This window comes from Pristiophorus japonicus, chromosome 13 (assembly GCF_044704955.1).
Source record: "Pristiophorus japonicus isolate sPriJap1 chromosome 13, sPriJap1.hap1, whole genome shotgun sequence".
NCBI classification, from domain to species: domain Eukaryota; kingdom Metazoa; phylum Chordata; class Chondrichthyes; family Pristiophoridae; genus Pristiophorus; species Pristiophorus japonicus.
This window is the reverse complement of record NC_091989.1, coordinates 117851229-117995407: the sequence shown is the minus strand read 5'-3', so window position 1 is coordinate 117995407 and position 144179 is coordinate 117851229. Positions and strand designations below refer to the sequence as shown.

At 43.6% G+C, this 144179-nt stretch overlaps 2 protein-coding genes across 2 annotated transcripts in view; both read left to right on the top strand.

Moving 5' to 3' along the window:
• The window catches only part of LOC139278789 (leucine-rich repeat-containing protein 36-like), a 66642-nt gene extending 50420 nt beyond the window's left edge, over positions 1-16222 (top strand). The window contains exons 10-14 of the mRNA XM_070897927.1: positions 3277-3454; positions 8083-8270; positions 10024-10132; positions 12722-12836; positions 15930-16222. Of these exons, the coding sequence (XP_070754028.1) occupies positions 3277-3454; positions 8083-8270; positions 10024-10132; positions 12722-12836; positions 15930-16116 (777 nt within the window). The 3' untranslated portion in view covers positions 16117-16222. The remainder of the gene's footprint in view (positions 1-3276; positions 3455-8082; positions 8271-10023; positions 10133-12721; positions 12837-15929) is intronic.
• A 24148-nt stretch (positions 16223-40370) lies between these two features.
• Positions 40371-109572, top strand: LOC139278176 (BTB/POZ domain-containing protein KCTD19-like). The gene is made up of 11 exons (XM_070896829.1): positions 40371-40431; positions 45582-45895; positions 54106-54253; positions 78763-78954; positions 89334-89465; positions 91311-91524; positions 97387-97544; positions 97955-98067; positions 100508-100650; positions 105221-105304; positions 109500-109572. The coding sequence occupies exons 2-11, from the start codon at positions 45605-45607 to the stop codon at positions 109570-109572; spliced, it is 1548 nt and encodes a 515-aa protein (XP_070752930.1). The 5' UTR covers positions 40371-40431; positions 45582-45604.
• Positions 109573-144179: the final 34607 nt, after the last annotated feature.

Here is a 144179-nt window from a genome sequence, read left to right as displayed (position 1 = left end):
TGTCTTGCCACCATCAAAATTTGTGTACGTACATCCCCTTTGTTCCTGTACCCCCTTTAAAATTGTACCATTTAGTTTATATTGCCTCTCATTTTCACCAGTCTGTCTTCCTGAAGTCTGTTACTATCCTCCTCATTGTTTACTGCATTTATGAGTTTCTGAAACTTTGAAATTGTGCTCTGTATACCCAAGTCCAGGTCATTAATGCATATCAAAAAGAACAGTGGTCCTAATACTGACTCCTGGGGAACACCATTGGATACTTCCCCCAGTCTGAAAAACAACTGTTCACCGCTAATCTCTGCCCCTTTGCCAATTTTGTATTGACACAGCCATTGCCCCTTTAATCACATAGACTTCAATTTTGCTTATAAGTCTATTATGTGGTACTTTATCAAACGCCTTTTTATAGTCCATATACATATCAACTGCACTGCCCTCATCAACCCTCTCCGTTACTTCATCAACAAACTCAATCAAGTTATTCAAACATGATTTTATTTTAACACATCTGTACTGACTTTCATTTTATTAGCCCATAATTTTCCAAATACCAATTAATTCTTTTCCGGATATTGTCGTCAAAAGTTTCCTCACCACCGATGTTAGGCTCGCTGGCTTGTAATTGCCCAGTTTATCCCGGTCCCCTTTTTTTGTTCAGTGGTGTAGCATTTGCAATCCTCCAGTCCTCTGGTACCACCCCCATATCTAAGGAGGATTGGAAGATTGTGGCCAGAACCTCTGCAATTTCCACCCTTCCCTTAGTGACCTGGGATGCATCCCATCTGGACCAGGTGACTTTTCTACTTTGAGTACTGCCAACTTTTAAGTACCTAGTCTTCATTTTTATCCTACCCAATATCGCTACTACTTCCTCCTTTACTGGTACATTGGCAGCATCCTCTTGTGAAGACAGATGCAGTGTACCCATTTAGCTCCTCAGCCATGTCCTCTGCCTCCTTTTTGGTCCCTAATTGGCCCCAACCTTTCTTTGACTACCCTTTTACTATTTATATGCTTATAAAAGTCTTTTGGGTTTGATTTAATGTTAGCCGCTGATCTATTCTCATGCTCAAATTATCTGGTCATTTATCACATTACTGTTTGTGGGACTTTACTGTGCGCAATTTGGCTGTTGCATTTCCTACATTACAACAGTGACTACACTTCAAAAAAAAGTACTTCATTGGCTGGAAGGTGCTTTGGGATGTCCTGAGGTTGTGAAAAGCCCTATATAAATGCAAGTTTTTATTGTACTCGCCTTTTGCCCCTCTTACTCCCTTTTTTAGCTCTCCTCTACTTTCTGTATTCAGCTTGGTTACATTTGTCATAAGCCTGCTTTTTCATTTCAATCTCTATACCTTTAGTCATCATGGGAACTCTAGCTTTGGATGCCCTTCTATTCTGTACAACAGTTCTGATGAATTACTGTTTTGCCTACCAATTTTTGATTCCAATCCACCTGGGCCAGATTCCTTTTTAATTCACTGAAATTAGCCTTCCTCTAATTAAGTATTTTTTACGCTTGATTGTTCTTTGTCTTTTCCATTACTATTCTAAACCTGATATGATCACTGTTCACCAAATGCTCCCCCATTAAAACGTATTCCACTTGGTCCACTTCATTCCCCAGAACTAGATCCAGCACTGCTTCCTTCCTCGTTGGGCTGGAAACACACTGATCGGGAAAATTCTCGTACACATTTCAGGAATGTGTCTCCCTCTTTGCCCTGTTACAATCCCAGTCTATATTAGGATAATTAAAGTCCCCCATTATCACTACTCTATAGTTCTTGGATCTTTCTGTACTTTGCCTGAAAATCTGCTCCCTATCTCCTTCCCACTATTTGGTGGCTTACAGTATGTACCCAGTAGCGTAATAGCTCCTCTATTGTTAATTCTAACCAAATAGATTCTGTCTTTGACCCCCTCAACTACATCATCTCCAGTGCTATATAATAGTTTCTTTGATCAAAACTACTTTTTTTTTTCTTCCCTATCTTTCCTGAATGTCTTGCATCTAGGAATATTTAGTTCCCAATCCTCTCCTCCTTTGAGCCAGCTCTTTGTTATTGCCACTATACCATAGTCCTATGTGGTGACTTATGTTTGCAGCTCATCAACCTTATTTACCACAGTATGTGCATTTATGCACATGCACTCCAAACTCATCTTAGACTGCTTCACATTTGCCCTGCCTCCCCCCACCACCCCCTTCCTGGTCTGATCCTTCCTATTTCTTAACTATTCTTCACTCTAGTGCTATTCATCTCTCCCAGTCCTCTGAGGTTCTCCTCTCAAATATTTAATCCTGGTGCCCATTCCTCTGCCAATTAGTTTAAACCCTTCCCCACAGCACTAATTCAACTTTTCGCAAGAACATTAGTCCCAGCTCTGTTAAGATGCAACCCGTCAATCTAACAGGTCCCTCATACTCCAGAACAGATCCCAATGCCCTAAAAATCTGAAGCCCTAACTCATGCACCATTTCTCCAGCCACGCGTTAACCTGTTTTATCCTGCTAATGGTGTGATAAGTGTTAATTACTCTTTGATGCTGAAAATTAACTATTAGAAGTGTGGAGTCTCATTCCTTCAGCATTTAATTGTTGGAGATTTTTTTTCATCAATAAATTATTTTTATTCTGCATCTTTATTTTTTATTCATCTTTTTCTCTGTGAATCCAATCTTTCCCTCTCCATTTCTCTTTCTGTACCTGATTTGACACTGAATTCATTCAAACTACCACATCCTGGTTCACACTGTGTTGTTCATTTAACAATTCTTCAATCTGATTGGTTAAAAAGATACAAAGTTACTTGACCGGTTCACACAGATCCCAGATGGCCTGTAGAGGGCACCGTGCCATTTCCATTTCCCACTTGCAACAACTTCCAGTGCAAGATCTCATGGAAATGAAATGGGTATGGGCAAATGTAACATGGGCACCTTGGTTCACCGGCTACAGTAAATTCTGGCCCGTAGTGTTTTGAAATTGATCTATTCCAATAAATATGGCAACCTGATTTTATCTTTCAAATTTGAGCAGACTTTTTTATGATGGCCCATGCAATTGTGCTGAAGTTGGATTTGAACTGGTAACCTTCTCGTTAGGAGGCAGAACTGTTCATATAAGAAAAAAATAGATGCCCAAATCATACCATATCCAAAGTTATAATTGCGATTTTAAATGCACTCTCCGTCAGAAGATAGTAAATGCAAATGTTAACACAAATTGTAAAATGTGTATTTCTGTATTGCTCCATTCACCAACAGACAAGTCTGGATAAATTGCTTGAAGTCGAAGAATGCGGTGATTATCGTCCACGAACTCCAACTGGGCTCAATTCTGGTGTCTCTGCAAGTGTTTCCTCCCTCTTACAGAACCTACTTGATCTGGTGGACCGATACTGGAATGGTTCAAGATCCCTTCACGCAAACCAGAGGTTTCTTAGTAAGTTGTCTACTATGATTCCTTTTTAATATAGAGCTTTTTAATTCAAGCTAGATGTTAGCATATTTCAGTTGGCAAAATTGTTTGAACTACATGAGCTTTTTAATCTTCTTTTCCTGCAAATATATTTTAGGGAAAATTGTCCTGAAAGTATGGTAAGGTTTCCACCTCTAGGTAATTATCACCAGAGAATTGACTTTGCAGAATGTTTTAAATGTTGTATAGTTTTAAATATTAGCACATAAACTTAGGACAACATTTTGGGATTTTTTTTGGCTTTTGGCCACAAAGAATTTGGCATAATTTATATTAAAATAATAGAGTCAAATTTAGCTCTACAAAGGTGATGAGCAGTACTGAGAGATACAGATTAGAATTCAGATGAAGCATCTATTCAGATTTCTTGAGACAATGGGATTTTGATTAGACATTCAAAGACCATTACTGGGATGATCCTATTCATTTTAGCACAGCAGGAGATAATTTGTCGCCCACCCAGGAGCAGAGAAGTTAGTGAGGCATATTTTGTTATTTTCTTCATTTGAAGGAGTGATACTGAAATTAAGTTGAAATATTGTGAAATTTATTGTAGATTTTACTGTTCGCTTAACAATTCTAAAGTAAACCAGTTAATTGTTTTACATTATGGCTCATCTCGCTAAAGCGTTAATCAATCTCTGCCTTTTGGAAGATTAGAAAAATACATTATGACATGCCTAGATAGTGGGCAGTAAAGATAAATTGATCGTAAGGTACATGGGGATCTGTGATGCAGAACCTGAGACAATATATACAACAGACTTTGAAATTTGTGGCACTTTGTTTTAGGATATTTTTATTATTATGCTATGTCGGTCTCAGATTTTGTAGAAATACATAAGCATCATCAACATTCCTAAAATATCAGTTAAGAATATTTCCATCAAAATGCATAGCTAATTTAAAATCAATCTTGTAACACCTAACAGAATTCTTGTCTTGTATTATGATTTTAAAAGAATCTTAATCTCCGATGATGAGATCATTTTCTGGGACACTGTCTCATTAAGAATTTTGTGCCACAAACACTTATATAACTCCTGGAACTAAAAAGACCCAATCTGTGAGCAGTATTGTCCATACAGGCTGTGAACTGACAATATTATCTTAATGTGGTGCTTCCATAATCAAGAAGGGAGATGCTTTCATCTGCCTTTTACCTCGAGATCATGCAGATCTGACCCAAGTCTTAAATGAATCTCGGAGACATGCGTGCTCAGCACCTCACAAATGGAAGAACTGGCAGCAACGCCCTCAGCAGAGATAAAGTTAAATCACAGAAATTAACCCTCCATTTGGAGTTGGCTAATCTCATTTTTGACAGGGGAAGCTATCATACTTGACATCCCTGAGCAAGGTTTCTATTGTAGGTTTCAGAACAGCAAAGCAGTGGAGCTAGGTTGATCTCTTGGCAAGAAAGCCTCTTGTATATTTTATCACTCGACAGTTTGCTTTCAAATCATGAAATGCAGTATTCTGGAGAAGGCAATATTTTCATCCTTTACTGGCTAAAGAACATAAGAAATAGGAGCAGGAGTAGGCCATTTGGCTCCTCGAGCCTGCTCCGCTATTTAATATCATGGCTGATCTGATCATGGACTCAGCTCCACTTCCCTGCCCACTCCCCATAACCCTTTATTCCCTTATCGCTCAAAAATCTGTCTATCTCTGCCTTAAATATATTCAATGACCCAGCCTCCACAGCTCTCTGGGGCAGACAATTCCATAGATTTACACCCCTCGGAGAGAAGAAATTTCTTCTCATCTCAGTTTTAAATGGGCGGCCCCTTATTCTGAAACTATATCCCTTAGTTTTAGTTTCTCCTATGAGTGGAAATATCCTCTCTGCATACACCTTCTCGAGTCCACTCATTATCTTAAATGTTTCGATAAGATCACCTCTCATTCTTCTGAACTCCAATGAGTATAGGTCCAACTTACTCAAACTATCTTCATAATTCAACCTCCTCATTTCCGGAATCAACCTAGTGAACATTCTCTGAACAGCCTCCAATGCAAGTATATATCCATTCTTAAATTCGGAGACCAAAACTGTACGCAGTACTCCAGGTGTGGCCTCACCAATACCCTGTACAGTTGTAGCAGGACTGCTCTGCTTTTATACTCTCTCCCCCTTGCAATAAAGGCCAATATTCCATTTGCCTTCCTGATTACTTGCTGTACCTGCATACTCACTTTTTGTGTTTCATGCACAAGGACCCCCAGGTCCCTCTGTACTGCAGCACTTTGCAATTTTTCTCTATTTAAATTATAATTTGCTTTTCTATTTTTTTCTGCCAAAGTGGATAACCTCACATTTTTCCACACTTATACTTCATCTGCCAAATTTTTGCCCACTCACTTAGCTTATCTCTATCCCTTTGCAGATTTTGTGTGTCCACCTCACAACTTGCTTTCCCACCTATCTTTGTATCATCAGCAAACTTGGCTACATTACACTCGGTCTCTTCATCCAAGTCATTAATATAGATTGTAAATAGTTGAGGACCCAGCCCCGATCCCTGCGGCACCCCACTAGTCACTGTTTGCCAACCGGAAAATGACCCATTTATCCTGACTCTGTTTTCTGTTAGTTAGCCAATCCTCTATCTATGCAAATATATTATCCCCAACTCCATGAACTTTTATCTTATTCAGTAACCTTTTATATGGCACCTTATCGAATGCCTTCTGGAAATCCAAATACATCACATCCACTGGTTTTCTCCCTTATCTACCCTGCTCGTTACATCCTCAAAGAACTCCAACAAATTTGTCAAACATGATTTCCCTTTCATAAAACCATGCTGACTCTTGCTGAACCTTGATTGAATGATGCTTTTCCAAATGTCCCGCTACTGCTTCCTTAATAATGGACTTCAGCATTTTCCCAATGACACGTTATGCTAACTGGTCTATAGTTTCCTGCTTTTTGTCTGCCTCCTTTTTTAAATAGGGATGTTACATTTGCGATTTTCCAATCAGCTGGGACCACCCCAAAATCCAGGGAATTTTGGTAGATTACAACCAATGCATCCATTATCTCTGCAGCCACCTCTCTCAAGACCCTCAGCTGTAAGCCATCAGATACAGGGGACTTGTCCGCCTTTAGTCCCATTATTTTACCGAGTACTACTTCATTAGTGATAGTGATTGTATTAAGTTCCTCCCTCCCTATAGCCTCTTGATTATCCACTATTGGGATGTTTTTAGTGTCTTCTACCGTGAAGAGCGATACAAAATATTTGTTCAACGTCTCTGCCATTTCCCTGTTCTCCATTATTAATTCCCCAGTCTCATCTTCTAGGGGACCAACATTTACTTTAGCCACTCTTTTTTCCTTTTTATGTACCTGTAGAAACTCTTTCTATTGGTTTTTATATTTTGTGCTAGTTTACTTTCATCATCTATCTTCCCTCTCTATCATTTTTTAGTCATTCTTTTCTGACTTTTACAAGTTTCCCAATCCTCTGGCCTCCCACTGGTCTTGGCCACATTGTATGCCCTTGTTTTCAATTTGATACCATCCCATTTCTCCTTAGTTAGCCACGGATGGTTATTCCTTCTCTTAGTCTTTCTTTCTCATTGGGATATATTTTTGTTGTGAGTTATGAAATATCTCCTTAAATGTCTGCCACTGCTCATCAACCGTTCCATACTTTAATCTATTTTACCAGTCCACTTTAGCCAATTCTGCCCTCATACCTTTGTAGTCTCCTTTATTTAAGCTTAGGACATTGGTTTGAGAACCAACTTTCTCACCCTCCAACTGAATTTGAAATTCAACCATGTTATGGTCACTCATTCCTAGATGATCCTTTACTATGAGATAATTTATTAATTCTGTCTCATTACACAGTACCAGATCTAAGATAACCTGCTCCCTGATTGGTTCCGCAACGTACTGTTCAAGGAAACTATCCCAGATACGCTTTATGATCTCTTCCTCAAGGCAACCCTGGCCAATTTGCTTTGTCCAATCAATATGAAAGTTAAAACTGCCCATGATTACAAGTCTCCATTATTAAAGAAGATGGGATGAATAGCCTTCCCCATTTATAGCTATCTTGTGGTCTTTTATATTCCATATGTGGAGGTTGAATTAATGAAGATTGGTATACAATAGGTACGATCTTCCTCATTTTTTGAAAGTAGTTTAGACTCCTCACAGAACCTACTCCTGGCCTCTTTTTCCATCTCGGTGTGGTTATGGAGCTTAAACATCTTTTAATGAAATATGGTATTCTACAATAGGTAATCTTAACATTTTATTAAATGTTGCAGAACTGTTTTCAGTTTAAATTCATTGGCATAAGTTTTATTTGTATTGCTGCAGTTTTGCAACATATCGCAGCTTTCCACTACTTTAGAGTTCTACTACTCTAAAGCTTACAGGTCACCTTATAAACATTTACTGATTATATTGAATGAAAGCTGAAGTGCCTTGTTATTGTTTCCTAAAGTCATGAAGTTATGTTAGACTTTAATGTTTGATTTTTTTTATTGCATTCATTGCATTATACTTGCTAAATTATGTATTGTTTCAAATAGTCTACAATTCTTTATTACCATCCTTTTCTTTACTATAGCTCCAGCTCATGAACTGCTGTCCAATCTGGTCAACTCAATGTCCATTCCAAAAATTCAAAGCCTAGAAAAAAAGGTTAAAGCATTGACTGAAGAAAACAAATCTTTGCTAACCAGAACAGGCTTTGGCCTGGACACTGCAGAGTTGCATCGAGTAAAGCATCAATTAACTCAGAAACAAGATGACCTGGTAAATAGCATTTTAAACTTGCTTATTACAGCTCCCGTTGTCTGAAAGCAGTTTGACTCTCCATTTGAAAATTTGATTTGAAACTGCATAAAGTTCCCATCTGGCCATATGAAAACTATTCTTTCAAACAAATGTCCAACTGATCAAAAAGTGGTTATGTTGGGGGACTGGACAATCAATTATTTTTTCCCCACTGGTTGCCATTACGAATTAACAATGACCTCCATTTAACCTCTTTCTGCTAGCACCAAAAACAATTAAAGGACTCATGACTGAGTGAGCTTAATGGCCAAAAATTGAAATTCTTCAATAGGCCGTGACCATAAATATCTCACATGCCAGCAATTTCTGATTAGATAATGAGTAATCTACATGAGTACTTGCTTTTCAAATCTCATGTTGGCTCATAATTTTTTTAATGTTATGTTCCAATGATGTAAATAGAACCATATAATGTTTCAGTATTGATGAATAAATTAAAGTGTTGTAAACTTATGTACACTTCTGTAATGCTTTCCAAGGATTAGTTAAGAATGCAGAATGTAACTAAATAAAATACAATGCAAATGGCCATCAGTCTCATCTGTTGGAGTGTTACTCTGTGCAGCTTTACTATAACTATTTTTAAGAAATAAAATCTAATGGCAATTTTGTATTCTTTGCAAATTAAATCTCTAAAAGAGTTAGCATAGCAGTAGATTAATCTATGTAGAAATGAATACAAGCTGTCTGTAATCTCCCTATCTCTGTAACCTCCTCTAGCTCTACAACTAATGTTTACACTAATTTTAGTGTTTGGGCTGCATGGCTCATTCGAATTTTCACGCATGCGCGGTTTTTTTTCCATTTTAAAGCGGCCTGCGCAGGACCTCAAGACCGCGCAGCTTAACAGAAACATTGCCCGCAATCCTCCGAAATTTCTGCGCTCCTCTAATTCTGACCTCTTGCGCATCCCCTATTCTATTTGCTCCACCATTGTCGGCTGTGTTTTCAGCTGCCTGGGCCCCGCACTCTGGAATTCCCTTCCTAAACCTGTCCGCTTCTCCTCCTTTAAAACGCTCCTTAAAATCTACCTCTTTGACCAAGCTTTTTGTCCCCTGTTCTGATATCTCTAATAGCTTATTGTCAAGTTTTGTTTGATAACGCTTCGTGCAGCGCCTTGGGATGTTTTACTACGTTAAAGGCAAGTTGTTGTAATCCATTTTTAACAATATTTACTTGAAACTATTTTTTTCTCATAGCTTCAACTTCATAAGAAGCATACATACCTTTGATCTTGTATCTGAAGTCTCCTTTAGAACATTAGATACTATGCTGGCCCAAATTATATGCAAAAAGTACTGTCAAGCACTATGATCTATTTAAAATATTTTCAAACTATGAATCTTAGAGGAATGAAAATTTAGTAATGTTCTGATCTATCAGCAGGTAAAGTTTTTTTTTTTCCTCTTCCTCAGCCCTCCCCCACCAAACTAGAAAAACTGGCAGACTCTTACAGACTCATTATCCCCATGTTGTAATTATGAAATGACATTCTTTGTCATGTCAATAGTGACTTTCCAAAATTTGCGCTGTGACAAATCTGCACAATAATAATTTGTTCCCTTCGATATGTTGGCGGATGGCAGACAACGGTATAGGAAGTAAACAACACTAGGAGGAAAACATTTTACCAAGTACTGTAGCAGTATGTTGTGCTGGAGTAACAAGTGATGACTGAAATAACTAACATTTTGCTTCAATGCCTTTGAAGGAATCTTTAAAAGGAAGGCTAGCAAAAGTGTTGGATGAAAACAATAAGCTGCGCTCTCAGCTAACGAGTTTGGAACTTGCTAATTGTGCTGGAAATCAACTACCGAACAGTAGGCCATTTTCTTTCACATTTAAAGCTTTTTGCAATTATAATGGGATATAATTTAGTTTGCAGATTATCTTGTATAATCCCAATTTTTAGTTCAGTGAATTAAAACAGCTAATTAGTAACCTTACAGAAGAGACTCATTTGAAGCATGTAGATTATTAACCCCTCCTAATTTACAATTGGATTGCCAGTACATGTATCCAAAAGTAGAATTGGTTTGAACTGTTTCGTGTAGCCTCCTGGTTGTGTAACTACTCTGGCTCAGGCAGGTAAGAGCAAGTGACATTTGAGGCTGAAATGTAAAACTAATCCGTTCTAGGTGGAAGTCCAACATTCTGAGTGACAGAAAAAATATTCTTGGTGTCCCCTTACCTCGCCCAACCCCCTTCAGTGTCTTTTTTAATGTATTTTCTTTCTATTTTATTTTTTTCTCCTCCAATCTTCCTTAACCAAACTTTTCTGAAGACAGTGACTCTTGCCACTGTATGGTACAACAGGTGATGGACCCATACTGCAGCGTGGTATTATGCCTGAGTGGCTATTCTTAACTGATGAGCATGAAGAATGAGGGCTAACAGGTCATTCAATTATGGGAGCCTCATGACCTGGCCTTATGCAACATTCATGTTTGCGCTTCCAACAGGGTTTTCCGAATGCAATCAGGAGGAAGCACTATGATTTTCCTTTTTTTTAAAATTGTACCACCCTAGCTCAGGAATATCCCACCGTTTCTTCAGGGAAAAAATCCCTTTGTGTATTTGTAGTATCATAGGCCCTGAAATTGGTGGCCTTACCGCCCACTGCCGCCGAGGTTTGCTGCCGGTCTCCCCTCTATGCCAGTTTCCACTCGGACAGCAGCCAGCGGGAAAGGGAGTACCGCCGGGAACCGCCCGCTGGCAGCCAAGTAGCGCAAGTATCCTCCCATCCACCGAGTTGCCAGTTTGGTGTGGGTGGGAGGCGGCGGCAGCAGGGGGAAGGACCGCTACATGGAGGCAGGTCTAACCCCGACGGTAAGTACGAAGACCTGCAAAAAAAAGCTAAGTGAACATCTTTTAATTATTTTTTTTTTTTACAGCATTTTACATAGATTACATAGAAAATAAGTAGGCCATTCGGACCTTTGAGCCTGCACCACCATTCAATAAGATCATGGCTGATCATTCCCTCAGTACCCCTTTCCTGCTTTCTCTCCATACCCCTTGATCCCTTTAGCCGTAAGGGCCACATCTAACTCCCTCTTGAATATATCCAACGAACTGGCATCAACAACTCTCTGCGGTAGGGAATTCCACAGGTTAACAGCTCTGAGTGAAGAAGTTTCTCCTCATCTCAGTCCTAAATGGCTTACCCCTTATCCTTAAACTGTGTTACCTTATGGGCTCTTCTGAAGGTCTTCCAGTGTGTTTCTTTGGTGATGATTTTCAGGTCTTCCACCCTCCCTGGGCCTGACTCCATCCTTGGCGGCACTTGGGCGGCAATCACATTTTCCGCCGACATTGAGAGCTCCCGTCCGCTGCCGCCCAGATTGACGACGTAAGGGGTTATTTGGCTGCCGGGTGGTACTGCCACCTCTTTTATGGGAATCTTCCTGGCAAAGTACCGCTCAGTCTCTCGGCGGTCCTTTGGGCGGGCCTTGGCCGTCACCAATTTCAGGCCCATAGAATCTTACAGCACATAAGAGGCTATTTGGCTCGTCCGGCCTGTGCCAGCTCTTTGAAAAAGCTGTCCAATTTAGTCCCATATCCAAGTTTTTTTTCCCTATAACCCTGCAAAATAGTCCTCTTCATGTACATGTCTAATTGCCTTTGAAAATTTCTATGGAATCTGATTATACCACTCTTTCAGGTAATGCATTCCAGCTCATAACAATCCTCTGTGTGAAACGATGTATCCTCATTTTCCCTCTAGTTCGTTTGTTCATTATTTTAAATCTGTGACCTCTGGTTACCAACTCACTTGCCAGAGGAAACCGTTACTATCTACTTGCTCTATCAAAACCCCTCAGAATTTTGAATACCTATATTAGCTCTCCCCTTATTCTTCTCTGCTCTAAAGAGAACAATCCCAGCTTTTGAAATCTCTCCACATAACTGAAGTCCCTCATCCCTGGTATAATCCTGGTAAACCTCCTCTGTACCCTCTCCAAGGCCTTGACATCCTTCCTAAAGTGTGGTGCCCGGAATTGTTCACAATGCTCCAACTAAGGTCTAACCAGTGATTTGTAACGGTTTAGCATGACTTCTTTGTTGTTGTATTCAATGTCCCTATTTACAAAGCAAGGTATCCCATACACTTTCTTAACCACCTTGTCTACTTAGCAGAAGGGAAATTTGTAAAAGATTGAGAATTTGAAAACAAAGTCGTTATGTAAAAGTGCAGCTGCAAGAGTATAATAGCATCTGCACATTTTTTTTTTTTATAAACTTGTTCCACCCATATTACTCACTGTTGTTTTAATTTTCACCCACCGAGTAATAAAAATTACTTGTTTTGCAGAACTGTGACCTAAATATAAACTGAGTTGGAAAAATATGTTCTGTGAAAAGTTTTTATTTGAAGTTTTTGCTGTCGTTTTGCTGTGTTTTCTTAGAGGACTTGCAGAAAGACAATGAGAGACTAAATTTGGAGGTGGAATACCTGAATCAGCAAATTAAACAATACAACAAATTACAAGAAACTGTCACCATGTTACAAGAGAGTCACAGGTAAGTTTTTTGGTTCACTATATCAACTAAATCATAAATGCGGAAAATAGAATAGAAATTGTTTTTTTAAAGTGATGCCTTTCTACAGAATCTGTGGTGTTAAAATTGGTAACAAAGCTCCCATAACACCTGTTGCAAGTTAGCAATACAGTGTGATACTGCATAAGTTCAAAAGCTATTCAGACTTGACCATGGGAAGATAATTCAATGTACATTTTAATTATTGTAGCTTTTTCTTATATCTGCTACTTAAATAAATGTCTGGCTTCACCTTAAAGCTACTCAAATTACAATATTTGATCATTTCTGGTAACTTTTTTTCTTCTTTTATCTGCAGTACTGTGAAAAATTACTTAAAACATTTTTTACAATTTAGTAAAAACCCATTCCACTATCAAAAGCTTCATAATTGAATTGTGATAAAGAGAATGGCCCAGAAATTGCGCTCGGAGGCTTCCTGCAGACGGATGCCTCCAACCTAAAAATTTCTGCAAATTTACCTGGTGGTCGAGGAGGCTCGGAGACTTGCGGTCCTGGGCCTCTACACAAAGGCCTGCGTAGAGCCCCACGTATTCCAGAGACTTGAGCACTTCGCACGCGTCCCCGGGATAACGTTGGCCGGCCCAACCAATCAAAGTACGGGTATTCCCATTCATATTTGTGGTGCATTCTGTATGTACGGAATCACCATAAGTATGAATAGGAATACCCCCCAAAACACACAAACATTTAAAATACATTTTAAAAATCATCACATGTTTAAAATTAATCAAAATGGAATTTAATTATTTAAAACAATGTAATTTTTTGAAAAATAAATTTACATATTTTAAAGGGTCTAAAAATATGCTGACCTTATTTAACAAGATTTAAATGTTTAACTTATTCAAAAAAATTTAATTTTCTGTCCTTTAAAAGACTTATGCTGATAAAAGCAGGCCTTACTCCTGCTTCGGTCAGTCATAAGAATTTCAAGGGCGTTCGCTAAGCAGAAGTTGGGCAAATAGCCCAACTCTTTGCCCACGGAGGCCCTTTACTTCCAGGTGCATGCGATCTGTCAGGAGGATTCTTGACAGATCACAAGTTCCGGGTTTAGGCACATGCGCTTCACATGCCTAAACCCGGAACTTGCGGGGCACGCCGCACCTCGTACCACCCGTAGGGGCTGTGAATTCAGGACCAATAATAATACATCATGATGGTTGCACAAATGAAAGATGTCTGGTAAAAGATCTCTTTGTATCATCACTGCAGGTTATGTTTTTTCTGGTTATTCACTTTTATTACAGTTCATTTGCATGTAAAGTATCTGTTCTTGTAACAGAAGGCCACGTACACTGATTTTTGCTTTCAGTATTCTCATTGTTTGAAAGTCTGCAGCGTGCAAGGCCCCACCGGCATCTGAAGAATCAAAAACAGGAGCGCGGAACCATGGCGCGGTTTTAAATAGGCGCGTTTCCAGCCTGCAAGACTATCAGCAGGCAGGGGCCATTAGAGAGAGCAGCATGGGGCAGCATACCACTGCAGGGAGCAGCGCACATACTGCTGCAGGAGGGCGATGGCTGCAAAGCCAGGTCGCTGATTGGAGCGTGGACAGGTACAGCAGGAACAGCGAGGTTGGGGCGAAGGAGCGGCGAGAGATTGGAGAGGGGCGTGAATTCGGGGCCAGAAGAGGTGAGGGCCCAGGGGTAGCACGGGCCAGCCCACTCTGCGATATGTGTGCACACTAGGCCCGTGCAGCAGAGCTGGTCTCTAGTTGTCTTGGTTAATCCTTGTCACTAGACCAAGACCTAGCTGTCAAGCCCATGTGGTGGCTGGTGTGCAATGGCCACCACACGTTTTTTTTTTTAAATCCACGCACAGGCATCTTCCACCCTTCAACATGCAGTTCCGGATCTGGAGTATTGAAACACCTGTGAACTCATCCCTTTTTGGCGTGGAAGCAAGTCATCCTCGCTTCGAGGGACTGCCTATGATGATGATGATGTTTGGGAGTAACTGTTGGGAGGGGAGGTGGCTTTATGATATCAACACCGTACCATAAGAGTGGTAAGATGCAGGTTGTTACCTGCAGTTTCCCCACGCACAGAATTGCTGATCTCAGGCCTTTTATAGGCGCTGATGAGCAAGAACCAGGTATTTCCCCACAAGAAGAAAAAAATGAAAGAGGATTCACTGCAGACTGCACTTGTGCACCTCCTACACCTAGCAATTTGTCACTGATTGGCACGAGGCAGTGGTCTGGAGCAGGTTCCCTGTCAGCTGGAGATTGAAGAGGGCACAATTGGAAATGATTATTAAAGAAAAATCATTTTAAAAACAAGAACTGTAATCACACAAAAATTATTTTTAACCCTATGATCCAAAAAAGTATTAATCGCTAATTATGCCTATAAAAAAAATCAAGTAAAGTAGGAAGTTAATATTATAAAGTTACTGCTGCTTTTAAAATCTCATTAGAGGTTCTGGTTTTTTTGTTCACCACCTCCTTTCTCCTCTTCTGAAGGTCTTGACTCCTTGGTGGGCTACAGTTCCACCAGAGTGTGGTTCGATTCCACCGGAGCTGGGTATCCTCTGGCATTTTGTTTGTGGAAATTATTTGTGTGTCAGCCTTGACAACAAATATCAACAGGCTAAACTCAATTCTCTCTTCACCCAGTATTCACACACTCGTACTTCCGGCAAGGATTGCTGGATATTGAACAGGAGCAGCTCTGACTTATTTTTTCCCCCCTCCTTAACCCAAGGGCTCTGAAGCCAATTGTGTTACCTACCTCTGCTCCTGCTTAACTCAGCATAGAAGAGGGATTGAATGTTTGTCCTTCCTCTTCTATGACTCCACTATTTACTCACCAGATAAACTCACTGAGCTGTCAGGGGAACCGAGAAGTGAAATATTTTAATGCTATGATGTGGTATCACCAGGCCAAAAAGAATGATGATACCTTACTTTGCTTTTATTGATTTGTTTTTAACTTTCAGTTGTAATTTAAATAAATGTTATTTTGCAAGGAGGAGGGTTGTAAACTTTAACAGTGAAATGCAAGATTATTTCTGCTTTGGTAACCTGCTAGTTTTTGGTCTTGTTCCTAGATCTCTGGTATCTACCAATAATTACCTACAACAGCAGTTGAACATAAATGGTGCTGGTCAAAAGACAGACATGTCATCATATCTTGGTTCTCATCGGACAAAAGCATGGAGCAAACTTCCACCTTCAGGAATCTCAGAATTGCCCTTGTCCAAGCGTAGCCATTATAGTAATACAGATATACTGTAATGAAAATGCTGTATATTACAGTAACTACAATCAAAATACCTAATTCTAATTAAATTAGTGTCTGTTGGAAATTGTACATGAGCTAATCTTGTTGTTTTTAGTCTATAGCGTGCCCCATTTAGTTAAAATTTGGAATTGAAATATAAATATGCTGTGTTAATGCTAGACTACTTGGAAATAAGCAATCTATACAGTAGTGCTATACATACAAGGTTAACTTTGTAAAGCATTTGTTATGGTGAAGTGATCATAACTGATGCATTCAGTTTATGAACTGCACATGTTGAAAACTTAATAGCTGGGTAGCATTTTTCGTATCCACAATAACTATCATGAGTAACTTTCTTCTGCACCAATCCCAATATTTATACTCCAGCTGAATTTATTATTTGTGATACTTGTAACTGATTTCATGTCTAGCAGTTGCATAATGGTTTTAACTTTGCAACAAACTAGAAATGAGAAATATTTAATTCGCTATGCCAAGTGTAGAAGTTTATTTGTACTTGTTTGATGGAATGTCATGAAAATAAGTTGTTGTAATGATCTTTACACTGCTAAGACCTCAATACTGTATTTTGGGTTCAAATTTGTTGGTGGCAATTTGCAGTCAAACTTCAACAGTGTAATAGTTGTGCAATACTTTAACCTGGTTTGCAAAAAAAAAACATTTATAATGCACCATTACTTATGACAAACCTGTGAACCAGTTGCCGATTGTTTCAATTGCTTCATAATATATTTTCGAGCAGGTGGTGATTTACACCTAATTGTATTCCACACATTTATTTTGTTCAACGGTGTATAGATTTAAAAACTAACATTATCACTAGAACTTTACAAGTGACAGCAGCACATTTGTTGTGAAAACCACAGTAATTATTGAGTGAAATAAAAATAGAAAATGCTGGAAACACTTAGCAGGTCAGGCAGCATCTGTGGAGAAAGGAAGATAGGGTCATCGACCTGAAACATTAACCGTACCTTCATCTCCACAGATGCTGCCTGACCTGCTAAGTGTTTTTATTTCAGATTTCCAGCATCTGCAGTATTTTGCTTTTTATCATTTTTGAGTGCCTGTCTATTTAGCAGGGTAAGTGTTAATCATGTTCAGATTGCTTTACATTCAATGGTATACATCCCTTATATTTTGAGCCAATCTATACACTTGGGTTGACATCCAAGATGATAATGGAATATGGAACGTTATGCATTGTGATGAATTTGCATTTAATTTATAAATCCCTTTGGTGAAATAGTTCCGGTTGCAAAACACTTTTTCACAAAAAATTTATTTTTATTTATATATATATATATATTTATTTATTTATTTATTTAACATTATATTTCTTTCCATTCCAATTTCATAGCATATTAGTCATATTTAATATGAATACTGCAGAGAAAGCTCAAATATATTTTTGAGCCTAATCTCAGTTTTCGCATTGCATTGAAACGGAACCTCTTGTTGTTTTAGTTGTCCTTGTACCAGTGGCTGTTCTGCTTAATGTGCGGTTGTTACAGTCTTGTGCTAGTTTTCAGAGTACAGTGAGATCGGAGCACTGGATACCTGTTTCCTTGACTTTAGTACTGAGTAAGCTGCTTAAAGTAATTTTATAATAAATTGCCCTCTCAGCAGTTAGTCCAGTTACACTTTTTAATCTCATCATCCTGAAATTGAGAGGCATGCTTGTACAGATTCTGATGGGAGGTGATTAGTGGATCAATGAAAACTAAAATAATAAACAGGTGAGTTTTTACAGAATTAACTTGCAGTTATTGGCGTTATCCTCAAGATATGATTTCGTTTTTCCTTTTTGTTTTCTTTGGAGTAGCCTTTGTTTTGATTTGCAGTACAACGCAGATCACAAGCATGTATTTGTCTTGTTTTTGGTCATTTTTTGCATTCATTAATGTGAATGATATTTGCACTGAGAAATGGGCATGTTAGTATCAAGAACTCCAAGGTCAGGTGGATCATACTTGGATGTAGAGTAATGGTCCCTCTACTCTGTCCCCAGAATGTCCCTTAACAACTTTAATAGAGCATCTCCTATTGCAGTAGTGTGGCATTTCCCATACCACCCATCCTGTTGCCTGATTTTCCATACCACCCATCCTGTTACCTGAATGAGTGAGGTGCTAGTTTTGCCAAATTAAAACTTTTTTGCTATGGTCTAAAGTGCCCTAAAAACGGAATTGAGACTGCCTTACACTCTTGGCTAGCAGAGATCGGCAACCCATCAGTTCAATTTTATACTTGAACATTGTTCCCAAACAGTTTCAAACATATGTTACTCATGCTGTTTAGTCATATCAAAATGTTTAAATATGAAATATTTACTGTGCAATTTTACAATAGATGTAAATACATTTTTTTTATTTTTATTAGCTTGTAAATTTCCTGTGCATTGTAATTTTGATATAAATTATCAATATTGTTTTACTGATAATCAAATGCCTTCGTAGATTTGAAGATATTTTACAATAAAATATTTTCTATACATTTACTTCAATGTTGTGCCCCTCTTGTACTCCCAAGTTCTTTTGCGATTACTGAGAATTGTCATATCCTATTTAGATGGTCTCCATAATGTAGTGTCTCTGCACCTTGTTACAAACTCACACGAGGCATGGATGTATCAGACACGGTCACTCTGTGACCTTCACTTTATTTCCAGGACTGAAGAGTGCTAATCCTGGGTGGGACCTCCCCTTTTATACCTGGAAGCCCAGGTGAGGAGCTAACTCCCTATGGTCAGGGTGTGCATTACAAGGGTACAGGTACAGTATGCATGAGTTACAGTTACATACTTATAGTCATTGCAAGATGGTGAAATACATGACATCACATCCCCCCTTAGGTCTTTTAGTTTCAGAGGTTAAGTCTATCGGGTAGAGAGCGCCGCAGTTGTGGCTCTGGTGGCTGAGCCTCAGCACGCGTCTCTGTCACTTGAGGTGATTCCGGCCGATCCGGGCTGGCCGCAGCGACTGTGCATGCTGAGGGCTGTCTTTGTTGCTCGTGCGCTGGCAGTGGTGTGGGTGCTATCTCATCATGCTCTTCCTCCGGTTCCTGCGTGTCTGCACTGAACCTTGTCTTTACTTGGTCCAAGTGTTTGTGGCATATCTGCCCATTGTTTAGTCTGACTACCATGATCCTGTTTCCTTCTTTGCCAATTACAGTGCCCTCAAGCCATTTGGGTCCCAAAGCATGGTTAAGAACAAATACCGGGTCATCTATTTCTATACACCTCCCCCTTGAGCCTCGATCATGGAGCTCGGTTTGGGACTGGCGCTTGCCCTCAACAATATCTGCCAGGGCTGGGTGAATGAGGGACAGCCGCGTCTTGAGCGTGCGTTTCATGAATTCTGCTGGCGGGACTCCCGTGAGCGAGTGCGGCCGGGACCTGTAGGCCAGCAGGAGGCGCGATAGGCGGTACTGAAGGGAGGGTCCAAAGGATGCATAGCATGCCCTGCTTTATGAGTTGGAGCGCCCGTTCCGCCTGGCCATTGGAGGCCGGCTTGAACGGCGCTGTCCGGACATGCTTGATCCCATTGCCCGACATAAACTCCTGGAATTCATGGCTGGTAAAACACGGGCCATTATCACTGACCAGGATGTCCAGCAACCGTGGGTCGCGAAAACCGTACACAGACTCTCCACGGTGATGGATGTCGTACACGAGTTCAATATGATGCACTCGATCCACTTCTAGTATGCATCGACAACGATCAGGAACATTTTTCCCATGAACGGGCCCGCATAGTCCACGTGAATACGTGACCATGGCCTGGTGGGCCAGGGCCACGGGCTGAGTGGGACCTCCTGGGGACATTGCCCAGATGGGCACACGTCGAGCACCTGCGAACCCAGTGTTCCAGGTCTGAGTCGATCCCCGGCCACCACATGTGACCGGGCAATGGCCTTCATTAACACGATGCCAGGGTGCTCGCTGTGGAGTTCCCTGATGAACGTTTCCCTTCCTTTCTGGGGCATGACTCCCCGGCTGCCCCATAACAGGCAGTCAGCTTGGACGGAAAGTTCATCCATCCATCTCTGAAACGGCCTGACTTTCTCGGGCACGCCCTGTGTGCAGGCGCCCAGTCCCCAGTCAGGACACATTTCTTTATAGTGGATAGGAGGGGGTCCCTGTTGGTCCAGAGTTTGATCTGGCGGGCTGTGATGGGGGGAGCCCGCAGTGTCAAAAGCCTCAACGGCCATGACCATCTCGGCGCTCTGCTCCAACGCCCCCTCGGTGGTGGCCAGTGGGAGCCAGCTGAGCGCGTCAGCGCAATTTTCGGTGCCTGGCCGGTGCCATATGGTGTAGTCATACGCAGCCAGCGTGAGGGCCCATCGCTGTATGTGAGCTGATACATTAGCGTTGACAGCCTTGCTGTCGGACAACAAGGATGTTAATGGCTTGTGGTCCGTCTCTAGCTAAAACCCTCTACCAAAAAGGTACTGGTGCATCTTTTTCATACCGTACACACACGCGAGTGCCTCCTTCTCGACCATGCCGTATCCACGCTCTGCCTGGGAGAGCGACCTGGAGGCATAAGCCACCGGTTGGAGTCGGCTGTCATCGTTGCCCTGCTGCAAAACACACCCAATCCCGTAGGATGACACATCGCACGTTAAAACCAGTTTTTTACAGGGGTCATACAAAGTCAACAGTTGGAACACAGCAGGTTCCTTGTTTTATTGAAAGCCCGTTCTTGACAATCCCCCCAAGACCATTCACAACCTTTACGGAGTAGCATGTGTAATGGCTCCAACAATGTGCTTAAGTTCGGCAGGAAGTTCCAAAAATAGTTCAAGAGTCCCAGGAATGATCGCAACTCCGGCGTGTTGCCGGGCATGGGCGCCCGGCGAATTGCCTCAATTTTTGATTCAGTGGGCCGGGTCCCGCCTGCGGCAACCCTCCTGCCCAGGAACTCAACCTCTGGGGCCAAAAACACACACATGGTCTTTTTCAGCTGCAGGCCTACCCGTTCCAATCGGCGTAGCACCTCCTCCAGGTTGGGGAGGTGTTCCTCAGTGTCTCGACCCATTATAAGGATGTCGTCTTGGAACACGATCATTCCAGGGATGGACTTGAGCAAGCATTCCATGTTTCACTGAAAGATAGCCGCTGCCGAACGAATGCCAAACGGGCACCTATTGTAAACAAATAATCCTTTGTGTGTCGTGATGGTGGTCAGAAACTTGGATTCTTCAGCCAGTTCCTGAGTCACGTAGGCCGAAGTGAGGTCCAGCTTCATGAACAGCTTACCACCTGCCAGCATGGCAAAAAGGTCCTCCGCTCTTGGGAGCGGGTATCGGTCTTGCAGCGACACTCGGTTGATGGTGGCTTTGTAGTCACCACAAATCCTAACTGAGCCATCTGCTTTGAGGACAGGAACAATGGGACTTGCCCAGTCGCTGAATTCAACGGGCAAAATTATGCCCTCTCTGAGCAGCCTGTCCAGTTCACTTTCAATTTTTTCACACATCACGTACGGCACCGCTCTGGCTTTGTGGTGCACTGGTCTGGCGTCCGGAGTGATGTGTATCACTACTTTGGTGCCCTTGACACCGGGTTGAAAGAGTGACTCGAATTTTTGCAATACCTGCGAGCATGAACTTCACTCCACAGATAAAATGGCGTGCACATCCCCCCATTTCCAGCTAGCCAACTCCTCCCCAAGAGCGCGGGGCCATTTCCCAGAACAATCCAGAGTGGCAGCCAGTTCTGTGATCCATTATGCGTTACCACCAAGTTTGCACTGCTCAGCACTGGGATGATCTCTTTGGTGTACGTACATAGCTGCGTCTCAACGTGTTCCAATTTGGGCCTGCTAGCTCTGTGTGGCCATAATCTCTCAAATTGTTGGCCCCTCATGAGGGACTGGCTAGCTCTGGTATCCAGCTCCATGTGCATCGGGATGCCATTCAGTAAGACTTTCATCATCATGGGTGGCGTTTTGGTGTATGAGCTGTGGACGTCGGCCACATGAACTCTCTGAACTTCAGCATCCATGGTTGTTCTCCAGGCCTCATCCTGCATTTCAGACTCCTCGTCTGGTTCGTCTGTCTCGCAGACTCGCCTCGCTACTGCCTTTTTGCACATCCTGGCCAGGTGTCCCTTGACATTACAAATCCTACAGGTGTAAAGTTGGAACCTGCAGATTTTTGCAGTGTGTCTGCCCCCACATGAGCTGAGATTGCTGTTAACAAAAGGGCTATTCCCAGGCATTCCTCTCTGATGGCTCGTTTGGCAGTTTCTAAGCACTCTGATGGAGTGTGCTAATTGTCCCATCACAGGATGCATTGTTCCTCATGATGGCGTGAATTACCGAGCCCCTTTCCATTGTCCCTGTTGCAGGCCCACCCTGGAGATAGTTGCTGCCTGGATGGTGTTGAATTGCCCTTGCCTGTCTGCCTGGACAGTGTTGAATTGCCCTTGCCTGCCTGTGGGGCTCTGTGTCCTTTTTACAACATTAACTCCCTGGTTCATCGCAACATTGAAACCAGGGCTGTGTGCGTAAATTAGCTTGGTCTCCTCTTCCTCTGCCATGAAGGTCTGAGCTATCAACGCTGCCCCTTCTAAAGTCAAGCTCTTTGAGCTTCCTGAAAATGCCAGCATGATTAATGCCCTCGATGAAAAAGTCCCTTAACATCTCCCCGCTGCAGGCATCGGAGAACTTAGAGACTGGCCAAATGCCACAGTTCCGCCACGAAGTCCGAGATGTTTTGACCCTCCCGACGCCAGTGAGAGTAGAACCAGTGCCGGGCCATGTGTACGCTACTTGCCGGCTTGAGATGCTCACTGATCAGCTGGCTGAGCTCTTCAAAGGACTTGTCCGCTTTTGGGGTGCGAGCAGGTCTTTCATCAGCGCATACGTCTGTGGACCACAGCTGGTCAGTAGATGCACCCTCCGCTTGTCAGCCACTGCCTCTTCCAGCCAATCCTTTGTGACAAAGCTCTGCTGGAGTCTTTCCACAAAATCGTCCCAGTCCTCACCCACACAGTAGCGTTCCTCTATGCCACCAGTGGCCATCCTCGTGATTTGGTGATTCCCGATTCTCGTTGCCAGATGTTGTGTCTCTGCACCTTGTTACAAACTCTCACGCGGCACGGATATATCAGACACGGTCACTCTATGACCTTCACTTTATTTCCAGGACTAAAGAGTGCTGATCCTGGGTGGGACCTCCCCTTTTATACCTGGAAGCCCAGGTGAGGAGCTCACTCCCTATGGTCAGGATGTGCATTACAAGGGTACAGGTACAGTATGCATGAGTTACAGTTATATACTTATAGTCATTGCAAGATGGTGAAATACATGACACATAACACAACATTGATATTGCAGCTTTAATTGGCTTTTAAAAAAAATTACTGTACATAAATTAGTGCAATTTGGATCTTTAATAAACCTACTACTGTTGACCTTTCAAGAACCTAGTAACAGCCAATGTTCCCCAGTGAGCAGAGGGTTAATATCATTTTCCTGCTTGACGTCCAAAAAATCCAAATTTAGACTATTTGGAGAGATCTCAAACTTAACCATTCCTAAGATGTTATCAATTAATTGGTTTTAAATTAGGAATGTTGCTGTCTTTGCTAGAGAAGGATGAATGAACAGGGTATAAATTTCAAAAGGAGGCTCCTGGAACTCTGGTTATCAAAATTCAGGAACAAATTGGGATTTCTTTCATATGATGTAAATAGAACTGAAAGCTAAACTTCGGCCAAGCTCTCCCCTCACATGTAGGACAAGGCTTCTCTTCAAACCCAGGCCAGGTATTCCCACTCTCAACCCCCACCACCCCATTTCTCAAAATCCATGGCAGGCTTTTGCCTCACAATCAGTGGGATAGACCTATGCCTTATATTGTGCTGTTCGTGGTTACCCCACCTGCATGGCTGTCCATTTAATTGGAAACAAGATAACTAGTTAAGCTTTAAGGAAACGATCGCTGCTTAATCTTTGAAGGCTGCCTGCAGTAAAAGTAGAAGCTGGGTCAGTGACCATCCTCTCAGCCAAGATTATGAGCCTAAATCCTTGAGTGGAGCTTGATCCCAAAACGTGATGGCATAGAGGTGAGAATTTTACCAAATGAGCCAAGGTAATGGTGTATTAGGGATATTCACCTCCTGTAGCACAGTTGGAGTTTACGCCTTAATGGGTCAGGAAGTCTCCCTGCAGCTATTGGGAACACAATCCGAGTAACGGAACATTTCTCAAAGGAATCTATATTATTAGAGTGAAGTTAACAAAAAGTGCATGCAGACATAAGAATTTTTATATATGTGTAGATTGTATATTTTAAATATTATGTAGATAGTTTTTATTTTGAATGCAATAAAATAAACTTTTTGGGCAGGTTCAAAACTGCAAGATAAGTTCAAAATTACTGTTTTTGGAATAGCGCATGAATGCTCAACATGCTCATTTGACAATTAACTAAGGGTATTAAGACATTTATTTTAATTTTACCCATAGTTATATTTAAACTTGTAAAACACTATTTTCATACTTAAAATATCTATTTCCAGAAGAAATTATTTTTGGTTTGGATTACAGTAGGTTCCAAAATACCAGAAAGTGCGCCAAATAATGAGTCACAAATCAAGATCTTCTGGGGTGATGACATTCCTCCAGATCCTTACAGAAAATAAATCTCTCTCCTTCGGTGCTTGCATAATAAGTAATTTCTAAATTCACCACTGTTGTAAACTGTGCTTGAATATGCCTTCTCCCTTTTGAAGTGATTGAATGTGGGTTATACCTGCAACTTAATTTCTGAACCGTCTGTGTCCCATTGCACTTTCGGTCTAACTTGTGTGTATGTGTCATGAGGACCATATTAGGAGTTGGCTGTTTTAAGGCTGTGCCAGTTTTTACGATCTTACTGGTCCGTTTCTTAGGTTGGCATGTATGAATCAGAAAATGAAGGGTTGAAGCCCCATTTCAGGACTTGATTACTTGACGCTCTAGCACAATACTCAAAGTTGCCAACCACTCGTGTTCTGAGCAAGAGTCAGCATTTTGGCCTCTGTTCACACTACTTGAGTGGTGCATCTACTGTTTTGCATTTCATGTTATTGAAAACAGTCCACCAATTGCCCATTATCTTCTGTGCATGCATGATGTTTCATTGCATGTGCAAAAGAGATGGCGGCAATGTGTTTGCGTTCATTGTTCTCTCTGGCTGTTGGTAGGTATGCAGTCCTAATTATTGGAGTATCACACAGCTTGGCTTTTTTACTTAGTACATCTGTGCATATATAAGCATTCCAAGTGGTTTTGTGGATGCAATCAAGACTTTTTATCATCAAACTGTATAAGGTTGTAAAACTTGCAACCAAAGTATTTTTGTAATTCAGCAGTAATGAACAAGAAGGGTAGTTATTGAAGATTTATCATGGATTTTATTACACATCTACTTAAAATGTACTTTTTGTTCTCTGGATGTGAGGCCTCTGAGATGGTGTTGGTGGGTCTTCTTGAACCACTGCAGTCTTTATGATGATGGTGTACCCATAATGGTGTTAGGTCGGGAATTCCGAGTGAGCGAAAGAAGCAGCCGGAGATAAAGGTAGGCCCGACTTTTAAGACTCTTGGTGGTTCTTGGAAATTCAGTACCGCCCCGTTGATGGCTGTAATGCGGGAGTTCCTGCACCAAACGAGGAAGTCCTGTTTCGCAACCTATATTCGGGTTACCACTCTGGAGAGCAAGTGGAGCGCTAAATATTCTGCTCCACTTGCTCATTGGGCTGGGGGCAGGGCTAAGTTCGCAGTGCTACGTGGTGGGCTGCGACCGGTCGGTCGGCCATTTTTTTTACATTCCCCATCTCCCCTTTAATTATCACCCCATGAGTGACCTAAAGCGCCCCGTGAATTGCCCGTGGTAGCTTCAGGGGACGCTGCTGAATTTTCACTCCGGGTCGATAACGAGTTGCTGCGCACGGTGGTGATGATGTCATCGGCATGGGTGCTACCGGTTACCGCCGCTGCTAAACTCCCACGGAATTTCCCGGGAGTCGGCAGCAGCCTCGCCCCCCCGCGAAAAGTTGTTTACACCCCGTTAGTGAATTTCTCCCCCTTAGTCTTAAGTTTATTTCTGTAAGTTAATTAATAGTCAAATAAATAGAGGCATGGCAGGGCACCTCAGTCCCATGGAATGCACATCCTATGCCATGTGGGAACTCGAGGATGCTTCCCGTGTGCTGGACAATCAAGTGTGCAGGAAGTGTCGTCTGCTGCAGGAGCTCGAGCTCCGGATTTCGAAGCTTGAGCAGCAGCGCATCATTGCCACATATCCGTGAGCCTGAGAACTACGTGGTTAGCACATTTCAGGAGGTGGTCACCCTGCAACATAAGAGTGTGCAGGCAGAGGAGGAATGGGTGACCACCAGACAGAAGAGGAAGATCAGGCAGGTTGTGCAGGAATCCTCTGAGTGCCTCTCACTCTCTAACCAGTGTTTAGTATTAAATACTGGTAAGGATGATGGTTCCTCTGGGGAGTACAGCCAGAGCCAAGTACATGGCACCACAGGTGGCACAGCTGTACAGAAGGGGAGGAGGAAGATTGTGAAAGAAATAGTGGTAGGGGACTCCATAGTTAAAACAGAAATGTGTTTCTGCAGCCGCAGATGTAATTCCAGAATGGTAAGTTGCCTCCCTGGTGCCAGGGTCAAGGATGTCACTGAGCGACTGCAGAACATTCAGAGAGGGTGGGGTGACCGGCCAGAGGTCGTGGTCCATATCTGTATCAACGACATAGGTAGAAAGGGATTAAGTCCTGGAGGCAGATTTTAAGGAGTTGGGAAAGAGATCAAAAAAACAGGACCTCAAAGGTAGTACTCTCCGGATTACTCTCGGTGCCAGGAGCTAGAGTGCATAGAAACAGGATAGAGCAGATAAATGCATGGCTGGAGAGATGGTTCAAGAGGGAGGGCTTTAGATTCCTGGGAGATGGGACCTGTACAGGCTGGACGGGTTGCCCCTCAACAGAGTTAGGACCAATATCGGGGGGGGGGGAGAGGGGGGAGGGGAACTAATTTTGGCGCGGGATGGACACCAGGATGTACCATTAGAAGGGAGAAACAAAGTGCACAAAGGATTGGGAGAGACAGCACTCGAGCAAGAAATTGTATAGTATTAGGTGGGTCAGTCTAAGAGAGAATACAAGGTGGTCTAAGATAGGTTTACAGTGCATGTGTGTAAATGCACAAAGAGTGTTAAATACATATCATATTCACTTGTGGCTATTTCTGAGCTGGAAGCACAAATAGCCACAAGTGAATATGATGTTGTGGCGATAACTGAGACCTGGCTCAAAAAAGGGCAGGATTGAGTATTAAATATTCCTGGATATAAGGTGTTCAAGAAAGATAGGGAAGGAAAGAAAGGATGTGGGATGGCAGTATTGGTTATGGAGAATGTTACCGTGCTGGAGAGAGAGGATGGCCAGCTGGGGTCAAAGGCAGAATCTATTTGGTTAGAGTTAAGAAATAAAAGAGGTGCCATTACACTACCAAGTGTATTCTATAGGCCACCAACTAGTGGGAAGGATATAGAGGAGCAAATTTGCATGGAAATTACAGCGAGGTGCAAGAACTATAAGAGTAGGGGACTTCAGCTATCCTAATATAGACTGGGATAGTAATAGTGTAAAGGCCAGAGAGGAGGAAGGATATCTGGTGTGTTCAGGAGAACTTTCTGATCAGTATGTTTCTGACCCAGCGAGGAAAGAGGCATAGAAACATAGAATTTAAATGCAGGAGCAGGCCATTCGGCCCTTTGAGCCTGCACCGCCATTCAGTAAGATCATGGCTGATCATTCAACCTCAGTACCCCTTTCCTGCTTTCTCTCCATACCCCTTGATCCCTTTGACCGTAAGGGCCACATCTAACTCCCTTTTGAATATATCTAACGAACTGGCCTCAACAACTTTCTGCGGTAGAGAATTCCACAGGTTGATAACTCTGAGTGAAGAAGTTTCTCCTCATCTCCGGTCCTAAATGGCTTACCCCTTACTCTTAGACTGTGAACCCTGGTTCTGGAACTCCCCAGCAACGGGAACATTCTTCCTGCCTCCAATCCCGTCAGAATTTTATATGTTTCTATGAGATCCTCTCTCATTCTTCTAAACTCCAGTGGATACAAGCCCAGTTGATCCCGTCTCTCCTCACATGTCAGTCCTGCCATCCCGGGAATCAGTCTGGTGAACCTTCGCTGTGCTCCCTCAATAGCAAGAAGGTTCTTCCACTGCTCGATCTGGTTATGGGGAATGAGTTGGGGCAAGTAGAGCAAATGTCAGTAGGGAAACAGTTGGGGAACAGTGATCATAGTATCATAAGATTTAGATTAGCTATGGAAAAGGACAGGGAGCATTCTAGAGTAAAAATACTTAATTGGAAGAAGGCCAATTTCAGTGGGTTGAGAAGGGATCTGGCCCGGATACATTGAAATCAAAGATTGGCAAGCAAAACTGTAATCGAATAATGGGCTGCCTTTAAAGAGGAGATGGTTCGGGTATAGTCAACGTACTTTCCCACGAAAGGGAAAGGTAGGGCAACCAAAAGCCAGAACTCCCTAGTGATGAAAGAGATAGTGTTAGATGAAGCAGGCTGAATATAGAAATTTCAGAGGGGAAGTAAAAAAGAAAATAAGAGAGGCAAAGAGAGATTATGAGAGTAGATTAGCAGCAGTAAACTGGTAGTAAGAGGAGGGGTGGGGCCGATTAGTGACCAAAAAGGAGACCTACACATGGAAGCAGAGGGCATGGCTGAGGTATGAAATGAGTACATTGCATCTGTCTTTACCAAGGAAGAAAATGCTAACTTCATAGTGAAAGGGGAGATACTGGATGCAATAACATTTTTAAAAGGAGGTACTAGAGGCTGTGCTGAGATAAATTACCAGGACCGGATGGGATGCTGAGGGAAGTTAAGGTGAAAATCGCAGATGTACTGGCCATAATTTTCTAATATTCCTTGGATACAGAAGTAGTGCCAGAGGACTGGAGAATTGCAAATGTTACACCCTTATTCAAAAAAGAGTGTAAGAATAAACCCAGCAGCTACAGGCCAGCCAATCCATCGTCGGTAATGGGGAAGCTTTTTGAATGGATAATCGGGAACAAAATTAAAATTAACAATCACTTGGACAAGTATGAATTGATCAAGAAAAGCCAGCACGTGTTTGTTAAAGGTAAATCGTGTTTAACTAACTTGATCAAGTTTTTTAATGAGGTAACAGAGGGGGTTGAGAGGGCAATGCGGTTGACGTGTATACGGACTTGCAAAAGTGCCACATAATAGTCTTGCCAGCAAAGTTGAAGCTCATGGAATAAAAGGGCAGTGGCAGCATGGATATGAAATTGGCTAAGTGACAGAAACGAGAGAGTAGTGGTGAATGGTTGTTTTTCGGACTGGAGGAAGGAATACAGTGATGTTCCCCAGGGGTCGGTTCTAGGACCACTGCTTTTATTGATATATATAAATGACTTGGACTTAGGTGTACAGGGCACAATTTCAAAATTTACAGATGAAACAAAACTTGGATGTATAGTGAATAGTGAGGAGGATAGTGATAGACTTCAAGAAGACATAGACAAGCTGGTGAAATGGGCAAACACGTGGCAGATGAAATTTAACGCAGAAAAGTGTGGTGATATATTTTGGTAAGAAGAATGAAGAGAGGCAATATAAACTAAATGGTACAATTCTAAAGGGGGTGCATGTGTGAATGTTTAAAAATGTATAGAGACATTGAAGTTGAGAACGTGTGAATTGTATAGGGACAGTATAAGCTAACAAAGAATTCATGGAGGAATAGCCATGACATCTCAGACTCGAGACTGCGAAATGTTACAACACTAACACATATTGAAACAAAACCCACAGCTTGCAGAAAAACCTCAAGGTCTTATTAAATCATGTTATTAACCTGAAACATTAACAGAAGGTCTTTGTTTAAAATCAGGCCATACTTAGGTCGGCTTATGAGTGGACAAAGGGAAAGAGGGATCAAAAGGGATAGGCTGAACTAGGATGTCACTCTAGCCCTATCTTGTTATCTTTTGCCGAAAATGTATAACCGTCGTCCCTTTACAATGTAATGTCACCTTGTCCGTAGGAAGTGTGTACGCTCTATCAAGAGAGTATTCCTTCTGTCTGATAAGGTCCCTGATCGGGATTTGCTTTTTAAATAAAAGCTTGCTTTGTTTAAAGCACAAACGGTATTCGTTTCAGTAATTTTGCTGAACCAGATTGAGGTAAAAGAATCCAGGAATCAACACATGAACAGAGATACCTGGGGGTATATGTGCACAAATCGTTGAAGGTGGCAGGGCAGGTTGATCAAACGGTTAAAAAAAAAAACATATGGGTTCCTGGGCTTTATAAATAGAGGCATAGAGTACAAAAAGCAAGGAAGTTATAATGAACCTTTGTAAAACACTGGTTCGGCCTCAACTAGAATATTATGCGCAGTTCTGAGCACCGAAATTTAGGAAGGAAGTGAAGCCCTTAGAGAGGGTGCAGAAAAGATTTACAAGAATGGTTCCAGGGATGAGGGACTTCAGTTAATATGGAAAGACTAGAGAAGCTTGGGTTGTTCTCCTTGGAGCAGAGAAGGTTGAGAGGAGTTTTGATAGAGGTGTTCAAAATCATGAGGGGTCTGGACAGAATAGATAGAGAGAAACGGTTTCCATTGGCGGAATGGTCGACAACCAGAGGACACAGATTTAAGGTGATTGGCAAAAGAACCAAAAGCGACATGAGGGAAAACTTCTTTACGCAGCGAGTGGTTAGGATCTGAAATGCGCTGCCTGAAAGGGTGGTGGAGGCAGACTCAATTGTGGCTTTGAAAAGGGAATTGGATAAGTACCTGAAGGGAAAAAAAATTGCAGGTCTGTGGGGAAAGCACGGGAAAGTGGGACTAGCTAAAGTACTCTTGCAGAAAGCTGGCATGGGCTCAATGGGCCAAATGGCCGCCTCCTGTGCTGTAACCATTCTATGATTCTATATTGATGCAGTAGCAAAGAAAGAACAGTAATTTAAATCCAGGTTGGGCTGGTGTATGACATGGTAGGAAATTTTGAGATAATGGTGTTTCTATCATCTTTCTGCTTTTCCCTTTCTCAGTGATAGAAGTTTCAAGGGATAAGAATGGTGCTGGTAATCTCACGCCATGGGCTGAATTTTAATGGGGGGGGGGGGGGGGCGCTCCGAGGCAGTCGGAAAACCTGGCAATTTAATGGCAGGGCCTGATTTGAATGAGAAGCCTCTGTTTCCCACCTACAGCCAGCCAGATTGAAAGGCTTGCTGGCTTCGGACAGGTAGGCCTGCATCATTAAGCCGCATAGAGGAGGGAGGGAGGGAGGGATCGTGTGGGGACCGGGTGCGGCCGGAGGACCGGGGGATGGTGTCGATGAAAGATCGCGGGCCGGGAGGAACATAGGTGGGGGGGGAGTGGGGTCTCCAATCATGGGGGGGTGGGTTAGGCAGGGACCCTGGATTCCGGAGGCAAGTGTAAAGGCACCTACCTCCTGGATCCAGCAGTTCTCGCCTTGCTTTAGCTGGCAGGTTTCACGAGGCGTTCAAAATCTGATCAGCTAAAGTTAAATACAAAATGGAGGTTAAAGCAGATGTTTCCAGCCTCGTCATAATATTTAAATAGACAACCCGTCTCCTGGCGGCGAATTGGTTGCATGTCCCTGTCCTGCCTCCATTAAACTGGAGGTGGGCAGGTTGGAGGTGGGTTCAGGTCAGAATTCAAAGACCCCCCCCCCCTCCCCCCATGCTCCCAACTCACCTGTTTGTTTTAGTTTAAAATCCCCACCCTCCCCTCCCACAAATGTCTTTGAAGATAGTCAATTTCATTTATACTCATTACCTTTCCACAGATCTTTGGGTCAGCAGCAAATAATACTGCTGCAGAAACCCTGTTGAATATCATCACAAATATTGTAAATGGCAGGGATCCCAGAACAGATCCTTTTGGAACTCACCTGGTAATTAATCCCAGGCAGAACATTTATTTTTAGCACCATTTTCTGTCTTTTATTGCCAAGCCTGTTCTCAATCCACTTTGACAATTTAATCAAAATAGTTTTATAGTACAGAAGAAGACATTCAGCCCATCAAGTCTCTACTGGTTATTAATTTGTCCACTATTGCATGAGCCTTAAGCAGCAGTGACCGAGATCTGGGAGCAGATCACTTGCTTGATCTCTCGGATCTGGAAAGATATGATGGTGTGGATGCAAAAAGGTGAGGAAGGGCAAAATGTTAATTTGTTAAATTACAAGAGATTACTGGCAAAAATATTTTACAAGAATATACATAAATATGTACTGTGACTACTAAATGTTATAAGATGCATTGATTTGCACCTTATTTTAATAGACTTTGGATAATATGAAAGAAAGTAAGCATCTAGTCACTAAAAGGGCAAGCAGGAATTATTGGAGAACAAGATGCAACAGAAAAGTTTCACAGTTCCAAATTTGAAGTACAGCATTCACAGGTAGCTAAAGCTTCATAAAGATATTGGACCATAATTTGCTGAAGGAGTGAATCTAATGGTGTCTGTTGTAGTTAGAGTTACAAGATTGAGAGGTGATCTTATCGAATCGTATAAGATTATGAGGGGGCTTGACAAGGTGGATGCAGAGAGAATGTTTCCACTGATAGGGGAGACTAGAACTAGGGGGCAAAATCCTAGAATAAGGGGCCACCCATTTAAAACTGAGATGAGAAATTTATTTTCTCAGAGGGTTGTAAACCTCTGAAATTTGCTGCCTCAGAGAGCTGTGGAAGCTGGGACATTGAATAAATTTAACCGATAAGGGAATAAGGGGTTATAGGGAGCGGGCAGTGCAGTGGACCTGAGTCCATGATCGGATCAGCCAAGATTGGATTAAATGGCGGAGCAGGCTCGAGGCCTACTCCTGCTCCTATTTCTTATGTTCTTATGTTCTTATTGTTATATATGTGGACTTGTATTTACTCTGTACAGTCACCAGAGGGCTCATTCCCTGGAGTCCCAAGGGACCCCATAATCCCTTGGGAGCACAGGTATTTAAGGAGGCTTCACAGGTTGAAGAGGCACTCTGGAGACCTGCAATAAAAGACTAAGTGTTCAGTCTGACTCTTTCTCCAACACAACAACTGGCAACGATATACAGTTGGCGAACCCAAAGATGAAGAGAACAGTGGACATCCTGGAGAAATTTTCAGAGGGAGATGATTGGGAAACTTTTGTGGAGCGACTCGACCAATACTTCGTGGCCAACGAGTTAGATGGGAAAGAGAGTGCTGCCAAACGTAGAGAAAACCCTCCTTACCATCAGTGGGGCACCAACGTATGGCCTCAAGAATCTGCTCACTTCAGCGAAACCCACAGAGAAATCATACGACGATTTGTGCACACTGGTCCAAGAGCATTTGAACCCGAGGGAAAGCGTTCTGATGGTGAGGTACCGCTTCTATACCTACAAAAGGTCTGAAGACCAAGAAGTGGCGAATTATGTTGCCGAGCTGAGACGCCTTGCAGGATATTGCGAATTTGGAGCACATGCTCAGAGACTTTTTCATACTTGGCATTGGCCACGAAACCATACTTCGCAAGCTTTTGAATGTAGAGACCCCAACTTTGAGTAAGGCCATAGTGATAGCCCAGGCGTTCATTGCCACCAGTGACAATACTAAGCAAATCTCTCAGCACAAAAGTGCTGCTACAAGCACTGTGAACAAAGGGCAGGTCACACATACCTGCAATTACACATCCGCAAATGTCTGAGTCCACCATCAAGGGTGATGAATGCCATGCCATTAACACAATGTTGGCGCTGCGGGGGTGATCATCGTTTCCATTCATGCCGATTCAAAGGATACGTTTGCAAGGGCTGTGGAACAATGGGACACCTCCAATGAGTGTGCAGGCGAGCTGCTAAGCCTGTTAAACCTGCAAACCACCACATTGCAGAGGAGGACAGATCCACGGAGGATCATTACGAACAAGAGCCTCAGATCGAGGAGGCAGAGGTACATGGGGTGCACACATTCTCCACGAATTGTCCCCTGATAATGCTGAATGTTGAACTAAATGGACTCCCGGTGTCAATGGAGCTGGACACGGACGCGAGCCAGTCCACCATGGGCAAAAATACTTACGAAAGGTTGTGGTGCAACAAGGCCTCAAGGCCAGTCTTAACTCCAGTTTGCACGAGACTAAGAATTTACACTAAAGAACTGATTCCTATAATCGGCAGTGCTACCGTAAAGATCTCCTACGATGGAGCGGTGCACAAGCTACCACTCTGGGTGGTATCGGGCGATGGTCACATGCTGCTCGGCAGAAGCTGGCTGGGAAAGATACGCTGGAACTGGGATGACGTCCGAGCGCTATCGCCCGCTGATGACACTTCATGTGCTCAGGTCTGAAACAAATTTCCTTCGCTGTTCGAACCAGGTATCAGGAAATTCCAAGGAGCAAAAGTGCAGATCCACCTAATTCCGGGGGCGCGACCCATTCATCACAAGGCGAGAGCAGTACCGTACATGATGAGAGAAAGGGTAGAGATCGAGCTAGATCGGCTGCAACGAGAGGGCATCATTTCACCGATCGAGTTCAGCGAGTGGGCCAGTCCTATTGTCCCAGTCCTCAAGGGAGCTGACAACATCAGAATCTGTGGCGATTACAAAGTAAGTAACAATCGTTTCTCCCTGCAGGACCAATACCCACTACCAAAAGCCGACGACCTCTTTGCAATGCTGGCAGCAGGAAAGATGTTCACGAAGCTGGATCTGACTTCAGCCTACATGACGCAGGAACTGGAGGAATCATCGAAGGCCCTCACCTGCATCAACACGCACAAAGATCTTTTTGTTTATAACAGATGCCCGTTTGGAATCCGATCAGCGGCAGCGATATTCCAGAGAAACATGGAAAGTTTACTGAAGTCAGTCCCACACACCGTGGTCTTCCAGGACGACATCTTGGTCACAGGTCGGAACACAGTCGAGCACCTGCAGAACCTGGAGGAGGTTCTTAGTCGACTCAACCACGTGGGGCTCAGGTTAAAACGCTCAAAGTGCGTTTTCCTGGCACCTGAAGTGGAGTTCCTGGGAAGGAGGATTGCGGCGGATGGCATCAAGCTCACCAACGCAAAGACGGAAGCAATCGAGAACGCACCGAGGCCACAGAACGTGACGGAGCTGCAGCATTTCTGGGACTCTTGAACTACTTTGGTAACTTCTTACCGGGTCTCAGCACACTGCTCGAACCACTACATGTCTTAGTATGAAAAGGGGGCGAATGGGTTTGGGGCAAAAGCCAAGAAAATGCCTTTGTAAAAGCGAGAACATTGTTATGCTCAAACAAATTGCTTGTGTTGTATGATCAATGTAAGCATGTGATGCGTCATCATATGGCGTCGGATGTGTATTGCAACAAGCTAATGATTTCGGGAAACTGCAACCGGTTGCTTATGCATCCAAGAGTCTGTCTAAGGCTGAGAGAGCCTACATCATGATTGAAAAAGAAGCGTTAACGTGTGTCTATGGGGTAAAGAAAATGCATCAATACCTGTTTGGGCTAAAATTCAAATTGGAAACTGATCTTAAGCCACTTATATCCCTGTTTTCCTAGAGTAAAGGGATAAATACCAACGCATCGGCCCGCATCCAGAGATGGGTGCTCACATTGTCAGCATACAACCAAGCCATCCGCCACAGGCCAGGCACAGAAAACTGCACCAATGCTCTCAGTAGGCTGCCATTGCCCACCACAGGGGTGGAAATGGCGCAGCCCGCAGATCTAGCCATGGTTATGGAAACATTTGAGAGTGAGCAATCACCCGTCACTGCCCAGTAGATCAAAACCTGGACAAGCCAGGACTCTCTCTTGTCAAAAGCTCTGTGCTTCACGGGAGCTGGTCCAGTCTCCCAGTGGAAATGCAGGAAGAGATAAAGCCGTTCCAGCGGTGCAAAGATGAAATGTCTATACAGGCAGACTGCCTTCTGTGGGGCAATCGAGTAGTGGTCCCCAAGAAGGGCAGAGACACCTTCATCAATAACCTTCACAGTACCCACCCAGGCATCGTAATGATGAAAGCGATAGCCAGATCCCACGTGTGGTGGCCCGGTATCGATGCGGACTTAGAGTCCTGCATGCACAAATGTAATACATGCTCGCAGTTAAGCAATGTACCCAGGGAGGCACCGCTAAGTTTATGGTTTTGACCCCCCAAACTGTGGTCTAGGGTACTCGTCGACTATGCAGGCCCGTTCTTGGGTAAAATGTTCCTTGTCGTTGTAGATGCGTACTCCAAGTGGATTGAATGTGAGATAATGTTGGCTAGCACGTCCGCTGCCACCACTGAAAGCCTGCGGGCCATGTTTGCCACACACGGTTTACCCGATGTCCTGGTGAGCGACAATGGGCCATGTTTTACCAGTGCTGAGTTCAAAGAATTCATGACCCGTAACGGGATCAAACATGTCACATCTGCCCCGTTTAAAGCAGCGTCCAATGGTCAGGCAGAGAGAGCAGTGCAAACCATCAAGCACGGCTTGAAGAGGGTAAGTGAAGACTCACTGCAGACTTGCCTATCCCGAGTCCTGCTTAGCTACCACACGAGACCACACTCACTCACTGGGATCTCAGCTGCTGAACTGCTCATGAAAAGAGCACTTAAGACAAGGCTCTCGTTAGTTCACCCTGATCTACATGAACAGGTAGAGAACAGGCGGCTTCAACAAAGTGTCATGAGAGATTGAAGTCAATGATCCTGTATTTGTATTAAATTATGGACAAGGTCCTAAGTGGCTTCCTGGCACTGTCATGGCCAAAGAGGGGAGCAGGGTGTTTCGGGTCAAACTTTCAAATGGACTAATTCACCGGAAACACTTGGACCAAATCAAACTCAGATTCACGGACTACCCTGAGCAACCCACCTTGGACCAAACCTTTTTTTGATTCCTCAATGCACACACCGGTGGCAACCGACACCATGGTTGACCACGAAGCAGAACCTATCATCCACAGCAGCCCAGCAGGGCCCAACATATTAGGCAGCCCAGCAAGGCCAGCTGCACAGCAGCCCAGTGAGGCCCCAACAAATGATTCAACAACACCAGCTTTCACACCGAGACGATCAACCAGGGCAAGAAGTGCCCCAGATTGACTTACATTGTAAATAGTTACATCATTGACTTTGGGAGGGAATGTTGTTATATATGTGGACTTGTATTTACTTTGTACAGCCACCAGAGGGCTCATTCCCCAGAGACCCAAGGGATCCCATAATCCCTTGGGAGCACAGGTATTTAAGGAGGCTTCACAGGTTGGAGAGGCACTCTGGACACCTGCAATAAAAGACTACGGTTACACTTTACTTTGAGCTCACAGTGTTCGGTCTGACTCTTTCTCCACACACCTTATGTTACCCTTGCACGTTTAGGACTTTTAAGTTTTTTGCAAGTTGCTGAAATGACTAGCTGATAACGCTGCAGTGAGGGCAACCGGGCATCTGGGACCTGAGTGAACAGGGAAAAAGCAACTATATATCTCCTTAACCAATCCGATTGAAGGATTGTGCAATTAACAACGCAAGGACTGAGAAGAGAGTGTAAATTAGAGTGGTTGAATTCAATGTCAAATCAGGTACAGGACGATAAATAAAGAAAGGGAAAGAAAGATTGGATTAAAAGAGAGAAAAAAGAGACAGAAAGGAAAGGTTAAAGAAAAATTTAAATTAAAAAGCATTAATACCTGAAGGATTGAGACTCCGCACTTGTAATATTAATTTTCAGAGCCAAAGACGTAGAATTATAGTAATTAACACTTAGCACAGCATTAAAATGGGTGAGGATTAAGGTAGGTTAGTTCCTTTTAGGGAAGTGGGGGCGAAGTCATTCCTTCTGTGAGGACCAAAGAATCTGATCAGCTGGGCGTGGGGCTGTGATGGTGTGAATGCTCCCTATGACGGATGCCAAAATACTGCAATGTGGGTGAGAGTTGTGATGGTGCAGCTTAACCCTCTGCCAGGGTTACAGGATTATTTTTAGTGAGGCTGAAGAGACGATTCAGCATAAGGTGGGTGAGCATTTCACTGTGTGTTACTGTCACAGCAGCAAAGTTGCACAGATATCTTAAATATCAATGTAGAACTTCCATTTGTAGGCTGGAAAATGTTACAAAGGAGGGATTTTGCTTTTCAGGTTATTCTTCGGAGTGCTGGAGGTCAGATGGCTCAGCTATGCAAACTTAATTTGGAATCCAGAAAGCTGCCAATTCTTCCCAGTGAACCTGAAAGACTTTTCAGATGCACTCCACTGGTCAGCGTCTGGGGATGGAGAGCACTTCATTAATATTGGCCCAGAAATTCCTGCCTCCCGGGTCCGTACGGAATGTCTATGGATCTAGGAAAGCATCAGAAAAGCCGGTTTTCAGCCACAATGCGCATGCGCTGAAAACTGGCTTTTCCGATCTGTCAAGTTTCTGGCTTGACAGATCCTCCATATCTCGGGAGCGAGGACATTTGCACAGGCAAGATTGCGATATTTACGCATATCTTGCCCAGCAAATGTCCTCAAAACTCTTGCGGCTGATAAAAGCAGGCACATAGCCTACTTTTACAGGCGTAAGTGTTTAAAAACATACAAAAATATAAATAAATTAAAGTAAAAGAACACATAATTTTTAAAAACTCTGCCCAATATGTTACATTTATTTTTAACCATAATTAAAACTGTTTTAAATCGGCAAATTTTTTTCTTTAAAAAACATTTCTATAAGTGTATTTATGTGAGTTGTTTTTTTAAATGTTTTATGTAGTGTTTGGGGGTGTTGCTCATTCATAGTAATAGGAGTTTCAGATTTACGAAACTCCTATTATTATGAATGAGAAAATACTTACCCGTGATTGGGTGTCCAGACTCACGTGACTCCTGCGGACGTCCCAACGTGAACGCGCTCCGTTGCGCAAGAAGAGGAGGCCTCGAGTCCGGGATCTCGACCGGGCATTTGACCAAAAGGTAAGTGTGCATCTTTTCTCTTACTTTTAGTCGAATGCCCGTGGAAAGAAGAAACAGGAATTTCTGAGCCATTATTTCACTTCTTGAGCTTACCTTTACCAATTAGAGGCAGAATTAAAATTTAGAAACCTACCATTGCAATCATTCTTACTTTGCATGACACCTGGCTGGGTGAATCTGTGGCAAGGTGTGACACCCTGTCTGGAGGAGTCCGTGTTCCATGTTTTTATTGAGTGCACGAGGTTGCAGCCCCTGTTCCATTATTTGAAGGGGCTGCTCCTGAAATTCTGGCTGCACTTCAGTCCCACTCTCCTGATCTTTGGGCACCCTGTGCGGAGGGGAGCGGGTAGGTCCGAGGGCCTCCTCGTAGGACTGCTCCTGGGCACGGCCAAGGGTGCCATCAGCCGGTCCAGGCAGCGGGCGGTCGAGGGGGTCGTTCAACCTGACTGCCTGCCTCTCTTCCGCTCTTACATCCGGTCCAGGGTGTCCTTGGAGATGGAGCACGCGGTGTCCACCGGTACGCTCGCGGCCTTCCGCGAGAGGTGGGCACCGGAGGGACTGGAGTGCATCATCACGCCCGGCAACCAAATTTTAATTTGATTTTACGTTTTAAAGTTTAATTTGTTTTAATTGCCGGTGCTTTTAGTGTCCTCTTCCCTTTTATAGGGGGCACTGGGGAAAAAAAGGTGTGACGCCCTTGTCATTGAAAATTCCTAGTACTTAACTAGCACTACAGGCAGTATAACTGGGTTGCTCATAGGGGCAAGGTTGCCATGAACATTTTTAATGAAACCTGCTCTCCAAATGTTATATATTTGAATGTGTACGTATATATATCATACAGCACAGAAGGAGGTAATTCGTCTCATCTTGCCAGTGCCATCTGCTCTTTCCCCATAGCCCTGCAATGTTTTCCTTTTCAAGTATATATCCACTTCCCCTTTGAAAGGTACTATTGAAACTGCTTCCACCATCCTTTCAGGCAATGCATTCCAGATATATATAATTATTAAAAAGGGAACCAAGGATGCGGAGCGGGGGCTCCAAGGATGTGCGCGCGGGGGCGGAGCGGGGGCTCCAAGGATGTGCGCGCGGGGGCGGAGCGGCGGTTCACAGGCGCCGCGAGCCGCCGGGGACGGTTTTGTTCAAAATGTTTCGAAGGGTCTCGGGACGGAGAACAAACGGACACACACCGATAACGGCACTTTTCAAGCAAAACGTGAACCAACACGGGTTACAGTAACATTGACGGAGAATTCATTCGAGATTGAGGTAAACTCACTGGCAAATTCTGCGGCACAAATGGATGAGTAAAACATGTCATAAAAATGATTAATATGGATTTCTGATGGTTTTTCCAAAATATTTGTGTTTTATTTTGTACGCCATGGTGAAAAGAACGAGTTGATGCATTATTGCGCCAACAAATCTCTGGCACATCCCTCGGAAATCGAGCCAAATCCAGCACCCCCCTCCCCCTGATGGGACAGCTATTTTGTTCCTCGGGCAAAAAGATCGAAGCAAAGTGAGCAGTGCGGAGAGTGGAATAGAACAAGCGCTCTGCAACTACCCCACTCCACCTCACAAAGTTGCGCTGCGATGGCTACTGCTTATGGATCTGATTGGAAGGGAAAGTTGCATCCAATGGTTTTCACTGCTGGTGGAAAGTTTGACAGAGGAATATATCAGAAATTATTTCTTAGACATTGCAAATTGTTCACTAGGACACTAGGAGTGGACTGGTGATCAAGTTCGGTTCCAGTTTTCAGTCTCAACCGTTTCTTTTGAGGGCAAGTTAAGTTTTGTTGATTTTTTTTCTCTAAGGTGCAAATTACTTATATTGCACAACAAACAAAAAAGGCACGTTTAGTGATAACAGTAGTTATCAATAGCGATATATGTAGTCATTGCAGAGGTAATTGCGCAGATGTCAGCTCAGATCTCCATACATTTCCTCATCCTCAATGATGGTGGAGCCCAGCACGCGAATGCAAAAGACAAGGCTGAAACATTTGCAACCATGTTCAGCCAGAAGTGCCGAGTGGATGATCCATCTTGACCTCCTTCTTGGATCTCCACCATCACAGAAGCCAGTCTAAAGCCAATTTGATTCACTCCACATGATAATAAAAAAACGGCTTATCACACTGGATACAGCAAAGGCTATGGGCCCTGACAACTTCCTGGCTGTCGTGCTGAAAACTTGCGCTCCAGAACTAGCTGCACCTCTAGTCAAACTGTTGCAGTATAGCTACAACACGAGCATCTACCCGACATTGTGGAAAACTACCCAGGTATATCCTGTCCACAAAAAGCACAAGTCCAATCTAGCCAATTACCAAAGTGATGAAAGGTGTTATTGACAGTGCTATCAAGTAGTACTTACCAATAACCTGCTCACCAATGTTCAGTTTGGGTTCCGCCAGGATTACTTGGCTCATTACAGCCTTAGTCCAACCATGGACAAAAGAGCTGAATTCCAGAGGTGAGGTGAGAGTGACTGCCCTTTACATCAAGGTGGCATCAAGTGTGGCATCAAGGAGTCCTAGCAAAATTGAAGTGAATGGAAATCAGATGGAAAACTCTATTGGCAGAAGTCATACCTAGCACAAAGAAAGATAGTTGTGGTTGTTGGAGGACAATCATCTCAGCCCCAGGGCATCGCTGCAGGAGTTCCTCAGGGCAGTCTCCTGGGCCCAACCATCTTTAGCTGCTTCATCAATGACTTTCCCTTCACCTTGAGGTCAGAAGTGGGGATGTTTGCTGCTGATTGCACATGTTCAGTTCCATTCGCAACTCCTCAGATAATGAAGCAGTCTATGCCAGCATGCAGCAAGACCTGGATGACATTCAGACTTGGGCTGATAAGTGGCAAGTATCATTCACGCCACACAGGTGCCAGGCAATGACTATCTCCAACAAGCAAGAGTCTAACCACCTCCCCTTGACATTCAACAGCTTTACCATCACCGAAACCCCTCAATCAACATCCTTGGGGAGATCACCATTGACCAGAAACTTAATTGGACCAGCCACATAAATACTGTGGCTACAAGAGCAGGTCAGAGTCTGGGTATTCTGTGGTGAGTGTCTCACCCCCTGCCTCTCCAAAGCCTTTCCACCATCTACAAGGTATAAGTCAGGAATGTGATGGAATGCTCTCCACTTACCTGGAAGAGTGCAGCTCCAACTACACTCAAGAAGCTCAACACCATCCAGGACAAAGTAGCCTGCTTGATTTGTACCCCAGCCACCATTTTTAATATTTACTCCCTCCACCACTGGCGGACTGTGACTGCAATGTGTACCATCTACAAGATTTACTGCAGCAACTTGCCAAGGCTTCTTAGACAGAACCTCCCAAACCCATGACCTCTACCACCTAGAAGGACAAGGGCAGCAGGCGCATGGGAATACCATAACCTGCAAGTTCCTCTCCAAGTTACACACCATCCTGACTTGGAAAAATATCACCATTCCTTCATCGTCGCTGGGTCAAAATCCTGGAACTCCCTAACAGCACTTTGGGAGTACCTTCACCACACGGACTGTAGCAGTTCAAGAAGGTGGCTCATCACCACCTACTCAAGGGCGATTAGGGATGGGCAATAAGTGCTGGCCTTGCCAGCGATGCCCAAATCCCAGGAACAAATATTTTTTAAAACTCGCAAAATGCATAATGCATAATATCTCCAAAACTCTAAATGCTAACTCTAATCCTAAACTTCAATCCTAATCCTACCCTGCGGTATCAGTTGTCATTGCAACGTCATGAAGGATGCAGTGTCGATAGTTACTTCAAACAAAAAATACGTTTTTCCCATCTTTACTTTAAAAAATACTTTCTTTTGTAAGTTGCCAGCTCCGAGTGCTTGTCTCGAACATCATTAAACTGACTATTGGAGAATCATCTCTAGCTATGTTAGTGTACTTTGTACATAGATTGATTAATAGAAAGATAGGACAAATTATTTATTAAAGTTGTAGACTTCTTAATTTTCTCAACGAAGTAGTCTCCACAGAAAACTTCTTCTGCATCTAATTTGATGTAGATGGAAATGTTATTTAAAAAATTAAATACAAATGGTGACCTGGATGGTGCAGTGGGTTAGATATTGGCCTTTCACCTCTAGGATTTAAGTTCAAATCCAGTCCAGATTGATGGGATGAAAATCTTGGTTGGAGCCCTATGTAAAATGAATTTGAGCAGTCTCAATCCAGCACAAAACTGTCCCTAATTTAGCATTGATTGGTAATCTCACTCAAAGACATGGCTGGCATGATAAGTGAAAAAAAAATGGCATACTGGTACTCTTTTCTTTGGGGGGGGGGGGGGGGGGTGTCAGGTGCTCACCTAAGATTGTGGCGGCGGATTAAAAGGAATTTTATTTTGCATCTTGCTGGAAGTGCTTAATGCTAATAATGGGCTTCTGAAATGGAAGAGTTATTTTCCCCAACACACACATCCCTCATCTTGATGAACAGTAAAATAAAAATGAACAAATGTTGTATATTCACACTCCTCCCTTGGAGAATAGTGTGAACCAGTGGAAGGATTCACCGGCTAATAGGCTGTGACATGAATGCTCATTTCATGGCTATAACCATCTTTATACCATCTCGTGGGGTGGTTAAGGAGGGTTTAAATGGATTTCCACAGCCCTTATGATGATGGAGGGTGGGGGAATCAACCATACCTACCAGACAGGTGTGTCCTGCTGGATGTCAACACAGAATTCAGAGCTGCCCACCAGGATTGTCTGAATTGGGGTTTGAAACCCTGCACCTTCTGACTCTGAGGCAGGAATGGTGCCACTAAACCAAAGGCTTACTCTCCCAACATATGTTGTACTGCTTATTAAATGCACATATATTGTTCCCTAAATGGTAGGATACTGAGAAATGTAGAGGAACATAGAAACATAGAAAAATAGGTGCAGGAGTAGGCCATTCGGCCCTTCGAGCCTGCACCACCATTCAATAAGATCATGGCTGATCATTCCTTCAGTACTCCTTTCCTGCTTTCTCTCCATACCCCTTGATCTAACTCCCTCTTGAATATATCCAGTGAACTGGCATCAACAACTCTCTGCGGCAGGGAATTCCACAGGTTAACAACTCTCTGAGTGAAGAAGTTTCTCCTCATCTCAGTCCTAAATGGCTTACCCCTTATCCTAAGACTATGTTCCCTGGCTCTGGACTTCCTCAACATCGGGAACATTCTTCCCGCATCTAACCTGTCCAGTCCCGTCAGAATCTTATACATTTCTATGAGATCCCCTCTCATCCGTCTAAACTCCAGTGAATAAAGGCCCAGTTGATCCAGTCTCTCCTCATATGACAGCCCAGCCATCCCTGGAATCCGTCTGTTGAACCTTCGCTGCACTCCCTCAATAGCAAAAACGTCCTTCCTCAGACTAGGAGACCAAAACTGAACACAATATTCCAGGTGAGGCCTCACTAAGGCCCTGTACAACTGCAGTAAGACCTCCCTGCTTCTATATTCAAATCCCCTAGCTATGAAGGCCAACATGCCATTTGTCTTCTTCACCGTCTGCTGTACCTGCGGGCCAACTTTCAGTGACTGATGAACCATGACACCCAGGTCTCGTTGCACCTCCCCTTTTCCTAGTCTGCCGCCATTCAGATAATATTCTGCCTTCGTGTTTTTGCCCTTAAAATGGATAACCTCACATTTATCCACATTATACTGCATTTGCCATGGAACAGAGAGACCTTGGAATGCATGTCCACAGATCCCTGAAGGTAACAGGACAGCTAGATAGATAAGGTAGTTAAGAAAGCATTCTTTCCTTTATTAGCAGAGGCATAGAATATAAGAGCAAACAGGTTTTGCTATAATGGTACAAAACACTAATTAGGCCACAGTTAAGAGTACTGCGTACAGTTCTGGTCACCACATTACAGGAAAGATGTGATTGCACTAGAGAGGGTACAGAGGAGATTTACGAGGATGTTGTCAGGACTGGAGAATTTTACCTATGAGGAAAGAGCAGTGGGTGCAGAAACCCTCATCACATTTAACAAGTACTTGGAGTGCCATAACCTGCAAGGCTCTGGACCAAGAGTTGGAAAGTGGGATTAGGCTGGATAGCTCTTTTTTGATCGACGCAGACACAAGGAACTGAATGGCCTCCTTATGTGTCCCAAATTTCTATGATTCTAAATGGGGGAGAGTCACTAGGTGTGCAAGGAAGTCTTAAAGAATTTCTGTCCCTGCAGGGATGTGGGAACTACCTTGTTTGTAATTGGACATTGTACTTCATTGTTCTGTTTGTCTAATAAAGAATATATTTTATGCAGTCTTCTGAATAAAATGAATTATACATTGTGCATACTTAGAAGCCAACTATAATCCATCTCAGAAGAATAACTGAACATTTTTTTTAATTTTTAAGCAGTTCCACAAAAGGGAAGAAATATAATGGCATCAGAAGACAACCAGGAAGAGGATGCTTTTTGTTTCAATGTAGGAGGCTGGTTCTTTTCAATTCCAAAGTCTAAACTTTTACAATTCCGTGACTCAGTGTTATGGCAAGAAGCTTCCAGCCTTGTTCTTTCTGAAGATGCCAGACTTTTCATTGACCGAGATGGATATACATTCCGTCATGTTCACTATTATTTGCATACATCAAAGCTGTCTTTTTCCTGCCTTTCAGAAATTAATTTGTTGTATGAGCAAGCAACAGCAATGTGTCTGACATCTTTGCAACAGGTATTGGCCATGGATAATATGTAAAGTAGGGCATGATTACAAGGCTGTAATAATTCAGCGGACCATTGTAACAGTAAGTGCTTCCTTGTGGAGAGTGATTTCTCAATACTTCGTCCTGTGCTTTGTTGCATGAGATGATCAAAATAAAACACTCTCAACATAGAGACAAATACCTAAATGTACCATACACTGTCCAGTTAACATCCGACATGGTCATCAACATGGAGAGCATCTAAAATGCAGTGTTCATTTTATTAGAATTTAAATCTGCAAATGTGACCCAAAAATTAAACTTTGAACGAGCAGACTTGGAGAGAATTCAAAATTAATTTAAAACAGTTAATTGGAATAACCAGCAGCAAAAAGCCCTCGAAGCACCAAGAACATAGTTGGCACCGAGTTTTTGTCCAACAAATAATACATAACATGGAAGGGATGGAGGAGGCCCTGGAGCTGTTAGCCAGGAACACTGGTGGCAGAAGGCTCCCATTGGTCCTGGAGCGCGGCACTGCACCCCAAGGTACCGCACCCCCATTGCCAACAACACATGAGAGCCAGGAGCAACATCATGCTTCTGCCTCAGAGCACGTTCCCACCTCGGGACCGTTCTCTCCCGTATCCGTCCAAGCAGCGGTTCAGCCGTCATCCCCCCACCCCCCCCCCGCAATGAAGCAGCGCCTGAGGAGCTCCTCAGCCAGGCGGCTTGGAGTCAGGAGGGGAAGGGGTAGAGGTGGGGATGAGAAGCGGGTGGGGGAGGATTGTTTTTTACAGAAATACTTATGATTTCAGACAAATATTCGGTTTAAATGTTTTTTATTTAACAAAACCTTGTTGCACATTGGCTCAGATAGCTGCACTGTTACATACTGGTGATTCCTTAACATCAAAGAGTATAATTACACTTAACTTCAATCAACTTAAACTTTAACTGTCACCAAGGTGATGCCCACCATTAATATATGACCTCCACACCCAGCAGCATGTCAGCCTTGTAAATACCACCAATGTTCTTTCAGGCAAAGCGCTCATTTATGAGCTCCTGACACAAGAGTCTTGCAGCTATGATGCCACCACGTGCCCTTTCATGTGGTCTACAGGGGGGCGGAGGCATGGCTTCAGTGTCAGCCTCATTGTCTGGCCCGATATCAGCGTCCACCACCTTGTCCTCCTCTTCCTTTCTCTGCTGAGGTGGAATGTCAGACCCTTCTACCAATTCTTGTCCCCTTCTGATAGCCAAATTGTGCAGCATGGAGCATACCACCATGAATTGAGCTACCTGCTCAGGGTGGTATTGGAGCTCACCTCCTGAGTGGTCCAGGCATCTAAAACGCTGCTTTAGCACTCCAATGGTTTTCGCCACGATATTGCGAGTGGCTCTATGGCTCTCATTGTATGGCATATCTTTTGTCACCAAGCATCCAGCATTGACCTTATGGCTGATTGTTAAACAAGTCTGATACAGTGCTCTCACGCAGGATGTGAGCATCATGGATGTTGCCCGGAAATTTAGCATTCACTGCCATAATAATTTGCTGGTGGTCGACAACGAGTTGCACATTCAGGGAGTGGAATCCCTTGCGGTTCCTGAAAATCTCTGCATCCTGAAAAGGCACCCGCATCGCGATGTGTGTACAGTCAATTGCTCCCTGCACCTTGGGGAAGTTAGCAATTTGGTAGAATCCTAGAGCCCTCTCAGTCTGAGCCTCCCTGGTCATAGGGAAGCTGATGAAGTCCATCCTGCGTGCGTACAGGGCTTCAGTGACCTGCCTAATGCAGCAATGTGTGGCATGCTGAGACATACCGCAAATGTCGCCAGCTGAGCCCTGAAAAGAACCCAACGCGTAGAACGACAGTGCCCCAGTGACTTTGACCTCGACGGACAGTGCAATACTGATGGTGCTGGCAGGCTGCAGACCTCCCCTTATGAGCTGGCATACCTCAGTGATAACCTCTTTGTGGAAGCGCAGTCTCTGAAGGCAGGTGGTGTCGGGCAAGTTGAGGTAAGACCTCTTCTCCCTGTACTTGCGTCGGGTGTAACGTCTGGTCCTCCTCATCAGTCTGGCACATCTTGCATTGGGCACATAATGCTGTGGAGTGTACCTTCTGCCATCTCGAGTCTGCAGCATGTAATTGGTCATCAAGAGAGGGTGAGAAAGGACAGGCCCCATTCCAATAGCTATCTGTTTTCCACCGATTGGTCCCGACGAATTAAATTCCAATCATTCACAGTATGATAAAGATGTTTGATCAGATGTTCACATCACCTCCAAAGACCTCCAGAGTACATCCGAACTCCCCTGAGGTTGAAGCAGAGCAGCCTTTTAAATGATGCAACATGTGATTTAAAACATGGCGTCCATACCGCTGTGAGTAGTTCCGGTTAGTTCCACTTTTTCCCGGCAGTTTTTTGGGCGAGCGATATTGTGGGCGGGATGTGTGCGAGGTGGTGAAAGTGACGCTGGGCGATCTCCTGGGCGTTAGTTTCTGCAAATGTGATCTTTACAACAAAATAAAGTGGGCGGTCGGTATTATTGAATCTCGGCATTAATTACGTACGGAAGGTAACGCTGGGCGATATTATGGGCATTGGTTTCGCCCATTCTGATGATTCCACCCAAAAAAAGTGGGCGGGCGGTATTATTTTTCCCCAGCGTTACGCACATGGAGAAAGTAACGCTCAGCGAAAAATGGCCGTCAGTTTCCATTTTGTGGCTATCTGGGCGTTATACGTCATTTCAGCGGTAAAATGGATGTTAAGTGGGCATTATGCATGCAAAAAAAGTGTAACATCTAGCCCATAGTCTTTTGTGTTCATTGCCACTTTCAGGTTCCTGTGGCAAATGGTGCACAGCATGATTTTTATAGAAGTGTTTGTGACAAGTCTGGAGATTTAAAATAAAAAGTATGGTTGACATATAAAGTAGATTATAAAGGTTCACAGGTCTGCTTTTCCATACTTTTATTCTCTCTTTCCTATCTGTTCATAACTTAAATACATTGTGAATGAAAAGTATCATACACTGTTTTTACAAGCTCTGACATATACAGGGTATATCACTCTGATAGAACCAGCAGATATGAAACTTCCTCTCGTCAAAAGATCTGGATATACTATTTTACCTCAAGGTAGGATATACCATACATATGGAATTAATGTAACATTAACCTGTTACTACAGCAGGATAAAATCTGCATCAGCCACTTTTCAAATGATTTTTGATGTTTTGCAACAAAAAGTATTTTTCACATTTTTATTGTCAAAGTTGCTTTCTCAACCATATGCATTATAAATGTGTTTTTTCATAGTTGAAAGCAAAAAATTGAGGCATATGCTATGAAAATTAAGTGTTTACTCAGGTACCTAGATGTAGCTTTACTGTTGGCTAGATTAAAGAACTTACTTTATTTGAAAATATTGCTTGTGAACACATAGGAATATTATCTAATTATTTACTAATCAACATAGAAGAACCAGATCAATTGTTGACTTTTGGTGTGGTATGTAACAGCGCATTTGTACCACTGAAAATTAAGTTTCAGTTTAACAGTACTAAGGGGATCTCGGGTGGAATTGCCCAAAAAGGAAGGTAAGTTTTTCTCTTTATTTATTTCTGTATGTTTTTATTAGTTTTAAGAGTGGTGAAGTGTGTGTGTGGATCGGAGAAGTTTTAGGTTTTTTTTTCTTCCCGTTTTTTTTCGAGCATGGCGGTAGCCTCCAGTCGAGAAATTCAGTAGGCCTCCTGAGCTGCCGCCTGAGGATGAGTGTGCAGTGCCACATTTTAGCGCTGCTCTCTCATCTTTGGGCGCACAAACTGAATTTAGGACTTTGAGGCTGTGCTTAATTCCGGCGCTAAAATCAGCACTCAGGCGGTGACACTGTCTCAAAAATGGCCATAACGAATTTCGACTCCTAAGTGTTTTTTTAAAGAAAACAAGTTAATTTTGCAGTACAATTTAAAAAAAATAATAATTATAAGAAAAACATATACTGTGTAATTAGTCTGCAGACTGTTATCTTTTTCCACCATGTTCATATGTTGTTTTAATTCAGTTTGTTAATCTCTATGCTGAAAACCTACCCTTCGGCCTCTTTGAAGCTAGATTGTTATGCAGGTAGTATGAATTTTCCTGAATCAATATATTTAAGTTTTAACACTGTAAGGAAATAAAACTTGTATTCAATTCCGTACAGCAAACTATAATGCTGGCCCAATCTATTGGATAATACAAAGTAGTGACTGCATTTATAGAGCAACGTAAGCATGGCACTCTGATTACCATGAGATGGGGAAAAACCACTTAGATGCATACATGTTCTGTTGTTTACTGGACACTTGATTGGCACTAAGATTTATACCAGTGAAGAGAGCCAGTGCAAAAGTCAGCTTTTTACTCAGAAAATAAAGTAACTTTGCTAATGCCACCTTTCCATTGAGAAATAAAATCAGTTAAAGTCAGTCCTTTCACCGATAGCATACAACTAAGACAATGTAAGTTTACTTCTTGAAGGTATCTTTGCTTCAACCAATACCAATCTGCACTGTTAGATATGTAGGATTCTTTTGTCACCATTATGCCAAAACGCACAGTATAACACCAGTGCCAAACATACCGCATAAAGACAGCGTAAGTGCCAGCTTAATGCTACATAACTTCCTTACGCAATGCTTTTTACATAAGAACTTAAGAAATAGGAGCAGGAGTAGGTTATATGGCGATTTGAGCCTGCTCCGCCATTCAGTAAGATCATGGCTAATCTTCTATCTCAACTCTGGTCACTACATTACAAAAAAGATGTGATTGCACTAACTAGAGAGGGTACAGAGGAGATTTACGAGGTTGCCAGGATTGGAGAATTTTCGCTGCGGGGAAAGATTGAATAGGCTGGGGTTGTTTTCTTTGCAACAGAGGAATCTGAGGGGAGGCTTAATGAGGTATAAAATGATGAGGGCCCAAGATAGAGTGGATAGGAAGGACCTATTTCCCCTTAGCAGAGAAGCTAATAACCAGGGGCATAGATTTAAAGTAATTGGTAGAAGGAATAGAGAGGAGTTGAGGAGATCTTTTTCACCCAGAGGGTGGTGGGGGTCTGGAACTCATTGCCTGAAAGGATGGTAGAGCTAGAAACCCTCATTACATTTAAAAAGTACTTGGATATACATTTGAAATGCCGTAGCCTACATGGCTACAGACCAAAAGATGGAAAGTGAGATTAGGCTGGATAGCTCTTTTCCAGCCAGTACAGACACGATGGGTCAAATGGCATCCTTCTGTGCCGTAAATTTCAGTGATTCTATGAACTCCACCTTCCCGCACTATCCCCATATCCTATGATTCTTAGTATCCAAAAATCTATCGCTCGTTGACTTGAATATACTCAACGACTGAGTATCCACAACTCTCTGGGGTAGAGAATTCCAAAGATTTACAACCGTTTGAGTAAAGAAATTTCTCCTCATCTCAGTCCAAAATAGTGGAACCCTTATTCAGAGACTGTGGCCCCTAGTTCTAGCCTCCCCAGCTAGGGGAAACATCCACCCAGCATCTACCCTGTCAAGTCCCTTAAGAATTTTATGGGCTAGATGTTCAGCTTTTCTGTTTTCGAGGCGATAATGGAGGCAGGCAGGAAAGTTAGCGGTCGGGAATAGTTTGTGCTTTAGTATGCAAGTTTGGGCATCTCGGCCCTGCGTCAGGGGCCGCAGTGCTAAGGGAGGTGTTGTACACCTCTCGTGGCCCAAGGATGGGAATCTCCCGAGCTAAAGAGCCTGGGGCCGGGGGGGGGGGGGGGGGGGGGGGGGGGGGAGAGGGGATCCTTAAAAAAACACACAAAAACATTCCTAAAACATTGCCACTGAAACACAAATCGCACAAAAAATTAAAACAAAAAACACTCGCACTTTTGTAGAACTTGACCTTTCTCTCTGCTGCCGGCATGGCTGGACTGCTCTGATTTCCCAGGCAGTCATTGCGGGTGTAATTCCGGGCGGACAGGAGTTCAAACTTGCGTCAGTGTCGCAACCAGGGGCGTTGGACACTCAGCGCTGCCGCAAAACCCGACCTGAGGATCGCGGCAGGGCGCTGGTGACCTCACTGCCGCCTTTCACGCCCTTCCGGGGAAAAACCCAGAGCACAAAAACCGGAAAATCCAGCCCATATATGTTTCAATGAGATTACCTCTCATTCTTGTAAACTCCAGAGAATATAGACCTAGTCTACTCAATCTCTCCTCATAGGACAATTCCCTCATCCCGTATAAATGTATTTTTATTGTGTGAAACATTAGAGCTAAACATTCATACAAATTTTGTGAGTCAATGGTAACTCAAGTTCTATTAATGCAGAGACCCTCTTTTGAATTTAATAACTTCTCCTGTTAAGTGATTTTCAAAAGCAAGGTTGGTTACTTCTGCAGAAAGGTGAGCTGCTGCTGATGTGACATAATGAGAAGTATTAAAATGTGCTCACAAATCCTGATTCAGATTATGAGATTTAAAAAGAATTGAAAATGATTTCTAAAATATTTAACATTTTCAATTTAAGTAGAATAGGCCTGTAAAATATTATTTATACTTATAGTTACAAAGCTGACCTTAATTCACCGCTGTCCAAGAGAAATAGCTTGTTTCCTCTCATCTGTTAATTATTATTTTGAAGACTTGCATCATGTCTCCCTTCATTCTATTCTTTAGCAAATTTAGTTGCATGATCCTTTCTTAATAAGCCAGTCCCATAACCTAGTCACTGTTCTCTGAATCATTCTAATGCATTTATAACCTTTTCCAAAAGTGCATGTTGTACTCCAGAATAAACCTGAACATTGATCTGTACGATGTCAGTATTATTTGTTCTAATGTAGTCTAATGCCATTCAGGTGTATCCTAATACCTAATTTGCCTTCTTAATAGCTGCCATATTATCACTTTCAAATATTTTTTCTTTTCAACCTCTGCCAATGGCAACTCTTTCATGTTATACATGCATTTGCTATTATCTTTTCCAATATGCATTGTGCTACATTTATCCACATTAAAATCCATCTATCGTGTTTCAGCTCATCTACATAATTGGTCAAAGTGCCTCTGAACCAAGTCAATCCCCTTTCTACTCATTTTCTGCCCACAAACCTTGGGCTCATCAGCAAATAATACTACAGAGACCCAGTTGAACAACATTACAAATATTATAAATAGCAGGAATCCCAGAACAGATGCGCTGGTAATTTATTCCAGATAGAGCATTTACTGTTTAGCCCCATCCTCTTCTGTTGCCAAACTAGTTCTCAATCCACCTGGGCATTTTAACTGTAAAACTTTAGTATTTGACAGTACAGAAGAAGGCTTTCGGCCCAACGTGCCAGATCACGCTCATTGCTAATTTGTCAACTTTTGCATGAGTCTTGGCCCTCCTCTCAGTTTTACATGAGATGATGTCCAAAGATTGGCCAAAGGAGGTAGATAGAGAATTATTATAGGCAGTGTCAGTTTCTCTATTCCTGTGAATTGGAATGTTTCATATGGTGAGGAATTCTTGCAAGTCGGGTAAAAATTTAACTAATTCATTGTAATTGCTGTAATATTAGGCTGTGGCGGCTTATTTTTTTCCATTGCATCCAATGAGGATAATTTTCCAAGTATGTGCTGGTGGCAGGGGATCTTGCACGCTGGAATATTGAGGACATACTGCCGGCAATTTTCCATTTATTAATCTCAATGATATATGCTGCAGGGGATTACAGTTCCCTTCCAACAGCATTACTCAGAATTACTCTGAATTTCTCATATCCTCACCATTTGCAACATTTTACAGGTGAAGAAAACCAGAAACACTAGGCTGTACATTGGTATTGAAGCACCATGCAACAGTAGGACATGGCATTGCACTTGTGATTTCTCACCTAACAAGTTTCCAATCTTGTCTGGATTTTTGGGAGGGTGGTGGAGAGAGAGCTAACCGAATTGCTTGAGCTGCTTGCATGGTTTTTAAGCTTGTGATTACTGAGCAGCAGTGACAGATCTGGGAGCAGATCATTTGATTGATTTCTCTGGTTTGGAAAGGTGTTGATGGTGTGGATGAAAAAGGTGAGGAAAGGAACATTTAATTATGAAATTACAAGAGCTAATAGGTAAAACTATTTTATGAGAATATACAAAAATGTGTATTGTGACTAACAACTTTTATAAGATGTATTGATTTACATTTTATTTTAATAGGCTTTGGATAATATGAAAGAAAGTAAGCATCATTTGCGTATACGACCTGAAGATGTGCCAGTCACTAAAAGAGCAAGCAGGAATTATTGGAGAACAAGATGCAACAGTAAACCTTCAGAGTTCCAAATTAAAAGTCCAGCATTCACAGGTAGTTAAAGCTTCCATAAAGATACTTAAAAGAGCTCAATTTTCCCCAATGCCGTTTTTTTGCGTATTTCAGAGTTACGGCCGTTTTTTTGGCCCCCGATTACTCCAAAAAAATAACTTGCAAGTTTCCCCGTTCTAATTTTTGAAATTGGCGCCGTGTAGCCTATCCTTTAGCTTCAGGGGGTGGAGCCTAATGTCTACGCCAAAATAATGATGCCCCTCCCTTCTGCACATGCTCCCAAAAAAAATGATGTTTTTTACGTGACTGCATTCGGCCATTTTTAAAGAGCCAGTTGTGTGTGTGAACTTTGAGTGCTGTGTGAGAATTTTAATTCTCAGTGGAAAAATCGGAGCTGTAATATGCAACGCGGCTCAAGGACCAAGAATTTCTCACATGAGGAAGTGGAGACACCAGTTACTGTAATTGAGGCCAGATGGCACGAGCTGGACACCAGCAGAGGTCACATAAAAATTCCACCCAAAGAAATGAGGAAACGCTGGAACGAATTTGCAAAAGATTACTATGCAATGGTGACCACCCCAAGGTCTGGAGGCCAGTGCAAAAAGTGGCAGGACCTTGGTCAAGTAGTTAGTGTAAGTAATATTTTCATTTATTCACTGGAATTGCAATAGTAAATGTGACCTTCTGTTTGTCCCACCCAGCAGAAAGACACCCTCTCTAATAAGTTATATTTTCATCTTTGCAGAGGAAGGTGCACACAACAAAAGAGAGAGAACTCGAACAGGAGGAGGCCCGGCAAATCTGCAGCCACTGACACACTTGGAAGACAGGGTCGCTGCTTTGATAGGTCCTGCCTGGAGAAAAGCAACCACCACTACACAAGCTGGGCTCACACTCAAGGGAAAGGGTAAGTCCTGCAAATTCCACATTCTGGCTTTGCTAAAAGTCAAGTACTGCACGGGTTATCCATGCTTCGGTTCATGGGGATATCTCTGTCAGCTACGCTTCGGTTAATGCAATATGCTATCATTCATCGTGGTCCTTCAAATGAGCCTGCTGCCTGCGCTGTGTGAGCCTACTCATGCCACCCTGCCCCCCTCCTCTGCTGCTGACCATTTGTTTGTTCTGTTATATTTTGCAGAACTTGAGGCCAACCCCAATGAGGCTGAAGCCGATGCAGAAGAAGATTCAGATGCGGCGAGCATGGAGAACATCTTCCAATCCCATCTTCCAGACCAAGAGCATGGGGGTGAGGGGCAGAGGGAGGATGAAGCTCCCATTGTTGTACTCACTTTGGAGGAGGTGCAGGTGCCGCCCATTGAGGTGCCAGCCCCTTTCCTGAGTGATACGAGTGGTTTTGCACAGTCTGAGGCTGCAGGTTCCAGTGGGGTGCCACAAGGTACACCCAGGGCCCCACCATCCGAGGCTGCGGGCTCCAATGGGATGCAGCGAGCCACACCCAGGGTGAGGAGGGGAAGGAGAGCTCGACACCGCTCTCCTGAGGTGCAGATTCTAACAGATGTGGTTCAGATGATGGCAATGAGTGCGGAGAGCATTGACCTTACGCGATCACTCCTGCACACCATCAGTGGGGTGGGTGATGAGGTATCGGGACTGTTGGGAGAGGTAACAACACTCTCATGACAAATGGGAACACTGTCGGTGCACATGAGGGAGGGAATGTCAGAGTTAGCTGCTGCAATAAGGGAACACGCCCAGACCCCATGGCCATTAACGGACTCAACTGCCACTCCCACTCCAATCCCCAGACCAGCCTCTGAAGAGGCACAAGCCGGGCCTTCCACATTGCCGCCTGCCCAAGCCCCCCATCAAGAAATGCACATTACCCGAGATGCTCAAAAGTATAAGCTTGGTACCAACCCAAGAAACGCTGCGCCACCGCCTGCGGGTGGGGGTGGAGTCACCATGACCAAGCGCAGCGGGCGGTTATAGAATAAGGTGGAGGAGAGATGATGGTACCCTTTCTTTGCTGCTGTTGTTATGTTGCTGTTGTAACTGTTATCAAATTAAAAGTTTTTTGTAAGTGATGTGATTTTACAAGTTTAAAAATTTGTAAGTGATTTTAAAGTTTGTAAGTAATCTTAACTGAAAACTTTAAAGTTTGATGCAAGAATATGTTTAATAAAGTTAAGTACAAACAATTGTTAAAACTTTTGAATAAAATATATTTTAAATTATAACTGAATCATTTCCATTATTTGTTCCATTATTAACACAACTTTTTGAACTAATGAAGAATAATTTCCATTATTTGTTCCATTAACACAACACAACATTACGGAAGAGGTCCAACCAGTAAACATGGTCCATTTGGAATAGTTGCCGCTGAGCCTTCAGGCAGCATAGCGTTCACGGATGAGTTGCTGGCACACGGCCCTCCCTCCTCTACCGTCGTGTTCCAGGTTCAGGTAGTTGCATGGCTTCCTCGTCCTCCTCCTCCTCATCATCTGCATGTTCCTCCTCATCATCAGCCATTCTCACCTCAGGTGGGTCTTCTGCTACCAGCTGCTGCTGCCTCATGATGGCTAAGTTATGCAGCACACAACAGTGAACTGACTAACAATCTCAGGGGAGTATTACAAGTAGCCTCCCGAATGGCCCAAGCATCGGAAACGCTGCTTCAAGATGCCAATGGTTGTCTCCATTACGCTGCGCGTCGCAATGTGTGACATATTGTATTCCTGGTTAGCTTCCGTCCCGGTTACGCGTAGGAGCGTCATGAGCCAGGTGGCGAAGCCGTACCCTTTGTCTCCCAGCAGCCAGCTCTGCCCTTCTGGCTGCTGCTGAAACATGGCAGATATAACGCTCTCGCGTAGGATGAACGCATCATGGGTGCTCCCAGGGTATCTCACATCAACTGCCGTGATGCGATGCGTGTCGTCACAGACAAGCTGCACATTCACGGTGTGGAAGCCTTTTCTGTTCCTGTACATCTCGGAATGCTCCAAAGGTGCTCACAAGGCGATGTGGGTACAATCAATGCAGTCCTGTACCTTTTGGAAGCCAGCAATCCTGGAGAAGCCCACAGCCCTGTCACGCATTTCATGGGCAGTCACGGGAAACTTTATGTAGTCATTCCTCCAGGCATACAGTGTAGCAGAGACCTGCCGAATGCAGATATGTGTTGCATGTTGAGAAATGGTGCATGTTGTGTATCTGTAAAGCATGCACTCCCATGTTCCGCCACCAGGGAGCGCATCCCCTGAAGTCCCAAGGGATCCCAGCATCCCTTGGGAGCACTGTATATAAGATGGCCCCTAAGGCCTGTTCCTCACTCTGGAGTGCCTTATTAAAGACTGAGGTCACTGTTACTTTAACTTCCCTGTGTGCAGTCTCATCTGTGTTAGGAACACAATAACTGGCGACGAGTATACGAATCCAACACAAAGATGCAGCAAACTGTGGGCATCCTGGAGAAGTTCTCGGAGGGTGAGGACTGGGAAGCCTATGTCGAACAGCTAGACCAGTACTTTGTAGCCAACGAGCTGGACGGAGAAGGAAGCGCTGCAAAAAGGAGAGCGGTCCTCCTCACAGTCTGCGGGGCACTGACCTACAGCCTCATGAAGAATCTTCTGGCTCTGGTGAAACCCACAGATAAGTCGTATGAGGAGCTGTGTACACTGATTCGGGAGCATCTTAACCCGTGGGGGAGTGTGATGATGGCGAGGTATCGGTTCTACACGTGCCAGCAATCTGAAGGTCAGGAAGTGGCGAGCTACATCGCCAAGCTAAGGTGACTTGTAGGACAATGTGAGTTTGATGGCTACCTGGAGCAAATGCTCAGAGACTTTTTTGTTCTGGGCATTGGCCACAAGACCATCCTACGAAAACTTTTGACTGTAGTGACACCGACCCTCAGAAAGGCCATTGCGATAGCACAGGCGTTTATGTCCACCAGTGATAACACCAAACAAATCTCTCAGCACACAAGTGCTAGCAATGTTCATAAATTAACTGGAACTGTGTTTGCGAGCAGAAATGTACAGGGCAGAATCTGCAACTACCAGCAGGCCTCAGGTAACCCAGATGACTGAGTCCGCAAACAAGGATGAATGCAAGGCAATGTTGGCGTTGTGGAGGCTTCCATTCAGCCTATTCATGTCGCTTTAAAGGGTATGTTTGCAAGAGCTGTGGAACAATGGGGAACCTCCAGTGAGCTTGCAGATGAGCTGCAAGCTCTGCAAAACCTGCTAACCACCACGTGGCAGAGGAAGATCGGTCCATGGTGGATCAAAGCAATTTCGAGCCTCAGAGAGAGAAGGCAGATGCTGAAGTACATGGGGTGCACACATTTTTAACGAAATGTCCACCTATAATGCTAAATGTAAAATTGAATGGCTTACCCATAGCCATGGAACTGGACACTGGCGCTAGCCAATCCATCATGAGTAAAAAGATGTTTGAGAGACTGTAGTCCAACAAGGCACTCAGACCAGCCCTGAGCCCCATCCACACGAAACTGAGAACATACACCAAAGAGCTTATCACTGTTCTGGGCAGCGCCATGGTCAAGGTCACCTAGGAGGGCACGGTGCATGAACTGCCACTCTGGATTGTCCCGGGCAATGGCCCCACACTGCTTGGAAGGAGCTGGCTGGGCAAAATTCGCTGGAACTAAGATGACATCCGAGCGCTAACACATGTCGATGAGGCCTCATGTACCCAGGTTCTTAACAAATTTCCTTCTCTTTTTGAGCCAGGCATTGGAAACTTTTCCGGGGCGAAGGTGCGGATCCTCTTGGTCCCAGAGGCACGACCCATTCACCACAAGGCGCGAGCGGTACCTCACATGATGAGGGAGAGAGTGGAAATCGAGCTGGACAGGCTGCAATGTGAGGGCATCATCTCCCCAGTGGAATTCAGCGATTGTTCCAGTACTCAAAAGTGATGGCACGGTCATGATTTGTGGTGATTATAAAGTAACTATTAATCGTTTCTCGCCCCAGGACCAATATCCGCTACCTAAGACAGATGACCTATTTGCGACGCTGGCAGGAGGCAAGACGTTCACTAAGCTCGACCTAACTTCGGCCTATATGACGCAGGAGCTGGAGGAGTCTTCGAAGGGCCTCACCTGCATCAACACGCACAAGGGACTGTTCATCTACAACAGATGCCCGTTTGGAATTCGGTCACGGGTCGGGACACCGTCGAGCACCTACAAAACCTGGATCGCGTAGGGCTGCGGCTGAAGTGATTGAAATGTGTCTTAGAAACATAGAAAATAGGTGCAGGAGACCGCCATTCAATGAGTTCATGGCTGAACATGCAACTTCAGTACCCCATTCCTGCTTTCTCGAAATACCCCTTGATCCCCATAGTAGTAAGGACTACATCTAACTCCTTTTTGAATATATTTAGTGAATTGGCCTCAACAACTTTCTGTGGTAGAGAATTCCACAGGTTCACCACTCTCTGGGTGAAGAAGTTTTTCCTCATCTCGGTCCTAAATGGCTTACCCCTTATCCTTAGACTGTGTCCCCTGGTTCTGGACTTCCCCAACATTGGGAACATTCTTCCTGCATCTAACCTGTCTAAACCCATCAGAATTTTAAACGTTTCTATGAGGTCCCCTCTCATTCTTCTGAACTCCAGTGAATACAAGCCCAGTTGATCCAGTCTTTCTTGATATGTCAGTCCTGCCATCCCGGGAATCAGTCTGGTGAACCTTCGCTGCACTCCCTCAATAGCAAGAATATCCTTCCTCAAGTTAGGAGACCAAAACTGTACACAATACTCCAGGTGTGGTCTCACCAAGGTCCTGTACAACTGTAGTAACACCTCCCTGCCCCTGTACTCAAATTCCCTCGCTATGAAGGCCAACATGCCATTTGCTTTCTTAACCTCCTGCTGTACCTGCATGCCAACCTTCAATGACTGATGTACCATGACACCCAGGTCTCGTTGCACCTCTCCTTTTCCTAATCTGTCACCATTCAAATAATAGTCTGTCTCTCTGTTTTTACCACCAAAGTGGATAATCTCACATTCATCCACATTATACTTCATCTGCCATGCATTTGCCCACTCACCTAACCTATCCAAGTCACTCTGCAGCCTCATAGCATCCTCCTCGCAGCTCACACTGCCACCCAACTTAGTGTCATCTGCTTCATGGCAACAGAAATTGAGTTTTTGGGGAGAAAGATCGAGGCGGACGGCATTCAGCCCACAGACAACCAAGACAGAGGCTATCAGGAACGCGCCCAGGCCACAGAACGTCACAGAGCTGCAGTCGTTCCTGGGACTCAACTATTTTAGTAACTTCCTACCAGGGTTAAGCACCCTCTCAAAGCCCCGACATGTGTTATTGCGTAAAGGTGAGAACTGGGTATGGGAAAAAAAACCGTGATTGCTTTTGAGAAAGCTAGAAACATTTTATGCTCCAACAAGCTGCTTGTATTGTATAACCCGTGTAAACGACTTGTGCTAGCATATGATGTGTTGTCGTACGGAGTCGGGTGTATATTACAACAAGCTAACATTGCGGGGAAGTTGCAACCTGTCGCCTATGCCTCCAGGAGCTTGTCTAAGGCCGAGAAGGCCTACAGCATGATTGAGAAAGAGGCATCAGCGTGTGTGTTCGGGGTAAAGAAAATGCATCAGTACCTGTTTGGCCTCAAATTTGAGCTGGGAAACCGATCACAAGCCCCTCATATCCCTGTTCGCTGAAAACAAGGGGATAAATACTAATGCCTCAGCCCGCATACAAAGGTGGGCACTCGTGCTATCAGCGTATAACTGTACCATCGCCACAGGCCAGGCATCGAGAACTGTGCGGATGCTCTCAGTCGGCTACCATTGCCCACCACGGGAGTGGAAATGGTGCAGCCTGCAAATTTGTTGATGGTGGCACAGCCTGCAGACTTGTTGATGGTCATGGAAGCGTTTGAAAATGATAAATCACCTCTTACGGCCCGCCAGATTAGGACTTGGACCACCCGAGTAAACAACTGTGTGCTGCATGGGAGCTGGGCCAGTATCCCCTTTGAAATGCAAGAGCCAATCAAGCCATTCCAGCGGCGAAAAGACGAGCTGTCCATTCAGGCAGACTGCCTGTTGTGGGGTAACCGCGTAGTGCTACCCAAAAAGGGCAGGGAGACATCCATCTAGGTTCTCCACAGCACACACCCGGGTATAGTAATGATGAAAGCGATAGCCAGATCCCATGTGTGGTGGCCCGGTATCGACTCTGATGTAGAGTCCTGTGTACGGCAATGCCGCGTGTGTGCTCAGTTGAGCAACGCGCCCAGAGAGATACCACTAAGTTTGTGGTCCTGGCCCTCCAGACCATGGTTGAGGATCCATGTCGACTATGTGGGCCCATTCTTCGGTAAACTGTTCCTGGTGGTGGTGGATGCTTTTTCAAAATGGATTGAATGTGAAATAATGTCGGGAAGCACCGCCACCGCCACCATTGAAAGCCTGAGGGCCATGTTTGCCACCCACTGCCTGCCTGACATGCAGGTCAGTGACAACGGGCCATGTTTCAGCAGTGCCGAATTTAAAGAATTCATGACCCGCAATAGAATCAAACATGTCACCTCGGCCGCGTTTAAACCAGCCTCCAATGGGCAGGCAGAGCAGGCAGTACATACAATCAAAAAGAGCCTCAAACGAGTCACAGAAGGCTCACTCCAAAGCCTGTCCCGAGTACTGCGCAGCTACCGCATGAGACCCCACTCGCTCACAGGGTGCCCCCAGCTGAGCGAATCATGAAAAGGACACTTAAAACCAGACTCTCGCTGATTCACCCCAACCTGCATGATCAGGTAGCGAGCAGGTGGCAGCAACAAAATGTAAACGATGGTCGCGCCACTGTGTCACGGGAAATTGAGCTGAATGACCCTGTTTATGTGCTAAACTATGGACATGGTCGCAAGTGGATCGCGGGCACGGTGATAGCTAAAGAAGGGAGTAGGGTGTTTGTAGTCAAACTAGACAATGGACAAATTTGCAGAAAGCACCTGGACCAAACGAGGCTGTGGTTCACAGACTGCCCTGAACAACCCACAGCAGACACCACCTTTTTCGAGCCCACAACACACATCCAAAGGATCAACGACACGACCCCGAACCAGGAAATCGAACCCATCACGCCCAACAGCCCAGCAAGGCCAGGCTCACCCAGCAGCCCTGCAGGGCCAACAACACGCCAGCCCAGTGAGGGCACAGCCAACACACCAGAACAGACATTTGTCCACCAGGGTCCACCAGGGAAAGAAAGGCTCCTGACCGCCTCACCTTGTAAATAGTTTTCACTTTGACTTTGGGTGGGGAGTGATGTTGTGTATCGTCTGTAAAGCATGCACACTCATGTTCCGCCACCAGGGAGCGCATCCCCTGAAGTCCCAAGGAATCCCAGCATCCCTTGGGAGCACTGTATATAAGCCGGCCCCTAAGGCCTGTTACTCACTTTGGAGTGTCTTAATAAAGACTGAGGTCACTGTTACTTTAACCTCCCTGTTTGCAGTCTCATCTGTGTTAGGTGCACAATAGTGCACACATCCCAGTTATGGCCAGGAATGATCCAGAAGCATAAAATGAAAGTGCAGCTGTAACCTTTACTTCAACTGGCAAAGCAGTCCTCCTAACGCTCCTAGGGTGCAGATCTGCTTTTACTAACTCACAGATCTCGGTTACAACTTCTTTTCAGAAACACAGCCTTCTCACACAGTCTGCATCACTCGTGCAGGTATAAACGCCTGTCTCGATATACCCGATGTGGGTAAGGCCTCCTGCCAATCATCCTACATGCTCTGAGGTTCCTCATGCGATGATGCCTAATCAATCATGCAGAAGGCTTACATGAGGTATGGCATTGTCAATATTGCCCCCATAACTAAATTGTAGCTTTGCAAGAAGCTCAAAATAGCAGGACAAAGCACTCAAACCTTCTTTCCTCTCTCTCTCTCTCTCTCTCTCTCCCCAAAGTCGATACCCTAGTATGGACCACACCCTGGTCTGCACATGCGCAAGAGGCTTGTTTAGAACGGGAAGCTCAGCATTCAATGAAGAAACACAGTCTAATGCAATTCTTCAATTTTTGATTTATTTCAAAGTACCAACCCACCACCGACCGAACGTCTCCTCACCGGGCTTGAGGGTTGGCCGGCAGAATCGCTCCCTCGCTGGAACATAGGGGTTCGGCGTCCACCACCCCTTCCCCCCCTCTGGGCTTCTTTTGAAGCTGATGTATGTCTAGGGATTCTCATCCCTTCAGTTCAGCTTCCAACTTCTAACTCCCCCCCCCCCCCCTCCCCAAGGGCTTCTTTTGAAGCCAAGCCCCTGTGTCCAGGTGAGGGAGCGATTCTGCCGGCCGACACTCCAACCCTCGAGCCCGGTGAGGAGACGTTTGGTTGTGGCGTGGTACTTTGAAAAAAAATCTAAAATTAAAGAATTGTATTAGACTTCCATTTTCTCTCTTTTGACTTTGAAAAAATTAAGCTTCTTTGTCTTCTTGACTCCCTCCAAAACTTCGCCTAAAAACAATGTCGTCTTTCTACGCCGATTTTTTAATATGTGCTGGTTTTTCCTTAAGGGCCCAGAAGGTGTTTTGGGATTGGTCACATATGCCATCCTAGGAAAAATGTAAGTTGGCCAAACTTGCTTAAATGTGAAAAACTGGCACAGACATCTGGTTACGCCCCATGGCACAAAAAAATACTAACCTAAAAAAATCGTACCTAACTGAGTTACGCTGGCACAGAAACATTGGGGAAACTTGGATATTTTAATTTACGCCAAAAAAAGCGGTGCACAACAAAAAAACGACGCAGATAACTGGAGAAAATTGAGCCCTAAGTTCTAGAGATTTTTATTGTCAACAGTAGTACAGCAGTTGTTTAAACACTAAAGTAGACAGTTTATTTCTGGTGATTGTAAAGAAAGATCTTACATTTATTTAACATCTTATGGCAATTAATTTGTCTTAAAGTGCTTCACGTAAAATTAATTACTTTTTAAGTGCAGTCACTGTTATGTAGGTGGACAAGGTTCGAAATTAATAATCTGTTTTTGGCACTGTTGATTGAGAGAAAAATATTGGCCATGAAAACTCCTGCTCTTCTCATTGCATCTTTCATGTCTACCTGAAGATAGAGATGGGTCCTTAGTTAAACGTCTCATCTGAAGGACAGCATCTCTGACAATGAAGTACTATCTCATACACTGGTGTTATCTTCCATTATTTGGTCAAATCCTAAAATGAAACTTGAACCCGAGGCGAGAGTGCTGCCAAGGTGACATTTATTTTTCCAAAGAAACTTATAACACTCTATTATGGCATGTGAGCAGAACTTTCATCTTTCCCACATTTTATTAGTTATAACTGCATTCCCTGAACAATCACAGGCACACATACTCGTATCTGTCACCCATTACCATGATTCTGAACCTTGTGGGTAACTGATGATGGTATGCACAATATTGATTACTTGGAAATGTGGGCATCATTTGAACAATGCAGGTGAGTTGGAAGATCTGTGTGTTTAGAATGTATATACCTTAGTACTGCTTTGCGTTTGTTTTTCCCCTCATTTTATTATTGGAGTACTTGCACAGTTCTGGTCTCCGCATTACAAAAAGGATATAGAGGCACTGGAACGTGAAAAAAAGATTTACAAGTATGATACCAAAACTGAGGTTGTAACTATCAGGAAAGATTGAACAGGCTGAGGCTCTTTTCTCTAGAAAAGGGGTGACCTAAGCGGTCTTTAAGATTATGAAAGGGTTTGAAAGGGTAGATGGAGAGAAAATGTTTTTGCTTGTAAGGAATCCAAAGCTAGGGGTCATAAATATAAGACAGTCACTTATAAATCCAATTTAGGAAAACCTTCTTTACCTAGATAGTGGTTAGAATACGGAACTTGATACGACATGAAATAGTTGAGGCAAAGATAGATGCATTTAAGGAGAAGCTAGCTAAGTATATGAGGGAGAAAGAAATAGAAGGTGTTATATATGTGGACTTGTATTTACTCTCTACAGCCACCAGAGGACTCATCCCCTGGAGTCCCAAGGGATCCCATAATCCCTTGGGAGTACAGGTATTTAAGAAGGCTTCACAGGTTTGAGAGGCATTCTGGAGATCGGCAATAAAAGACTAAGGTCACACTTTGAGCTCACGGTGTTCAGTCTGACTCTTTCTCCATACACAACAACTGGCGACGAGACCCAGATAGCGAACCCAAAGATGCAGAGAACAGTGATCATCCTGAAGAAATTTTCGGAGGGAGATGATTGGGAAACTTTTATGGAGCGACTCGACCAATACTTTGTGGTCAACGAGCTAGATGGGGAAGAGAGCGCTGCCAAACGAAGGGCGATCCTCCTCACTGTCTGTGGGGCACCAACGTATGGCCTCATGAAGAATCTGCTCACTCCAGCGAAACCCATGGAGAAATCATACGACGCACACTGGTCCGAGAGCATTTGAACCCGAAGGAAAGCGTTCTGATGGCGAGGTACCGGTTCTACACCTACAAAAGTTCTGAAGGCCAGGAAGTGGCGAGTTATGTCGCTGAGCTAAGATGCCTTGCAGGACATTGCGAATTTGAAGGACATTTGGAGCACATGCTCAGAGACTTTTTCGTACTTGGCATTGGCCACAAAACCATATTTCGCAAACTTTTGACTGTAGAAACCCCAACCTTGAGTAAGGCCATAGCGATAGCCCAGGCTTTCATTGCCACCAGTGACAATACGAAGCAAATCTCTCAGCACACAAGTGCTGCTACAAGTACTGTGAACAAAATGATGTTATTTTCGAATCGTAACGTAGAGGGGGCTGCACGTCCACAGATGACTCAGAGTCCACCATCAAGGGTGATGAATGCAAGGCCATTAACACCTTGTTGGCGCTGCGGGGGTGATCATCGTTTCCATTCATGCTGATTCAAAGAGTACATTTGCAAGGGCTGTGGAACAATGGGACACCTCCAACGTGTGTGCAGGCAAGCTGCAAAGCCTGTTAAACCTGCAAACCACCATGTTGCAGAGGAGGACAGATCCACGGAGGATCACGACGAACCAGAGCCTCGGATCGAAGAGGCAGAGGCACATGGGGTGCACATATTCACCACGAATTGTCCCCCGATAATGCTGAATGTTGAACTAAATGAACTCCCATTGTCAATGGAGCTGAACATGGGTGCAAGCCAGTCCATCATGGGCAAAAGTACTTTCGAACGGTTGTGGTGCAACATGACCTCAAGGCCAGTCTTAACTCCAGTTCACACGAAACTAAGAACTTACACAAAATAACTGATTCCCGTAATCGGCAGTGCTACCGTAAAGGTCTCCTACGATGGAGCGGTGCACAAGCTACCACTCTGGGTGGTATCGGGCGATGGTCACACGCTGCTCGGCAGGAGCTGGCTAGGAAAGATACGCCGGAACTGGGATGACGTCCGAGCGCTATCGCCCCCTGGTGACACTTCGTGTGCCCAGGTCTTAAACAAATTTCCTTCGCTGTTCGAACCAGGTATCAGGAAATTCCAAGGAGCAAAAGTGCAGATCCACTTAATTCTGGGGGCGCGACCCATCCATCACAAGGCGAGAGCAGTACCGTACATGATGAGAGAAAGGGTAGCGATCGAGCTAGACCGGCTGCAAAGAGAGGGCATCATTTCACCGATCGAGTTCAGCGAGTGGACCAGTCCTATTGTCCCAGCCTTCAAGGGAGATGGCACCATCAGAATCTGTGGCGATTACACAGTAACTACCAATCGTTTCTCCCTGCAGCACCAATACCCACCACCAAAAGCCGACAACCTCTTTGTAACGCTGGCGGGAGGAAAGACGTTCACGAAGCTGGATCTAACTTCAGCCTACATAATGCAGGAACTGGAGGAATCATCGAAGGGCCTCACAGGTCTTTTTGTTTATAACAGATGCCCGTTTGGAATCTGATCACTGGCGGCGATATTCCAGAGAAAGATGGAAAGTTTACTGAAGTCGGTCCCGCACACCGTAGTCTTCCAGCACAACATCTTGGTCACAGGGCGGAACACAGTCGAGCACTTGCAGAACCTGGAGGAGGTTCTTAGTCGACTCAACCACGTGGGGCTCAGGTTAAAATGCTAGAAGTGCGTTTTCCTGGAGCCTAAAGTGGAGTTCTTGGGAAGGAGGATTGCGGCGGACGGCATCAGGCCCACCAACGCGAAGACGGAGTCAATTGAGAACGCACCGAGGCCACAGAACATGACGGAGCTGCGGTCGTTTCTGGGACTCTTGAACTACTTTGGTAACTTCTTACTGGGTCTCAGCACACTGCTAGAACCACTGCATGTCTTACTACGAAAAGGGGGCGAATGGGTTAGGGGCAAAAGCCAAGAAAATGCCTTTGTAAAAGTGAGAAAATTGTTATGCTCAAACAAATTGCTTGTGTTATATGATCCATGTAAGCGTTTGGTACTAGCATGTGATGTGTTGTCATATAGCGCCGGGTATTGAAACAAGCAAGGGAAACTGCAAACGGTTGCTTATGCATCCAGGAGTCTGTCTAAGGCTGAGAGAGCCTACAGCATGATTGAAAAAGAAGCATTAGCTTGTGTCTATGGGGTAAAGAAAATGCATCAATACCTGTTGGGGCTAAAATTCAAATTGGAAACTGACCATAAGCCACTTATATCCCTGTTTTCTGAGAGTAAAATGATAAATACCAATGCATCGGCCCACTTCCAGATTAGGGCGCTCACGTTGTCCGCTTCCAACTACGCCATCCGCCACAGGCCAGGCACAGAAAACTGCGCCGATGCTCTCAGTAGGCTGCCATTGCCCACCACGGGGGTGGAACTGGCGCCACCCGCAGATCTAGCCATGGTTATGGAAGCATTTGAGAGTGAGCAATCACCTGTCACTGCCCGGCAGATCAAAACCTGGACAAGCCAGGATCCCTTATTATCTCTAGTCAAAAGCTGTGTGCTTCACGGGAGCTGGTCCAGCGTCCCAGTGGAAATGCAGGAAGAGATAAAGCCGTTCCAGCGGCGCAAAGGTGAAATGTCTATACAGGCAGACTACCTTCTGTGGGGCAGTCGAGTAGTGGTCCCCAAGAAGGGCAGAGACACCTTCATCAATGACCTCCACAGTACCCACCCAGGCATCGTAATGATGAAAGCGATAGCCAGATCCCACGTGTGGTGGCCCGGTATCGATGCGGACTTAGAGTCCTGTATTCACAGATGTAATACATGCTCGCAGTTAAACAATGTACCCAGGGAGGCGCCGCTAAGTTTATGGTCTTGGCCCTCCAGACCGTGGTCTAGGGTACACGTCGACTATGCAGGCCTGTTCTTGGGTAAAATGTTCCTTGTTGTTGTAGACGCGTACTCCAAGTGGATTGAATGTGAGATAATGTTGGCCAGCACAGCCGCTGCCACCACTGAAAGCCTGCGGGCCATGTTTGCCACACACGGCTTACCCAATGTCTATCGACAACAGGCCATGTTTTACCAGTGCGGAGTTCAAAAAATTCATGACCCGTAACGGGATCAAACATGTCACATCTGCCCCGTTTAAAGCAGCGTCCAATGGTCAGGCAGAGAGAGCAGTGCAAACCATCAAGCAAGGCTTAAAGAGGGTAACTGAAGGCTCACTGCAGACTCGCCTAACTCAAGTCCTACTTGTCTACCGCACGAGGCCCCACTCACTCACTGGGATCCCACCTGCTGAACTGCTCATGAAAAGAGCACTTAAGGAAAGGCTCTCATTAGTTCACCCTGATCTACATGAACAGGTAGAGAGCAGGCGGCTTCAACAAAGTGCATACCATGATAGAGCAAATGTGTCACGCGAGATTGAAATCAATGATCCTGTATTTGTATTAAATTATGGACAAGGTCCCAAGTGGCTTCCCGGCACTGTTGTGTCCAAAGAAGGGAGCAGGGTGTTTCGTGTCAAACTTTCAAATGGACTCATTCACCGGAAACACTTGGACCAAATCAAACTCAGATTCACGGACTATCCTGAGCAACCCACCTTGGACCCTACCTTTTTTGACCCAACATACACACCAGTGGCAACCGGCACCACAGTTGACCACAAAGCAGAACCCATCATCCACAGCAGCCCTGCAGGGCCCAACACACCAGGCAGCCCAGCAAGGCCAGCTGCACATCAGCCCAGCGAGGGCCCAACAAATGGTTTAACAACACCAGCTTTCACACCGAGACAATCAACCAGGGCAAGAAGGGCCCCAGATCGACTCACATTGTAAATAGTTACACTATTGACTTTTGGTGGGGGGGGGGGGGAAGTGTTGTTATATATGTGTACTTGTATTTACTCTCTACAGCCACTAGAGGGCTCATCCCCTGCAGTCCCAAGGGATCCCATAATCCCTTGGGAGCACAGGTATTTAAGGAGGCTTCACAGGTTGGAGAGGCACTCTGGAGACCTGCAATAAAAGACTGAGGTCACACTTTACTTTGAGCTCACAGTGTTCAGTCTGACTCTTTCTCCATATACAACAGAAGGTTATGCTGAGAGGGTGGATGGAGGCTTGTGTGGAGCATACACTTTAAAATTATGAATAGATCATTTGGGCTGAATGGCCTGCTCCTGTGCTGTAGTTTTTTATGTAATTCTATGTAATTACAGGGGTATTCTCTAGAACATTGACGGGGAAAAAAATCAGGATATAGTATTGACAGAAACTGAGAATTCTGTCTTTATTTTTTTGATATTTAGAATTCAAGTGGAAGCTGTACTCCTTCACTAGAGTTCAAACTGCAGGACCACATTGATCTATGGGAGAATGGCAAATGCCTGTATTCAGAAACTAATTAAGTTAAGGCTACTTTGATGACTAGAATTGCTTATTTGAAATATGAATATATACGTCACCCGGAGGCCAGCGGGAGATCGAGGAGGCGGAACGGCAGCATGGGGAGACCTATAAAAGGCCCAACGTCGTCCAGAGGCCAGCGGGAGATCAAGGAGGCGGAACGGCAGCGTGGGGAGGCCTATAAAAGGCCAACTGGTGCAGCTGCAGCAGGGTGAGAAGGCAAAAAAGAAATAGAAAGAAATCGAAGGGTGACATCACAGCCAAGGGGGTAAGTGATTGGCTGGTGATTGTTAAGTAGTTTTCTTTTTCTTTTTCTTTTCCTTTATCAGCAGGTAACCTTTATCATTGTTGCCAAATTAAGTTAGTCTAAGAGTTAAGTCATGGCAGGAGAGCCCAGACCCTTGTCATGCTCTTCCTGTGCTATGTTGGTACTCAGGGACGTTTCCAGTGTCCCTGACGACTACATGTGCCGGAAGTGTGTCCTGCTGCAGCACCTGACAGACCGCATTGTGTCACTTGAGCTGCGGGTGGATTCACTCTGGAGCATGCGTGATGCTGAGGATATCGTGAATAGCACGTTTCGTGAGTTGGCCACATCGTAGGTAAAGGTTACCCAGGCAGATAGTGAATGGGTGACCAATAGGAAGAGCAGTGGAAGGAAGGTAGTGCAGGGGTCCCCTGCAGTCATCCCCCGCCTTGAGTGCTGTTGGGGGTGGATGACTCATCAGGGGAGTGCAGCAGCAGCCAAGTTCATGGCACCGTGGGTGGCTCTGCTGCTCAGGAGGGCAGGATAAAGAGTGGGAGAGCTATAGTGGTAGGGGATTCTATTGTAAGGGGAATAGATAGACATTTCTGTGGCCACAATCGAGACTCCAGGATGGTATGTTGCCTCCTTGGTGCAAGGGTCAAGGATGTCTCAGAGCGGATGCAGGGCATTTTGGAGAGGGTGGGTGAACAGCCAGTTGTCGTGGTGCATATCGGTACCAACGATATAGGTAAAAAAAAAACGGGATGAGGTCCTACAAGCTGACTTTAGGGAGCTAGGAGTTAAATTAAGTAGGACCTCAAAGGTAGTAATCTCAGGATTGTTACCACTGCCACGTGCTAGTCAGAGTAGGAATCGCAGGATAGCTCAGATGAATACGTGGCTTGAGGAGTTGTGCAGAAGGGAGGGATTCAAATTACTGGGACATTGGAACCGGTTCTGGGGGAAGTGGGACCAGTACAAACCGGACGGTCTGCACCTGGGCAGGACCAGAACCAATCTCCTAGGGGAGGTGTTTATTAGTGCTGTTGTGGAGGGGTTAAACTAATATGGCAGGGGGATGGGAACCTAGGCAGGGAGACAGAGGGAAGTAGAATGGGGGCAGAAGCAAAAGATACAAAGAAGAAAAGTAAAAATAAAACTGGAGGGCAGAGAAACCCAAGGCAAAAATCAAAAAGGGCCACATTACAGCAACATTCTAAAGAGGCAAAGTGCGTTAAAAAGACAAGCCTGAAGGATCTCAATGTGTGTAGTATTCGTAATAAGGTGGATGAATTAACTGCGCAGGCAGCAATTAACGAATATGATATAATTGGCATCACGAAGACATGGCTCCAGGGTGACCAAGGCTGGGAACTCAACATCCAGGGGTATTCAACATTCAAGAAGGATAGACAGAAAGGAAAAGGAGGTGGGGTAGCGTTGTTGGTTAAAGAGGAAATTAACGCAATAGTAAGGAAGGACATTAGCTTGGATGATGTGGAATCTGTATGGGTGGAGCTGCGGAATACCAAAGGGCAGAAAACGCTAGTGGGAGTTGTGTACAGACCACCAAACAATAGTAGTGAGGTTGAGGACAGCATCAAACAAGAAATTAGGGATGCGTGCAATAAAGGTACAGCAGTTATCATGGGCAACTTTAATCTACATATAGATTGGGCTAACCAAACTGGTAGCAATACGGTGGAGGAGGATTTCCTGGAGTGTATTAGGGATGGTTTTCCAGACCACTATGTCGAGGAACCAACTAGAGGGCTGGCCATCCTAGACTGGGTGATGTGTAATGAGAAACGACTAATTAGCAATCTAGTTGTGCGAGACCCCTTGGGGAAGAGTGACCATAATATGGTAGAATTCTTTATTAAGATGGAGAGTGACACAGTTAATTGAGAGACTAGGGTCCTGAACTTAAGGAAAGGTAACTTCGATGGTATGAGACGTGAATTGGCTAGAATAGACTGGCGAATGATACTTAAAGGGTTGATGGTGGATAGGCAATGGCAAACATTTAAAGATCACATGGATGAACTTCAACAACTGTACATCCCTGTCTGGAGTAAAAATAAAACGGGGAAGGTGGCTCAACCCTGGCCAACAAGGGAAATTAAGGATAGTGTTAAATCCAAGGAAGAGGCATATAAATTGGCCAAAAAGGCAGCAAACCTGAGGACTGGGAGAAATTTAGAATTCAGCAGAGGAGGACAAAGGGTTTAATCAGGGGGGGGGGGGGGAAATAGAGTATGAGAGGAAGCTTGCTGGGAACATAAAAACTGACTGCAAAAGCTTCTATAAATATGTGAAGAGAAAAAGATTAGTGAAGACAAACATAGGTCCCTTGCAGTTGGATTCAGGTGAATTTATAATGGGGAACAAAGAAATGGCAGTCCATTTGGACAAATACTTTGGTTCTGTCTTCACGAAAGAAGACATAGATAACCTTCCGGAAATACTAGGGGACCGAGGATCTAGTGAGCAGGAGGAACTGAAGGATATCCTTATTAGGCGGGAAATTGTGTTAGGGAAATTGATGGGATTGAAGGCCGATAAATCCCCAGGGCCTGATAGTCTGCATCCCAGAGTACTTAAGGAAGTGGCCCTAGAAATAGTGGATGCATTGGTGATCATTTTCCAACAGTCTATCGACTCTAGATCAGTTCCTATGGACTGGAGGGTAGCTAATGTAACACCACTGTTTAAAAAAGGAGGGAGAAAGAAAACGGGTAATTATAGACCGGTTAGCCTGACATCAGTAGTGGGGAAAATGTGGGAATCAGTTATTAAAAATGAAATAGCAGCGCATTTGGAAAGCAGTGATAGGATCGGTCCAAGTCAGCATGGATTTATGAAAGGGTAATCATGCTTGACAAATCTTCTAGAATTTTTTGAGGATGTAACTAGTAGAGTGGACACGGGAGAACCAGTGGGTGTGGTGTATTTGGACTTTCAAAAGGCTTTTGACAAGGTCCCACAAGAGATTGGTGTGCAAAATTAAAGCACATGGTATTGGAGGTAATGTATTGACATGGATAGAGAACTGGTTGGCAGACAGAAAGCAGAGAGTTGGGATAAACGGGTCCTTTTCAGAATGGCAGGCAGTGACTAGTGGGTTGCCGCAGGGCTCAGTGCTGGGACCCCAGCTATTTACAATATACATCAATGATTTGGATAAAGGAATTGAGTGTAATATCTCCAAATTTGCAGATGACACTAAACTGGGTAGCGGTGTGAGCTGTGAGGGGGACGTTAAGAGGCTGCAGGGTGACATGGACAGGTTAGGTGAGTGGGCAAATGCATGGCAGATGCAGTATAATGTGGATAAATGTGAGGTTATCCACTTTGGTGGCAAAAACACGAAGGCAGAACAATATCTGAATGGCAGCAGATTAGGAAAAGGGGAGGTGCAACGAGACCTGGGTGTCATGGTTCATCAGTCATTGAAAGTTGGCATGCAGCTACAGCAGGCGGTGAAGAAGGCAAATGGTATGTTGGCCTTCATAGCTAGGGGATTTGAGTATAGGAGCAGGGAGGTCTTACTGCAGCTGTGCAGGGCCTTGATGAGGCCTCACCTGGAATATTGTGTTCAGTTTTGGTCTCCTAACCTGAGGAAGGACATTCTTGCTATTGAAGGAGTGCAGCGAAGGTTCACCAGACTGATTCCTGGGATGGCAGGACTGACATATGAGGAGAGACTGGATCGTCTGGGCCTGTATTCACTGGAGTTTAGAAGGATGAGTGGGGATCTCATAGAAACATATAAAATTCTGACGGGACTGGACAGGTTAGATGCAGGAAGAATGTTCCCGATGTTGGGGAAGTCCAGAACCAGGGTACACAATCTAAGGATAAGGGGTAAGCCATTTAGGACTTAGATGAGGAGAAACTTCTTCACTCAGAGAGTTGTTAATCTGTGGAATTCTCTACCGCAGAGAGTTGTTGATGCCAGTTGATTGAATATATTCAAGAGGGAGTTAGATATGGCCCTTACGGCTAAAGGGATCAAGGGGTATGGAGAGAAAGCAGGAAAGGGGTACTGAGGTGAATGATCAGCCATGATCTTGTTGAATGGCGGAGCAGGCTCGAGGGGCTAGATGGCCTACTCCTGTTCCTAATTATTATGTTCTTATGAATGGTGGTGCAGTCTCGAAGGGCCGAATGGCCTACTCCTGCACCTATTTTTCTATGTTCTATATATATATATATGGATTGATAGCTAATGATGCACATAGTTTAATTAAAAAATCATTATTAGATGTGAAACCCAGTCTAGAAGGAAATAAACAGAGAAGGCTGCACTTTCTAGCAATTAACACCTCAACTTCCAATGTAATACTGTTAACATCTCTGTTTTTTCACTTCACTTCAAACATAGTTGCTTTAACATGGAAAAAATGTCATTGCATAAGACCACATAAGTAGAAGATCACAATTGCGCCATGTTGACCTCTACCATAACATGTCAAATAAAACCACTTCTAATGGCCACTCTTCAGTTCTGACTAAACTTTAAAATATTAGTAAGTCACAATGGCCCTGAATTTGAGGTCGGTGTCGGGGAAATGCCTCCGATCCGCAAATAAAATGCCCGCGTACCTGGTGGTGCGGGAAGTACAGAGATTCGCGGTCCTGGGCCTCTGCGGGTAGAGTCTCACATATCTCGGGTGCACGTGGTTCGCTAGCGCCCCTAGGATCATGTGAGCTAATCCAACCAATAAAAGAAGGGAATTCTCCATTCATGCTTATGGGCATTTCGTATGTATAGAAACCTCATAAGTATGAATGGGAATACCCCCAAAAATCTACACTTCAAATAAATAAATAAAATACATATTTAAAATTAATTAAAATGGCATTTAATTTAATATTTAAAACAAAGATTTAATTTTTTGAAAAATAAATGTACATGTTGTAAAGGGACTAAAAATAAACTTACTCTATTATACAGGTTTTTTAATGTATAAATGATAATGTTTTATTTTTATATATCTTTTAAACTCTTACACTGGTAAAACCAGGTGTAATAATTTCATGGCCATTCGCAGGACAGAAATTGGGCAAATAGCCCAATTCTCTGCCCATGAATGCCCTTTTCTCTGGGATGCATTGGATCTGTCAGGATTCTTGACAGATTGCAAGTTAAGCGCATGCGCTTTGCTTACGAAAACCCGGAACTTGCGCTGCCCTTATGGGCGCGTCCGCACCTTGTACGAGCCCGTAGGGGCTGTAAATTACGATCCATTGGTATCCTATCAACTTTGTATTTTGCTGGTAGAACCTTCATTGAGCCATTCAGTCTGTTTAGAATTATCTTGCTGGTTATACAAGGGGCTAGACTTTCCACTTTGCTGTCTATCGCCCTAAATGGGCGATGTTCCAGCCTTACCGATCGCTGGCTCATCGCCCATTTTTTGGATGGCGATTTTCCACTCGGCAGTAGGCCAGCGATGTTAAATGGGCGTTGCAAAAGGTCAGCGATGTGACGCTCGCCCAACGAGTTGTCAGCGATGTGGAAGGCAAAAGCTTCCCTAGCAACCGCCTTCTGCACATGCGATTTAAATTTTTTTTCCAGTTGACAGCATTTTGCACGTTTCAGCAGGTCAGGTGTCAACCACACATGCGCAGAAGGCCGTTGGGGAGAGAGAGGAGAGATAAAGGAGAGAGTTGTTGGAGGGAGGAGATTTGTGGAGTTTTGTGGAATTTTTTGCCCTTGGATATTTGGATAAAGTGTTTTTTGCCATTGGAGAGTTGGCTAAAGTATTTTTTGCCTTTGGAGAGTTGGATAACGTGTTTTTTGCCATTGGAGAGTTGGATAAAGTGTTTTTTGCCTTTGGAGAGTTGGATAACGTGTTGTTTGCCTTTGGAGAGTTGGATAAAGTGTTGTTTGCCATTGGAGAGTTGGATAACGTGTTTTTTGATATTGGAGAGTTGAAGATTTGGATAAATTGTAGAGATGTCATCATCATCTGAGAGCATGGATGGGGGTCGGAAAAGGGCAAAGCCGTTTTCGGACGAGGCCAACGAGGCCCTCGTCAAGGAGGTCCACTCCAGGTGGGCAGAACTTACCAGGGGTGCTAAGGGCAAACCTCCACCCCGGGCATACAGGAAGCTGTGGTCCGAGATTGCGGACGTCATCTCCTCGGCGTCCCAGGAGGCGAGGGGGCCCGACCTGTGCCGGAAGCGCTGTAACAGCCTTGTGGCATCAGCTTGAGTAAGTACAGATTTTATATTGTATTGATGAAGATTGTAATTAAAACTGTAATAATAAATCTCTTGGATTGAATTACATTTTGTAAATTCTTACATACATACGCATATATACATATGTAGATCCAAAATACGCTGGTCTTTGTTATAACGATGCATCAATTGTGGATCTCATTTGCATGTAACGTTTGAAGCTGTTGTCTTTCCATGAAACTACCTAGTCAATTAGCTTATGCCATGCTCTTTTCACGTTTGCAGAAGAAGATATCTAACAACAGGGCACAACGGAGGTGCACCGGAGGAGGTCCTGCTTACATGCAGACTTTAAGTGAGCTGGAGTAGCATGCAGCAGTGCTGGTGGGGACCACCAGTTGCTTGGCCACCACCTGTGGTGTTGCGGGACCTTCCCATGCGTCTCGTGAGTAATGTGTGAAACAGTTTTAAAGTAATGTAACATCATTTAATTAAAATGGAATGTACGGATGATGTAATGTCATGAATGCATTGTGCTACTCTCAGGTTGACAACATAAGAACATAAGCAATAAGAACAGGGGAAGGTCATCTGGCCAACTGTCCCCTTCTCTGTGCGCTCCTGTGTCCATCTATGACTGATGCAGCCGCAACAGGTTTTCTGGGGCAGTTAAATCCACATGATACATTAATATGTAAAGTCTTGTCGGTAATGTGTACCCTTCTGTTCTAATAAACTCAATAGGCTCAATTGTGCTTTGAAGGTCAACCAGAGACGCAAGTGGAGGCTGCACAGGAGGAGGAGGAGGATACGACCGAGCCAGAGGAGGAGGAAGAAATGGAAGAAACCACAGAGGGGGATGAACCTGCGGCCACCGTGGAAGTTGCTATTGCGACTGAAGAGGCACTGGGACCAAGCGGCGTGTAGCCGGCAATGTCGAGGCGCATTATAGTGCGTACACCGACCCCACGGAGATTGGGTCAGCGAGCTCAGCACTCGCCTGCAGTGGACAATCGGATCGAGGGCTTGATCTCCCTGTGCGAGGAGACGGTCGCAATAAATCACAAGCATCTCCAGCGGTTCGCACGGGAATTTTCCCAGGTGTCTGCTGCCCAAGCGGAGGCAATGCAGCAGATGCTGGAGGAGATGCGGGCACAGACCGTCGCCACCAATGCCTTGTGATATGTGTTGCTGGCTGAGCTCGGCGCTGCACCTGAAGGTGCCGTGATCGATCGAAGCACAACCCCCAGCAAACAAGCGAGTCAGGAGGAAGCACTTCCTTCTGACTTGGAAGACGATGCCTCTGCCCGTGCTTCATCTACCCCTCCAAACCCCCCCCCCAACAATCGACCGTGCCACCATCACCCCCACCACGGCAAGAAGTCTTGCCATTGCCTGTTGCATGCCCGCGTTGTCTCGGTACTGGGGGACCAACATGGGTGGGTGGGGCTAGGACACGGGGGGTCCAGGATCTGGAGGGAAACATGGCCGCAGGTAGGGAGGGGGGTGTTATTGTTGTTCATGTTTTTCTTCTTCTTCTTGTTACTGTTGCTGTTGGGGGGAGCAAGGTGGGGGCTGGGTGGGGGGGGGGGGGGGCGGAGGTGGTGTTTAAAATTGAAATTGTTAATAATAAAATTTTGTAGAATCTTACAATTGTTGTGCATTGTCTTTTAATAACGTAAGTCAAGTTCAGTTAAAACATTAATGCAACATTTAAATATAAATATAAGTATAAATGAGTGGATCTATCAGTAAAAGGATGTTAAATGGTTTTAGCAGCCTTCTCCCTTCCTCCAACATTCAAAATGGCGTCCGTAGTGCCAAGTTCTGTGAGGAAGGCCAGGAAAAAGCAACTATTCTCCAGCGATGTTCTCGGCGAGCTATCAGCCCGGCGAAGTGCTGACGATATGCCGAAAGTTGAGCTGGGCGATGTGCGGGCGATCACCTCGGCGATGTGAACCGAAAGTCGGGGATAATTTTTCGCCGATGATCCAGCCTGAATTTCCACTTTTTTGTCAAAATGGGTGATGAAAGGCCGTTTTGGGCGATGTGAAATGGAAAGTCTAGCCCAAGGAATAAGCAAATCAATAGCTGAGATCAACAAACTCAGCACAACAAGGGGTCCAATCTGGGGCCTTCCTGGCCTCTGTGGCTCAGTACCACATTCCTGTTGCACAATCAACTACTAAGCCCACAGAGTAGCTGTTTGAAGACTTCTAAAGTTTGTAAATATTTTGGCATGTATTATGGTAATACTTTTTTGGTTCAAGAGAATTAAGATCATTTTTTGCTTTGTTTTAGGATTACCAGATAAAGCTCCGTTAGGAATGATAGATACACCACTGTTGGATACTGAAGAAGAGGTGCACTGGTATTTTCTTCCTTTAGACTTAGTGAAGAAATACCCTACTTTAATCAATGATGATAATCTGCTGTGGCTATGTGAAAGAGTTGTCCTAATAGAAATTGGATGGAGTAATTTCCGATATATAGGTAGATTAATTATCATCTGTGATTATACTGCTACTGCATTGTAAACTTAAATAGACAACTTGTAAATATTATCTCTTTCACTTAATATTAGCTGTCACTGAAATTCTGAGTTAATTGAGTATTAACATCCTCCTTTAGAAAAGAAGCAGTTGCTTAAGAAAAATATCAGTGGTGTCCTTCTTGTAAAAGACACTTGTTGATGTATCCTTGTGGGATTCGTTTTACTCAAACTCACTCTTTATTGACTCATTCCAAAATATAAACCTTAATCTTGTGTACATGTGTTTATGTTTTGTCTTCGTCATAGCTTAATGTTACATTTATTCTCATTACAACCATCTGCCATTCCTTAGGCCATGGCTTAATTGGTCAGCATAGTTTATCATGAACAAATTTCTGTCTCACTACTTGCATCAGGTAGAAGTATATTACAGGATATAGAGAACAGGTAGATTCCCTGAAGATGTTGCTGTATACAAAATTTGTTTGATTTAAGCTTTGTGCAGCTGTATGCAAAATGGAGACAACAAAAATAGGTCTATGTGCGATTCCAGCATGGTACAAGACCTGCTTCGGTGTTTTAATAAACTGTTTTTGTTTTATTCAATCATATCTGGTTCTGAACTTGATGGGCAGGTTATACTGAAGTTTAAGGCTGTGGGTCTACAGGGCCCTGATTATACCTACCCAATTACAGTTGGGCAAACTATCCATTTTTAGACACAAAACCAATTAAGGGATTCAGGGCTCAATTTTCCTCTGCCGATTTTTGACACCCAGGAGGATTAACGGCCGATTTTTTTGTGCCCGATTGCACCGAAAAAGAATTTGGAACTTGCGCCAAAGTAAAATTTCATTTTGGCGCTGAGGGTGGAGCTTCAAGTCTACGCCAAAAGCTGAGGTTGCCAGGGTAATGAGAGACACACTGAGGGCTGAAGCTCCACCTACCTGCGAGTTGAAGTTCCACAGCCAGAGCTTGCAGCGGCGGGGGGGGTTGCCCGGGATTGAAGCGGGATGGGGGGGGGGGGGGCATTCGGCCGGGGTTGCAGAAGGGCCGGGAGCAGGGGACTCCTTTGGTCCGAGATTGAAGCGGGGCCAGGAGCGGGGGGTGTCTTCGGCCTAGGGTTGCAGCGGCGGGGGGGGGGGGGGCAATCGGCCCGGGGTTGCAGCGGGGCTGGGAGTGGGGTCCTTTCGGCCCAGGATTGCAACGGGGGCGGGAGCGGGATCCTTTCAGCCCAGGATTGCAGCGGGGTCGGGAGCGGGGTCCTTTCGGCCCGGGATTGAAGTGGGAGCGGGGCCAAACACCAGAACAAATAAGTAATTTGTAATGTAAAGAGATGCAAGGAACGTACTAAACATGATAACTATAAACTATCTTTATGAACAACACTAAACTGCAAAGAAACAGCTCCGATACAGACCTGTGCGTCAATTTCCTTAACTTAACATAGGTTTTTCTGATCAATACTTAAGGCCAATCTGCGCCGTCCTTAAAAAGAAATCTGTGTTGGGGGAAAATCGCTTAAATGGCCAAAAATGGCACGGAAATCAGTTTTCAGCCAGACCTGCGCCAAAAAATCTGGTGTACAAAAAATCTGGCACTGATATTTGCCGCCGACGTACAAACTTTGAGGCAAGTTGCAAAATCAAGATTGCTCAAAAAAAATCAGCGGATGCCAAAAAAAAGTGCTCACTGGTGACGAAAATGGAGCCCTCAGTGTTATCAGATATGGATTATTCAACTTTTAAATACTTCATAAAGGGTGATATCATTCTCCTCTTGCCAGACAACATTATAACTGTCATTTATTTGAATTCTAACTTTTGTAAAAGCACAGAACGTGCTGTGATGTAAAATTTTACACCATGCTGAAAATTACATTGGAAGTGAAATAAAACATTGGAATAAAACATGTTTTATTTATTTAAATTTTAGAAACTCAGAAATTGTTGAGGCATTTAAAAGGAGCCGATGAATAAAAAGTCGTCCAGAGTTAATCTGTTAAGTGTTTAGCCTCCAATGTTGTTTTCCCTACAGTAAAGTTCTTTAGTAGTATTCATCCAGCTCTTGGTCTTAGTAATTGTGTTAACTATGATTTACTTGAACAAATAAGAAAACACAAAATCCTTAGTCCTCTGCAAGCTACCAATACAAATTCTACATTAGACCATTAAGAAGAATACAAAGCAATAGTTTAGCAAATTCCAGCAGATGGAAATCAGTCTTTACAACTGCATTGTCAACACATATTTGCTGCTTCAGATCTTGCAAAAATGTTAACATCTGGAAATCTGTTTGCTTCTCGAATTTTCAAATTCTGCACCAGAACTTCCCAACAGGGCTATGAGTATGTAAATACCCTACATCAACACTGTTTTTCTCCTCCACTTCTGATTTATCAAATTCTAAGAAAGATAAAAAAGGAAGAAGTGAAATGTGACCTTATCTTGGACTTGGATCATTCCCTACTGACTATGATTTTTTTTGTTTTAAGCCACTTGCTCTTACCTTTGACTAATGGGTTGGCCATTCAGAGAGATTAGCTCAGAACTTTGGAGCTCTCAGATTAACAGAAAATTGCATTTTATTGCACCTTTAATGTAGAACAACATTCCATGCCATTTTATAAAGGCATCGGGAAAAAAACAAATGCTCAGCCAAAGAAAGCTCTTTGGAGGGGTTACCAAAAACTTGATCAAAGAGGTGGGTTTTAAGGAAGGTCTTGGAGGAGAGGGGTGGAAAAGCAGAAGGAATTAGAGAAATAAATTGAGGGAGTGGGACCTTAGTGGCTAAAGGCATGACCACTAATGCTGAGGCGAGGTGGCGGAAGGGGGGGGAGGGTGTGCGCGGAGGTGTTGCTGAAGAGGCCAGGATCAGAAGGATAGAGACTTAAGGAGGGGGTTTTAGATCTGCAAGAAATTACAGAGAAAGGGAGGGGCAGACCATGGAAGTATTTAAACTCAAGCATGTGAATTTTACATTTTGAGGCAATGGGGATGCCCAATGTAAGTCAGCGAGCAAGAGGGTGATGGGTGAGTGGACTTGGTATGGCATAACATATGGGCAGCAGTGTTTAGGATGAGCTGACACTTATGGAGGATAGAGCATGGGAATAATTGAGTCTGCAGGTGACAAAGGCAAGCATGAGGATTTCAGCAGCAGATGGGTAGAGGAGTTTTAAGTAGTTTGTCTTTGTGAAGAAGAGGATATCGGGTTGGAAGCTTGGTTCAGGGTCAGACAAGATCCTGAGGTTGTGAGCAGTCTAGTTCAGCCCGGGAAAAGTGCCCAGAGAAGGGAAATTAAGGAGAATTGGTTTAAGGAGAATGTTACAGTGCTGAAGAGAGAGGATGTCCTGGAGGGGTCAATGACAGAATCTATTTGGTTAGAGTTAAGAAACAATAGAGGTGTCATTATACTACTAGATATATTCTATAGGCCACCAACAAGCGGGAAGGATGTAGAGTAGCAAATTTGCAGGGAAATTACAGAGAAGTGCAAGAACTACAGTGATAATGGGGGACTTCAACTACCCTAATATAGACTGGGATGGTAATAGTGTAAAGGCTCTGCTCAGCACCGAGCTTACTGCCCATATCTCGCCGTAGGCAATTAGGCTCATAAAGCAGTGCCTCGTCTCCAGTTGTCTTGGACCTCCTTGCCACTGGACCAAGACCTTGCTCAGCTAAGCCCATGTGGTAGCCGGTGCCCACGATAAAAGAACTCATGCACAGACATCTTCCACCCTTCAATATGATGATGAGTGTAAAGGGCAGAAAGGGGGAAGAATTTCGTAACTGTGTTAAGGAGAACTTTCTTGATCAGCATGTTTCCGGTCCAATGAGGAAGGAGGCATTAATGGATCTGGTTCTAGGGAATGAGATGGGTCAAGTGGGGTCAAGTCAGTAGGGAAACATTTAGGGAACAGTGATCATAGTAACATAAGGTTTAGATTAGCTATGGAAAAAGACGGAGCAATTGAGAGTAAAAATACTTAATTGGAGGAAGGCCAATTTCAGTGGGTTGAGAAGGGATCTGGCTCGGGTAAATTGGAATCGAAGATTGGCAGGCAAAACTAATCGAACAATGAGCTGCCCTTAAAGATGAGATGGATACAGTTGAAGTACTTTTCCACGAGGGGGAAAGGTAGAGCAACCAACGTCGAAGCCCTCTGGATGATGAGAGATAGAGAGTAAGATGAAGCAGAAAAAGGGGGCGTATGATAGATGTCAGGTTGATAATACAAGTGAGAACCATGCTGAATATAGAAAGTTCAGAGAGAAAGTGAAGAAGGAAATAAGAGGAGCAAAGAGAGAATATGAGAATAGATTGGCAGCTAAACTCAAAAGGGAATTCAAAAGTCTGCTATAGGCATATAAATAGTAAACGGGTAGTAAGAGGAAGGGTGGGGTGATTAGGGACCAAAAAGGAGACCTGCGCATGGAGGCAGATGGCATGGCTGAGGTACTAAATGAGTACTTTGCATCTGTCTTTACCAAGGAAGAAGATGCTGCCAAAGTCATAATGAAAGAGGAGGTAGTTGAGATACTGGGTGGGTTAAAAAAAATGGATAAAGAGGAGGTACGAGAAAGGCTGGCTGTACTTAAATTAGGTAAATCACCAAGACTGGATGGGATGCATTCTAGGATGCTGAGGGAAGTAAAGGTGGAAATTGCAGAGGTACTGACTATAATCTTCCAATCCTCCTTAGATACGGGGGTGGTGGTAGAGGACTGGGCAATTGCAAATGTTACACCCTTGTTCAGAAAAGGGTGTAAGGATAAACCCAGCAACTACAGGCCAGTCAATTTAACCTCAGTTGTGGGGAAGTTTTTAGAAATGATAATCAGGGACATTAACAGTCACTTGGACAAGTGTGGATTAATTAAGGATATCCAACATGAATTTATTAAAGGCAAATCATGTTTAACTAACTATAATGAGTTATTTGATGAGGTAACAGAGAGGGTTGATGTGGGCAATGCAGTTGATGTGGTTATACAGGGACTTCCAAAAGGTGTTTGATAAAGTGCCACATAATAGGCTTGCTAGCAAAGTTGAAGTCCATGGAGTAAAAGGGACATTGGCAGCACGGATACAAAATTGGTTAAGTGACAGGAAAGAGAGAGTAGTGGTGAACAGTTGTTTTTCGGACTGGAGAAAGGTATACAGTGGTGTTCCCCAGGAGTCAGTACTAGGACCATAGCTTTTCTTGATATATATTAATGACTTAGACTTGGGTGTACAGGGCAAAATTTCAAAATTTGCAGGTGACACAAAACTTGGAAGTATAGTGAACAGTGAGGAGGATAGTGATAGACTTCAAGAGGACATAGACAGGCTGGTTAAATGGGTGGACACGTGGCAGATGCAATTTAACACAGAAAAGTGTGATGTGATACATTTTGGTAAGGAGAACAAGGAGAGGCAATATAAACTAAAGGGTACAATTCTAAGGGGGGTGCATGAACAGAGATATCTGGGGATATGTGTGCACAAATAATTGAAGGTGGCAGGGCAGGTTGAGAAAGCGGTTAAAAAAAACATATGGGATCCTGGGCTTCATAAATAGAGGCATAGAGCAAAGAAGTTATGATGAACCTTTCTAAAACACTGGTTCGGCCTTAACTGGACTTTAGGAAGGAAGTGAAGGCCTTAGAAAGGGTGCAGAAGATATTTTTTTTAATTGTTCCAGGGATGAGGGATTTCAATTACATGTATAGACTAGAGAAGCTGGAGTTGTTTGCTTTAGAGCAGGAAGGTTAAGAGAAATTTTGATAGAGCTGTTCAAAATCATGAGGGGTCTAGACAGAGTAGATAGGGAGAAAGTGTTCCCATTGGTGGAAGGGTCGAGAACCAGAGGACACAAATTTAAGGTGATTAGCAGAAGAACCAAAGGCAACATAAGGAAAATCTGTTTTACGCAGCAAATGGTTAGAATCTGGAATGCACTGCCTGAAAGGGTGTTGGAGGCAGATTCAATCGTGGCTTACAAAAGGGAATTGGATAAGTACTTTAAGGAAAAAAAATGCAGATCTACGGGGAAAGGGCGGAGGAGTGGGACTGGCTGAATTGCCCTTACAGAGAGATGGCACGGGCTCGATGGGTCGAATGACCTCCTTCTGTGCTGTAACTATTCTATGATTCTATGTAACTAATTGGTTCTGAGGGTATAACATTTGTGCAAGGGGCTGAAAAGAATGGCTTCAGTTTTCCTAATGTTGATTTGGAGGAAGATTCAGATCAGCCAAGACTATGTCAGACAAGCAGTTTTTGAGCACAGAGGCAGTGGAGGGATTGAGCGAGGTGGTGCAGAGATAAAGCTGGGTGTCAATGGCACAGAAGCTGACATGTCTGTGGAAAGTACAGGATAAAAATGAAGAAAAAGAGGGTCTCCGGATGGATCCTTGGGGGATTCCTGGGGTGATGATATGCGGGTGGGAAGAAAAGCCATTGGTATAGATGCTCTGACTACAATTGGATAGATGAGTGGAACCAAGTGAAGGCTGTGCCATAGAGCTGGACTGCAGGAAAAAGGCATGAGAGGAGGATGGTGTGGTCAACCATGTTGAAGGCTACAGAGAGGTTGACAAAGGATAATACACAACGGTCAGAGTCACAGAATGTTGTTTGTGACTTTGGTCAGGACCATTTTGATGCTGTGAAAGTGGAGGAATCATGTTTGGAGGGATTCAAACAGAGTTGTGGAAGAAACGGGCATGGATCTGGAAAGTTGCAATACATTCAAGGTCCTTGGAAAGCAAACGAAAGTTGGAGTTGTGGCAGTAGTTAGTGAAGTCAGAAGAGTTGAGAGTAGGCTCTTTGAGGAAGGAAGTGATGATGGTGGTTTTGAAAATGAGGGGGACAGTGCTTGAGAGGGAACCATTAACAATATTAGCTATTATGGGGAGGGGGGGGCAGCGGTCAGGTTGGATAGTCAGGAGTTCAGTGGGTTTGGAGTTGTGGAAGCAGCATGGCTGAGATAAACTTGGAGAGCAGAGAGGGAATGAGAGAGAGAGGATTTCAGGGCTACAGTGGGAGATGGACAGTAGAAGGTTTGGCTTATTTGGCATGGGGAAGTGGTGAAGCAGCAAAGGTAGCTGAATGATGGTCTCTATCTTAGTGACAAAGTAATTATGAGCTCTTTACACTTATTAGAGGTGAGGGTGGAGTGGCCAAGGGAGACAGTTTTAAGGAAGGAGTTGGTAGTCGAGAAAAGGAATGTGAGCTTATCCTTGTACTTCTGGATGATTCTAGAGTAGTGAATGGTTTTAGCAGATGAAACCAGGCCCAATGGAGCTTTATGTGGTCAAGCTCGATCTAGCGCCAAGCAATGTTCTTTCTAAGGTACAAGGTCCCGCTCAGGCTGCTCACCAATGTTGCCGCTAGAAAAGATAACGCACATGCACGGCCGTGCAGCAAGTTTAAAGGACCTGCGCAGGGGAAAAAAATTAAAGGGAACATTGGCAGCAAGTATGCTCAAATTTTTATGATTTGAACTTAAGGGAACAAAGTTGGGAACCATACTAGAAGAAATAAAGGTTTTGCTGGGGATGAGGGCTTGCAGGTGGAAATGAAGGAGTGGCTGAGTAAATCAACAGTTACAGAGGTATCCCAAGGAATGGGGAGTCAAAGGTTAGGTAGTTTGGGAGCTTGAAAGTGCAGTTGTAAGCAACTTGGGATAGTTTTTTTTCCAAGGGCAGATCAGTTAGTTTCTACACAACACTGAGGCCTTCCTAAAATTTATCTTTTCAACAAAAGCAAAGTTGGGAATTTAAACAAAATGGCTACCATTACGTGGGACATTGAGGATCAGGTTACTTAATTGCAACATGACTATATGGGACAGGCTCAATAGATCAACTGTTTTTTTCTTGTTCATCATTTTCATATGTTTGTAAGTTCCTGATTGCACTCCTTGCGTGATCCATCACAAGTGATGTGATGATGCACATTCATTGCTGACATCAGTTCTTTTGCTCCTGCCTTGCATTAATGCTGATCAACTGTATTACTCCCAGTATTGTTAAAAATGTATGATCAAAGTCTTATTGTTCTTCATCAATTTTTTTTCTTTTTTAATTTTACATCTGATTTTCTCTCCTTACCCCAATCTCCTCCTTACCCCTTTCTCTCCTAAAATGGATGACTGATCCTGGGATAGTTCTAAAGGTGGTGACCCCCTCTGGTACCTTACTTAAGTGGCTGTTCTTCATGTGTGTGATCCAAGACTGTCAATCTGGCTATTTTATCATGGGGATCATCAGAGCCAGACATAGATCTCTTTATTTGGCATTCACAAATAGGCACTTATACTTCACTTCAGACCAAGGATTCAGCCTAGGATCTTCCTGGTTTACATGGTTCAGTTCTACACTTATTGGATTTAGTAACATCCATTGAGGGAAGGAAAAAGCTATCTAATTTCTGTTATCCTCTCTTTTTAATGTCAGTTAACCATATGAAGTAATTCCAAATGGAAATCACTCCATAATAGGATAGCAACAAAGTAAATATCTTAATTCTTCGATTTCTGAATTTTCTCTCCCAATTTTTCTATGCCCATTTTCTCTTTCCCCTGCCCCCTTCCTTTCCTGAAGATGTTGGCGTTCTTATTAGATTTTGGTTACAGCATCAGCAGTTGCACTCTCTTAGTTATTGGTCATCATTCATGTCTGAGACTTGCCTGTGAGTGTTGGCAGCCTTTCTGATGGGAGGGCATCACAGCTGAGCCCAATTCTGCCCTCTGATGTCAACATATATGCACTTCCAGTGGGGGGCACTATATAAATGATCATTAAGGGTGTCCTGACCAATTTTCTCTTTCCTGTGGAAAATTATAGAATCATACAGTACAGATGGAGGCAATTTGGCTCATTATGCCTGTACCAGCTCTTTGAAAGAGCTTTTTAATTAGTCCCACTCTCCTGCTTTTTCCCCATAGCCCTACATTTTTTTTCCTTTTCATTCACGTTACATTCTACCATGCCCACTGTCCTCAGTGAAATCTTAATACTCCAGGATTATCCAAGGACAATCCATGGCTTCTTTCCTCAAAGGTAAACTACTTCCTCAAAGCCCTTTTCTCTAGCCTCTCCATCCTCATCTCTAAAATCCATTGCAAAGAGCTTGCCTCTGCCATCACCACCTCCTCCTCTGTTATTCTGCTTGTGACCACTCTTCCAGCCCCCTATTCACCTACCCTAAATACCTTGTCACTTTCCAGTTCCTCGCTTATCTCCACCATTAATCCTCTACAACCTCATCTTTTCCATCTGTTGCTCCCTTGATCCTCTCCTTACCCAAATCCTGATCACTAATTATCTTTCCTGACCCCATTGCTTACCAACATTGCAAATAGGTGGCTATATAGGGAACATCCTTTCCCTTGGCCCATTCATCTTCTCCAAATACTACCCACCTCTAACCTCCCTTCGCTAATGTACTTGAATGTGTCATCACCAATTCCATCCACCTCTCCCAAAACTCCCTGTTTACTTCAGTCTGACTTCCATCTTGAGACCACATCACTGAGACCTCCCAGTCAAAATCACAAACAACATCTTCTATGACTGCTACGTCGGTTATCCCTCCTTTTTATCCTCAATCTCTCAGAGGCATTCAGCATGATGGACCAGGCCATCCTCCTCCATTGCCCCTCAATTGTTGTCCAACTTTGTGGGACTAATTTTGTGTGGTTCAATTCTTACTTGTCTCAATGCAGTCAGTGTATTTCTAGCAACTGTTCCTTTTCCTCCTCCCATATAAACGCATCCAGAGATCCCCAAGAATCTATCCTTGTTTCCCTTTTCTTCCTTGTCCACACACTGTCCCTTGGTGATACATTCTGCAGGTCAACATTAATCTGTATGCTAATGACACCCAGCTCTACCTCTCTACGCTTCCTTCAACTCACTTTTGTGTTATCAGACTGTCTGGTGAATGAATCAAAATTTTCCCCTATTGAACATTAAGACTGAAGCCATTATTTTTGGCCCCTACCATAATCTACACTCTTTTGTCACTGTTTCCATCTCTTCCCCCTGCTTTTCATTCAAGCTGAATCAAGCCATGTAAAACCTTGGTGTCGTGTTCAATCCAAGTTTGAGTTTTAATGTCCATTCCACCAGAATATTGCCTGCATTACCGCATTTTTTTAGTCACATGTTCTAGCTCTCCTACCATAGCTCATCATCTGTTACCCTTATTTATTTTTCTCTCTAACGTGCCACGGGACATTTTTTTATGTTAAAGGTGCTATATAAATGCAAGTTGTTGTGTATAATAACATTTATATTAATAGTTATTTGGTCAGTGTTAATGGCAAGTGAGTCAGAATTAAGTTAGAATTATAAATTGGTTTAAAAATTTAATTTTGCAGCAAATTTTCTTCAGACTGGGAAGCTAATTTTGCCTGACAAATTTTCAGAAATAGATGTTCTTGTGACTGAGATGGAGATGCTTCAAATTCCAGAGCTCATCAAAGCTGTGAAATCCTATAGGATGGACGTAGGTGAGTCAACAAAAGTAAAAATGTAACTAAAGGACCTTTTAATAATCAAATCTATAGAAAAGAAACATGTCAAACATGTCTAAAGTAATAATTTAGAAGCTATTGGATTACATGATCGCATTTCATACATAGGAAAACTTTTAATCTGGAATAGCCTTGCTATGTTCAAATAACATTTATAGATTGTTTCTGTTGACAGCTGCTGATCATTTAGCAGTAATAGCTGACAGGATGGTTAATTAAATGCAATTTTTCTTAAAATTAGTTAAAAAATATTACAGAAACTGAAACTTAATGATAGCAACAGTTGAGACAGATTATAAACCCATTGAAATATCTACAATGAGGTTGCGCTGATCAGAGTGGAAAACTTATAAACGTAAGAAATAACAAGGAATATCAAGAAAAGAGTAACATTCAGCAATCTGATGTCAGTGTTGTGGTGACTAAGCAGTGCTGTTACATTATTCTCTGTTATAATCATTTTAAAGAAACATAACCACTTTAATTGAGGTTCAAATTGATATTTTTGTGTCAACTAAAATATGTTTTACTCATTGTTTCCCAACCAAACATTATAAGTGGTGGGTGTAGTCACAATTATTTGTATTTTTTTAGCTAGCACTTTTAAGGAATAATGCTAATTTCATTTTTTTTAATCCTGTAGAGCATCTAAGCTGCCATTACTTTTTGTTTAAAAAGAAAAAGAATTGTATTTATATAGTGCCTTTCATGATCCCAGGATGTCTCAAAGCGCTTTACAGCCAATTAAGTATTTTAGAATCATATAATGGTTACAGCATACAAGGAGGCCATTCGGCCCATCGAGCCCGTGCCAGCTCTCTGCAAGAGCACATCAGCTAGTCTCACTCCCCCACGCTTTCCCCAAAGCCCTGCAATTTTTTCCCTTCAAGTACTTATCCAATTCCCTTTTCAAAGCCACGATTGAGTCTACTTACACACCCTTTCAGGCAGTGCATTCCAAATCCTAACCATTTGTTGCGTAAAAATTTTTTTCCTCATGTTGCCTTTGGTTCTTTTGCCACTCAGCTTAAATCTGTGTCCTCTGGTTCTTGACCAATGGAAGCAGTTTCTACTGTGTCTAGACCCCTCATGATTTTGAACACTTTTATCAAATCTCCTCTCAACCTTCTTTGCTCTAAGGAGAACAACCCCAGTTTTTCTAGTCTATCCAAGTAATTGAAGTCCCTCATCCCTCGAATTATTTTCGAAAATCTCTTCTGCACCCTTTCTAAAACCTGCACATCCTTCCTAAAGTGCGGTGCCCAGAATTGGACATAATACTCCAGTCGAGGCTGAACCAGTGTTTTATAAAGGTTCATCATAACTTCCTTGCTTTTGTACTCTATGCCTCTATTTATGAAGCGCAGGACCCCGTATGCTTTTTTAACCACTTTCTCAAGCTGCCCTGCCACCCTCAACAGTTTGTGTACTTATACCCTTAGATCTGTCTGTTCGTGCACCACCTTTAGAATTGTACCATTTAGTTTATATTGCTTCTCCTCGTTCTTCCTACCAAACTGTATCGCTTCGCACTGTAGTCACTGTTGTAGTAGAATGTAGGAAACAATACATGTAATGTTTGCAGTGAATTTTGGGAAACATAATGTAATGCAAGGGTTAAAAAAAGTTAGTGGGTTTGATTTTGGGTGGCCTACCCAGGTGTCGAACTAGCATTTAAAAATCAAAATAGAAATGAAACTTGGATGCCAATCCAGGTGATTTTACGCCCGGATGGCAAGTTGAAAATCTACCATAGTATGTTTTGTGGCCACTTGCAATCATTAATTATGTGAATTAATCTGCACCTCTCTTTTATTATAGATGGTAGTCCCAAAGATGTCTCTAACCCTGTCAGTTCTTTACATCATTCTGAAGGGGGTTGTAATCCTGTATGTGATAAACCATTATATGTCCTTGTCCTGGAATTGTTAGTGAAATACCCAGATTCAGCACTAGGACAGCTTTGCATTGAGAGCAGCCTTGATGGGATGAAGCTATTTATTTTTGGCAATGGAGTTCTTTTTAAACATGTCAGGTGCTTATATTAAGTTTATTGTTAATTACATTTTATTCTACTTGCCTGCTAAGGTCAAATGCATTTATTGTATAAAATTATGTTTGCGCAATATTTATCACATATTAAAGTTATTTTCTATAAAGCTAAGACATCTTTTTCAACTAATTTTAATCACATATACTACTACAATAGAAGATCAAATAGTGATAATATAGATTCATTAAGTGTGTATAAAAGTATGTTTCTATTCAGGTAGTTATATACAATCCTGACCACACTGCAAAAAATTCCTTGACTTTCTCAACACTAATATTTACCGTATGCAAACTATTTTGGAATTATTAAAACTTCCTACAAATAGTAACTTAGTAACTTTAACAGTTTCAGGTAGGAGAGGGCTGTTGGTCCATCTAGCTCACAGTATTGCCTTTTTTGGAATAAGGAGACCAAAACTGCATATAAGTACTCCAGATGCGGTCTCACCAGTGCCAAATACAGTTTTCAAATGACCTCTCTGGTTTTAAATGTTAATACCCAACATTCTGTTTTATTTTAATAGCCTGGGAACATTGTGTTGATGGTTTTAGTGACCTGTCCACTAAACTCCCAAGATCTCTTTCCTGCCCATACACTACTACTTGTCGTCTACCAGCCAACCAGACTACAGAATTGATTTAGTACTGTTTCAAAATGCCTGCTTAACTTTTGGACCTTTGAAAAGAACACAAAATCTCTACCACTCCTTCACCCACTGTATATATCAATGGCCCACTAGCCCCAAAGAAAGCTGCCCACAGAGATCTCGTGATCTCTGGCGAGAAGTTTGCCTTTTTCGACGTGTAATTGATTGCAGTGCTCTGTCATGGGGATTCCCAGTGAAGAGCTGCAGTGATGTCAACAAGCTGTCATTGAAGAATTCTCACAGACAGCAAAACAGGAAATGAAAAGATGCTTTTATCCGCACTTTAAAAAAATGTTAGAGAGAGCGAAATAAAGATTGAGACATTCACATGGGGATAAGGTAGAAGTTGAAATCTCATGAGTAAACTTAAAAACATTTTTTTTTACTTTTTAAAAAAAACTTTTAATTTTAATTTGTAATTTTTATCATAATGGGTCGTAAATTGCGGCCTCTCCAGGTGAATACGATGTGCGTAAGCGCCCAGAGAGGCCTCTTAAGTTCCAGGTTTAGGCGCACGAAGCCCAACTCCAGCCCAGTGAATGTCTGTAAAACTCTAGGTCTCGGAGCCGAAGTGTTCGTTCCTCCAGGTCGGAGGCATCCACCCGCGGGAAGCCTCCGACCCCAATTTCTGGCCCATTGGAGACATTTTGTCAGAACATTTGTTTAGTAGTCAAGACGCTGTTAAAACCCATTTACACCTATTCCAACATGGCTAAACATTTAGTGGGGTATTTAACAATGCTATTACTATGGAAAAGCCCAAGTTTTCGTCAGTTCCACTGATTTCACTGTTTACATTGATTGCCAGGTATGGGGTGGAGTGGGGGGGGATGTGGGGGAGGTCACCACAGCACAGTCTGTGTTGGAGCAGTGAATGACTGACCGCAACTTTAGGATTTCCACGTTTACATGCCACAGCTCTAAATCCTGAAGTTGTGGTCAGTTTCAGAGAGGTATTTTTCTCCAGTGCCTCTATATCCTTTTTATACTATAGAGACCGGAACTCCAATTGTAGTCAACCAAGGTTCTATACAAGTTTAACATAACTTCCCTGATTTTCAATTCTATCTCTCTAGAAATTAACCCCTTGCTTTGTTTGCTTTTTCATTAGCCTTATTAACCTGCGACGTTAGTTTTAGTGATCCTGTGTATCTGGACCCCCCGATCCCTCTGCTCCTCTACCCGATTTTGACATTTATTTTCCAAGGAGTATGGGGTCTCCTTATTCTTCCTATCGAAATGTGCCACCTCACACTTATTTAAATTGAAGTTCATTTGCCAATACATGGCCATTCTGCAAGTTTATTAATGTTTTCCTGTATCTTGTCGCAGTTCTCCACTGTATGAACTACACCCACCAATTTGGTCTCGTCCACAAATTTTGAAATTGTACTTCCAAATCATTTGTCAATGGTGAACAGCAGTGATACCCGCACCAATCCTTATGGAACACCACTTCCCGCGTGTGTATGAATTCTTCAAGAAATGGACTCAGACCCAAGACATCCCCAGAATATAACTTTATTTACTTGTTTTCAAGATGTGTTCTAGCTTCAGCTAGGTCATAAAAACTCTTTAACTACCAACCATCCCATACCAGGGCCACTATTTTCGGCAGGATTGTATGCCGTTTTTTTTTGGCGTCCAAACATTTTTTGGTGTGAAATACTCACTTTCCAACTTCCGCCAATGTTTGGATGCCGGCGCCAACCATGTGCGGCAGTTTAAAATTTTTTGCCGCCGACCCGAGTCAAAACGGGATACGGCGCCGTTTTTGTGGACTTAATCGATTTTGGCCGTCCACGATTTTTTTATCAGCGTGGCGCACACTGCCCAAAAGCCCCCCCCAAAAAAACATACGTTAACATAAGGAATCAGCGCGATGCACAAGAGGACAGGAACGAGGCAAAAGAATACACAATAAAATACCTTTTTTTTCCACAGGGAAGAAGATTTCCAGGCTGATAGGACTGCTCCCCCCGCTGCAATCCCGGGCCGAAAGGACTGCTCCCCACCAGCTTGACCCGCTGCAATCCCGGGCAGAATCGCCCCCCCACTGTCCCTGCGAGTTGAAATTCGGGAGCCGGAGGGCCATTCGGCCCGGGATTGCAGCGGGTCCAGCCGGTGGGGAGCAGTCCTTTCAGTTCGGGATTTCAGCAGATCCAGACAGAGGGTGGGGGGGGGGGGGGGGGAGGGGTGGCCGCGGGTCTAGCCGGGGAAGGGGGGAGGGTGGGGGGGGGTGGCGGGGGGCAGAGCAGTGGCAGCAGATCCAGCTGGGGGTGGGGGGCCCGGGAGCAGTGGCCGTGGGTCCAGCCAGGTGGGAGCGGTCCTTTGAGGCCCTTTTGGCAGCAGCCCTTTCGGTGGTGTAGCAGCCCTGTTGGGGAAGCGAGCTTCAGCTTGCTTCAGCGTTTCTGGTTGCCCTGGCAACCTCAGCTTTTCGCGCATGCCCAGAGAATTTTTAGCGCAGACTTGAAGTTCCACCCCCCCACCAGACTCCCCCCACCAGACTAACTTTGGAGAGCACTGCGCCAAATTCAAATATTGCTTTGGCGAAAGTCCCAATTTTTTTTTCCTTGTGCAAACGTACACAAAAAAATTGTACATTAACATGTGCAGGCACCAAAAATCCAGCAAGTGGAAAATAGGGGCCCAGATTTCTGCTTTATCTTTACAGTGACTTATCACTCCCTCATCTGGCCTTCATTTACAATATATATGACATAGTGGCCCTTAAATTCCAGTTGGAGGCTTCCTTCGAACAAACGTCTCCAACCCAAAATTTCTTTACGAATGTACCTGGTGGTCTCGGAGGCGCCTTGGATTCTGGTCGGAGACCTTCCTTTCTCGCGCTTCGCAGTGCATCCACGTCTTCGAGATACGGAAGGAGAAGCTGCAGTCACGTGGGCCTGAACCACCAATCACTGTGCAGTATTCTCATTGATAGTAATGGGAACTCCGATTTTACGAGTTCCCTTTACTATCAATGAGAAAAAACCCTTAAAACACCAAAACACAACATATAAATTAAAAAAAACACCACACATGTTTAAAATTAATTGAAATTAAAGTTAATTAAATGTTTTAGAAAAAAAAAATTTGGGGGATTTTTGTAATGTGTTTTAATAGGGTTTAAAATAAACTTACTTTAGTGGACAGAGTTTTTACTATAAAAATGTGTATTTAAATTTTATTTTTATAGGTTTTAAAACTCTTAGGCAGTTAAAAGTAGGCTATGTGCCTGCTTTTACCAGGTATAAAAGTTTGAAGGACATTCGCTGGGCAAGAAATGGACAAATAGCCTAATCTCACCCACGCGAATGTCCTTCTCCCGGGGATGCGGAGGATCTGTCAAGCGATATCTTGACAGATCAGAAAAGCCGTTTTTTGTCGCATGCACATTGCGCAGCAAAAAACGGCTTTTGCAAGGCCTCGCCGGATCTGTACGTATTCCGTACGGACCCAGCAAGGCCAGAATTTCAGGGCCAGTAACTCCCATTAAGGTTAGAAATTATCTTCTGCTTGTTTGGAGATTTTAAAATACCATCTATGTGTCATTTGAATAGAAAGTCACTATGGTGTAGATTATTATTGATCTTAATGTCTTTGACTTTTCACCAAATGCTGACAGTGGGGCTATTCTCACAAGAAGAAAAATGTTTGATCCTATGTTTGATTTATGTGTAGGGAGTTAAGTTCAAATGTTCAAGTTATATTTAATGAGATCCATTAGTATGAGAGGGAGGAGAAACATTCTTAAGTGGAACATAAATGAACATTTCAGCTCAATATAATTCAACTGGTGAAAAGCTTATCTGATGGGCACAAACAGGATAGATTTTTATCTTCAGTACAGGGCATATCCATTATAGATTGAAATCAATGGAATGAAAATCAGGCAGCTTCTATAAAGACTGTGCAAACTGCCCTGCCAGGTTACCACCTGGGAGGTGAAGTTGAAACTTATCCCAAAAATGTATGTTTATACATATTTTGTTAAAGGTGTTGTAATGTCAAATTGCTCCAATGTACAGACAGATTGGTGGGTATGTTATTTCAGATATAGAGTATATTTATTCTTAAATAACCAAGGGCCATTATGAAGATCCTTTATCTTAGTCACTTGTGGAATGTTAAAATCACAAAGAGTGCTTAAAACATTGGCCTAGAAATTGGATCACACTCGAATTGGTGTGTGATCCCACTGCAGTGTATGCTGCACGCACCTAATGAGGCCAAATTAGTTCACTGGCCTGATTTGTTTAGTACTGGCGAACTGTAGGCACCAGTTGCAGCCTCAGAGCCAGCTCACCAGTCACACTGGAGCAACAAAATCGACCTGTTCAGGCGCTGGCCGAGATCCTTGGGGTGGGGTGGAGGGTAATCAGTAGGGGTGGGGGTGGGGGGGGGGGGAGGTGAGCAGTAGCCAGCAGTGCCCCTTAAATTTAATGTGGAGCCAGCCCGCTAGCCTCCACAATAACTGAAGTAAAAATGTTAAAACTTTCCTTTCAGGTGGTAGCCTTTAGCAGCCCCTTTTAAAGACCGTTGGTTTGGCTGCTAAGCGTCTGAAGAAACTGACCACAGAATGCAAGACGCAAGCTGTGCCATTCACAATAAAATTTCACAAAGGGGTATGAAGCAGGTGTTACGCCCCCGATTTTCACATTCAAACATCTCAACACCATTTTTAGATGCAGAATGAACGCGCACATGCCGCCTGTCACATTAGACCCTTAGATAACCTGTCAAACGACGATCCAAATTTCTAGGCCATTGCTTCTTTTCCAAATTTTCTGATTGGGCCTCTGATTAGAGATTAGTTATTTCAGGTGTGTTGTGATTGGGTACTTTTCCTGCTCCTGCAAAGAAGATCACTTTCTCAGGAAGTAGATGGTTCAAAACCTTGGAATTTTATTAGTACATCGTAAATTTCCAGGAAATAAAGGGCATTTTTCATATTTTTCTTTATCAGATGAATATATGACTTTTAAACTTTTTTGAATATTCTATGTGGTAATGTAATATGGCTGATGCAAAGCCAAAATGACTGATGATGATTCATTCATACTGAATTGCGGTTTAGAGTGTTGTGGTTATAAATTAGATATTTAAATTGTTGCTGTTTTCTTTCTTATCTGCTTTTACTTTAAGTTTGTTAACCTAACTGGGGTGGCAGAGGTTGACATTATTTATATCTTCAGAAGCTGGTTAGGGACATGCCGTCTACCATTGACTGAAGATGTATCTCAGATGTGTGCCGTTTGTGTATTTCTGGACCAACATGACAGCCTGTACCAGCCTATAAAAGATGCCATGCGACTCTACCTACAAAAAAGAAAAAGAAAGACACTTGAATCAAGCTTTAACATATGTAAGTTGGTTTAAAAGGCAATGGGCTAGTTTTTCACCTTCATTTTCGGCGTTTTTCTCGGCGGTATAGCTGTTTTTTGATGAGAAACCGTCCGGCGAAAGTTTCCCCCTTATTTTTTAAAGACTTCCGCCCACATTTCGAAAAGAGCGCCGGGGAGCAACCGCCCCATGTACTGCCGAGAAAACCGCCAGGATCTAAGTTTGGCCTTAACGGGGGCCCATACACAACGCCGAGGAAACCGCCCACGAAAAGCTGCCTAAAACAGGGCAGTAGGGGAGTATCTTTCTTAAAACAATGATATTGAAACAAGCTAATGCTGCTGTTTATGTACTTATTTAAATAAATACAATTTTCAAACTACAGTAATTCACAAATTTAAATCAATTGTGTATTTTAAGGTACTTTGGATGACAGTTGGACTGCTGATGTAGACAGCCATACTCTTCATCAGATTGTGAAAGTTTATGTGGGAAACTATTGGTATGCCACTTACTTGAATACCTTTCTGAAGGTATGTCAGTTCACTTTTCTACTATCTGTCTTGTGTATTACCTATTCATTGGTACACATCCTAACCCTGCTATCATTATATTGTCAAATAATAAATATGTAATTAACAATCATTGATGCTTTTTTGAGATATATTCAGTTTATTACTAGCATTATTACCATTAAAATAGATGAAACAGAAAAAAATGTACTATGTTATTTAAATATCTAAGCTGGTCATTGTTTTCGTGATTGGTATTTTCAAAGTTAATTCATTCATTTTGATATATTGGCCTTGTATTTCCATGAATAACAGGGTGTATAACTGGAGCATGGTTCTGCGCTTCTGGTAGGTGGGGCTATAATTTGGGCCAGAACCCAGATCCACCAGGTTTCCGCCTCATATAAGAAATATTAAGAAATAATGCACCGGACACCGCGATCCAGGTCTCTATCTCTTTCTCCTGACTTCTGTGCCTGGGAAACTGCGTGTTCCATGGGAGCAAGGGATAGGAAAATTGATGCTAATGGCACAGAAATTGCAGTTGGAGGTTTCCAGCGGGCGATGTGAACTGACATACCTTCAGAAAGGTATTCAGATACCTGGAAAATATCTACGAATTTACCTGGTAGTCCAGGAGGTTCAGAGGCTTGTGGTCCTGGGCCTCTATGCGACGGCTTACGAAGAGGCCTAAGTATTCCAGGGATGTAGGCACTTCGCACACGGTTCTGGGATCACGTGGACGACCCAACCAATCAAAGTAGGGCTATTCCCATTCATACTTGTGGTGAGTTCCGTATGTACGGAATCACCATAAGTATGAATGGGAATACCCCCCCAAAACACACAAACACTTAAAATAAATTAAAAACATCACATATTTAATTTTGCTGAGAACAACCTGGGAGAAAAATTATAGGGAATTCCCAAAAGGAATGGTGAATCAGATTTATCTTATTATCAGCTTCTCATTAGTTTCATACATTCCTGGAGACTTGATAGTCCAGCTGGTGTTTGAAAGGCCAAAGTCATGCGCTGGTCCTTATTTTCCACTGGGGAACAAATTGCTCGCTCCATAATAAATGAGTTTCAAGCAGTTCAGTCCTTCATGCCATTGAGAGTGAAATTGGTCTTCCGCAATAGTGAGAATGTGGAACTTGTTACCATAGTGAGTAGTTGAGGCAAATAGTATAAATATATTTAAGGGGAGGCTAGATAAGTATACGAGGGAGAAGGGAATAGAGGGTTATGCTGATAGATGAGGAAGGATGGGAGGAGGCTCAATGGAGCATAAATACTGGCATGGATTGGTTGGGATGAATGGTCTGTTTCTGTTTCTATGTAATTCTATGTAAAAAGGGTGATAGTGAATTGACAGCTCGTTTTACACCTCACCCGATTTTCTTCAATGTAAGAGAAAATTTGGCAGGGTGTAAAACGGGCTGCCAATTTGCTTTTGCCTGTTTTGTGCTACCGCTGAAGACCAATTTCACTCCCATTCCGTCATATGATGAAACCTCCAAGAATATGTCCAACCAGAGCTGGCAACTCTACATTCAAGTGTAACCATTCTTCACAGCCTAGAAAGTATGGGCAAATGTTGCCAATTTAATTGACCATAGTGGGGCATAGAGATGGGCCTAATTCTGTTCCCATCAATGTCCCTACAAGTACTTATGGCAGGAATCACTAAATAGTGATCAGTGGTGGGAATCTTGTGGTTGGTTCCCCACACCAACATAAGGTGCCAAGTCTAATTATAGCTACTATGTATTGGCTCATTCAGCACATACTAGAGATCACATCTGTGAATTTCTTGACCTGCATGGCTCAATACCACATGGCCTAATAGGTACTTGTTTTATTGCTGTTATATTTTGATAAATTATTAGTTAAAGTCGGAATATAATTGGATTGTTGTAGGAATGTTTTGCAAAACTGATATGAACAACTTTATGAATGCACAGTCTCTGAGGAGACTACTGCAGCAAGTGGGCACACAACTGCACATCCCTTTACACAGAGAGTGATGGATCGCTACCACATGGAGTGATTAAGGTGAATAGCATTGATGCATTTCAAGGAAGCTGGATACATACGAGGGAGAAAGGAATAGAAGAATATTCTGCAGGGAGAGATGAAGTAAATAGAGTGGGAGGAAGCTTGAGTGGAGAACAAACATCAGCATTGGCCCGTTTCTGTGCTGTAAATTCTATGTACGTTTATGTCCAGAAGAACAGTGACTTTCTGATTATAGACTCCTGGTGGACATGGCTCACTGCTGGGAGCAGTCTTTCACAAAATTGGCACTAATATATGATTTGAAATAGTGGCTAATCTTAATCTAATGCTACAGAGATATCATCCTTTCAATTTATTTTAAATCTATGATGCAAGAATTTATAACTTGTTAATTGGAAATGAGCATTGTCATCTATCTGATATAACTTTTGCCTATTAGTATCCAGAACTACTATATAATCGCAACAAAGCACAATGGATTGCATATGGCAAGACACTTTTCATCATTGGAGATGGCCAGATGTTCAGGCATATTATCAACTTCCTGAGGTTCGACAAACTGTATATTCCATCAGGATTCAAGTGAGAGCATTACCTAATGTTTTAACCATTTAAATGTTAAGAAACAACTCAACATAATACTATAGATTTTCCAGTGGGTTAAAAACACTTACTGCAGAGAGCGATGAGGGGAATCCACCTATTCACTTCAGGACCAAGGTTAAAATCTAATGTATCCTATTGGGATGAAGGCTATATCTGTTTGTTGGCTATAAGTTTGGGAAGTCACAACCCATAGCCCCAAAATACAAAGCAGCTTCAATTTGGAATTTACTGTTATCAGTTCGAGAGGCTGATGGGGAAATTAAAGAATGATTTGGATGAGGGGATCGAGTGTAATGTATCCAGGTTTGCTGATGATACATAAGAAATAGGAGCAGGAGTAGGCCATTTGGCCCGTCAAGCCTGCTCAGCCATTTAATAAGATCATGGCTGATCTGAGCATGGACTCAGCGCCACTTCCCTGCCCGCTCCCCATAACCCTTTATTCCCTTATCGCTCAAAAATCTATCTTATCTCCGCCTTAAATATATTCAATGACTCAGCCTCCACAGCTCTATGGGGCAGAGAATTCCACAGATTAACAAGCCTCAGAGAAGAAATTCCTCCTTATCTCCGTTTTAAATGGGCGGCCCCTTCTTCTGAAACTATGCACCCTAGTTCTTGTTTCCCCTATGAGTGGAAATATCCTCTCTGCATCCACCTTGTCGAGACTCCTCATTATCTTATATGTTTCTGAACTCCAGTGAGTACAGGCTCAACCTATCTTCGTAAGTCAACCCTCTCATCTCCGGAATCAACTTAGTGAACCTTCCCTGAACTGCCTCCAATGCAAGTATATCCTTCCTTAAATACGGAGACCAAAACTGAACGCAGTACTCTAGGTGTGGCCTCACCAATACCCTGTATAGTTGTAGCAGGACAACAAACAAAGCTAGGTGGGAAAGTAAGTTGTGAGGAGGATGCAAAGAAGCTGTAAAGGGATATAGACCAGTTAAGTGAGTGGGCAAGAATGTGGCAGATGGACTTTAATGAGAAGTGTGAAGTTATCCACTTTGGTAGGAAAAATAGAAAAGCAGAGTATTCTTTAAATGGTGAGAGATTGGGAAATGTTGGTTTTCAGAGTGAGCTGGGTGTCATTGTACACAAATCACAGAAAGTTAACATGCAGGTACAGCAAGCAATTAGGAAAGCAAATGATATGTTAGCCTTTATTACAAAAGGATTGGTGTACAAGGGTAAAGAAGACTTACTACAATTATATACGGCCTTGGTGAGATCACCCCTGGAGTACTGTGCACAGTTTTGGTCTCCTTACTTAAGGAAGGATATATTTGCCTTAGAGGGAGTGCAATAAAGGTTCACTAGACTGATTCCTACAGGTCCAACACTGGAGGGCACCGATGGGCATAATCATAATCAAAATGTTGCTCAACACGGCAGTGTATGAAGAAAGAAAGAGATCTCCATAATGGAGGCAAATGAAGTGGAAGCAAAAGAGAGAAACAGGAAAGCAAATGCAGAAGCAGGGAATCCTAATGCAACAGGTCTGAAAGAGCTTCCGCACTTAAAGCAAGTTTGAACATTTTTTTCCTGGAGCTGACTACTTGTACTGAAGCTGGTTGAGGCGGCACTGAAGAAATTTATATTTTTGTAGATGAGGGGAACCCACCTATTCACACCTGTGCAGAAGGCATGATAAAAGATGGCAAACAGAGTCAGCACAATCTCTCACATCCATAGGTTGTGGAAGCAGTGTGCAAAACGTTTTCAGTATTGAGGAAGAATGTCAAGCTAGGTGTGAATAAAGGGTGCCTATGGGAGTGAATATCTGCACTTTGCATGAATCAAGCACTCAGTGTCACATCAGTAATGCAACCTGCAAAGCACTGACCCTAACCCTCACATCTTACACCCCTCACTGCCTTGTTGGTGAAGTTGGAACACCTATTTATTGCCTTTACCTTAATATGTGCATGTTCTGTATTCATCTATTCTCATCTAGGTGAAATATAGACTCCATTTTGGGGGTATCAGATAGTGGGTTTCAGTAGGAAGTACCTAGTGAAGCACTGAGGAGGAGCAAATGGAATTGGTGTAATAAATATCAACTAGAGGAATAGAGGGTTGTTACCAAATAGATGGCTGCTGTGGGATCCATGAATTCATACCTTACAGGGGCTGCATACCTAGTTGAACTTATTAATTAGGCGACGTGCTTCATGCAGTTGTTTCAGAATCCTTAGAATGCCACATGTGAAAGTCAGATAATATTCATTACTACATTCCAACATCTCGTAGACATAAAAAAGGGTTTCAAGAACCTTCAAAGAAATTGGCAACTACATGGTCACCTACAGGGGAGCCCTAAATGGCAGAGGGACCAAGCACAAATTCAGTTTTGCTTGCCAACACTATACATGTTGCTATTTAGAACGTAGGTTCCAATATACAGAAGACTCTGACTGGGGAATTGGCTTGAGAGGACCTTACTAGCAGGCTTCATGTTCCTTAGGCAGTCACACTCCTTAGGTTATGTAGTGGTACAGATTTGGTTGATGGTCAGGGACAGGAGGTTGTGACTGCAAGTCAGGAACATAAGGGGACCAGCTGCAGTGCTGGAGGAGCCTTGACATTTGCCCTTATCCACCAGGTACAAGGCTCTTGATGCCTGTTTGGATGAGGGCAAAGTCTGCAGAGTGGATGAGTAAACTGACCACAGCACCGTGGAACAGAAAACAGGATGGTGGGGTGGCGGGGGGTTGGTGGTGGAGTGGAGTGAAAAGGAATGCTGTAGTGTTAGGGGACAGTATAGTCAGGGGAGAGATACTGTTCTCTGCAGCCACATCCATGAGTTCCAAAGGTTGTGTTGCCTGCCTGGTGCCAGGGTTCAGGACATCTCCTCACAGCTGGAGATGAACTTGGAGTGGGGGGATCCAGTTGTTGTGGTCCAAGTAGGAACCAATGACATAGGTAAACTAGGAATGAAGTTCTGCCAGGAGAGTTTGAGGAGCTAGGGTCGAAATTAAAATGAAGGACATCACAGGAAATAAGCTCTGGATTGTTACCTGAGCCATGTGTAAATCGGCATAGGGATAAACAGATTAGAAGTTTAAATGTGTGGCTTAAAGAGTGGTGTGGGAGGCAGGGGTTTCAATTTATGGCATTGGCACCGGTACTGGGGAAAGAGTAATCTGTTCCTTTGGGAATGGGTTTCACTTAAGCCGGGCTGGGACCAGTGTCCTGATGAACTGAATAACTAGGGCAGTAGATAGGACTTTAAACTAATGATGGGGTGTAGGGGTGTGGTGGGAGGATTCACCAATTAATGGGACTAAAAGTCAAAACATCCCCTGGACCTGATGGCCTACATCTTAGGGTTTTACAAGAGGTGGTTACAGAGGTAGTGGATGCATTGGTTTGGTCCTCCAGAATTCCTTTGGTTCTAGAACGGTCCCCTTGGATTGGAAGGTAGCAAACATTTCTATTCAAAAAAGGAAGGAGAGAGAAAACCGGGAACTATAGGCCAGTTTGCCTGACATCAGTAGTTGGGAAAATGCTAGAAACTATTATTAGGGATGTATTAACAGGGCATTTAGAAAATCATATGATTGAGCAGAGTCAACAAGGATTTATGAAAGGGAAATCATGTTTGACAAATCCAATAGAGTTTTTTGAGGATGTAACTAGCAGGGTAGATAAGAAGGAACCATGGATGTAGTTATTCGGATTTTGAAAAATCATTTGATAAGGTGCCACACAGGTTATTACACAAAATTAGGGTTCATGGGATTGGGGTTAATATATTAACATGGATTGATGATTGGTTAATGGACAGAAAACAAAGAATCGGAATAAATAGGTCATTTTCTGGTTGGTAGGTTGTAACTAGTGGGGTACTGCGAGGATCAGTGCTTGGTCCTCCACTACAATCTATATTCATGACTTGGATGAGGGGATTACAATGTATCCAAGTTTGCTGGGAGTACCTTCACCACACGGACTGCAGCGGTTCAAGAAGGCAGCTCACCACCACCTTCTCAAGGGCAATTAGGGATGGGCAATAAACGCTGGCCTTGCCAGCAAAGCCCACATCCCAGGAACGAATAAAGAAAAAAAGTTTGCTGACGATAACAAAGTTAGGTGGGAAAGTAAGCTGTGAGGAGAACACAAAGGGATATAGACAAGTTAAGTGAGTGGTCAAGAACATGGCAGATGCAATTCATTTTTTTAAATGTTATGTTTGACATATTAAACATATGTAACAACAAAAGTATGCAGTCTGCATAAATGTTTAGTATATTAGCATTTTCATTGCAATGTTATGTTCCTTTGGATTCATGTTTTGAAATGATACAATGCAAATTTTAAGAAAAAATCTGTTTCAATCTATACAATAATACAGTATAATTTGAAAAATATAATCTAAAATGTGCTTTATACAAGATTAATAAAATGACAAAACGTGTTATTGCATTGTTTTGAAACAATGTTCTAAATATTGCACTCATTGCAAATGATCAGTAGCTCCTAACTTCAATCATAATAATGCTATAATTGTTCTTTATTTATATCCATTTAAAAATTGCAGAGAATGGCCATTACTTTGTCAAGAAGTAGAAGAATGTAAAATTCCTGCACTTTCTGAAGCCTTGCGTCATTGTGAACTATACAGGTATAAATAGTGAAAGCAATTTTTATCATATTGCACAGGCTATTGTGGAATAATGTAAAATTACTATTTTAAAATACAGAAAATTAGTAAAATCTATAGCATTAAATTTATATGAACATATTTCATAACTAATGTTATGCATACAATTCATGAGCATTTATTCTGGCTCAGTACTGCCAGAAGATTTAAACTACACAAAAAGACTCGAGGGACAATGATAGACGAAGTTGCCACATAACGGAAATGGGACTTAGGGAACTATTCTTAATTCAGCCAAGTGCTTCAAAAGAAATGAAGAATGGACAACATGAATGGTGCTGAAGTAGCTTTTAATTTAAGCTGAAAGAGACCTAGTAATCTTTGTAAACACGACGCTCAGCACATCTACCCAATGCAGAGCAGCACTCAGCAAAGTACAAAAGCAAAATACTGTGAATGTTGGAGATCTGAAATAAACACAGAAAATGCTGGAAATATTCAGCAGGTCAGCAGCATCTGTGGAGAGAGAAACAGTTAACATTTCAGGTCAATGACCTTTTGGCAGAACTGGAAAAGGTTAGAGATGTAACAGGTTTTAAGTAAATGCAGAAGCAGGGAAAGGGGGGAACAGAATAAAAGGGAAGGTCTGTGATAGGAATGGAAGACAGGAGCGATTAAATGACACAAGCAAAAAGATTAAATGACAAAAGGGATGATGGTTCAAGGCGAAAGGAGATGGTAATGGGACAAGTAAAGAAACAAAAGATGGGTCTAGATAAGATGAAAATTGGAAGAGCAAAATCATCAACAGCTCCCGTCCGAAAAAATGGGGGCCGAGATTATGATCTGAAATTGTTGAGCTCAAGTGTTGAGACCGGAAGACTGAAAAGTGCCTAATCGTAAGCTGAATTACTGTTCCTCAGCTTACGTGAGCTTCATTGGAACAGGGTAGGAGGCCGAGGTCAGAGTGGGACAGAGAATTAAAATGACATGCGGCAGGAAGCTCAGGGTCACGCTTGTGGACTGAACGGAGGTGTCCTGCAAAGTAATTGGCCAATCTACATTTGGTCTCCCCAATGTAGAGGAGACCGCATCATGAGCAGCGAATACAGTATACGAAATTGAAAGAAGTACAGGTAAATTGCTGTTTCACCTGGAAGGAATATTTGGGGGCTGGGACGGTGGGATGGGATCTATTGCATCTCCTGTGCTGCCATGGGAAGGTGCCGTGGGAAGGGAAGGGGGTGATTGATGAGTGGACCAGGGTGTCACGGAGGAAACGGTCCCTGAAAGGGGTGGGGAGGGGAAGATGCGTTTGGTGGTGGGATCACGCTGGAGGTGACGGAAATGGTGGAGGATGATGAGAAGTGTGTAGGCTGTTGGGATGCAAGGTGAGGACAAGGGGAACCCTATCATGGTTCTGGGAGGGGGAAGGGAAAAAGTGCAGGAAATTAAACAGACACGGCTAAGGGTCCTGTCAACCACGGTGGAGGGGAATCCTCAGTTGATGAAAAAGGGAGACATAACAGAAGCATTCGTGTGGAAAGTGGCATCGTTAATTCAGATGTGACGGAGACGGAGAAACTGGGAGAATGGAATAGAGTTCTTACAGGAAGCAGGGTGGGAGGAAGTGTGTTCAACCTAGCTGTGGGAATCAGTAGGCTAAAAGTGAATATTAGTCGATAGCCTATCCCCCAGAAATGGAGGAAGAGAAGTCAAGGAAGGGAAAGGAAGAGTCAGAGATGGGCCATCTGAAGGCGAAGGAAGGGTGGAAAATGGAAGCAAAGTGAATTAAACTTTCCAGTTCAGAGCGATGCAGGAAATGGCACCAATTACAGCCATCAGTGTTCTGGAAAAAGGGATGAGGAGGAGACTGGAGTAGGACTGGAACAAAGAATGTTCCACATATCCCACGAAAAGGCAGGCATAAATAGGACCCATGCAGGTTCATATAGCAACACCTTTTATTTGGAGAAAGTGAGTGGAGTCAAAAGAGAAGTCGTTCAATGTGAGAACAAGTTTAGCCAGGTGGAGGAGGATGATGGTGGATGGGGACATAGGAACAGGAGTAGGCTGTTGAGCCTGTTCCACCATTCAATTAGATCATGGCTGATCTACGACCTAACTCCATACACTTACCTTTAGCCCATATCCCTTAATACCTTTCGTTAACAAAAAGCTATCAATTTCTAATTTAAAATTAACAATTGATCGAGCATCAATTGCCGTTTGTGGAAGAGCATTTTAAACTTCTATCACACTTTGTGTGTAGAAGGGTTTCCTAATTTCACTCCTGCAAAGTCTGGCTCTAATTTTTAGACTTTGCTCACTCGTCCTAGAGTCCCCAACCAACAGAAATAGTTTCTCTCTATCTATTCTATCTGTTCCCTTTAATATCTTGAAAACTTCGATCAGATCACACTTAACCTCTAAATTCTAGGGAATACAACCCTAATTTGTGTAATTACTCCTTGTAACTTAACACTTGAAGTCTGGGTATCATTCTGGTAAACCTATGCTGTACTCCCTCCAAGGCCAATATATCCTTCCTGAGGTGTGGTGCCCAGAATTGCTCACAGTACTCCAGGTGTGGTCTAACCAGGGTTTTGTATAGCTACAGCATAATTTCTACCCCCTTGTATTCTAGTCCTCTAGATAAAAAGGTCAGCATTCCATTAGCTGTTTTAATTATTTTCTGTACCTGTTCATGACATTGTAACGATCTATGGACCTCCACTGTTTTTAGCTTTTCACTATTTAGAAAGTACTCTATTCTATCCTTTTTAGGTCCAAAGTGGATGACCTCACATTTGTCTACATTTAAATTCATTTGCCACAGTTTACCCATTCACTTAACCTGTCGATATTCCTTTGTCATTTTATGCTTTCATCTACACTGCCCACAATGCCACCTATCTTTGTGTCATCGGCAAATTTGGATATATAACTTTCTATGCCATCACCTTAGTCATTAATAAATACTGTGAATAGTTGAGGCCCCACTAGTCACATCCTGCCAATTTGAGTACTTACCCATTATCCCTACTGCCCGTCTCCTGCCACTCAGCCAATTTCCAAACCAGGTCAATAATTTACCCTCAATTCCGTGGGCTTCTGTCTTAGTTAACAGTCTCTCATGTGGAACTTCATCAAATGCCTTCTGGAAGTCCATATAAATAACATCTATGGACATTCCCTTGTCCACTACTTTAGTCACCTCAAAAAATTCAATCAGGTTTGTCAGGCATGACTTACAAATCTATGAAGGTTCTCTGATCAACTGAAAATTTTCGGTGTGTTCAGTCACCCTTTCCTTACTTATAGACTAGTAATTTCCCGACAACAGATGTTAGGCTAACTGGTCTATAATTCCCTGGTTTCTCTCTCTTGCCATTCTTAAATAGTGGAGTGACATGCGCAATTTTCCAATCTAAAGGAATGGTTCCTGAATTGAGAGAACTTTGGACTGGTTGGGCCTCTGTTCAAAGAAAAAGCTGATCACCCTCAGGCCGTCCTGGTGGGGAATGGAGGTATATAGAGATTGGACGTCCATGTTGAAAAGGAGACGGTTAGGAACTGGAAACTGTTGGTGGCGGAGGCCGTTGGAAGAGTTGCGGATGTAGGTGGGAAGAAACTGAAGGGAGAAATAATTGAGTCATGATAGAGTATTGAACTACATAGCCAAAGAAGTCACGCTCAAACTTTAGTGCTTTGGTCAGACCATACCTTGTGTACTGTGTCCAGTTCTGGATGCTGCGACTCAAAGGAGACATTCAAGCACTGGAGCAGAGTAAAGACGAGCCATTAAACTGTTCCCTAGTGTCAAATGTCTGAGTAATGAGAAAATAATGGAAATACTTGGGCTTTTCATCCTGGAAATGAGACATCTGAGAGGTGATTTTGCAGTTGTACAGGAGAGTCAAGGAAATACTACATTAAACTAAATTGCAAGAGTAGGATAAGGGGACACGGATTCAAACTAGTAATATCCAAATTTAAGACTGATATCAGAAAGATTTTTCTTTCACGCAAAGAGTGATCAATGCATATAGTGAAAGTCAAGGTAGAGTAGTGGAGGCAAAAACTTTAATCACTGAAGCACCAATTGGATGCTGACTGTAAGATTTTTCTAGATGGTTAAATTAAGATGAACGGATTGGCCTTCCTGGTGTAATTATCTTTGCATCTTGTGACATATAGATGCAAATTTTTTTAGGATTCCTATAAAGATAAAGAAGAATGTTCAATATCACTTCCTGTCAGATGAAGAATCAAATGCGATCCTTTAAATGTTTGCACCAATTAAAGGACCCAAGTTTCGGCCTGAGTTGCTCCTATTGTTTTGGAGTAACTAGTTTAGTATGGAATATTTAGTAGGGCATTTTACAAAGCATTAAACACTTCACTTTTACCAATAAAGAGCCATTATCAATAATAAATGATAAATAAATCAGTAAACCAACCAATAAATCAATCAAAAAGAAATAAAAACATTAAAAATTAAAAATTAAAAATTTAAAATTTCTACTCACCTACTGCAGCACCGGGAGCCCTCCAACAGCCTGCCGAAGAGCTGGTCGGGCGGGCCCCACCGCTGAAGAAGTGCTCGGCAGACCCCGCCGCCGAACAGGTGTTGCTCGGGCAGGGCCCGCCACCGAAGAGGTGCTGCTCGGGCAGGGCCCATCGCCGAAGTGCTGCAGTTTGGGCGGGGCCCGCCACCAGGGAAGAGTTCGGGTGGGCCCCGCCGCCGAAGAGGTGCTCGGGCGGAGCTCGCCACGGAAGAGGTGCTGCTTGGGCGGGACACGCCACCGAAGAGCTGCTGGTCAGGCGGGCCCCCCGCTGAGGAGGTAAGGGCAGGCAGGCTACTTGGCCCGGGATAGGGGCGACGTCCCTTCGGCCAGGGATAAGGTTGCCCGGCGACAGGACGCGCTGGGAGGGCCAAGAGCTACTGCGCACGCGCGCAGCTGCCAGCACTCTTTTTGGTGCAGGGCTTTAGCTCCGCCCCCAGCTGTTTGTGTTGCGCTGCGTTGACTGTGAAACAGGCCTGCTGGACTCGGAGAATCACGAGGTAAGTTTTAGGCGCTTTTTTAATTCTAAAAAATAGGCGGGCCTCTCGGAGTGCGCCGTTTTTGGAGGACATCCCAAACTTGGGCCCAAAATGCTGTGCCTCTCTCTACTCAGATTCCAATTACTAACATCAATTGCAACAATTTATATTTGATGTATAAATACATCCTTTATAATTCACTATCTATTGCAGAAGTCTCTGTTGTTGAAGGTCTGTGTATGTTACTCTGTGTGCATGGTAATCGTCCTATTAAATGCACTATGCTAATTGATATTTTCAGCTGCTATCTCATGAACAGTGCCATCATTAAGTATAAATAGATATTTGCTGCTTTCTGACAAAGAAACAGTATCATACGACACAGATAATGATATATTATTCCAGCATTCAAAGGAACAAAGATGGTGACAATTCTTTGAAAATAAGTAGAGACTAGAAAATCTCTATAAATGTTCAAAGAACATAGTGAGAAAATGGGCAAAGTTTGAAAAAAATCAAGATCGAACGTATGTTTAAAATTTCTGGATTTTAACAAACTCTGAAAGGTGAAGTTTATTGAAGGATACAGCCTCTAATCTAAAACCAGGTTAATGGCTCATCTCATTAAACAAGACATGACATTGTTTTATTTGTTAAAGTAAGCACTCAGTTCCCTGGATCAGAACAAGACCTGTTTAAACACACACATTCTAACACACAAGCACTTAAATGCAGATGCATATATACAAATAACTTTTGCAATTTCTTTATTTCAAATTAAGAATTATCACACATTTGTTTTCTGTGCATTATAAGAGAAATTTAAACTAAAAATGACCTTTCCCCTCCCTATCTCTAACCTTCTCCAGCCCTACAACCCTCCAAGGACTCTGCGCTGATCCAATTCTGGCCTCTTGTGCATCCTCGATTTCCTTCACCCTACCATTGGCGGCCATGTCTTCAGCTGTCTAGACCTTAAGCTGTGAAATTCCTTCCCTAAACCTCTCTCTCTTCTTTTAAGAGGCTCCTTAAAATCTACCTCACATGTTCTAATATCGCATGGCTCAGTGTCAAATTCTGACTGATAATGCTCCTGTGAAATGCCTTGGGACGTTTTACTACATTAAAGGCAAGTTGTTATAATTCATTTCTGGAATATAACTTGCTGCTTTCCTATTTCAGAAAAATGTTTTAACCTTGAATCAGTTCATATTGATATAGTGACTTCTTTGTGGGAAGCAAAATAATTCTTCAATAGTTAGTAGGAGTATCAGAATTGTAGAGTAGTGGTTTTGGTACTGGTAGTGTATGGTAGTGTAATGGTTTTGGTACTGGTCTAGCAACCTAGGGATGTGAATTAAAATCCCACCATGGTAAGTTGTGAATTCAATAAATCTGTTAAATTGTGGGCTGGCATCAGAAATAAAATGGTCAAGTTACCGATTGTCACAAAAACCCAACTAGTTCACTAATGTCCTTCAGGGAAGGGACCCTATTACTGCTGTCTGGTCTGGCACAACTCCAGTCCACTCAATACTCTGTGAAGTGGCATAGGAAGCCAGTCAATTGTAAAATCAATTTCTTAGGTCAAACAAGGATGGGCAATAAATGCAGCCTTGCAAGCATTAGTATAGTGTGTGGATTTGTACATAGATGAATACACCAGTACCATATATCCCTTTGATACAATGCTTTCCTGGCCTTCCTCCCTCTGGCAACGTTCTGGCCTCCCTCTGGACACGAAGTGGACCTCTCGTCATCCCAATGCCTGCCCTCAGCCAGGAACTAATACCTGGAAGAGGGAAGCATTACCTCAAACCTCCGCTCTCCACCCTCACTCTCCACACCTCGGATCTGTCACCATCTCACCGAAGGACACTGCTCAGCGCCGAGCTTATGGCTCGCATCCCACCGTAGGCAACTAGGCCCATACAGTAGAGCCTGGTCTCCAGTTGTCTTAAACCCCCTTGCCACTGGACCAAGTTCTTGCTCTGCTAAGCCCGTGTGGTAGCCAGTGTGCAACGGCCACCCCATGTTAAAAGAACTCACACACAGGCATCTTCCCCCTTCAAAATGAAGTTCGGGACCAGGAATGTCAGGACCCTCATGGACAACCTCAACAGCGACAGACCGGAACGTTGCATCGCCATCGGTGCCCGGGAACTCTTCCACGTCAACATCAACGCCTTAAGTGAGACCCGGCGGGCAGGAGAAGGCCAGCTCGGCGGTGGTTATACCTTCTTATGGAAAGGCAAACCAGAAGAAGAACGCTGCCTCCATGGAGTTGGCTTCGCCATCGAGAATGAGCTGGTCGGCCTCCTCAGAGACTCGCCCTATGATAAGCGAACGTCTCATGACTCTCTGGCTCACCTTAGCCCGGAACCAGTGCGCCACAGTTATCAGCGCGTACGCCTCAACACTCGGCGCAACAGATGAGACCAAAGAGGAATTCTACTCCAGGCTCGAACAATCCCTGTCCCGAGTCCCTACCAGAGTCGGTAAGGACACAGACCTCTGGGGAGGTGAGATCGGCATGGAAAACCAAATTCAACAGTATCCTGCTCCTGACAAATGCCTAGAACATGACCTTGTCATCACCAACACCTTGTTCTGTCAGAGCAACATGTACATGGCATCATGGCAACACTCTCGCTCCAAGCACTGGCACCTGCTTGACTACGTCATCGTCCGAGCGAGGGACCTCAAGAACGTGCACATCACCCGCGCCATGACAGGAGCCGACCACTGCCTAATCTGCTCCATCATTAATAGAGCCCCAAAATCAATATAGCTCCAAAGCAGTGACGGCAACAGAAACAATGCTGCAGAAAAATCAACTCCAGGGCACTCAAAGACCCAGTTATGAAAGTCCTATACAGCCAGTGCCTCATTGCCAATCTGGCGACCTTATATGACCCCGAGACGCAGAGTGCCTACAGCGCCTGGTCTGCCCTCAAAGCCACCATAACCAGCGCCTGCGAAGAGACGCTCAGTCACTCAACCAGGAAACACCAAGACTGGTTTGACGAGTACGATCAGGAGACCCAGGAGCTAATAAGCCGCAAGCGCAAGGCATTTCTCAACTTAAAGCAGGAACCCAATTCGGGAGCAGCAACGGTGGCTCAAGGCCAAGGTCCAACTAAAAACCCACGGCCTAAAGAATAAATGGCAGGTGGAGAAAGCAAAGGAGATCCAGCAGCTATCCGACAGCCATGACATGCGAGGATTCTTCACCGCAGTTAAGTCCACCTATGGCCCAAGCACCCAAGGCCCCACCCCACTGCTGGCTAAGAATGCAGAGGCACTCATTAACGACACCGAGGCAGTCAGGGCCTGCTGAAAGGAGCACTTCGAAAATCTCCTTAACCGAGACTCTGCCTTCAACACGAGTGACCTCGATTCCATCCCGCAGCATGCCACCCGCCACCATCACAGCAAAACCCCAGCCCCACCCCATCTCAGCTCAACAACAAGGCATCCGGAGCAGATGGAATCCCTGCTGAGGCACTAAAGTATGGCGGAGAAGCACTATTGGCACAAATGTATGACTTCATCTCTCTTATCTGGAAGGAGAAGAGCATGCCGAGAGATCTCAGAGATATCGTAATCGTGACCATCTTCAAAAAAAGGGGACAAGTACGTCTGTGGCAACTATAGAGGAATCTCCCTGCTTTCGGCCACTGGAAAAGTCATCGCAAGAATCCTCCTCAACCATCTCTCCCTGTGGTTGAAGAGCTCCTCCCAGAGTCACAAGGCGAATTCCGTCCATGAAGGGACATGATCTTCACCGCGCGACAACTACAAGAGAAATGCAGGGAACAGCACAACCCTTCTACATGGCCTTCCTTGACCTCACAAAGGCCTTTGGCACTGTCAACTGTGAGGGACTAAGCATCCTCCTCCATTTCAGCTGCCCCCAAACGTTTGTCACCATGCTCCGCTTGCTCCACAATGACTTGCAAGCCGTGATCCTGACCAACCGATCCATCACAGACCCAATCCACGTCCGGACCGGGGTCAAGCAGGGCTGCGTCATCGCACCAATGCTCTTCTCAATCTTCCTTGCTGCAATGCTCCATCTCATTCTCAACAAGCTCCCTGTTGGAACTAAACTATAGAACCAATGGGAACCTGTTCAACCATCAATGCCTCCAGGCTAGACCCAAGGTCGTCCCATCCTCTGTCATTGAACTACACTATGCAGACGACGCTTGCATCTACGCACATTCAGAGACCAAACTCCAAGCCATCATCACCAACCTCACCGAGGCGTACGAAAGCATGGGCCTTACACTAAACATCCGTAAGACAAAGGTCCTCCACCAACCTGACCCCACCACACAGCACTGCGCCCTGGTCATCAAAATGCATGGCGCAGCCTTGGACAATGTGGACCATTTTCCATACCTCAGGAGCCTACTATCAGTAAGGGCAGACATCGATGACAAGGTCCAACACCGCCTCCATTGTGCCAGCGCCGCCTTCGGTCGCCTGAGGAAGAGAGTGTTTGAAGACCAGGACCTCAAATCTGGCACCAAGCTTATGGTCTAAAGGGCAGTAGTGATACCCGCCCTCCTATATGGCTCAGAGACGTGGACTATATATAGTAGACATCTCAAAGCGCTGGAGAAGTACTACCAGCGCTGCCTCCGCAAGATCCTGCAAATCCACTGGGAGGATAGAAGCACCAATGTCAGTGTCCTCATTCAGGCCAACATCCCCAGTATCGAAGAATTGACCAGCTCCATTGGGCGGGCCACATCGTCCGCACGACTGACACTAGACTCCCAAAGAAGCGCTCTATTCTGAACTCCTACATGGCAAACAAGCCCCAGGTGGGCAGAGGAAACATTTCAAGGACATCCTCAAAGCCTCCTTGATAAAGTGCAACATCCCCACTGGCACCTGGGAATCCCTGGCCCAAAGTGAAGGAAGAGCATCTGGGAGGGTGTTGAGCACCTCGAGTCTCATCACCAAGAGCATGCAGAAACCAAGTGCAGACAGCAGAAGGAGCATGCGGCCAACCAGACTTCCCACCCACCCTTTCCTTCAACCACTGTCTGTCCCACCTGTAACAGAGACTGTAATTCCCACATTGGACTGGACAGCCACCTGAGAACTCACTTTTAGGGCCCAAGTTTCCACAAGAAAAAAAACGGGCGCCCCTCCGAGCTGGTCTCAGCTCCCTCCCTGGCTCCCTCCCTCCCGCCCGCGTTCGGTCGGCTCCCTTCCCTCCCCCCGCGTTCGTCGGCTCCCTTCACTCCCCCCCCCCACCGCGTTCGGTCGGCTCCCGCCCGCGTTCGTCGGCTCCCTTCCCTCCCCCCCCCCCCCACCTCCCGCGTTCGTCGGCTCCCTTCCCTCCCCCCCCCCCACGTTCGTCGGCTCCCTTCCCTCCCCCCCCCCTCACCGGGTTCGGTCGGCTCCCGCCCGCCCGCGTTCATCGGCTCCCTTCCCTCCCCCTCCCCGCGTTCGTCGGCTCCCTTCCCTCCCCCCCCCCCCCCTCACCGGGTTCGGTCGGCTCCCGCCCGCCCGCGTTCATCGGCTCCCTTCCCTCCCCCCCCCCGCGTTCGTCGGCTCCCTTCCCTCCCCCCCCCCCACCGGGTTCTGTCGGCTCCTGCCCGCCCGCGTTCATCGGCTCCCTTCCCTCCCTCCCCCCCCCCGCGTTCGTCGGCTCCCTTCCCTCCACCCCCCCACCCCCGCGTTCGTTGGCTCCCTTCCCTCCACCCCCCCACCCCCGCGTTCGTTGGCTCCCTTCCCTCCCTCCTCCCGCCCGCCCCCCCGGCCCGCGTTCGGTCGGCTCCCTCCTCCCTCCTCCCCCCCCCACCCGCGTTCGGTCGGCTCCCTCCTCCTTTCTCCCCCCCCCCCCCCGCCCGCGTTCGGTCGGCTCCCTCGTTTTGTGAGGCTTGCTGCAGCATTCTTCCTGGCTGAAGCACTTTCACACAGGTAGGAAGATGGTTTATTTAATCTTTTCCTTGCTTATAAATGTTTATTCAGGTTGGATTTATTTGTATAATATTTGTATAACTATAAATAAGGATTGATTGTAGAATTTAATGAGTTCCCTTCCCCCCCCCCTCCCCCCACACCTCGTTCTGGACGCCTGATTTGTAACCTGCGCCTGATTTTTTAATGTGTAGAACAGGTTTTTTCAGTTCTACAAAAATCTTCACTTGCTCCATTCTACTTTAGTTTGGAGTACATTTTCACTGTGGAAACTTTCAAATCAGGCGTCAGTAGCCGGACACGCCCCCTTTTGAAGAAAAAATTCAGTTCCAAAGTAGAACTGTTCTACCTGACTAGAACTGCAGAAAAAAAAATGTGGAGAATTGCGAATTCTAAGATAGTCCGTTCTCCACCAGTTGCTCCTAAAAATCAGGCGCAAATCATGTGGAAACTTGGGCCCTTAGAGTGGAAGCAAGTCTTCGTGGATTTTGAGGGAATGCCTGTGATGATGAGTTGTGGATTTGTAATGGCTCAGTTATAAAAAGGACATTTCCAATGACAATAATTTATTACATACATGAATAAACCAGTACCATATATCCCTTTGATACAATGCTTTCACATTCAGATAGTATGTGATATTCTGTCAATAGTAATCTATTACCTATCTTAAGAGTAGCTACTATACAAATAGCACTTTAACAAATGTTTGTGGATTATTGAAAACCTGCAACAGTTTTCCAGTGACCATGCTGCAGAATTGTAGTCTAATGATCATTTGGAATAACTGGAAAGCTCACTTATGGTACAGGTATCTTGTTTCCCAGTTGATTACATTTTATTATTAAAATAATGATACATTTTTATTTTTACTTAGAATGTGGTGTGCAGAAAATGAGGCAGAGACCATTAGTGCAGAAACAGTTGACATTACTGCAGAAACTGTTATGGCAATTTCATCCGTGGAATTACGCGCAAGTTTTGAGGAAAAAGAAAATGTGTTAAATCATGTTGCACAGAAGGTATTACTCATCCAGTGGTCTAAATTCCTATTTATAGAGTAAAGTTTCCCAATGGTATAGGAATTATCGTGACAGTTTGGCTCAGATAACTTTTACCTTTTTTAAAGTTTCATTATTTATTTTGTTGGAAATGTAATGAACATTTACCTTCTACAGTATTTTTCCCTTAATACAACTCGAAGTGAAATAACTTCTCTCGGAAAAATATATACCCACCCCAAAAAGTAGAGTGTTATTTTAATCAGTTCAGTGAACATACGGACATTCAAGTTGGATGTTAAATTCAAAACTGAAAATAAAATCTTGACATATTTGTTTACAGGGGAGTATATTGTAATAAACTCTTTCATGACAGCAACTTACGGCAGGGGTCACAGTCGAAGGATAAGGGGTAAGCCATTTAGGACCGAGATGAGGAGAAACTTCTTCACTCAGAGAGCTGTGAACCTGTGGAATTCTCTACCACAGAAAGTTGTTGAGGCCAGTTAGATATATTCAAAAGGGAGTTAGATGTGGTCCTTAAGGCTAAAGGGATCAAGGGGTATGGAGAGAAAGCAGGAATGAGGTACTAAAGTTGCACAATCAGCCATGATCATATTGAATGGTGGTGCCGGCTCAAAGGGCCAAATGGCCTACCCCTACACCTATTTTCTATGTTTCTATGTGGCTTTCAATTGAGATATTGTATAGAAATGGGCAGGTACTACACATATTTAATAATTCGTTAGAAAAAGGTGTAGTGACAGAGGACTGGTGGTTAGCTAACATAATACCTATATTTAGGAAGGGGGATATAATATGTCCAGGGAATTATAGACCAATCAGCTTAACATCTGTGATAGGAAAAATACTGGAATCTTTACTAAAGGATAAAATAGAAGAACATCCAGAAACCAAAAATATAGTAATGAATAGTCAGTATGGATATCAAAAGGGAAAGTCTTGCTTGACCAACCTCATTGAATGTTTTGAAGGGGTAACAGAGAGAGTAGACAAGGGTAATGCAGAAGATGTATTTTATTTTGATTTTTAAAAGGCCTTTAATAAGGTACCCCATAATAGACTGATGAACAGGGTCAGAGAATGCGGAGTCAGGGATATTGGTTTGGAAAATCAAGATGTACAATCAGTCTGGGTGGAGCTAAGGAGCACCAAGGAGCAGAAAACATTGGTGGGAGTTGTCTATAGGCCTCCAAACAGTAGTGGTAATGTAGGGCATGACATCAAACAGGAAATAAGAGATGCATGTAACAAGGGTACTACAGTGGTCGTAGGTGACTTTAATCTACATATAGACTGGCCAAACCAAATTAGTAATAATACCATGGAACATGAATTCCTGGAGTGTGTACGAGATGGTTTTTTAGACCAGTATGTTGAGGAGCCTAGAAGGGAACAGACTGTCCTAAATTGCGTATTATGTAATGAGAAGGGGTTAATTAACAGTCTTGTGCGGGGTCCTTTAGGGAAGAGTGACCACAACATGATTGAGTTCTTTATTAAGATGGAAAGTGAAGTAGTCCAATCCGAAACTAGGATCCTAAATCTAAACAAAGAAAACTATGAAGGTATGAGGAATGAATTGGCTATGATAGATTGGGGAGATTCATTAAAAGGCATGATGGTGGATAGGCAATGGCTAACATTTAAGGAACGAATGCATGAATTGCAACAGTTATACATTCCTTTCTGGTGTAAAAGCACAAAAGGAAAAGTGGCCAAACCATGGCTAACAAAAGAAATTAAGGATTGTATTAGATCCAAAGAGGAGTCAAACAAAGTTGCCAGAAAAAGTAGCAAGCCTGAGGATTGGGAGCAGTTTAGAATTCAGCCTATAGATTATGGAACAGTTCCTGCAGATTGGAGGATAACCCCACTATTTAAAAAATGAGGGCGAGAGAAAACAGGGAACTACAGACCGGTTAGCCTAACATTAGTAGTAGGGAAAATGCTAGAATCCAGAAAAGGACGAAGAGATTGATTAAGAGGGGAAAAATAGAGTATGAGAGTAAACTTGCAAGGAACATAAAAACCAACTGCAAAAGTTTCTACAAATACGTAAAGAGAAAAAGATTAGTGAAGACAAATGTAGGTCCTTTACAGTCAGAAACGGGAGAATTAATAATGGGGAACAAGGAAATGGTAGAACAATTAAATAAATACTTCGGTTCTGTCTTCACAGAAGAGGACACAAATAACATCCCAGAAATGCTAGGGAACCAAGGGTCTAGTGAGCAAGAGGAATTAAACGAAATGATTATTAGTCAGAAAATAGTGCTGGAGAAACTAATGGGACTGAAGGTCGATAAATCCCCAGGGCCTGATGATCTGCATCCCAGAGTACTAAAAGAGGTAGCCATGGAAATAGTGGATGCATTGGTTGTCATCTTCCACAATTCTATAGATCATGGAACAGTTCCTGCAGATTGGAGAGTGGCAAATGTAACCCCACTATTTAAAAAAGGAAGGCAAGAGAAAACAGGGAACTACAGACCGGTTAGCCTAACATCAGTAGTAGGGAAAATGCTAGAGTCTATTATAAAGGATGTGATAACGGGACACTTAGATAATATCAATGGGATTAGACAAAGTCAACATGGATTTATGAAAGGAAAATCGTGTTTGACAAACCTACTGGAGTTTTTTGAGGATGTAACTGATAGAATAGGTAAGGGAAAACCAGTGGATGTAGTGTATTTGGATTTTCAGAAGGCCTTTGATAAAGTCCCATATAAGAGGTTAGTGTGCAAAATTAAAGCACATAGGATTGGGGGTAATATACCGGCATAGATTGAAAATTGGTTAACTGACAGGAAACAGAGAGTAGGAATAAACAGGCCTTTTTCGGGGTGGCAGGCAGTGACTAGTGGGGTACCACAGGGATCAGTGCTTGGGCCCCAACTATTCACAATATATATATATATAAATGATTTGGATGAGGGAACCAAATGTAATATTTTCAAGTTTGCTGATGACACAAAACTAGGTGGGATTGCGAGGTGTGAGGAGGATGCAAAGATGCTGCAAGGCGATTTAGATAGGTTGAGTGAGTGGGCAAACACATGGCAGATGCAGTACAATGTGGATAAATGTGAAGTTATCCACTTTGGTAGGAAAAACATAAAGAAAAAGTATTATTTAAATGGTGATAACTTGGGAAATGTCGATGTACAAAGGGACCTGGGTGTCCTTGTACACCAGTCATTGAAAGCAAACATGCAGGTGCAACAAGCAGTTAGGAAGACAAATGGTATGTTGGCTTTCATTGCAAGAGCATTTGAGTACAGGAGCAAAGATGTCTTACTACAGTTATACAGGGCCTTGGTGAGACCACACCTGGAGTATTGTATGCAGTTTTGGTCTCCTTATCTAAGAAAGGATATACATGCCATAGAGGGAGTGCAGTGAAGGTTCACCAGACTGATGCTTGGGATGGCAGGACTGTCGCATGAGGAGAGATTGGGTCAACTAGGCCTGTATTCACTAGAGTTTAGAAGAATGAGAGGGGATCTCATTGAAACGTATAAAATTCTGACGGAGTTGGATAGACTGGATGCGGGGAGGATGTTTCCCAAGTCTAGAACAAGGGGTCACAGTCTCAGGATACAGGGTAGGAAATTTAGGACCGAGATGAGGAGAAATCTTTTCACTCAGAGGGTGGTGAACCTGTGGAATTCTCTACCACAGAAGGCTGTGGAGGCCGTAGTCACTGGATATATTTAAGAAGGAGATAGATAGATTTCTAGACACAAAAGGCACCAAGGGATATGGGGAAAAAGCAGGAATATGATGTTGAGATAGAGGATCAGTCATGATCATATTGAATGGCGGTGCAGGCTCGAAGGGCCGAATGGCCTAGTACTGCTCCTATTTTTCTGTTTCTAAGTAGCACAATGGATTGCTAGCTGGCTTCAAGACAGAAAGCAGGGAGTAGGTGTAAAGGGTAGCTATTCACAGTGGCAGAATGTGGGTAGCTATTCACAGTGGCAGAATGTGGGTAGTGGTATTCCACAAGGATCAATGCTGGGACCACTGGTATTCACAATTTATATTGATGATTTAGACTTTGGAATCAAAAACACAATTTCTAAATTTGCAGATGACACCAAATTGGGTGGGATAGTCAATACTGAGGAAAACTGCAACAAATTACAGGAGGACATTAATGAACTTGCAGAATGGGAATATAATTGGCAAATGATGTTCAACACAGATAAATGTGAGGTATTACATTTTGGTAGGAAAAATAGGGAGGTCACTTATTACTTGGAGAGTGAGAGTCCAGGTAGAGGAACAAAAGAATCTCGGAGTACAAATACACGAATCACTAAAAGTAGCGACACAGGTTAACAAGGCCATTAAAAAAAGCAAACCAGGCACTAGGGTTTATTTCTAGAGATATAGAATTGAAAAGTAGGGAAGTTATGCTAAACCTCTATCGAACCTTGGTTAGACCACACTTGGAGTTCTGTGTACAGTTCTGGTCGCCATATTATAAAAAGGATATAGAGGCACTGGAGGAGGTGCACAGAAGATTTACAAGGACAATACCAGAAATACGAAGGTATACATATCAGGAAAGGATGAACAGGCTGGGTCTCTTTTCTCTTGAAAAAATAAGGCAGAGGGGTGACCTAATAGGGGTCTTTAAAATTATGAAAGGTTTTGATAGAGTAGATACAGAGAGAATGTTTCCACTTGTGGGTAAGAGCAAAACTAGAGGCCATGAATATAAGATAGTCATTAAGAAATCCAATATGGAATTCAGAAGTAAATTCTTTACCGAAAGAGTGGTGAGAATGTGGAACTTGCTACCACAGGGAGTGGTTGAAGCGAATAGTATGGATGCATCGAAGGGGAGGCTAGACAAACATTTGAGGGAGAAGGGAATAGAGGGTTATACTGATAGATTTAGATGAGTAAAGACGGGAGGAGGCTCGTGTGGAGCATAAACGTCGGCATAGAGTGATTGGGCCGAAAGGCCTGTTTTTATGCCATATATCCTATGTAATCCTATGTACAAAAACCCTTGTAGGTTCAGCTTGAAAATGGTGCCATCTGCTGGCACTGTTATGGAAAACATTTAGGGCATTTGTTTTTATTAGTTATCCACATCTACTGTGAAACACAAAAGTATTATTATTTTAGAAAATATTTCTTACTCCGCGATAACATAAAGCCTAATATACTAGTGTTACAATTTAAAAATAATATTTGTGGCAAATTAGATTGAAATTCTGAATTCTACTTAACTATGCTACTAATGGGTAGATTATAGGTTACTGTATATTTTAATTGTTTGAAAGACAAAAAATTATGCTTACAACTACATAACTTGGACATGAAGAATGTCATTGGCCCAGAAATTCCTCTCGAGGTCTTCCCAGCGGGCAAATCACTGTAGAAAGGACAGAAAATGCGCACTTACCTTAAGCTGCTGCGCCCGCTTGAGATCCCGGTCCGGAGGCCTCTCGTGACTGCGTATCGCAGCACGTTCACGTTGGGACGTCCGCAGGAGTCACGTGGGCCTGGACACCCAGGTCAGTATTTTCTCATACATAGTAACAGAAAATTTGTAAGTTACGAATCTCCTATTACTATGAATGAGAAAAACCTCAAAACACACAAACACTACATAAAACATTTAGAAACCTCACATAAATACACTAATAGAAATGAAAGTTATTATAAATGTTTTTTAAAGAAAAAAAATTTGCCAATTTTTTTTAAAGTCAGGGTTAGGTTTAAAATAACAATACCTGAGTGGGCAGGGTTTTAACATAAATATGTTTTTTTAAAGTTTTATTTTAATCATGTTTTTGATATGTTTTTAAACTCGAACACCTGTAAAAGTAGGCTATACGCCTGCTTCTATCAGGCGCAAGAGTTTTGAGGACATTTGCCGGGCAAGATATGAGCAATCTTGCCCGTGCAAATGTCCTCGCTCCCGATCTGCGGATCGAAAAAGCCGGTTTTCAGCGCATGCGCATTGTGCACTGAAAACCGACTGTTCTGATGCCTTCCTGGGTCCTTAGAAACTTCATACGGGCCCGGGACGTTAGAATTTCCACGCTAATATTCTCACTGTACTGGACATGAAATATAAACTTAGTCATGAACCTTCTGTGAAACAATGACCAATTACATTGCTGCTAAAATAATGTTTTTTGCTGACTTAATTTTAATAAAATTCATCTTAGCTTTATATTTTATGAACTGATGCCAATCATGTTTTTTTTGTAAAAGTCAAGACAAATTAGGATGAAATTATTGTTTCCGGTGGTCTTATACATAGTTCACTGTCCTCATCTTGTTCGTGAATTTTTAGGCTTTTGGATTGAACACTGTGATTCTGTACAGTGCTTTTCTAGCAGCCTGGCTGGGAACCAGTGACATTTTCCAAATGCAGATTATAAAGTTCTACTGTCAGTGAATGTTGCTTTTAGACATAAAATATATTTAGTTCTTCTTATTATGTTGCAAAGTGTAACAATGTAGGCAGCTACTTTTATTTTTCATTGAATCTCCCAGACCTGTTTGTTTAGTTAAATTTGTGAGTTTGGAGCTACATTACAACACAATTATATCTACTTACAGTATTTCTTGCCAATAATCATTTAAATAGCTAACTTTTTGGTCTCCCAGGAACATACTAGCAATGCTGTCACTGAAATAGATCAATGCCGAATGACCAGTTGGAACTGGGGTAATAAGACCGCTCCTCAGACAAGAAATATGACCATGAGTCCAGCTCCTAAAAATTACAGCACAACTCTTTCACCTCGTAAAGCAAGAAAAAGTAAATTAAATGCATTTTTTGTTGAAGAGAAGCAAGTTGCTGAGGATTCTTATGCTTCAAGCAATGATGTATGTTTTGATGATTCAGAGAGTCCACCCAGAAAAAAAGCAGTTAAACCACATCATAATGGACCAACAGAAATAATTACATCAATGGACAAGTTAATTTCGCTGGTTAAGGGATGGAAGAATAACAACATGGAGAAAGCTGGATTTTTGTCTTGTACTAGTTCTAAAGGTAAAGCATATCAGCCACATTTAATAGCACAATTAACTTCTGATCTTTCATAGAAAAGGAATCACATAATCGGAAACATTAGATCTTCCAGTTCAGATAAGAAGCATAATATTTGGGGACCAGTTCAATACTATTGAAATGTGTTAAGAGTGTCTATTTAATTCCGCAGTGAAATCAAATTCAATCTGGCAAATGGATAAGAATAGTATGAAGATATCAACTATATGCTTCCCTGTCATATCTTTTACAGCAGATGATTCCAGAAGACATAGGGGTACAAATTGCCCCCCGCCCGAAATGGGGTGGTTTTTACCGCAGCTGCAGTTCAGGTCCACTCTTTTGCGGAATTGCATTTTTTTTTGTTTTGTTTTGATCCAGAAGTCGATCATATTGGGGGCGGTGACTACACCTGAGGGTCAATACCACGGCGGTGACAACAACTGAGGGACAGAAGTTTGGGGGGGGGGGGGCGTGCAGAGTAACCGCCACGATGATGTGGGGGAGGTGCCAGGCTGCCTGTTGGTGGCCTGGCCAAACCCGGGGCATATTTGTCAGGTCAACCTGGCAGTCGGCTGACAAAAAAAAAACATGGCGGCAGCGGCAGTAGGCCCTCCCCTTTAAGGGAAGCCGCACTGCCGCTGTAGAAGGCCACAGACTCACTGGGTGAAAGCTTGTTTTGCCACCGTTGGGCGAGCCGAAGATTTTCGGAGGGGAATGTCGCCGTCAGGGAGTTAGATCGGTGGTGCGCATGGTGATGATGCGCATACCGCGAATCAACAGCAGCAGAACAATCAGGGGAGGATTGGGACGTCGCCGGGAAAACTCGGCAGGGCAATTGGGCTACCAGCAGCCATTCAACCAAAAGTGGGCAGCCACTCCACTCCGCAGCGTGGCCGCCGATTTGCGGTAGTAACAGGCCTTAATGAAAGAGGCAATTTTAGCCCCATACTCTCCTAGTGCTAATAACTGAATACAATACATTTTTATTACCACTTCAATATGGATCGGTGAACAAAAGTATATTTATGATGGCAAAAAAGACAAGTTTAAAAATCTGTATGTAGGGATAAACGCAGAATGTTCAGATTACAAATACAAGTTTTGTTCAATTACAGGAGAAAGTTTTCAGTATCTGATCTAATATCTAAATTATTTATATTAGAAACAACATAGTTACTGAATTTATTAAGATTTATTTTTAATTATCCATCAGATTTAATATTACAGAGATATCAAAAAAATGAAGTGGGTAAAAGTTTATCTGTTGTGGTGTTGCTCACAGATAACAGATTAAGAATGTGATTTTGTTCTTTACTATAGTCCTACTAAATGTGAATGGTTTGGTCATTACTGTAAGCATTATTTCATGAGCGACTCAAGGTAAAAATATTGTATACCTTTCTGATACAGAAAGATACAGAGCTTCTTGTAACAATATTTAGATGTTACATTAATGCAATTAACTTTGTTAGGCACTCCCCATTCTTAGTTATTTATTTATCTTTATTTTTGTTCTAACTCCATGGTGGAATTGCAGCATTTTCTGAAGATATGTTTTATTTTATTATTTCCGCCTTAAAACACTCCTTCTTTTCCAAGTAATTTTATTACACAATTCTTTTCTTTTTTTTCTTTGCCTTATTTCCCACTTCCCTGGAATTTGCAGTTCTTGTTGAAACGGTGATTGATGTAGCAGTGCCAAGGAGATTCTTCCCATGCTCCCAAGTCTCTAAAGACAGTTACCTGAACAGGTGGTCATTCTGCATGGTTTGAGTTCATTGACGAATGAACCCCCGTTGCAAAGTTCAAAAAGAACATTAAAGCACCTTATAAATATTACCCTTTCATTCCGTCACAAACATCATAACCCCTCAGCAAAATGGAAAAAATACTCATCCCAAACAACACCATTGGCTTATAATTTTAATTTAATGACTTAAACGACATAAAAAGCTGAAGAATTGGTTTTATTTAGTTTTAAATACTTGTATCTATTAGTTGTTTGGATATTTTCTGCTTCCCTCGCAGTACACTGAGTATTGTAGTTCTACAGGAGCAGGGTGAAAACTACAACTCTCATGAAGCATCTTGCTCCCATACACAGAATTTCTCTAAAGATATAGGGCTAAAAATTCCACATTTATCACTACTGTCCATATCTCAGCGGTATTCTGGCGATAAACACTGATTGCGTTTTTAGTACTGCCAGAATACCGCTAAGAACCAAAGCCACTAGTTTCAGTAAAATTTGACCGGCGGTGGTGGTAGCGGTAAGTATCGGGCGGTGGTGGGTTTTTTGCTCGTGTAAGGCTGGCGTCTGTGAAAACGGCCCTTCTGTACATGCGCAATATTTTTTTTCTCAGACATAAGTTTTTCGGGGTCAGGGGTCGCCCGCACAGAAGAGGGAGGAAGAAAGAGAGAGAGGAGATTGTAGAGATTTGTCATTGAGCAGCAAAGATACTTTAACACTTTAAAACTGTAATTATCGATTTCTGGACATCTTTTTTGAATTTATTTTGAATAGTTCTCATTAATTTGTATACTTTGCATAATTTGTGAACATTTTCAAAGCCAAATAATGGAGAGAGAAGGAGAGGGAGAGGTGGAAAGAAAGGTAGGGGGAAGGAAGAGGGCAAAAAGATTCTCGTGGGAAGCCCAAGAGACTCTGGTCCACGAGGTGGAGGCAAGATGGGGTCAATTGACCCGGGGTGGACATGGGAAACCCGCCCCAGCAATATACCAGCGCATTTGGACAGAGATCTAGGAGGCGGTGTCCTCAGTCGCCCAGATCCATCGGGGGGCAAACCAATGCCATAAGCGATGGAACAACATAGTTTCAGCCACAAGAGTAAGTAATAACTTTAATCATGTACTGTCTCATTACTTAAAATGTAAATCTGCCACATTTTAATGTTGGTAAGCTTGGTGTCATGCATTGTTTCCCATCAACGATCTTATTGCGATGGTTTTCTGTACTTAGATGTGTTCATCATGCACCACTTGCATCCTAAAGGTACATTAATGGGACATTGAGGAAAGGATTGGGGATGGCTTTTTGGGGATGTCTATCTGTGTGTTCTGTAATAGTAGCTTGGCAATTAGGTTATACATGCTATTGTCACCTTTGCAGAAAATAAAATCGGCGCACGGGTGGAGGTCCACCAAACTTCGTAGAGCTGTTTGATCTGGAGGAGCGCGCCACAGCCCTGGTCGGAGCGCATAATTGCTTGGCCACCCGTGATGGTGCCGATCCAGTGGCAGTGGAGGATAAGTCATGCATAATCCCCGGGCTGTGCTGCGGTCATGTAATTTAATGTTATGTCAATATAATGTAGAAATAATATAATGTAGAAATAATATAATGTAATGCTGGGACCATGAAATGTAATGTCATGCAGTTTCTGTCCATTCTGTTTACGCTAATTTCATGTAATGTCTTGCGGCAATATATAATGTAGCAGTGTTGTTCCTCTACATAAGCCTACGCAATGTGAGCATACTCATGTCACCCTGACCCCTCCCCTGCTGCTAACCACTCATATGTTTTCTAGTTGCACAGGAGGAGCAGCAACCTGTCCAGCCCACTGGAGCATCCACCTACATCTATCAGGTGTTGATTTCTGAAGGGGACTCCACTGAGGAGAAGTACGTTTGTCCGGATGACCCTCCTCAAGCTGTTGTGGCCGGGGGTGGGAGGGAAGTGCACAACATGTGCAGGAGGTGGTGAGGGAGGTGGAGACTCAGGGGTCTATTCTACCTGCAGCCACCTCTTCCTTGTCGGAATCCCTTTTTTCTGAGTTCTGATCGGAGGAAGTTATTGGACTAAACGGTGTGCAGCGTCGCACACCGAGTGTTCCAGCCCCTGTGCCGAATCTGCGGAGGTTGATCTGGCAGGGCAGGTACGCTCCACGACAAGCACGCTCCACGACAAGCAGACATCGACCTGGACATGGTGAGTCTGTCTAGGGCGAGCGTCAACGTAGGTCAAGAGCTCCTCCAAGCCATTGGTGGCTTAGCCGGGAACATTGCTGCACAATCCGCATGTCAATCGGCGGACATGGCGGAGCTCATTGCAGCGGTGCAGCAAACCGCCGATTCTGTCGATGCCATGCGGCAATTAATGGAATCGGCATATGGCACTGCACCTCAAGGTGTCATACCACCCATGGTGACAGTACCTGATTGTTGGGAGGAGTTAATTGCTTCTGACTCTGAAGCCAGGTCTTCAGAACCCTGAGCTTTTCCAGAACCCCCACACATGGGCCCCAAGTTTCGGCCCGCGCCGAAAACGGCGCATCTCCGAGCTGGACGCCTGTTCTTCGCGCCTAAAAGTGCGCTAGAAAAAAACTTCGATATTCTCCAGCTCCTCGGAGCTCGATCTCAGCTTGGCGCGGCGCGCTCGTCACAGCGGGGGGCGGAGCCAAACACTCGCGCCGATTCTGTAAGTAGTGGTGAGCGGGCCCAATTTAAATGAGCCAACGTGGTGCCGGCAACCCTGCACGTGCGCGTTGGAGCGTGCGCGTGCGCGCAGTGTCAAACAAACATTGGCACTCGGCCATTTTTAAAAGGACTCGGCTGCCGTCGAGCCACTGACACCGCCCCTTAAGCGTGGTCGAATGGCCTCAACCCCCTTGAAAAGCTGCGTGCGTCTGGTGTTGATCTTTCGGCTGCCGGCCAGCCACTGACGCCGCTCCTATCACATGGCCAAATGGCCTCAGCCCCCTTGAAAAGCTGCGTGCCTCCGGTGTTGATCCTTCGGCTGCCAGCCAGCCACTGACACTGCTCCTATCCCATGGCCGAATGGCTTCAACCCCCTTGAAAAGCTGCGTGCCTCCGGTGTTGATTCTTCGGCTGCCAGCCAGCCACTAACAGAATGAAGGCCTGCCTGCAGCACAGCAACTCAGCTCGAAGGCTGCTTGCTGCCGCTGTTGGGGCTGCCGTCGAGACACTGACGCCACACCCCTGCCTGTCTCCAACATGAAAAGCCTGCCTAAAGCACAGCAGCTGCTGCTGCTGTTTCACACAGGTAGGAACATGGTTTATTTAATCTTTTCTTTGCTTATAAATTTTTATTCAGGTTGGATTTATTTGTATAATGTTTGTATAAGTATAACTAAGGATTGATTGTAGAATTTAATGACTTCCCTCCCCCCCCCCCCCCGCCCCACCTCGTTCCCTCCACCTAATTTTCTAAAGTGTAGACAAGGTTTTTTCGAATGTACAAAAATCTTCACTTACTCCATTCTAAGTTAGTTTGGAGTAAGTTTTCACTGACGAAACTTTGAAAACAGGCGTAAGTGGCCGGACACGCCCCCTTTTGAAAAAAAAATTCTGTTCCAAAGTGCAACTGTTCTAACTGACTAGAACTGGAGCAAACTAAATGCCGAGAATTTGAATTTCTAAGATACTCCGTTCTACACCAGTTGCTCCAAAAAATCAGGAGCAACTGAGGCCGAAACTTGGGCCCATGGCGCTGCCTTTGGGGCAGGGGCAGGAGTAAGGGTAATGGTAAGAAGCAATTAGGGGTAATGTGGAGGGGGGGTAAAGGCGGTGGGAATGGTGGCCGCAGGTAGAATTAATGCCGGGTGGGGGGTGTTGTGGGTGTTTCTAGTTTTTACTGTTTGTTGTTGTTTGGGTTTTATTATAGTTCACATTATATGAAAAATTATTTATAATTTTATTTTAACTCTTACACTTACAAACTTCTTCAAAATTTCAAAAGTTATAAAAATATTTTATTCAACTGAACCATTCTTGTGTAGTGCCTCACTCACTTTTACAAAATGAGGGTTAACAATCATTATAAAGGTTGCATACAATGGCCAGGCAAGGGTGAAACATAACTCTCACCATTCATGCAAAGCGTTCATTTATGAGCTGCTGACGTAGCAGTCTTGCAGTTGCGAAAGCACCACAAGGCTTCCCCTGTGGTATTGTGGGGGGTGGTGGCATGGGTTCATTGCCAGGCTCCTCGTCCTCCTCCTCCTCCCCTATAACCTGAGGTGGTCCTGCAGTCCCCTGTGGCAATTCTTGTCCCCTCATGATGGCTAAATTGTGCAACATGCAACACACCACAATGAACTCAGCGACCTGCTCAGGGTGGTATTGCAGGCTGCCTCCAGAGTGGTCCAGGCATCAAAAGCGCTGCTTCAGCATTCTAATTGTCGTTTTGACGACATTGCATGTGGCTATATGGCTGTTACTGTCGCGATGCTCAGCATCAGTCTGAGGTTTGCGGAGGGGGGGGTCAAGAACCAGGTGGCGAGGCCGTATCCTTTGTCCCCCAGCATCCAGCAGTGACCTTGTGGCTGACTCTTAAACAGGTCAGAGACAGTGCTCTCATGCAAGATGTACGCATCATGGATGCTCCCTAGAAAATTGGCATTTACTGCCATGATGCATTGCGTGTGGTCGACGATGAGCTGCACGTTCAGGGCGTGGAATCCCTTTCGGCTTCTGTACACCTCTGGCTCCTCTAAAAGTGCTTGCAGGGCAATGTGAATACAGGCTACGGCAGCCTGGATCTCAGGGAAGTTTGCAATTCTTGAAAAACCCAAAGCACTCTCACTCTGTGCCTCCCTGGTCATTGGGAAGTTTATAAAAGCCATCCTGCGTGCGTAAAGCGCTTCAGTTACCTCGCAAATGCAGCGATGTGTGGCGTGCTGAGAGATGCAGCATATGTCGCCAGTTGATGCCTGAAAGGAGCCCGATGCATAGAAGGCATGTGCCGCAGTCACCTTCACCTTCGGTCCTAATGGTGCTGGTAGGCTGCAGGTCTGCCTTAATGAGCTGGCATATCTCATTGATGACCTCTTTTCGGAAGCGCAGCCTTCTAACGCACTGTATATCAGACAGGTGCAGGTATAACTGCTTCTCCCTGTAAATTCGTTGGGGGCAAAGCCTCCTCTCCTCCTCAGAAGTCTTCAACCTCTTTGATTGGGCACATAAGGCTCTTCAATGAACCTTCTTCCAACTCTTCCGCAGCATGCAAGTAGTCAGCAATATTGGCACATTCCTTTTAATGTCCTCAAATGTACTCAAACAGCCACAAATTCTTTAAATTAATCACATTGTGCTCAGATAATCTCCAATATATTCAAACACCTATAAAAACTACTCAAAAGTAACTTTTATGCTCTCACTAATTTCAAACAGCCTTTCCTCAAGCTCCTCCAAATTTAAAAGTGGCGTCCCTACCATTGGGTTAAGGTCAGGTAAGACATGGGTTTTCTGGGCGGTATTTTAGTCCGGCGGTAAAAATGAGCGATTTGCTGAATTTACTGCCGGTGGTATTTTTAGGTGGTATTTGGGCGTTGCACGAAATATGACGTTGAAATACCTATAAAAAAAAAAGTCGGGCAGTATCGTTTTCCCGCCGGCGGTAATTGACTGTCAAATTTACTGCCCCCAATATATGGGCGGTAATTTCAAGTTTGGCCGTCATTTGGGCGATAAACTGTTTCTCAGCGGTAAATGGGCGGTATGTTGCTGAATTTCTAGCCCATAGGGATTGAAATTGTGTATCGCCCCGGATGGCGGGCAGTAACCTTTCCGAGGCCAGACATTCTGCGCCTGGCGCGGAAGTCACGCCCCGGAAGCGAAACTGGGATTACCACCTCTGACAGGAAGTGGTGGGCAATGTCGCTCGGGGGCACTACCCTGGTAAACATTGGAGCTGATGTGTTCCATGGGCCCTCCCACTTCATTAAAGGGGAGGGACGCTGCTGGTTCTTGATGGGCCCCCACTCGGTCACCGGGGATGCGGGTGCTGTGGCCTCAGCCCAGCCACCGAAACAAAGTGGCGAGATGCACGATCGTGGCATGGACCCAGCAAAATCGGCAGAGAAAGGCCCGACCCGTAAGTCGTCAAAAAAAATGGTGGTGTGCACCGGCCCTTTAAGTTTCACCGCGCAAGCAAAGTGTGGCCCGATTTGCGACCCGTGAGGCTGGCGCTGACATCGTCCATGGAGTCAATTAAGTCATCAGCGGAGATGCAGCGACCTGGGGCGCTACCAGCGGGGGCGCGGTGCTACCGGTTTCGCACCTCCGCTAATTCCCGCGCAATTTCATGGGAGCCGGTAGCGCCCCCCCCCCCCCCCCCCCCCCACGAGCGAAAAAACTTTCTCCCGGAGTCACTGATGGCAGGCGCACAGCAGGGGAATTGCCCCCCTCCCCCCCCATAGTTCCTTGTCCATTTGATTGTCATATGACAGGGTTGGCCTGGTGTACTCTACATATTGTTCCATAGGAGCACAGTGATAATAACTACTCCTGTCTCTCTTGTCAACAATATCTGAAAATCTTGGCACCCAGGTCCAAGTGAAATTTCTAGCTCAATACAACGGTACACCCATTTGGGGGGGAAATGGATTTCAGGCATTTGAAATCTTAATTAACCTGCCTGAGGATACTTTGTGACATTTCTAACATTAATTGTCCAATTTTGTTAGTAATGTGAGGATATATTTTCTAATGGATGAGGATATATCTGAGCTGCTGCTTGAGAGGGATAGACTGAGTGATGTTATGTGTTGTCAAGTACACAGTTATATCATAATATTATAGAATTTCACATTGAGTTTGAGGGTAACATACTGAAGTCCAAAACGAGAGTCATTTAAACTTAAATAAAGTCAATTCCATAGATATGAGGAGCAAGTCAGCTGAGGTAGATTGGAAAATTAGATTAAAAGGTATGACAGTAGCAAGCAGTAACAAATATTCCAAAATTCTCAAAGAATATATGTACCATTGAGAAAATCTCCACGGGAAAAGTGATCCATCCATGGCTAAATAAAGATGTTAATAATAGTATTAGATTAAAAGAAGAGGCTTATAATGTTGCAAAGAATAGAAGTAAGCCTGAGGATTGAGAGAGCTTTAGAAACCAGCAAAGGCTGACCAAAAAATGTATAAAAAGGAAGATAATAGAATGAGAGCAAACTAGCAAGAAATATAAAAACAGATTGTAAGAGCTTCTACAAGTATATAAAAAGTAGAGTAGCAAAAGTAAGTGTTGGTCCCTCAGAGGCTGAGACAGGAGAAATTAGAATGGGAATAAGGAAACAGAGATTTTAAACAAATATTTTGTATCTTTTTTTACAGTAGAAGACACAAAAAGCATAGCAAAAATAGTGGGGAACCAAAGGGCTAATGAGAGTGAGGAACTTAAAGTAATTAAGATCAGTAGCGAAAAAGTACTTGGGAAACTAATGGGACTAAATAGCGACAAATCCCCTGGAACTGATGGCCTACATCCTAGAGTTAGAAAAGAGGTGGCTGCGGAGATAGTGGATGCAATAGTTATGATCTTCCAAAATTCCCTAGGCTCTAGAATGATCCCAGCAAATTGGAAGGTAGCAAATGTAATCCCACTATTCAAAAAAGGAGGGAGAGAGAAAATGGAGAACTACAGGCCAGTTAGCCTGACAGCAATTTTATTGGGGAAATTCTGGAATCCATTATTAAGATCATGGTAACAGGGGCATTAGAAAATTATATGATTAGGCAGAGTCAACATGGTTTCATGAAAGGGAAACTGTGTTTCACAAATTTATTACCATTTTTTGAGGATGTAACTAGCAGGGTAGACAAAGGGGAACCAGTGGATGTAGTATATTTGGATTTCCAAAAGACATTTGATAAGGTGCCACACAAGAGGTTATTACACAGAATTAGGGCTCATGGGATTGGGGGCAATATATTAGCATGGATAGAGGATTGGTTAACGGACAGAAAACAGAGATTAGGGATAAATGGGTTATTTTCAGGTTGGCAGGCTTTAACTAGTCGGGTACTGCAAGGATCATCAGTGGTTGGGCCTCAGCTGTTTATAATCTATGTTAATGACTTAGATGAAGGGACAGAGTGTATGTAATGTATTCCAGTTGTTTTTTTGGGCACAGAATCAAATTTTTTTCCGTGCCCCCTATAAAAGGGGAGGGAGACACTAAAAGCACCGGCAATTAAAACAAATTAACTTAAAAACATAAAATCAAATTAAAATTTGGTTGCCGGGCGTGATGATGCACTCCAGTCCCTCCGGTGCCCACCTCTCACGGAAGGCCGCGAGCGTACCGGTGGACACCGCGTGCTCCATCTCCAAGGACACCCTGGACCGGATGTATGCGCGGAAGAGAGGCAGGCAGTCTGGCTAAACGACCCCCTCGACCGCCCGCTGCCTGGACCGGCTGATTGCCCCCTTGGCCGTGCCCAGGATCAGTCCTACGAGGAGGCCCTCGGACCTACCCGCTCCCCTAATGTATCCCAGTTTTCTGATGATACAAAGCCAGGTGAGAAAGTAAGATGAGAGGAGGACACAAAGAACATGCAATGGGATATAAACAGTGAGTGAGCAATAAGGTGGCAGATGGAGTATAGTGTGAGGAAGTGAAAGGTTTGGTAGGAAGAATAGAAAAACAGAATATTTTTTAAATAATGAGAAACTATTAAATGCTGGTGTTGAAAGAGATTTAGGCGTCCTATACAAGAAATACAGGTATAGCAAACAATTAGGAAGGCAAATGGCATGTTGGCTTTTATTGCAAGGGGGTTGGAGTACAAGAGTAAGGAAGTCTTGCTACAATTGTACAGGGCTTTGGTGAGATCATACCTGGAGTACTGTGCACAGTTTTAGTCTCCTTATCTGAGAAAGGACATATTTGTCTTAGAGATAGTGCAACAAAGATTCACTAGATTGATTCCTGGGAACTGAGGGTTGTCCTATGAGGAAATGTTGAATAGATTGGACATATAATCTCTGGAGTTTAGAAGAATGAGAGGTGAGCTCATTGAAACATATAAGATTCTGAACAGGATTGACAGGGTGAGAGGTTCTTTCCCCTGGCTGGAGAGTCTAGAACTAGGGGGCATTGTCTCAGATCGCGATGAGGAGGAATTTCTTCTCTCAGAGGGTTGTCAATCTTTGGAATTCTCTACCCCAGAGGGCTGTGGATGCTGAATCGTTGAGTATATTCAGGGCTGAAATAGATAGATTTTTGGACTTGGGGCAATCAAGGGATCGTGGCAAAGTGGAGTTTAGCTTGAAGAATAGCCAGGATCTTATTGAATGGCAGAGCAAGCTCAAGGGGCTGCATGACTTACTCCTGCTTCTAATTCTTATCTTCTTAAGTTCCTACTCACGTGCCTTAATACAGTAGGATCTGGCTCAGCTTTCTCTGGCATACCTAGAGAAAAATGGGTACAGTGGTGTCCACATTTCATTGTCAGTCGAAGGAGTGAAACAGTAAAGTGCTGGACTATATACTTTGTTGGTAAAAGGTTAATGAGAAAATAGGTTGAGAAAGTTAAGCAACAGAAGGTGATCAGAAACCCCACACTGGTGGCAGTTCTGCTTCCCCATCTCCAGCATCTTCTGTGGGCCCCCTTCCAAGGATTTATAGGATTTCCTCCTCAAAAAGGATGAATGTTAGTGGGTCCTTCTATAAATGCATTTCTGTTATTATGTCTTGTCTGCTCTTGCACTAACATAGAAGTGCAAAAATAGAACACACTATGTATGATCACATGTGCATGCAGCATTCAGCTACATTAGGAGGTTTCTTTTGGGCTGAATGCAAGGAAAAAAGAACCATCTCCTGACATCTAACCTAGACGTAGGCCTTACACAATTTGAAATTGTGATCCTTGGTCATCCCTAACCTATTTAATTGGAACAATCTATCAACTCAAACCGTCATCACCTTCATTAACTTATAAACCTCGATCAGATCACCCCCAAGTCTACACTTCTCTAAAGTATAGAGTCCCAGCTCTTTTAGCCTATCTTGATAACAAAGATGCTTTAAACTGGGAATTAGCTCAGTGGCTCTCCTCAGCATCCTTTCCAAAGCCTCAATATCACCCATCATGTGAGGAGTCCAAAAGTGGACAAAATATTCCAACTGAAGCCTGACCAAGGTCTTGTACAAGGACAAAATAGTATGCTTTGTCTTATAGTTAATTGTCCTGGTGACCGGACTCCAAGCAGATCCAAATTCATCTATAACTACTTTCTGCTTGCATCCTTCCAGCCAGTTCTCAATCCAGCTCAATATATTACCACTAATACCAGAGGTTTCGATCTTGTACAGAAACCTCTTGTGCGGAACCTTGTCAAAAGCTTTTTGGAAGTCTAAAGTGGGCAATGTCTCCTTGGCTTCCCTCATCCACCATCTTGATGACTTCTTCAAAAAATATAATCAAAATGGTAAGACTTGACCTTTTTTTGAACCCATGTTGGGTGTCCCTAACATTTTCCTCTCTATTCAAGTAATCATATATTGCATCTCTAATGATTCCCTCAAGCATCTTTCCTATTACTGATGTCAAACAAATGGGCCTATAGTTACCGGGTCCATCTTGTCACCTTTTTTAAAGATGGGGATTACACTGGCCTCCTTTCAGTCCACGGAAACCATTCAAGATTGCAGTGAGCTATTAAAAATATGGGCAAGGGGCTCACACATGGGATGACCAAGGATCACTGGTCTATCTATTTTCAGGTTCTTAAATCTATCTAAAACAATATGTTCATCCATGTTAATATTACTAGTTTTATTATTAACTTCATCATTAAATTCTAACAGTCGAGCATTGTCTTCAAGAGTGAAGACTGATGCAAAGTGCTCCCCTCCAGATTTTTCATGGGGGTTTTCCTAGGTCTGTGCCCAGGTACATGAGAACACCTGGTTACAGTGAATCTTGGAAAATTGGACAAATCACTACAAGGTAATAAAGGATCCCCACATCTCAAGAAAATATCCCTTTTTTTTGCACCTTTAAGTAAAATGTGTGATAGTATATCACAATACTGAGTTTTAATGGTATTGCACAATATTGAGCATTGTGCTCATGGTTTCATGATATTAATGGTCCGGATTTTGTGGTTGTAATGACAGCAAAACTGTCAGCGTTCAGCATCATTACCCTGTGAAACTGATAGCAACTTCTGGCATCCACACATGTGCAGTTAAATGTGGATATCCAGAAGTTGCTGTCAGTGATTCCCTGCTTCTCCACAGGGCGCAATGTTGAAGACCCCACAGATTGCAATCTTTTTGAAATCACTGAACTGATGAGAACTTCAGCTTTTATGCCCTAATATCACTGTTAAAATCCTTGAAAAAGTTAAGCTTTGTTCAATGAGGTGTAACTGGGTTTTTAACAGCATACTAAGTCATAATTATTGCTGAATGACCTCTATAGCACAGAAAAACTAATTTCATATATTATGGAATGTATAATATTTCCATTATGATAAAAATTCCACATTTTTAATACAATAAAAAAAGTTTTTCATTTGTTTATAATATTTCAGCTTTTGCCTTAATCCCATGTGTATCTCCCAATCTTTATTTTGCTCTCTGTAAAATTTGTTAAAAGTGAAGGATAATCAGTGCATTTTCCTTCTTGGTTTGTTGTCTGAGAATTCTTCAATGTGATTGGTTGCTTAGCTTGATAACATCACTGTTGCTGGATGTTGGAGAACCCTTAAACTTGGCATCAGGAAAGGTGAAATCAAGGTCCGTCACTTCGCTGCTGACCGCAAAATCCGGGCCATTGTCTCTGATTTATGTTGTACTCCACTATTCCAAATTGTGAAAAGACACTGCTTCAATATTTGGGAGTGTGATTAGACTTGCATTTGCTATGAAAGCTCGAGATATTATTTTTAGTTTCAGATTTGACTTATAACTTAATAAATGAAATGAATTGTTGCAAATTGAACTATGCATTCTGTATGTTGATTAATTCCTGCATTGCTCATTCCACCATTATTGGTCTATCCTTCCCAGTCAGAAAACAGACTGAATGAAAACAGAAAATTTACAGCTTACTAAACTGTTAAAAGTTGTCAGAAATTGTGTGCCCAAATAGCTGTGACACATTGTAGAAAACAAATGACTAAATTATATCCATTTACTTTTAAATTGACATTATGAATCCTCAGAGAGATTTTGACCATTTCAGTTTTAAAGTGTGCTCTAAGTAGTAGAACATTGCGCATTATTGCAGTAACTTAAATAGCTGAAAGCGGACAATCACATCTTAGGATAATCTCAATGTACAATGCAATATCTATTTAATTTAATACTAGTAAATTACCTGTTTAGAAAATTAGGTTTTTTTAAAATAGAGAAAGGTAACTGATTTGAAGGAGGTTTCAGAAACATGTTCCTTGGAGATACCAAGTAGCTGGACCCTGAAACTAAAGTTAACAGAGCAGAATTGAATGGGAAATGTTCACATAGCAATTTATAATGGTCAATATTGGTAAATAATGTATAGATGTTTGTTGTTATAGGAAAACAGTTTGATAAGTCAATGGATCATAATCATTTCGATGGTTGGCCGCAGAACACTGGATTCATCATAAAAGTCCACCATCCTCTCCTACTGGGAAATGATGGCTACTCTGTCTTTTACACAGATAGTGTGTTATACATGAAACATTCTACAGACATAGGTACAATATGACTCAAATTAAGAATAGAAAGGTTAACATTTTTGGTTTGAAGGATCAAATTGTAGGATGTTTTAAATACACATTACTTTGAATCGAAGAGGATTTTAAGTTATAAATTCCTGAAATCATACAAACTAACTGTCCCATTCTTATAAGCTTGACTTACTGTACTCTATGTTCCCTGACAGTTTGTTAAATGACACCGCACTACTGTTGCAAATAGCATAAATAATTCAATTGTTGTAGGTTTATTTATTGGACAGCATTCATCAAGCAATCCCTTTACACTTTTTAGGCAAGAACTATCAAGGCATAATTACTCCGGTTGTTGTATAATAAGACATTTTATTAGATGATTGAACGCTGTTCTCATTATAAAACAGTGTACCTTGTGGCTTAGCACGAGTATAGACATGGGGGATCTGATAGTGAAAATAAAAAGTGAAACATAGGCCAGAATTTTCCCACTGGAGAGCGTGTGGGTTTGGGGGCAGGGCGGCAGTTAAAAGCATGGAAATTGACAGCGCATCGGGAACCCCCTGCCATCCCACCGACTTCCGCATTGAACTCGGGCATGTTTCGAGGCGCGCACGGAGGCACGCAACCTCACTGAGGCACTTATCTGCTCATTTACAGACCCTTAACTGCCTTTGTAACCTCAGGTTTTGACTTTAACTTGTAGCGCACGGGATTCCTGCACCTCAGGAACCTCTCCTGTGAAGGGGAGGTGGAAGCTCAGTGGCCATTGTGAGTCCCTAAATGACGGTTGGGACAAACACAAATATTCACACATTACACCTGCTTGCTTGCCTAAGGGAAAGGCTCTTGCTGGCACCATTTTGTGAAGAGATTTAGCTTTCAGGAGGTTTCAGGTCATTTCTGCAACTTCAGAAGCCACTCTCACCACATTGATGGATTGTGCCTCTGATCTCCACTTTATCTGCCATCTATTAGATCAGATGGGTGCCACTTATACTGTCTCACCTTGGACCTCAGAATCGGATCAAGCTGAGCCCCAACACCAACAGCAGCAGTTACAACCAGCAGTGGCAGTCACCACAACAGCAGCCTTCTCCTCAATGACCTGATGCTCCACAGGAGATAGGGGATCAGCACAGGGGTGCACTGTGCCGGAGGCAATACCTCCAACACAGGGTATACAGGCAGAGGATGAGTTTCCCGGACATGACTGAACAGCAGTGTATCAGGTTTAGTCTATCATGCCAAGGCATCAGAAACATTTGTAGCTTGCTGGAACAAGACCTGCTGCCCAGAGGACCTGGTGGACATGCCTTACCAGTGGCTGTCAAAGGCACCACCGACCCCCAACTTCTTCGCCTCAGGCTCCTTCCAGGGAGCTGCAGCAGATATTTGTGGCATCTCACAGTTGGCCGCCTACAGATGCATCACACAGATCACTGATGCCATGTTTAACAAGTCAGATAATTACGTAAATTTTGCCACTGATGAAGCCAATGTTACTGAGTGGGCGCTTGGCATTGCGGCTCTGCCTGGCTTCCCACAAGTGCAGGGTGTCATCGACTGCACACGTCGCCATCAAAGCATCCCCACATCACCCAGGAGTGTTTGTGAACTGCAAGGGCTTCCACTCCCTCAATGTGCAGCTCGTCTGCAACCATAAAAAGATTATGCATGTGTGCGCCAGATTCCCAGGAAGCTGTAATGACTCTTTCGTGCTGCACCAGTCCACTCTCCCTCAGCTATTCGTACCTCCAAACAGAATTGGAGACGAGGGCTATCATCTGAAGACATGGCTGATGACACCCTTGAGGAGGCCAAGCAATGAGGTTGAGGAGCGTTATAATGGCAGCGACATGTCCACCAGATGCGTCATAGAGCAAGCAATCGGCATGAAGAAGATGTGCTTCAGATGCCTCGACAGAGCTGGAAGAGTACGCACCAGCCAGGGTCTCCAAAATGATTGTTGTATGCTGCGCGCTGCACAACATAGCGCAACAGCTAGGATTAGAGCCGCAGGAGGAGCAAGTCGCAGAGCGCACAGCTTCCTATTCAGAGGAGTAGGAATCTGAGGTGAAGATGGCACCAGCAGCAGTGCTCATTGCTGCCCAAGATGGCCTCATAATGGTCAGATTTACTTACCTTCCACCAGTGCACCCGATGCTGCACTAACTTCACCCACCTCTCCAACACCACCACAAAGCAGTCCTACAATGCCCAAACCATTCCTGTCACCCAAACCACCATTGCTCGATGTTAAGTATTGTCTCACCACTCACTCCAAAGCCACATCCCAAGTAGCAGGCAAAAATGGACAAGATGGGAAAGTTGTGCAAAGAAATAAATTTAGATGTATCATAAATATAACTGAAACCTAACATTAACATTTTTGCTTACACTTGTGCATCTAGGATTGTGTCTTTTCTCGTTTATGCATGCTTCTACGAGGTGCAACATCTACCTTCAGCAGAGATAGAGGCAGGCTGCTCACTTCCCTGCTGCAACTGTTTTGACACTTTTGGCGGATATTCTCTGGGTTTTGGAGCCTGTGAGGGCCCGTCAAAGACTGCTCCTCCTGCAACTGTGCTGGGGTAGACTCGGCCATCAAGATCCGAGGTAGCACGTGGGGTTCTGACTAAGGGGAAGGCAACAGGGGAGAAATGGGAGCGCTTTGAGAAGAGCTCCCATTTCCATGTTCCCTCTCACCATCCTTCTCATGGGCCACCCGCACTTCCCTGCTCGGGTCAAATTTGTGAGTATTGGAGGGCCACCTTCAGTTCTTGGTCTCTCCCTGTTGTTCTGGGCTCTCTTCTGCAAGGACGGAAAGAAGAGAACTTTGAGTGAGAGTGATGAAATGAGTGTAAGAAATGGATGGGCTACATCTGTAGAGGGTGACTGAAGGAATGGTGTGACATTGCCAAATGGCCTCTTTCTGTGACGTTACTTGCTATAATTGCATTAGGATGAGGGTAAGTGTCAGTGGTGATTAATCAGATGGGGATGTGCGTAGGTGCATAGACAGAGAGGGATGGGTGCACCTGTAAGGTAGGTTGGTGTGAGGAGTGATGTGCAGCAATAGGCTTGGGAAGGCAGAGTGATGGGGTTGGGGTGGCATTGCACTCACCTTTCCTGGCCTTATGAGATCATTGAATCTTTTGCGGCACTGGATCCAGGTCTGCCTCATCACAATCGAAATTAATGACTTGGAAGGAGGGACTGAGTGTAATGTAGCCAAGTTTGCTGACGATACAAAGATGGGAGGAAAAGCAATGTGTAAGGAGGACACACAAAATCTGCAAAAGGACAGACAGGCTAAGTGAGTGGGCACAAATTTGGCAGATGGAGTATAATGTTGGAAAGTTTGAGGTCATGCACTTTGACAGAAAAAAAATCAAAGCAAGTTATTATTTAAATGGAGAAAGATTGCAAAGTGCTGCAGTACAGCAGGACCTGGGGGTACTTGTGCACGAAACACAAAAGAATAGTATGCAGATACAGCAAGTGATCAGGAAGGCCAATGGCATCTTGGCCTTTATTGCAAAGGGGATGGAGTATAAAAGCAGGGAAGTCTTACTACAGCTATACAAGGTATTGGTGAGGCCACACCCTGGAATACTGTGTGCAGTTTTGGTTTCCATATTTACGAAAGGATATACTTGCTTTGGAGGCAGTTCAGAGAAGGTTTACTAGGTTGATTCTGGGGATGAGGGTGTTGACTTATGAGGAAAGGTTGAGTAGGTTGGGCCTCTATTCATTGGAATTCAGAAGAATGAGAGATGATCTTATAGAAAAGTATAAGATTATGAGGGGGCTTGACAAGGTGGATGCAGAGAAGATGTTTCCACTGATGGGGAGACTAGAACTAGGGGGCATGATCTTAGAATAAGGGGCTGCCCATTTAAAACTGAGACGAGGAGAAATTTCTCCTCCCAGAGGATTGTAAATCTGTGGAATTCACTGCCTCAGAGAGCTGTGGAAGCTGGGACATTGAATAAATTTAAGACAGAAATAGTCAGTTTCTTAAACGATAAGGGTTTATGGGGAGTGGGCGGGAAAGTGGAGCTGAGTCCATGATCAGATCAGCCATGATCTTATTGAATGGCTGAGCAGGCTCGAGGGGCCGTATGGCCTACTCCTGTTCTATTTCTTATGTTCTTACTATCCCTGCTGCTGACCTTCTCTGCGATCTCTAGCCATGCCCTCTTCGTGTCTCTGGCTGGTCTTTCATGGATATCTGCAGGGAAGAGGATCTTCCTGCGTGCTCTGCCACCCTGGATCAACAGTTCCAGAGACATCTGGGAATCTCGGTGCAACCTTATGTCTGGTGTCTCTTCATGACTCACAGAAATCTCAATATTATGCAGCAATTTAAATGAGATGTGTATAAAGCTGCTTTAAATATCTGCGCTGCAAACTAATCATTAATGTCATCAAACTTGTTCCATTTAATTGGGCCGGGAAAGCCCCATGACTCTTTGAATTAATGCAATTGAGTTAAACGCGCAGTACACTGTTGAAAAACTTGGGATGGCGGTCTGCGTACCCGCCTGGATGCTCAGGTAAAGATTCCGGCCATGCACTGAATTTAATAGAGGTGTTTGAAATCATGAAGGATTTTGATAGAGTAAATAAGGAGAAACGGTTTCCAGTTGCAGTAGGGTCAGTAGCCAGAGGACACAGATCTAAGATAATTGGCAAAAGACCAGAGGTGAGATGAGATTTTCTTTTTTTACGCAGCGAGTTATGATGATCTGGAATGCACTGCTTGAAAATGTGATGAAAGCAGATTAAATAGTAACTTTCAAAAAGGAATTGGATAAATACTTGAATGGAAAAATTAGCAGTGCTACAGGGAAAGGCCAGGGCAGTGGGACAACTGGATAGCTGTTTCAAAAAGCTGGCACAGTCACGATTGGCCAAATGGCCTCCTCCTGTGCTATATCATTCTATGATTCTATTCCATGAAAAGGAGCAAACCGAATGTTTTACAGATAACTGGTCAGAACCAGTAAACAAAAGTACATTATATAGTAATACTGCACAAATAAATAATTCAAATTACTGTGCTGTGCGCATATTGAGTGGAGGTAGAGTACGACTGATGCCATTGCTATTAATTCTTTACTTTCTACCATTATCTAATTTATTTACATTAACACTTCTATTTTATTTTAAAGCAAGGATATGCCATAAGAACTTGAAATATTTCTTTGTGCAAATTACCTGTTTCCATATTTTCCCACAGCGGATGCACAATTTGGTCACTCAGAAAAGAGCCAAGTCACAGGTATTTATTGTTTATTCCAAAAGAAAATCTTCCCTTAATTAATATCTGAAAATTATTTTGTGATACTCCATATTGTTTTATAAAGTGTTTAAAATACATTATGTGCCTATTTTTC

Bases quoted from the DNA above. Each gene is read 5' to 3' on its own strand.
- LOC139278176 (XM_070896829.1), top strand. From the start codon at position 45,605: ATGGCATCAGAAGACAACCAGGAAGAGGATGCTTTTTGTTTCAATGTA. The intron at 78,955-89,333 runs GTAGATTAATTA...TTAATTTTGCAG, and splicing joins GAGTAATTTCCGATATATAG to CAAATTTTCTTCAGACTGGG. The intron at 100,651-105,220 runs GTGAGAGCATTA...TAAAAATTGCAG, and splicing joins TATATTCCATCAGGATTCAA to AGAATGGCCATTACTTTGTC.